Genomic DNA, 144,179 nt, shown 5'->3' with positions numbered 1-144,179 from the left:
TGAGGCAAGCCTAAATTTGGGCATTTTCTTTCCAGCTGTTCTAAGGCAATGAGATGGCAGACACCTTTACTAACTCCTTGGTCCACAAACAGAGTGGTATTTCTAGGACCAGACCCAGGGGTTTTGGCCTGGAGCATGTGGGCCAGGAGAGTCTCCAGATGACTCCCAAAGACCAGTAGTGATACTCTATTCTGCACCATATTCTCTTGAAAGAAAGAACTGGTGCCCTGCAATGGATAGATTCAGATGCTGGCTTTGTAGGTATTGTAAAGATGTGGCTTGTGGGAGCACTGGAATAGTGTTAGGTCCCTTGCTTGCATTCATGGATTGAATGTCTCAAAAGGCAGCCTGTTCATTCTTTAAATCTTCTGCTTCAAGAGCATTCCTATCCATCTCTTCAGTTGTGTTGTGTAGTGGTATAACAGCAGACAAATTTGCAAGCTAAGGAAGTTAGGTAGATATTTTGGATTGGGACTTGGCAATTTGGCTATGGTTGCTAGAAACATGTCTAGTGACAGCAAAGAAGTATTTTCAGGAATTAGAATAATACTAATTCTGCAGATAACTATGCACTTATGGAGATTTTCCCTGCTCTAGCCTCTTCTGAATGTTTTAGCCTTCACTTTTAAGGTTCATCCTCATGATTCACTAAACTGTTTTTACAGGACATATCCCCATGACATTTCCTTTGTGTCATCCCTAAGCCATCACAGGGGCAGCTTAATTTGTAATTAGCTGTTCCATTTTTCAAGCAGTGTTTTCCCTCTTCTTCCAACCTTTTCAAAGGTGGAGAACCAATTCAAATGATAATATACAGGAGTGGTTTATCAGAGCCTTCTCCAGTGCAATATGAAATGATCCAGGAGAACTGCTCCTGTCTGTGCTCCTGCTCTCTGAAGATGTCGGTCACAGATGCTGGCGAAACGTTAGGAAACAAAACTTCCAGAACACGGCCACACAGCCTGGAAGACCCACATCAGCCATGAAATGATCTCTTTGCCATTGTCACTAAAGTAATCATCCACCTCCAGCATCTTCCTTGCTGTTCAGATTTTAATCTATTTTTCAGCTGTGGCAATGATGCTGATTAGGTTTTCTGTCTGGATGGCTCCCAATTTTTCCTCCTGCTTTTCCCTTCTCAATTATGCTGGGAAAGCAGCCCCAATTACCTTCCTTTCCATATATAGGTCTTTGAAGACAAGTGGTTTCCATTAATAGACCTTTTTGGTGGGTCCTTCTTCCTTGGCTCTTCCTCCTGACTTTTTTTTTTTAGTAATAATTTTTATTGAAGTTTAAACATACAAAAATAAAAAACTAATACAAACTTAGAAAAATATAAAAAAGAAAAAGTAAAAAGCGCAGAGAGAAAAAAAACAGGGGAAGGGGAAAATATAAGGAAAAAAGAAAAAAAGATATGTAGAGAAATGACTTCCCCCTTCACCAAGACAAGTGCAAACAATTTTAGTAACTTATCACTTTCTTAATGTTTCAATCAATAATCTTTTCATCCTATATCTCATCTTTTGTCTATTAGCAAATAATAAAGCTTCATCATTCAATCTTAATCAGTAAAAATCCAATAAGAGTTACCAGAAATAGCAATATATATATATATATATATATATATATATATATATATATATATATATTAGCCTTAAACAAGTGAATAAATTTCATATTAATTTCCTTTCCTTTATTCAGTAACTTATTTTCTTTAAAAATACAGCAAAAAATATCTTCTTCCCTTAACTTATTTCATATCTATAAACAAATATGTAAAGCCTCATCATTCAAACCTAATCAAGAAAAATTTCATTAAGAGCTATGAGAAACAACATATTGAAAATCTTGATCTTTAATCCCACAAATTAATTTCTTATTTTCTCTTCATCTCCTCTCAGAAACTCTTTCACAACTTTAACACTTTCCATAGCTTACCACTTTCTCTAAAAAATACCACAAAAAATCTCTTAATCCCATATCTTATCTATAAATAAATCTTTAAAGCCTTGCCATTTAGTCCTGGTCAAGAAAAAGCCATTAAAAGCTACTAGAAAAAAAATCATATATATTTTAACCTTGATCGAGTAAGCCAACTTTATGGTCCTTCTTTTTGCTTTTAAAAGTCTTGATGTTTCTTTTAAGTAGTGTCCCAAAAGCTGATTTCTTTTCATTCTCTCTTTATCTTTTCTCAGGAACTCCTTCATAAACATAATGCATCTGTTTTGTACGTCCAAAATAAGAAGGTTGTCCAAATCACTCTTTTGAGTTGAAATCCACACATCCAAGTCACTCTTCTGATTTATTATTTTTGTGTCCCTTTCAGCTATTAAAACATCAGCCAGTTTCATTTGTAAATCCTTTGTAACATCTTTGTCAATATCATTGTTGTATCTCATCATTTTTAAATCCATATCCAAAACAGCCTGATTCTCAGTTGTGTCCTCTTCTATCTCCTCTTTTAAACTCATTTTTATAGTAGCAGACAATCTTAGGAGAAAGCTCTGAGTACATGGTTGCCAAATATCTTTGAATTCTTCCAGAGTTAAAATACTATTCTCCATTCTGTATAAGTGGGTCTTCTCCTTTAATTATAACCTTTAGTTCTTTCTGGTTGCCTCTAGTAACCAGCCTTCAAGGTATCCTCTTATCATGTTTTTCTCTAATCCACAACATTTTCCCATAGAAAGATTTCTTACACTTAGATTCAAAATCTTCATATATTTTTAACAGGATTTTAAACAAACCACAGGAAGGATTCCTATAATTAGTTTCAAAATCTTATTTCCAGCCAATCTCGCCCCTTAATCCATTTATAACTTTCCAATGTTATAAAATCAATGTTCTAATCACCCTTGTGCTGTTCATTTCCAAATAATTTTTTCTTTCTTTCTTAAACTTACATGAAACTTCTTTTGCTGAGGATTAAAGGAGAATCACCCAGTGTAGTGAAACTTGTCCTTCTGAAGGTTCTTTGTATCCAAAAAACAATTTACAAGCCATTTCCAGAAGTGATTAAGAGAGGAAGTAGGTGAACCCAGTGTCCCTTTGAAGGCTCTGAACCACAGCTTGGGCAAAGCTGACTCTCCCAGAGCTGTAAAACCTGTGGGAGACTGCTATTTTATGGTCTTGTCATGGAGAGCATCTGTATGGAGCATTGTGGGTGATCTCAGGTCCTTCCCCTTATTCAGAGAGGAAATTTGAGGCACCAATCTGTTCATTGGCTCCTCGTTCTGCCATGGTCATCAGCTCCACTGAAAGTGAAGCAATCTTCAGTCCACCATTGCTTCCCCAGAAGCGGTTCTTCCTCTTGCCTGACACCTTCCCATCCAGTGACCAGTGGACTGGTGGGGTTGGGGAAACTGAACTGGAAGGGGAAACTGTCAGAATTTGTATCAATTTCCTTTGTTTGTTTTAAAAAAGGCCCACCATTTCAATGGTGATGGGTAATGGTGGGAGAAAGTCCAATGATTTACCAGTCTTCTCTGTTCAGCTATTGCTTGTCATAATTGTTGGTTCACCAGTTGATGTGGAACCCACATAAGGCCTAAAATTAGCCTTGCAAAGCCCAAGGGGGTTCAGGTTTTACATCAACATGTTTCTCTCCTTAAATGCAGACATGCTGAAAGTGGCCATGGAAGGCAGCAAGCCGTGATATGAGGGTGTGTCAGCAACTCCATACAGAGATCAGTAGGAATTCAGACCTTGCTGAGATTAAAGTAAAATGTAGTAGTGCAAGTGCAGCAGAATCCACATTGCCAAGCTCATTCTGGCACAAATCAGAAAACACCATTTTTAAAGCAGAGCAGGAAAGCATAATTGTAGGATGCTCTGCCAGGACAGGGATGAATTGATGGGTGATGTTATCCATTCAGTCTTTCTCAATGAGACTGTTGAAGTGTTGCCACACTACTTGCCCAGTTAGCAGGTAGTGTGAAATAGCCCATAGATACAGATTTTTAGCAAGATTGCTTTCAGTCCAGGCCCAAATCCCACTGGAGTCATCAGTCTCTTTGCATCAGCTTCCATAGGCTCTGGACCATGTTGTCTAGCCAAAATTGACTGAGAGAGAAGCAGATTTTATTTATTTCCTCTTTCCCCATCCCACTTTTAGTGTTAGTTTTTAAGATAGATAATTTCTGTCAAAGCTTGCGATATCTGGTTTGACTTGGGCTATATGCTGATGCAGATCTAGAAATATTTTTAAGGGTCACATTTAATTTGTGGAAAATTAAGCCCAACTTCCATGAGGTTGAAGGGAGAGTCTAGAGCTGGCTTAAAATAGCAGCCCCATCTACACTTCCTCAATCCTGTCTTTGCTTTGGGAGTTTATAATTCTACCTCATTCTGAGTAAAAGCTGAATAATAGAATCATGGAATCATAGAGTTGGAAGGGACTTTGAAGGTCTTAAATTCCCTGCCCAGGCCAGGAATCCTCAGACCAGCCCAGACAAATGGCTGTCTACCCTTTGTTTGAAAATGTCCAGGAGGCAAGCTGTTCCACTGCTTAATAGCTCTTACAGTCAGGAAATTAAAGTTTGAATCTCTCTTTGTAAAGCTTCCATCAGCTGGTTCTTGTCCTGCCCTTGGGCACTACAGAAAATAAATCTACACACTCTTCCCTGTGACAGCACTTCAAGTATTAGGAAACAGCTTTCATGTGTCTCTTTAGTCTTCTCTTCTTTAGACTAAACATAAACAGGTTCTTTTTTAATTGTTCTTCATAACATTTAGCCTCCAAGTCCCTCACTATCTTTGTTGTTTTTGTCTGCTCTTTTGTCAGTTCCTCTAGATCTTCTTGTAGTGTGGTGACCCAAACCGGACACAGAATTCCAGGTGCTGACCGTTGCAGCATATAGCAGAACTCTCATTACCTGTAAGCTCAATGTTATATCTCTGTTGACGGAGCCAAAGATTGCACTGGCTCTTTTGGCCGCTGCAGGACACTACTGAGTCATGCTTAATTTGTAGTCTACCAGGACACTCAGATACTTCTCTCAGGTACTACTGCTTGTCCCTGTACATCTGATTTTTCTTATCTAAGTGCAGATCCCAACATTTCTCACCACTGAACTGAATTTTGTTGGAAAAGACCCAATTCAAACCTTTCAAGATACTGTACTGTTGAACTCTGAGCCAGTCTTCTGAAGTGTTATTTTAATAGTGTTACTTCTGTGAATAGAGCTTCCACCCAAAGAGAAGCCAGACTGAAATGTGTGTTTGCCATCTCCAGATTTCTGTCTTTATAATCTCTACTGAGCCAGAAAGGAAGAAAACCTTATTCCTGGCACTGGGCTTTGCTAATTCAAATGTTTTATATTGCCAGTCAAAGGACTTGATGACACACTCCAATATCATTCTGTGCTGGAAAGGGATTTTGGGATCTGTACATGTGAAAATCCTATAGAAGTATAACTTCTGCTGAAATTGCAAAAATTTTGATCGCAGCTCAAAACCACTTTATCTTGGTATTTTACTGTTCGTCTACTGTATTTGCTGATACATACATACGTACATACATACATAGCCTTTATTATAAGTGTGTGTTTTGTGCAAGTTCAGATGTGTTTGTGTGTTTAAAATTGTATTATTATGATTGTATTTATACATTGCCCTAGACTCTGAGAGGACTAACAGCAGCTTAAACATATTTCAGTAAAGAAATTAGACAGCTCCAGTGCTAGCCTGGAAACATGAGGCTTTTAAATGTAGATCTGAAGACAGGAATTTCTTTATCAGTTATTGGCAAACTATTGTGATAGTTTATGGTGTTATCATAATTTCAAGAAGCAGAGATAAAGTGTTATTAATTACAAAACATGTTATAAAAATAGCAGCTTCACTTGAAATTAGAAGTGACTGGAAGACCAGATGACAATAAAATAATGGCAATAAAATAATCCTGGTGGTAAGCAACAGGCTGATTAGATAGAAATGTATTGTCTAATCATACCTCTTTTTGGTTTTTGGTACTATTGGACAATTTTCTAATCTAGCTTAAAAAGCCAGTTCATGAGGTGCGGCTTGATTTAATTTTAGAAGCTTCTTATTTTGTTCCTTTTTTGTTCACAATTCCCTTGGCTAAGGTTCTGCAAAATATCCTGAGCATGGACTGTTCTATGCACAGTCCACCCAGTTTTGTTAGTCCATGCCCAGACCAAAACACACATGTTCTGTCTGGGCATGACTGTGGAACATGCATATTCTGAGCACAGATGTTCCAGGCTAGGAGATAGCAGGGTCAAGACAGAACATCATCAGGAGCAGCAGTAGTACATGGTTCTGGAAAAGCAAAGGTGAATGTAAAAACCAAGATGCCAGGAAGATGGGGAGCCTGTTTGGTTTATGCCATGCTTGAATTCAAGTGTGGTAACAGCAGTTAAGAAATGGCAAAGGGAAGAAAGGGGCTTGGAAGAACAGAGGAAGGTGGGGACTAGTTGGGTATGCCACATTTGGATTCAAGCTGAGCAGCCACTAAGGAAGGAGCTAGGAAAACTGGTGGGTGGTCTGGTGCACAGGTCATGCAGAGAAGATGGAGAGATCTTTGCCCCACTTGACCTAAAAACTTTCTTAGAATTTGTCTTGGCCAAAACCCATAACAACCAAGATGTGCTGGGTTTCATTTTTGCTGAACTGTAATCTGCCCTGGAACAGTGTAGTCAAACTTTTGACGTTCCTTGCATGGAACACATTCATACATTTGTTCCATGCAAGGATCAAAATGTGTGTTCCATTTTGTGCACATATCTTTATCTCTGCCCTTGGTTACAGGTATATTTGCCATCTTACCCTTGCCAAAATTTAGTGAAAAACAGAGTGTAAAATATTGCATTTATTAGCATACTTTACTTATTAGAATCTTTTATTCACTGATTATTGCACTTACATGCTTCTCTTCCTTTATGGTTTCATCAAGCAAGATGAAACATGCTGGATTTGTGCAATAAGTAACATCATATCTCCTCAGACCATCCTCTGGCTTATTGTGAGAATTACCAAGGTCCCTTCCAGCCCAGAAAATTATACAACTACAGGCTGCCCAGTGAGAAAAGAGAACTTTGTTAAGCAATTATTTGGCTGCATCAGAATGTGCATTTTATTTCAAATATGCAATGAGAACACTGTGTTTCTAGTAAATGGGGTGGGGGTGCTTTATTACACAAGCAAGGAACCGTTTCCTGGGAGCAGGTAGCTGTTGCTTCTAATTAACACCTCCCTACAGAGCTTTGCTGATGCCTATATTGGAATGACTTTGACCCAAAGAAATTGAAATCTGGCACCTGGAACAGTACTGTAATACCAGTTTGTTTCAAACGTTTCCAGCTGTAAACATAGAGAGTGGTAATTGAATTGTCTGGGGCAATTTTTGATTCGCACAAGCCTGGTAATTATATGGGACTGGTTTGTTTGTTATCTCACTGGGGTCTTTGTCAACAGAAATCTCTGTTATCCCATTAGGGAGACACTTTCATCCTCAGTCCTACTGTGAGTTTTAAGGCAGTGGTGCAGAATGCTGCCATAATTATCCTTTTTAAGCACTCCAGCATTGCTGGATTATGAATGAGGAGAGATTTTGTTTTCTCTTGAGCTCCTTCTCTAACCTCTTAGTTTTGTTATGTTGCAGAAGAAAATGAAGAAGTAGAAGACACATGTCAGGTCTGGGAGATGGTTGCAAGGAAGTCTTTGCTGAACTTCTGATTTTCTTTGGCATTGTTTCATACTGGAGAGTTTTCACTTATTTGAGAAACTGATTAAACAAGCAAGCAGAAATTGTCTCTGGGGAATGAGAGCTAAAAGATGCAGAGCCAGACTCTGGGGAAGTGGGACTGCATATTGCTGTCCAAAATATAACTATTTCACTTCTAACATAGGGATGGGCAAAATGCTCCAATTTATTTATATCTTCTGCATTTTTATTCTCAAAATTATGCTGTGACTCAGTTGGCTCAACTATCACGCTAAGCCATTCTTTGGCTGTGGCTTGTTGAATCACAATACATTGTGCAACACTTAAATAAATGCAGTATACTGATACTTTAAGGCATTTCTAACTCGTTTTACTCTTTAAAATATATCATGAAAGTGAGAATAGATTCAGCATATCACAAATTAGCATGGCTAGTCTTCATGTGTGTGTTTCACTTCATCACTGTAATGGAAGATTTGCTTTGGAATGGAACACAGAGTCCTCCTTACGGTCTGTCCCCGAAACCGTGCCATATAAGGCTTGATTGGTATAACACAACTAACCAGGTCACTTAAAGACCGGTAACTACATTTGTACCCCACATGAAGCAGGGGTATTTTTAAGTTTCATCCTTTTTTGGGGGTGGTGGTCTTTTTTTTAAATAATATTTTATTGAGATTTTAAAGATACATATTTAAAAGTTAGAAATGAAAAGGAAAATTTGAAATACAAAATATAAAGAAAAGGAAAAGAAAAAGTGAGGTAAAGTAAAAGAAGAAAAGATGAAAAATAGATAACTTCCAATCTATCTCTGGTCTTAGAAATAGTAAGGCTATCATAAGTGCTAGTTTTTAATGCATTAAGTAGGAATAATTCTTTGTCTAAATATATCCCATTACATTTATAATCTAATCTTCAAATCCCCATGTAAGCTTCACCCCACCTGCATTTTGCAAATAGTCCATCAGTGGTTGCCATTCTTTAAGGTAGCAGTTGTTTGAGTTTTCTTTTAATAGGCAAGTCAGTTTGTCATTTTCTGCCATATCCATCCGTTTTAACAACCATTCTTGTATTGTTGGTAGTGTCTGGGTTTTCCAAAATTGTGCATAAAGAAGTCTTGCTGTGGTAATCATGTATTGAGTAATTCTAATAAGATGTTTTCCTATGTGAAAGTCCATTATCCCCAACAGGGCTAATTCTGGTTTAAATGGAATCTGTATTTGTAGAATGCTCTGCATCAACATTTGTATTTGAATCCAAAATTTCTTTGCAATTTTACATGTCCACCACATATGGTAAAATGACCCCTCTTGTTGGTTACATTTCCAACAAACATTGGAAATTGTCCCATACATCTTTGATAGTCTTTGGGGTATCATATACCATCGATACATCATTTTATAGAAATTTTCTTTCAAGGTATAACATAAAGTAAATTTTAATCCTTTAGACCACATATTTTCCCATTGCTGCATATGTATATTATGACCAATATTTTTTGCCCATTTAATCATGCATTCTTTGGTAGTCTTATGTGCAAACCCAAATCTCTTGGATAGGTTATAATATATTGCATTGTATGAAAACTGAATGAGCTTAATTTCTATTTCTGTCACCTACACAGTTTTACTAAAAAGATTTTGTTTACAAGTTTCATTGGAGAAACTCTGAATATGTGATGAGATAAGCCTTCTTCCTCTATATATTTTATATATACATATACATATATATGTGTGTGTGTGTATGTATACACATATTGTATAAATATATATATATATATATATATATTTATACATATTGTATAAATACAGGATATATAATACATATATATATAGGATATATAATACATATATAAATATATAATATATATATATATGTATATATATACATATTGTATAAATACAGGATATATAATACATATAAATATAGATTATATATTGTGTGTGTGTGTGTGTATATATATATATATACACATATATAATCTATATTTTATATTTTTTTGAAATAAGAGGATTATGAGGAATTGTCAGAGCAGCAGTTGAGTCTTATTTCAACAAAAGAGCATCCTCCATCAGAAAATTATGGTCATTGGTGAAATCTAAAAAGCACCGATTTGGGAAAGTTGGGAGCATCAGAATGCAGGGAGTATTTGGAAAACCTGATATGATCCAAAGCTCACTTAGAAACCCTCATCATCTTTTTCCTTCTCCAGATGCTTCTCTGCAAATTCAAGAATTGAAAAAGCCAATGACAACAAAATCAAATTTCTTGACCAGGTGATTTCCAGAGCATGTCATCATGGAACAGTACAAACTTTCTCTAATGTATTCAATCTGCAGATGCATAGAAAGCAATGCAGACTTTAAAAACGTGTGCATTGTACATTCAATAAAAGGGAAAGAACTAACACTCTTCTGCTCAATGACATTCTGAATCCATGCTTTAAAAAATAAATATTTTTAAAACGTAGCAAACTATACAATATCATAGCACATAAATGTATAGCTTGGACTAATTTACAGTAAAACAATATCATATAAAAGCTCCTATGCCAGATATTTTAGCATACTATTTCAAATTAGTTTGCTTTAATTTTAAATCACCTATACATTGTCTAACTCTCAAATTCTGTTCTGTAGCAGGAAGGTTGATGGTTATTTATTGGCAGCACTCTAAACATTCTGGCTTTTTATAATAAATTATTAATGCATATCAAATTCAAGGGTGCATATGTAGGCCAATCATTGCCAACCAGGGTGCAAATGTAGGCCAACCAGTGGTATGGGGGGAAAAAAAATCCATGGAGAAATCAATTTCTGCTTTTCTACCCTGGCCACATACAGGGTGGGGGAGATGAAAACTGAAATTATAACAAAGATGGAATGCCTAAAGAGGCCCTGTTTTCAAAGGGCTGTGCAATCACACATTTTGTGATTTTGGATCACAAAAAGGGACCTGTTGTAGCACCTTAAAGCAGCCATATGTTTTCCTGAGATTCTGCAGCTGCCCTATTCTCTAGGACGGCATTTAACTGGGTTTCCTTGTCCACATGACTTGTTCCTCTTCTCCATGCCCCAGTTATGTAAATGGAGCTGTTAAATAGGTCAATAGGTATGAAAATGTCAGAATCATTAATGATGAATTCAAGCAGGAATATCCAAAATAAGTCTGTACTTAGCTATAAATACATAGTTTACAAAATTAAGAGCTGGGATCTTAGCATATTTTTCCTGGTTTTTCAAATATTCCTCATTCTTATATCTATTATATAAGAATCCTAGGGAAACAATAATGTTTTTCACACATCCCAGTCACAGCAATATGACTTAATAGCATGACTAGATTTTATGACTATGTACCATGAAAAGAAATGAATATTATTCAGATCACAGCCATCTGGAGAATAATCTCTTAGATTTTTTAAAAATCTTCCATAGTTAGGATAGTTTTCAGTTCATCATAACTTACTCTATGTTTTGATCAGTATCAATCCAAGTATTCTTAAATGCAATTAACATTTCTTGGGTAACATTTCCTTGGCAGCTAGTATGGTACAGTTCAAGCCAGGATGAATTCAGAACTCTGTGCGCTAGAGATGTGAGAATCTCAGCTCTGAAAACACATGCAGGTCTGAAGAACCAACAACAATAAATGTAGTACCATTTGTCCTTTCTTGGGGTCAGTTGTGCTCTGTATTTCAATTTTCTGAAATAACTGGAGAACAATCTTCCTTTCAACGGTTTTTGAACACTTTTGTTAAGTGTGGAGAGGTAATCTTCCCCCTGTGTTCATGCAATATTTAAAATGTCATTTATTGTCTTTAGTGTTTGAAATTTGTTCTGTTCAATGTCCTACACTGGTATATTTCTCATGGCACTGAATGCTAAATATTGATAAATCTCTTAGTCTGTTCAGTATATATACTGTATATATTCTTAACCTTTCATATTCAAATTCTGGGCCTTTTGGAAAAGCAGTGATCTTAGACTTTTTTTTAAAAAAAGGCATGGAGCCTCTATTTAACAGTAACCTAAACTAAAAGCACAGTTTACACAGGTTCAATTATCCTGTACACAGTATCTGGTGGAAGTATAGTCCACTAAATCCAATGAAGAAAAATTATGATAAATAATATATACATAGTGGACTATTACTTAAGAGTATCTGGTTCTTAACAGATAGTTTTGTACTGTCAGATGGCATCTGCTTCTTGCAATACTTTGGGATTATTATTATTATTATTATTTTTAGTGGTGGGCGACTATAAGTAGAAGATCTTGGAAGTCACAATATTATCAATAGAGATCTCATAATCAGAAATAAAAATCTGATACAGCAATGGTCTTATTGAAGTAATAAATGAAACAACAACTTCTTCTTCATATACCCTATAGTTGGAACAGTGATTGATAGATGTCCATATGTAACTACTCTTACTAAATTTATGTAAGTCAATGTAAAGCTAATAGGCTTTTATGGATGGTGGAATTCAGATACCAGTTACTTGTATATGAAGTCAGAAGCTAGGTAAATTGTATTAATACAACGTTAAGCTTTTGAAGTCCCTATTTGATGACTGAACAGTTAAGTATGAAACACTAATTACTTATTGTACTGAATTGTTTCTGTCTGTTTCTTAGTAGTAATGTTTTTGTTCCTTGGCCTATAATTAAGGTCATTTTAAGAATGTTGGGTTCAAGATTGCCCAACCCTGTGGTATTTGCCAACTCCATGCCCACATATGATTTTATTAAAAAAAATCTTTGAAAAAGGGGACACTGATGTGCCACAAATCCTTTTCCTGGCATGTACTAGGCTCTTTGTTAAATATTACCATTTCTTTTTAAAAAACGTCTTTTAACTTTTTTTAAAAAAGGCATCTGGCAGAATCCAGTGGCTACAGAACATAGCTGGTAGCATTCTGACAATTGGTGCCACATTACTGATTATGAAATTACAAAGGCCATTTTGTAAATCAGGAAATTCTCAACATTCCAGATATGCCTACCAACCCCCAAAAGTTGAGAGCAGCAGTCATAAGATCTGGTTCATTGACAAGAATAACTCAGCCCATGGGAATTCCTAGAACGTAAAAATAGTGGGTGGCTGGAGCCTGGTGTCTTTGCTTGGAAGTAAGTTTGAAAAAGTAACATAGGTGAAGCAGGGTGGTACAGAGCATTTATGCTGGGGGGAGCAGGGGCAGGGGGAGGAGGTATGGATGGTGCTGGGAAGCATTTCTAATAAATGAGACTTTTTTTACTGGGTCACAGATACTATATGAGCCACTTTGTGAGATGTGCCAGTTATTTCAGTGAGGTTACTTACATACTTCTCCACCTTATGAAGATCATGCTATTAGCAACTGAGACAATGGAGATTTTGTCTGCCTCATTAGGAAAAGGACACAGACATTAAAGAACTAGGACTTATTGATTAATGGAATGGATCCAGATTTAAAAGAGTCATTGACATTAGTAGTACTACAATTAGTCATAAGTACTATGGGGCTATATCCTGGTTAAACGGATTAATTACCCCCTTTTTAAAAAGAAAAAATCAAAAGGTACAGGGAGCCTGATCAGCACCAACAGAGATATTGTTTTAGTTCACAACTATTATGTTTATATCATGTTGGTCCCCAGACCTATTGGATGAAATGTTGAGCCCACTATAAATATTTTAAGCAAGGCAATTTTACCTAATTAAAACTGAATAACCAATAAGGCTGGATAGTGAATGATAGTGCAACGCACTATTTGCCATTTGCCACATTCAGATATGCTACCTGTATGTGTAAGGAAACAAGTGTGCAGGAAGCTGGGGTGATATGCTCTACCCTGCGCTAGATGGCCCTCTGTAGCTGGATCCAGCCCTTCCACTCTTATCTTCCATGCTTTCAGTGCAATGGTCCGAAGAGAGATTCTATCTGTATTCAGTTGATAATGCAGAATTCCCAGCCTTTTAAGTAATCCAGATAAATGTGCTTAGAAAGCTCCTTTGGATTATTGCTCTGAGTGTACAGAGATTGGGAATGAGTCAGGATGAGCACACACAGAGGATTATTGGAAGATGGGTCAGTGTGTGCACTCTGAGCTGCCTACGTAATTTGTGGCCCCATACATTTAGGTTTAATGTTTGAATGGACTACTTTGTCCTCTAATTCAGTGGAAGCCAAGTGTCACTCCTTGCTCTTCCCATTTCCTGATCAGTTGGCTTCATTACAAGGATAGAAATAGTTTCATAAGAAGAAGCCTAGCAGCAGAGTTATTGAGGAAACCAAAAGGTTCTGATGTTCTTAGTGATGAAGTGGAATAATTTGGGAACGAACATCTTCTTTGTCAATTAAGTTTATACTTTGAAAAATAATGACAGTCATACTTTTCTCTTGCATATCAAGCTAAATAAAATCACACACTGAGCTTTTTTTTTTTTTAAAAAAGGAAGATTCATTTACGGTCCTGTATTTTCTGCTTTCCAGCTTCCTGTGGACTTGCCTTCAGCTGTGGCAGAGAACTACCTTTACATTCCTTGCATCCGGACAAAGTGTGTCTCTAATGCAGTCAAGTGTGAGTATTCACCTTTGAATACCACTGGCACAATATGCTGTTAGCCTTTAACAAGACTGCACTCCAAGGCACTGCTGGCATTAAACAGCTCACGACAAACCAATAAAGCAGAAAGTTATATATGATCTAGCTTGGCAATAGGTCACAGGATGGAATGTGCAATGAGGATCTTTGTTCCCCAAAGCTACTTCATTCAACTCAGCAGTGTCCACAGGGGGTGGTCAAAGCAATCAAAATGGCAGCCATAATGGTGCAATCAAAGCTCCACCTGTGTGTGTCGCACCTAAGCAAGCAGAGCTTCAATCACGCCTTCGTGGCTGTCATCTTGAATTTATGACTATACTCTGCAGACACCCCATATTCAACTAATTCAGAACTGATCTGGGAACTGTCAAGGATATGAGCATATTATTTGTCACACTGCCCCTACCTGTAGAGTCACCTTTGCACAGAATGTTTATTAGAGCAGGCAGTGTGGGGTGGGGAAGGAAATCTGCAATTGTAAAAATTCTCTGCAGAGAATGAGCTTGCATTCTTATCCCTTTGAAGAAGAAAATAAATCTGAACTGGCTATAAATAAACAGTCCTATTCCTCTGGTGACATTTGCTAGGAAAATTGACAAGGCAGGTTGTTTTAAAGGAAGAAGGCAAATGGAATGGCCAAGGTATGCAATGCACATTGTCAAAAGCTTCCAGTTTGGCTGGATCCTGCCCAAATTTAATAGTAAGGTTGTTACAACTTATTTCATTTGTATTTCATATAAAAAGGTTGTTACAACTTATTTAATTTGTATTTCATATAAAAATGTACCTGAAGCACTAACATCTGTGAATGCCACTTTAGTCTTTCTTTTTGGTATTTGGGAATCATAAGCACTGTTTCTTGATTTATTACTTACAAATGATACAAATAATGTAAAACATTTACAGGTCATGACAAGTATAAATATTTTACAATGGTGAGTTTTTAGATAAAAACAAAATCAATTGTAAAGTGAAAATATCAGCAGAAAGCAAAGATACAATCTAAAAAAATAAAGTGAGGAATTAGCCCGCTAGGGAGATGGAAATGATGGCAAATATTTAAAAAATTGACCAGATCAGCAGGGACTCACTCCAAAAATTATCATGTTGTCCTCCACAAAACACAGGCCAGTTCCAGCTGAAAAAGTACATTTGGTACAGATCGAGGAACACAAAACATAGTTCTTATCAGTGTTGACTGGATTGTCTTTAAAACCATCACATTTTGGTTGACTCAGAGTTGCGTGCTATACAGAAAAAGCTTAGCACCTTGCCTCTAAATAGTTTAACTGCTGCAAGGACAAAGTTATTACCCTTATAACTAGCAAATCTAAATAACAGTGTTGGAGTCCTTGTGGGCACATACACTTTTATATCGATGAGCAAACAATTGTTGCATAAGGGTTTGCCCACAGTGATATATGCTTTGACCATTTTATTTGGACAACTGTAATGGGCTATCTATGGAGACACACTTGAAGTGTCAGCTGATGCAGAATGTGAGTCCCAGTTCCAAATGGACAGCCCCTGAAAAATCATATTAAAGAAGTTCTATATGGTTAAGGCACCAGACTAGGAACCGGGAGATTGTGAGTTCTGGTCCCACCTTCATCACAAAGCTAGCTGGGTGACCTTGTGCCAGTCACTCTCTCTTAGTCCTCGGAAGAAGGCAATGGCAAACTACTTCTGAAAATGTTGCCAAGAAGACTGCACTGACTAATCCAGGCTGTCGCCAGAAGTCAAAACTGACTCAAGGCGTGCACACCCGTGTACACACCCACCCACACTGACACCCACACAAAAACTGCACTGCTTCTTACTCACCTCTCAGCCCCAACTATACGTTCAGTGTATTCTCAGATTAAATTTTAATTCTACTAGTTTTCTTACCCTATATATATTTAAATCTGCACTGGTAAAGCTTTTCTCCTAACTCTATCTTAAGAGGCCAAAGCAAGTCTTCGATAGACTAAGTTTCAAATTGATTCTGTATAAAGCAGGATGATCCCTCACACCAAGGCTGCCTTCTTTTCCATTAATATTTAATCTCTTCAAAGAGCTACCTATGGCAGCTCAGAGTAATTGCAGGATGTAGTAAGTGTTGTTTAAGGAAACAGTGTCAATAATGGATTCCTAATGAAAGAGTATTAGATGATTTTAGCAAAAGGCTAAAAGATGAATTGGTCAGAATCAGAAGTAATGGGGATTACTCTGAATAGTCTGTAAAGTAAATGTATATTTAATGGATTCAAGTAAGGCAGTTTAATAAATTTTACTTGCTCATTTGAATGTTTAGGTATCTAATGTGAGCAATACTCAATTTATATTTTCTCTCAATTTCTTTAAATTAAAGGCATGCTATTTCAAAAATTATTCCTGATACTGCCTTTATCTTGCAGTCATTATTTGTGGAAGACTTACATCAATTTATCAGTATGATCTTAATTTGCAGTTAAGGATATATGTCTGCAATCTTGTGAGATCTCTACCTCCAGATCCTGCTGATGGTTATGTGGCAGTTAATGCACGTATTATTTTACCTGTTACCAATTATCACTTAAATATTGGCTATGACTAGATAGATTATGGAGAAAAAGTTGCAATGACAGAGTCTTAACAGATTATTTATGTGTTAGATCCTTGCAGCCAAGTAAAGATACATAAGATCACACAGGGTCCTCACAGATGATATCCAGGATAACTTTAACATACCTTTTAGTGAGAGAAGAGGTTATAGGGAGCCAACAAAATGGTTGTATGGAAGGTAGGATTTTGAATACACTCTCCTGTGTTTTTGTTTATAGTTTTTAATTGTTTAATTGTTTTTAATGGTTTTGTTTAGATTGTTTTGCTTGAATTGTGTGTACCACCTAGAGTCACATATGTAATAAAATAAATAAAATAAAATATGCTCCATTATTTGGCTGAGTTTTTTTTAAAATCCAAAACAGTTTAGATGAGAAAACTGCAGAAATTTTTTTTGCATAGAACTATTGCATAGAAGAGCCTCCAAACTTCAGGGGGCTTTGAGGCCCATCACACTGTACATTCTTTATTATAGCTAATGATACATAATTCTTCTGTGAAATCAACACTCAAGATTGTATGAGTGAGTCAATGGTTTCCAAAGTTAAAAGTGATTACCCAGGATTGTGCTGGTAGAGGCCTCCTGTACTATTGTTCAGTTGAGACCGCAATCCTGCAACAGGTTTTAGAGAGCTGTGAGAGATAAAGTTAAGGCTCTGAGAAACTATATGTTGCCCTGGAGCCTCAGGCTGAACACCTCTGAATTCATTGATCATCATTAGTTCATTTTTATACTTCAGTACCCAAATAAATTGTAGAACCTCAGAAAGTTGAAGTGATCTCCTTCTCCCCTTCCTTCTCCTTCTCTCCTTCCTTCTCCTTCTCCCCTTAAGTCTGACCTTAGCCAAGGCATCCTTCCACTTGGGGCCTGCACAAGGCAGGCAAAGACCTAGCTTGTCTTCTCTGAAGTCCAGTCCTAGCCAGTTTTTTTCTCTCCCCCCTCCTTTTTTTTTTTTTTTTGTATCATTAACATAGAATGGGAACAATTAATTCTGGAAATGAAAGATGATGCAGAATATAACAACTATGCATGGAAGATCAAGAAGTACCTTTAAATGCCAGCAATATTTTATGTCTGCAATGAACAATATGCCTTGGCAACAATAATGCAAATTTAGTGAGGTGGTGGGCTCCAGTAAAACTTTACATCTAGGGTTATTCTCTGTTTTTGTTTTTTTTGTTTTGTGTAGATTGTTCAGTATTTTGAGAATTCTGTCCTCCGTAAATTCCAAAGCAGCTGAATAGTGAGAAATTTATGAAAGACAGAAGGCAGTGCTTCTTTGCACTGTGTGTAGATGAAGTAGGAAATTTACTACTGCAAAATACAGTGCTGGCCATCAATCTGGATGGGTACAAAAGGGGAGTATGCAAGTTCACTGAAAATAAAATTAGTAGTGGCTTCCATTAAGATGTGTCAACCAGATTGAGCCAAACCTTGCACCCCCAAGGCCAAAGTGAGTAATTTGAATCAGATTTTTACTTTGCCCCAGATAGGACAAGATGGGTCAGAAGCATCAGTGAAACCTATTCTGATCTGAAAAACTGCTATGTAGGATAATAGAAAACTGCTATATTGCAAAAAACCCACTATTAATTATTTATTATTTATTACTACTAATGAGATTTTTATGCTGCTTAATGCAGGTTTTAGCTTTTGGGGGGTTGATTTCAACAGTTAAATGGACATTTTGCTTTTATTTTTATTTAATTGCCTGTTTTTGTTTGTAAGTCAGCATAAAAATTGAAATAGACTGGCAGAGTGAAAATAAAGAAAGAAAATAATGCAGTCACTGTACTGGAACCTATTCTGAATCAAACAGACATAGAATTTTACTTTTCATATTAGCGATTTTTCTCCAGGTCTCTGTTGAAATAAAGTAGATAAGCAGAATTGAGATGAAGTCACTAAACTCATCTTGCCCTGCCCATTTCTCTCAACTGTCATGGGGAAAGTATGGACAGTGCATATTAAATTTATTTTAAATCAGAATAGAGGTATACAGCCTGGTTTGGAATACAGGTAGTCCTCGCTTACTGACTGCCTTGTTTAGTAACCATTCAAAGTTACAACAGTTAAAAAAAAAGCTTTCCTCACATTTATGAACATCACAGCATCCCATGGTCACATGATCACCATTTGCATGCTTCACAACTGGCTTCCAACAAGCAGAATTAATGGAGAATGTGGAAGTGAAATTACAAGTTGCAGTCATGTGACATCTTGCTTAATGACTGCAGTGGTTTGCTTAATGATGGAAGCAAAAGTCAGGTCATAAATCTGGTGTGGTCATGTGGTATTTTGCTTAGCCACTGTGGCCCTTAGTGATGGAGTTGCTGGTCCCAATTGTGGTCAGTAAGCAAGGACTACCTGTATAGGCAGCTCCTGCCAGATTGGCAATTTTAGGAGCCAAAACATCTGGATGGCTAGAATTTACCACTCCCTGGATTAAGGTGGCTAATCCAATTATTCCCATATATTTTGCTTATCTCTAGAGATGATTGGATTGTGTTCTACCATCAACCCCCAGAAGAGAAATAATATGAAAAAATCTCATCACATTTTTTCTTCATAGAAATCCTTGAAATAGAAATATTTCAAGATTCTATATGGCTTACATAGCTGTCTATGAAACTAATAATATTCAGTCAAGGAATGTTTCTTTATGTCATAGTCCCCCATGTTTCCATAATCACTGGTTCAAACTCTTAAGTACACAGTGTTGAAAGCACAAGTTTACTGTAAGAAAAGCTTGCTACCATCACAGAATCTAAATTCATTATGATCTCTTGGGTTTATCCTGTCCTCCATCCAATTGCTTCTGCAAACAAGCAATTTTCCTATGTGTTGCCTACATTCTACCTACTCACATGAGATCTGGGTAGGACTTTTTTTTAAAAAAACACACACATTAAATTAGCATTAAATTAGATTTATCATATTCTACATCATTTAATTTTGGGAGGAAATCTAGTTGCAAAATGCAGATATGTTAGATAAAGTAAGCAACATGCACGTTCATTCATGATTCCTTGGAATTCAGGATGTGGCAGACTGAGAACTGGCTTGGGACTCCTGCAACATTAGAAATGCTATGACTAAATAGACCAGAGGTTGTCCACATATTATATTGCAATGCAGGGTTAAATCAGGCTTATCATTTGCATGTCATTTAATTATCAGTACACCTGATCCAGTGCAATTTTACTAACAGTCTCTTTATTAGCCAGCTAAGAAGCATACAGTACCTTGCTGATTTTTGCTGATATCACAAAATTATACAGGTCGTCCTTGTTTACTGACCACAATTGGGACTGGCAACTCCATTGCTAAGCACCACGATCATTAAGCTAAAAGTCATGTGTCCACACTGGACTTACAATGTCACTTCCATCATTAAGCAAATAACTGCGGTTGTTAAGTGAGACCACATGACTGCAACTTGTGATTTCATATCTGCATTTTCCATTAATTTTGCTTGTCAGAAGCCAATTGTGAAGTGCCCTAATGGTGATCACTTGACCACAGGATGCTGTGACAGCTGTAAATGTGAAGAAAACTGTTTTTCCCCCCAACTGTTGTAACTTCAAACGGTTGCTAAACAAGGCAGTCGGTAAGCAAGGATTCCTGCAATGACAAATCACTTCTATATTATTACCAGCAAAACTATATGCTTGCCACCACAAATGAGGCTCAGCTTGAAGCAGAGTTTGCTGTTAACCTTTGTTATATTAAGTATTCAATAACTTCTAGTGCTAGTGAATACAGTGACCACCATATTACTTGAATTCTGGGAAAAAATGCAATCACTGCTATTCCTCTGATAATTCATAAACTTGTTCTTTTTAATGGAAGAACATGTATCTTATCTCTTCATTGCAAGGAATATATAAAAAGACTTATTTGTGGCACAGTATTATCTTGCAGTGCCTTTTGCAACCGTGTGCTCTTCCCCAGAATTATGAGCTATCTAGAGCCATCTAGAGGAGACCATTATGACTTTCTTGTATCTCTCTCTCTCATATCTCTTTCTCTCCTATTTTCTTTATTATTATATTTAAAACATTTATATAACTGCCCATCTTCTTTCAAACTCTGGGCTGCTCCCAACCAACAGTTAATACATATATCTATTAAAACCACAAACACTAAAACCTGGCACCAAGTTAAACTTTCACATGCAGTCCATGTGAAAGTCAGGTCTTAAGTGGAAGGCTAGGAGGGTGGGGGCCTGCCAAATTTCAGGGGGCAGTGTGTTCCATAGGGTAGGGGCTGTTCCTAGATCCCACAAGATGGCAATCTTTAATGGAAGGGATTAGGAGCGTGCCCACCATATCTGATCTGGTAGGAGGGGAAGATATCCTTAGGGAGAAGCGGTCCCACAGATAACCTGGCCCTGTGCTATCTGTATCATCTATTATCTATCTATCTATCTATCTATCTATCTATCTATCTATCTATCTATCTATCTATCTATCTATGGTGGATGACATCAAAAGGAGGGAACACAACACAGAGGAGAAAGAACCATGTTTATTACAACAATCATTAGGTCCCTGTTTCACAAGAAAGAGGACCCCAAACATTGTAGGTTGGGAAAACCGGAGAGCCTAATTTGCTGGTCTGTTTTGGAGGGGCTTGGTAAGTCCTTGTGGATGCAAATGAGTCATTTCTGTTGTCATGTAAAAGCTGCACTTTCAGATGCATCCAGGGAGAGGAGGAAATCTATTATTGGGCAATGGCATATTGAGCTAATCAGGAGTGATCTCTCAATTGATAATGGAATGCTGGGGTTTCTCTTCTGCTCCTGCTTTCTTGTTTGGCTGGCCTTGTTAGGGCTGAACTCAGAGTGGGTGAGGAAGGCTTCCATTCTTCTGGTGAGATAGGATTGGAGATGGCTCTGCCTGCGAGCGGGAGTGGCTAGTTTGGGTCTGATGGGATTAGGCAAAGAGGAAGGGAGAGGAATCTAGGTCAAGGTGAAGGGAGGAAGGACGGGAGAACAATCTCCATTTTGTTAGTTTCTTTTAGTTTGCTTTATTTTTCTCTATCATCTATCAATCTATCTATTGAAAACATTTATATAATACCATTAAAAAAAAACACCCTTAAAATAGTTGACAGTGTGCATCAATTTTATGAAAAGTGTTTCCATTCCATAGAACTTGAAACTGGGATTTCATTGCTCCAGAAAACTGTCTTGGATTTAAAGAAAGGAAAAGAAAAAAGAAAAAAAGACCTCCCACCTTAACATCACAGTGGTGAAATATTAGGCTACCTATATGCCCTTATGGCTCAATTCTTCTGCAAATAATGCAATGTTTCTGTGAAGAACCTGTAGAGAATTTACAAGGTACATTATGTGTTGGCCTGACACCTTAGCAATAATCCCATATTGCCTATAAAGGTAAGTGAACAAAAGGAAAACAATTTCTACACTTTATGTAAAACACAATTATTCAACAAAAAAAGCTATGCCTTGCTGAGAATATTAGCCAATGACTATAATCATTGCATGTTAACACAGCCTTTAAAGCCATTTTTTAATATACTTCTGTGGCTGGGAGGAGGTGAAATCTCTTGGCAATCACCTCCACATCTCTTTTTTTTTTTTCCTGAACTTGTAAAAACATGGAGCTCTTAATGTATTTTCAAACAGACAGTGTGGATGGGATAGCCAGTTTTACATTGCTATCGAAGATGAAAAGCATTGCACCTTTCAGAGATTACTTATTTATGTAACATATTATGTGGGTATGTGAATGTGCACATACAGAGCCGCCCAGAATCACCCTCCGGGAGAGATGGATGGCATATAAATTTAATAAACAAACAAACAAATAAATAAATAAAATGTGTGTATGTGTGTATATCAGTAAATTTAGAATTAATTACTATAATATAAACAAATGAACAATGCAGCTTAACATAGCTGTAAAAATTATGATTTCTGTGATGCCATTGTGACTTCTACTAGATTCCTGTGAAAGTGTTCTGGACAGAGCAGGGTTGGGGAATGCCAAAATGATTAGGAGAATTATCCATGATTGCTCCTCTGATTCTTACTTTTTATGACATTGTGAAAACTGAAATAATAATTTTTATGAATGCACACTGTGTTGATCATTCCTATTCCCAGGCACCTGAGGGCAAGTTAAGGCAAACTGAAACTCATGATACCTCTGCACAAGTACTTTGCATCACCCCAGAATCAGCTCTGGACCTCTTGGTTCTTATCGTCTCCTCTGTGTTCAGCAGCTGAGCTGATTCATTTCTGATCTAGCTGGGCTATTATCAAAATCAGAAACAAAGTTATTTTCTGTTTGTAATGATGAACCTCTGCAGAACTGTGGATGGTCCACTGAAAGTTCAGCTGAGGATGTGTTGCTCTGGGGAACAAAGCCTATACCTTTGCTTGCTCTTTTTATGCCCATTGCTTTTAAGTGCTTCCATCAATATAGAGCGCCATCTAGAACCACAGAAATATAATATGGACTTATGGACTTTTTGACTTCCAGGCAAAAATATCAAAAACATTTGGAAAAGCTGTTCATGATTTTTTTTTTTAAAAAAAGATAGAACAGCAGATAAAAAAACTCAAAATGCCTTGAATTTTTCTCATCAACTACTAAGCAGTATTTATGGAGCTAGGTGGGTCGCTGGGTGTTTCAGCATCCAAGTACAGTTTAAAGCAGAGGTTTATTCTTCACTTATTGAAATAAATCATAATTAACTAGCAAAACAAATTTTGAAATCTATTCTGCTCAATTTTGCATAAAATAATTTAAAACTTCCTTAAATAAATTTTAAAAAACCAAAATTGTAAGCAAGGATATATCATTAAACTCTTAGTTACATCTACTGATTTAACATTTAGAACTAATTATAGATTTCTGTGTGATTGCTGTGCCCAGCAACTGAGCAAGATCACAATGATCTTCTGGTTCCTCTGTGGTCTTTTTCTATTTGAAAGGGGTCATGACAGAACACAACAAACATGATGCTAGATAGATCATTGTAAAACTGTGTGAATTCCTAGCAGTACTGTAACTGCTATGTTGATCCAAACTAAAACTTTAAAATAAGTTGATTTCAAGTTTAGAAGATTGTCCAGAGTTGTACGTTCCCCTCGTGGTGATGTTGGTGAACCCCTGCTTTCTAAACTGTGGGAGGAGATCTAATGTGCTGTATTCTAGAATCTTCATAAGTCAGTGTTTTGTGTGTCAATGAAGGAGGAGAAGCTAGCTAAAGTCTTCTGAGCAGTGGTAGAAACAGCTGTAATCTGTGCATTTCATTCTCTTTATGCTGAGGCATATGGACACCATGAGCCAAATGTCCATCTGAAGTTTACCCTTTTAATCTTCCCGTAATGGATCTGGAGCCTGGAAAGAGTATCATTCTGGAAAATGTTTTGTTCTGAGCCTAGAACCAGTGACTGAATTCCCCAACCAGGTGCTCTCCAGATGTAAGGACTTTAACTCCCATATTTTCTCAGCCGGCGTGGCCACTCTGAGACTTCTACAAGTTGAGGAAAGGTAGCTTATGCAAGGGGGAAGAAAAAAAAAAACCACGAAAAACATCGTACTCTTTAGCTATGAAAAAAAAGAGTCACTGAAGGGGGACATGGCTGCAATGTATAAAACAGGAGGCATCTGCAACAGTGCTTGTCCATTTTGTCTATCAGTCTCTAGGTAAAAACAGAAGATTGGTGGGACCAGCAGATAATCTAGGCCACGATAGCTCTGATACTAAGCCAACTTAAGATACTTTACAAATGAAACAGGCTGCAAAAACTGAAATTTTCTCCAGGTTATCCAATACACAGGATTGTGGAAAAAGTACAAAAATGAATACTCACTTCCCAGGATTTTCTTTTAACTCTATTGAAAGCGTGGCAGGAATATTTCATGTGAGTGCATTAAGCATGCCTCTGGCAGGAAACCATCCAATATAAATTGATTAATCTTTCCACAGTTGGGTGTGTCTCATGTAAGTGTTTAATTTCCCCTTGATTATTTATTCATTTATTTATTCATTCATTTTGTCTCAGACCTCCACCAGTTGATGGGAAATATCTTTTGAGCCATGGTAAATTTGATTTTTTTTTTAAAAGGCACAGAAATAGAACATGTTATTATGCACGCCTGAAGGAAAAAACAGAGAAAAAGAATGCCCTGCAGGGATCTTTCTTGATTTGATTGAAGGGCTGATTGTATGAACAAACTAGAATTCAAGAGAAGCATAATGTACTTTTGTTTCAGCTGTGAAATATATTTCTGAGAGCATCAATACACTGTTTTCCAATTCCTCTATCAAGTGGATACCTTTGAAAAGAGCAATGTTACCTTAGGTCAAAGGTTTCTCACAGAAAATCCAGATGAACAGACACAGAGTTGTTCCTTATTAACTGTTCGGGTGGCTGATTACTTTATAGTTAACAGATGAACACTCCAGGTTTGATATGGAGCACATCATGCTTTTGATTCTCAGCGCTTGTTTTTTGAAATAGTAAAAAATTACAATACCAGCAGAAAGCAAATGATAAATGATGGTTAGACAGTGGGGGAAAAAACACCCTCGATATACTACAGTGATTAAAATAAACTAAACATGACAAAAAAATTAAAAAGACTAACAAGAAGAGAGAAAAGATCCATATAAGATCCAAGGTATCAATATAAAACAAATTTTCTTCTTAAGCCTATAATTAAATTTAGATCATATAGAAACATATAGCTTCATCTCCTCATTTTTAGAATGCAAAGACTTTTTTTCAAAAATAGATGACAGATTCTGATTCTGAATCCATTCCTTAAGTTCAGGAAGACAAGTTTCTTTCCACTTACATAAATTATCTTGTTTGCTGTACCCCAGCTGGATAGAGCCAAAGCTCTTCGGAAGATGACAAATTCCATGTTCTAGTGCCTGTTCATACTCTCAGCATGTTCAGCAATTCAATTCAGGATGATTATCCATCAGTCTTTAATTACATCAGCATGGGAACCTCGATGTTCATAGCTTCAGATCAATAGTAGACAAATTACTGGCTTCACACATTGTGCTATTGCTGTCGGTATGCAATATGTTTTTGAGTTAGCGTGATGTGAAAACAGGTAACTAAATATCCCACAGCTTGTTTTAGGGCAGTAAACTACATGCTGAAGCCATATGTATGTATATGTTGGCTTGCTGATTGCTAAAACACACTGTGGTGTGTGTGAATGGATGCATGCTTTCATTGTGATTTCTTGCTTTGTCCCTAGTGTGTTTTTGTGACCTCCCTAAGTGCTAAACAATCTGTAGCTAAACAATCTCCATCAAAACCCCAACCCTTTGAAAAAGCCCCCCAAATTTGACCCTCCCCATTCCTCTCATGTGATTGATGACATTATTGACAACATCCTGTGTGACCTTTGGAAGTCACATAAAAAGTGTAGCTCTTGATGCAAGAAAGATGCCCCTGATTTAACAAGTACCTTATTATTTAAACCAGGTTTCCTAACCAGATGTAGTTTAATAAAGTTAATTTCATTAGTCAGATGCTACTGACTTTATAAATAAATGGTTACCATCCTGATTTGCCTCCAGCAATAACCTATATTTCTTCCAAGAATTGTTCTGCAATTTCATTGATTTTATCCATTCATCTTGCCTATTTTCTTTCTTTTCTTCAGCTGCCTTTAACTAAGCTTCGATTGGGACCATTGTGGCCACCATTTAAACTTTCTTGACCATACTCTGTAGACACACCTGCTCTCTATCAAAGTTATTTGAACCTGCCTACCCGGACACCAAAGTTACAGGAAAACATGAGGGTAGAAACAATTCCTATGCCTGCTTGTAGTTTTTACATTTCTATTCTGCCTCTATTCTCCACCTCTGGGGTTCCCATTAGTCTCTCATTTCAGGCTGCTTATTCTTGGGGCTTCAAACTCTGAAGTGCATGGCTATTTCTCCTCCATCCAGCTTCTTCTTCACCCCTTTAATAGCAATTCAAATCAGATAAGGAGTTGTCCTCCCAGAGAAATTACATAGATGTTCAATAGCTATGTTTCAACAGTATTTCTAATGGGTTATCTACTGCTAATCCATCCTACTTGTTTAATTAGTGGTAGGTGATCAATGAGAAAAATACTGTGTAAGTATAGCTATCGAGCATCCATGCATATGCACTGTGTGGTACTGGGAAGACAGTATAAACATCTCTGTGAACTAAATGAACACAGAAACCTATTTAAGGCACTGCCCTGTGTTAAATAAAAGTTCCCTGCTATGATGTAACTACCAAATGCTATTGTTTGCATTTGAATTTTGGATCTGTGGGTTTTCTGAAGCTTAGAAGAACAGTGTTTTAATGCACAAGATTTCTGCTATCTTTTTTCTTTTTCATGAATGTTTTGTGCAATTCTAGAACCATAAGATTGAATAAATCTGCCACACTATTTGCCTTACAGCAGTGGGTGGAAGCTAGCCAATGGCAAATAGCCATATATATTTCTGAATGGGATATATACAGCTATTGCTGATAGCAAGAGGAAACTGCAGCCTTCCTGAATGAAAAAAGCTGCATTGCACGTGAGATGACAGACCGCTAGATGGCATCTTTAGAGAAGCTTCAGATTATCTCCCTGCTCCCCTCACCATTCATAGAATGCCAGCCTAGAAGGCTTAGCCTATAGAAAAAAAAAAAACATCAATGGACAAAGCAGATGGTGAGAATAAAAAATATGATATCAGTGACACTACTGGAAGATACAAACCTAGGTGTTTGCCTTCTACGGTACAGATGCTTTGAAATTTCAGACTGTCTTCATTTCTTTGCTAGATGTAAATAATAAAATCCTAGAAGCTGTTTTTAAACAAAAATGAAGGACTTTGAAGGATAATTAATAAAACCAATGTATGTTATGGTTTTGTTACCCCCTCCACTTCATCACATTATAAATGCGTAGCAACTGAAAGCCTGGGATTACATTTTAATAAATGGATCTGCCCAGATATACGTGATTTGTCTTGTGAAATTAGCTAGAAATAGATGTTGTTTCTCTTGCTGTTTGACATACATGATATGTCTACATTCTCAAGGACAGCCTGTGTGTTTTGCTGTTACAATAATAAAGTTACATTGCTGGTAGAAAAAAAGCAGACACCAATTTACACTGGATTAAATAATTCACTCTGTTATAGCTTTATTTAAGGAGTATGAAGACAACTATTAAGTTAGACAAGTGTCAGGTAAGACAGGATCCCCCTGGCACTATCTAAGGTCTATTCTGGGCTATACCTGTGGTCTGTAAAATCCATTTCCCTGTGAAGTTGCCTAGAGCATTGGTAAAGCTATTCTACCTGTTGCATTTAGGCACCAATTCCATTCCAAGAGTTTCTACAGCCTAGTGCTGCCTTTTGCAAAGTTGGGTCCATCATATTTTTAGACTGCATCCCATCCCCCATACCTGCAACAGCATTTGCAGGAGGAACAAGGAGGGGCAGACTTAGAAAAGAAATATTGTGACATTACTTGCATTCCCCAAGATGGTGGAGCTTGACACTGCTTTTATTGTTCTGATGAAAATGGCAAGGTCTTGTTGATGCAGCTGCATAGCTGGGAATTCTAGAAATTATGGTCCAACGTTTCTGGAGGTCACCAGTATTAGCGGAAACCTAGTGAATGTCCTGTAATCACCCACCTCAATCAAAATCAGCCCACCACATACATCTTGCTTTTATGCTGCTGGTTGTAGAAGCAGAAGCAGGGTTTTGAAAGCTAATTCCTGCTTCTTATTCATAGTCTTAGAATCTAATATTCTGCTTCTTTCTTGGACACCAGAAGATATTTCTTGCCCTGCAGACTTCATTGTGATGGCTCCTTTTAAGGGGAATATTCACAACTTTTGCTTTACTAGAAAATCTCACCCTATGACAAATATGTGCCGGAGAAATATCAAGTAAGATTTATGGCGAAAACATCATAACTTTTAATGTAGCTTTGAAGATTATTGCAAAAAATTAAAAAGAAAACAAACTCTTACAAAAGTGCTAGCTACTAGGATTTATTACAGCTCATTTGGAACACTGAGTTCTTTCTTCAGGAGATAGTTTAAGCTTTCAAGTTCTGGGAAATGGTTGAAACTACTGCTATAGTACTAGTGGTTGACCTGCCACACGAAACTAGAATTTATGTAAAAAGCTTCAGACATTTTACAGAATTTGAATGTTCAATATTGCTCCTGAAGAAGAAACTCAACGTTCCAAAATGTATTGAGCTGTACTTAGTCTTAGTAGTTGGCACTTTCCCACTCTTTCTGGTTTCTGCATCTGTCTCCTATTTATTTATATATTATTTGTGCAACATTATCATAAGCCACTGTAAGTTTGTGTGGACTTTAAATGATCATATATCAACTATAGCTTGTTAATTTCCTTGAGCAGAACCTTGGTAGAGAGACATGAACCATACATCGGCTATCCTATGTGAGCCAGGCCTTCAGAATTTGGGACTCTGAGTACAAAGAAACCAATGACTGAGAATTCTCCCATGTAGTTGTGTCCAATGTGCTGGGCAAAGGGATGATTGATGCCATTCAGGCTACTGCAGTGAAGTCAGCATCAAAATAATGCTGCCCCTTTTCTACATATGGGTTTTACGTATGGTGAGCAAATGAAAGGGTCTAATAAGAAAGATCAATGTAATTTGGATCAAGCTAATTTGAAGGAAAGGAAGTTATGATCATGCCTCTGGAAGTCTTTCCAAGAAGGTGAAAATATAAAGGGAGTTAGCTGTCCTGCTTCTGGGTCAGCCATCAGATTTATTGATTGATTGATACTTGGAAAGAAGGAAAACAAAGCATACTGACAAAGTGTTACAATATTGGCTAAGCATAAAATTCAAGGGGGAAAATTTCTTCAAGAGATTGGCAAGATAGGAAATCTGTGCCCCAAAAGTAGGATCCTAGGTTGCTCAGAATGCCACAGTTACATTCAAGCCACTCAAATATAGCTCCCCTTCAAACCTTCCACCCACATACCTGCCTGCAGAACCTCTCCACCCACCCATAACTCTCATCCTCAACTCTCACCCACCAGCCTGCTTGCCCGGGACTCCCATCTTTTCCCTCTTAATGACCTGTGTGCTCCTGGGGTTACAACAGCAACCAGGACTGCCAGGGTTGCTGTTGCTAAGCAATGCAGTCATGTGACATCACACTTTATGACTGCATTGCTTAGTGACAGAAATTCCAGTTCCAGTTACCATCATAACCCAAGGACTACCTGTATGCTGTTTCTGTGAGTATGGTAAATTCCATGTTGGATGTCAATAGGATAGAAGCTGAGAGTATCAGTATCATAATATTGTTATGCATAGAGAAGATGCAACTTTCTGCTTTCACTTTTAGCCAGCATTCCTTTGTGAGAGATACTTGCAATTCCACCTGATGAATGAACAGAGAGGAAAATACAAGGGTAATGAATCAGAGAATTATATTTTCAATGAATAAAGCATTTTAAAACAAAGCATTCTTTGCTAAATAGGTGAAGCTTCCTGGTTCTGGCCAAGTTATGTGGCCTTGTTATGTGTGCAACCTAGAATGTCAATCTAAGCACGAGCTACTTCTATGTTCTACTACTTTGTACTTAGAGTTAAGGAAGGGACTCATTATTTTGGCTAGCATTCTCTTTCTCTTTCTCAGCCTGGCACTGGCTCAATTTCTGACTGGTAGAATTTGATCTCTTCCACCTTGGTGTTCAGTCTCTCCCATGGTAGATTTGTCTCTCTCAGTGCCCCTCCCCCTTTCATCAATTTTCTCCAGACTGTGCTTCCAGGAACACAGTAAATCTTCCCTTGGAGTAATCTGGTCTAAACAGATCCAGCCTGTACATGCTTGCCTGGGAGTAAGAAGTGACAGCACCTGGCTGACCTTGTTTGTGTTTGGAAACTAAGCAGATTGGACCTGATTAATACTTACATGAGATTCTGCCAGGAAATCCCAGGGCTGTAGGCTAGTCTGGGAAGTTGGAAAAAAAAAATCACAAAAGATGGCAACGGCAAGCTACTTCCAAACTCCTGCCAAGAAAACTGTATGGTTGTGTCCAAGCTGTAACCGTGGATTGGGCTTGACTCAAGGCCACCTTTCCCAATTTTAAAGCACATACAGAGTAGACTGGGAAGGTGAAAACAATTCTGGAATGACTGTTATGCATCACTTGAGTACTGGAGAGAGTAAGTTTTCAGTAGAAATGATTGTGAAATTTGAGCAGAATACTGTTGAGCTGATTTCCTGCTCTGAGTTTTTTGTAGAATAGAAACAGAATGCTGATGGACATTTTATCAGATCCAGAACAGGTCTTGTTATGTTTTTATGGTCTTCCATTAAGCTTCTTGGCTTGTGAGGACATGAACTGTATGATATGAAATTGATCAAATAATTTTACTGACTCTAACAATAATAATTTGTTTCTTGTCACAGGCTGTTGTAGTAGGAGAGCTCACTGATGCATATTCCTTTTAAACGTAAGACAGCAATATAAAGACAATTATTAGCAGCAGTGCATGTCTCTAGCAAATGCTGACTCGCTTCAGAGAGGGAGTGATGGCAATACAAAACTGTGAAATCTGCTAGCTGTAGTAATTATTTCTTGTAAACTATTCAGGTTTTTTCCTCCTGAAATCCAGAGTTTTTTGTACTTTAGTTCAATCCCTTCCTTTTAAAAAGATGTTTAGTTTGACCTCTGGCATAATACAGAATCATCCTTTCACAAAAACACAGTTCAGTGTTTCCTTTTAAAGATTACTAGACTTGAGCGACAATATAACCAAGGCAAAAGAAAACATTCAATTATTGAAAATCAATCCTGTCTGAACTTTGTGCTCCTGCAACTCCACTTATGTCTTCACTGGATTCCTTCCCTCACCTCTCCCCATTCTTATCTGCAAAAACAGATTCATTCTGTGTAAATCAGAAAGGAACTTGGTGGACAGACCAGTAAGACTAAATGAAACTTCTTAGGAATCTTATCTCACCATCAGGGACTGTTGAGAAGAAAACAATATGCTTCCCTTGAGTTCATCAGTGATTTGAATGACTTGATCATTGGGCTAAAAGCAAAAAGGGCAAAATATTGAAGCTTTCAGGAATCCAATTTGAACCGAATTGCTCTGTTCATTGGCAGGAGAGAGAGAAAAAATCGAGCCGCAACACATGCCACTATCCTAGTCCAAAGCGCATAAACTATTTAGCATAATGGTTGGTGAAATGTATTGCTGGAAGACTTCTGTTAAGCTGTTTACAATCTGTTGTCTTGGCATCTCATGGATGTTTCCAAAGGTCTTTCTTGTGCATCTTATCAGTCATGTGTCACTCAAAGGCAAAACTTCAGAAATCATGCTACAGTGACCATAACACCTTCTGTATGGACTAGCAGAGAATAAATAGCCTGCATATATAAGTTTTTTGTCTAGGCTTAGATTAAAGATCTAAATTTTACAGCTTTATTTAGGTATTATGTTATCTAAAGATTCATATTGCTCATATAGCATTGGTCTCCTATGATATCAGCATATTTCTGGCTTCCATGTGAACTAGAACTTTGATAATGAAGAATCCTGCCTCACAGAAAAGCCAAGATATACGCAACTGAAAACACAAATGCTTCTGTTCTGAAGACATCCATGCTGAATGGGGTCATGTGATAAGGTCCCTGGATAACATAATGCCCGAATGGAAATATTGATTAGCTGCATTTTTGGAAATGTAGTTCTGTCCTTCTAATAAGCCATATTTCCTTCCCTGCTTTAGGTCCCATAAATGCAGAATATGTTTACTCATACTATATTGAACCTGTCATTTTATAGAGTCCCCCCCAAGTCTGCAATGCTGCCTCATTGTGGTGGTGTTAGTGTTCCTGGGAGGGAAGAGTAAAGAATGCTGGGAGTATATATTCCTAGCAGGGTCACCCAACCCATGAAGTCACCCAGTTAAAACAAGCAGGCATCTATATTGAGGAGCAGTGAAATAGGAAGATGCTGGAGGCAGAAGATCTCTTTAGTGACAATGGCAAAAGCATCTATTCATACTGTGCAGGAGAAGGCAATACAACTGTATTTTTATCAAGAAAACCAAACCTTAATATGATCATCCAAGTTTATGCTCCAACCACTGAAGCAGAAGAAGAAGTTGATGAGTTTTATGATCAAATTCAATTTGAAATTGACAGAACTTGCAAGCAAAATGTGCTGCTCGTGACTGGATACTGGAATGCCAAAGTTGGAAACATGAAAGAATAAAATGTAGTTGGATTGTATGGCTTAGGAAACTGAGATGAAGCAGGAGAACTATTTATCAATTTCTACCACTCCAGTGATTTTTTTTTCATAGCTAACACTGTCTTCAGAACAACCAGAATGATGCTTGTATACATGTACATCGTTACATAGAGATAAAATTGACTATATTATTACTAAAAGAAGGTAAAGAAACTCAGTTATAGCATCAGAGCTATGGGCCAGGTGCTGAACTGTGGAACAGATCACAAAGACCAGATTTGACTTTAACAAGAAACTATCAGCCAATATCATTATTGAATAATGAGTATAAGTTGCTTACAACAATTTTGGCTGAGAGGTTGAAAATAATTTTGCAAGAATTTACTCATGAGGATCAATGTGGGTTTTTACCTAAGACAGTGAAAGGATAATATAAGAAATGTGTTGGATATTTTGGAATACTTGGAGCAACATAATGAAAAACAAGCCACATTGATTTTCTTAGATGCAGAGAAGGCTTTGGTAATTTGAAACTTCCTGTTTAAAGTTTTGGAAGATATGAATTTTGGAGAGAATTTTATTAAATGGGTAAGATTGATTTACACTTCACAAAAAGCACAAATAATTGTCAAAGGAGATCTAACAAAACCCTGTGAGATACAAAAAGGGATAAGACAGGGATGCCCACTGTCTCCTCTCCTGTTTATTTTAGTTCTGGAAATATTGAATAAATATATAAGACAAGATGAGATAAATGTGGGAGTAGATATTAAAAATGAAACTTATAAGTTAAGGGCATTTGCTGATGATTTGGTGTTGGTTCTGGAGGATCCACTAAAGTGAATACAGACATTAATGGGAAAATTAAAAGAATCTGGTATACCAGCAGGTTTTAAGATTAATAATCAGAAGATGAAGATGTTAACAAAAATATGAAAATAGAGGATCAAATAGAATTGATGAAGAAAATGGGTTTTAAGATTGAGAAAAAAGTAAAATATCTGGGTATCACCATGACAAATATGAATTGTATATTATTTCAAAATAATTATGTTCAGATAGGGAATGAAGTTTAAAAAGATATATTAAGATGGGAGAAATTACAATTGTCATTGTTGGGGAGAATTTCTGGGATAAAAATGAATGTTTTGCCTAGAATGATGTTTTTGTTTCAGCCAATACTGGTTTTGACAACTGATGCACTATATAAACAGTGGCAAAAGTGTATATATAAGTTTGTATGGTAAGAGAAAAATCATGAGTTAAATATAAGGTGTTACAAGATGCAAAGGAAAGAGGAGAATTGGGTTTACCTGATTTGAAATTGTATTTTGCAGCTTGCTGTTTGGTTTGGATGAAAGAGTGGGTGTTGCTGAGAAACAGAAGGCTTTTGGAGTTAGAAGAACATAGACTGAGATTTGGGTGTCATGGATATTTGTGGCATGATAAAGCTGAGGTTAATTGAGATTTTAAAAATCACTATGTTAGATGTGCCATATTGAGAATATGGAATAGATACAAATCCAGGTTTTGCCTGAAAACAACTTTGTGGCTATCAGCCCCAGAAGCATTTTATAGATGAGAAATAACAGGCAATCACAAATGGTTAACATACTTTGAGATACTAGAATTCTGACAAGGAAAATACAAAATAAAATCAAGACAACAACTGATGGCAGAGGGACATAGGTTATCAATGGTTTTCCTATTTACAGTTATCAGAAAGATTCAAAGTAGAGAAAAGAATTTATGGTATTGAATATTCTAAGACTGACTTTGAAACGGTATTGTGTACAAATGATGAACATGTGATTGCTAAAATGTATCAACTTTTATTGAAATTTGAAACAGAAGAACAAGTGAAATAATGTATGATAAAGTGGGCTAAAATTTTTGGTTATAATATACAGATAGAACAATGGGAAAATATGTGGTTGAAAGGATTGAAATCTACACAATGTTATAATCTTAAAAGAGAATTTTTATAAACTGATGTACTGTTAGTGTATGACTGTGGTGGCAATGCAGAAGACCATTGTTATTTTGAGGAGTTTAGGTGACATGGTTTAATTTCTCCTGCACATGTTAAGAAAACTCACTTTGAATTATAATAAAGCTTAGCTAGCTTGTTTTTTCTCTTTTACTTAGAAGTTGGGGCGGGGGGAGGAAAACCTTCAGGATTGTTTAGGTTAAGCACTAGCTTATCTATACAGTTCTTAGACTCTGGAGCAGGTATCACATCTAGTCAAGGGCACTTTCAGGGCCCCTAACTCCAAAACAGAGTCATGGGATTGCAGTGCCAGACTTTTATAAATAGCCCTGGCATTGCTCCTGGAATTTGGCGCGTGGACACAGGCCTTGGGACTAGGTCAGTGTTGTCCAAACTTGGCCACTTTAAGATGAGTGGACTTCAACTCCCGGAATTCCCCAGCCAGCATGGCTGGCTGGGGAATTCCAAGAGTTGAAGTCCACTCATCTTAAAGTGGCCAAGTTTGGACAACACTGGACTAGGTGCTGTGTTATCTAAACCATCTTGGGGTCTCTCCACTGTTGCCTTATGGTAGCTCCTGACAGTAGAGGAAGAGTTTTATCATCTTGCTTGGTATGGTCTATTTTTATATGTTTATGTATTTCTGTTTAATTCTATCTTATGCTCTTGTATTCCTGTTTAAATCTGTTTGCTAGAGTTAACAATAAAACGTAAAATCTCCTTATCTACTGGTATGTTCATTGTCTCTGGATCTAAAAGAACCAAAAGAACCAATTGCCTGGGCACCTGATCACTGCCTTGACAATTGGCAAAACAATGACACCAGAAAAATTATCTGAAATATATAAAGATACTTCAAATCTATGTTGGAAATGTGAACAAGAAGGGACATTTTATTATGCTTGGTGGATGTGCAAAAAAGCTGGAAGCTTTTGTGTTCAAATGTATACACTGATTCAGAGGATTTTAAAGGTTAATATACAACTAAAACCAGAACTTTTCCTGTTGGGACTAATGGATAAATAGTTGGAAAAAAGTCATGGAACTTTGTTTTTATATATGATAACCACAGCAAGATTATTGTATGCACAAAAATGGAAAGATTTGACAATACTTAAAACGGAGGAATGGATGGTGAAGATGATAGAACTTGCTGAGATGGTCAAATTGACCTGTTGGATTAGAGAAAAGGCAATATCTACATTTATTGCTGACTGCAATCCCCTTATGGACTTTTTGTGTAAAACAGAAAAAAATGAACTTATGATCTCTGGTTTTGATGATTAGATAGGATAGATTATAGAAAGAAGAGAGTCACAATGTAACTTTAGAGAAACAGGTAAATCTACAATTGTACTGTACTTATAACTGATGTAAAGGAGATCAGAAGCCTTTTCTTTTCTTTTCTTTTCTTTTCTTTTCTTTTCTTTTCTTTTCTTTTCTTTTCTTTTCTTTTCTTTTCTTTTCTTTTTTCTCTTCTCTTCTCTTCTCTTCTCTTCTCTTCTCTTCTCTTCTCTTCTCTTCTCTTCTCTTCTCTTCTCTTCTCTCTTTTCTCTTTTCTTTTCTTCTTTTCGCACTTTAGCTTTCTCTTTTATTTCTTCCTTTTTCTTTTCTCCTTCTTACTCTATTTTAGTTTGTATTAATTTTTACTCTTGTTTTTAAAAGTTTCATAAAATTATATTAAAAAAAAAGAAGTCACTTGCATGTGTAGGATCAGCTAGTTCACCTGGTTCAAAATTTTACTATGTACTTCAGTTCTAGAGATAATGACACAGTTCTTGTAGAAGAACCTTACAAGCTACTTTTGTACAAGAATCAAGAAGTGAACTTTATAAACTTCTGAATTCTCTTCTAGAATGGGCCTGAACTTAAGGAGAAATGTCCAACGTTTCCTCCCATTGTCCCCACCAGACCCCACATAACTTTGCTTTATTTATATGACTCATAATATGATTAGTGCTAGCATGTGAGGAGAGCAAAAGAAAGGATTACACCCACCTTCTTTATCTATCTACCCAGCATGCTGTATTAGAGAATTGAATAGGAATCAGGCCACACATTCCTAATAATTATTTAGTTGATAAAGGAAGATAGTTCAGACTGTAACTCTGGGAAATAAAGTCCCTATTCTTTTTTGGTAAAATTGCTGAATGTATGGATCTTAGCTATGGTGTCAAGAAGTACATAATGTATAGTAGCAGCTTTCCAGAATGTCATAATACTGACACTTAGATAAGAAAGCGTATTGCAGTAACAGAGATATTTATGAAGTAGAATTCAGATGAAAAATGTGGCACAACTTTTACAAGAAAAAATGTTTTCTAAAATAATATCCTTTATTATGACAATATTTCAAAAGTACTAAGAAATTGAACAAAAATATTGACTTGCTCCAATTGAGAACAAGAAATATTACCTAGATTCTGATTTGGATTCATAATGCCATTACTCTACTTAGCAAATCACATACAGTAGTTCATGGCCTGGTTCCTATCTTTACTTTAATTTAGGACATTGGCAAATCTGATCAGCTACTTGATATTTATCCTGCTGCTTTTGTGATCCTTGATTGATGAGGATTGCCTCTTCAGCATCTCAGAACATATGGCAAATAATACGAGTAAAAATAATAAAAAAAGGGACTTTCGTGTAATTTTTCAGCCTCCTAAATCTCCTACTCCCATCTCTATGAATAAAAATTTACTACAGCATATATATCAGAATGTTAGGAATACAGTTCTCTACCTGTTGTAAATACAGAATATATTTTACAATTCAGTTTGCTCTCTGTTTTGTCTGAAATTGACATACTGTAGTATAATTCTCAGCTTCCTTGCCCAGTGCAATAAGAACATGATCGATGCCCTCCAGAATGGCAAAAAAGAGAATGTTAACCACAGGGTTCAACCCTCTGACCAAGAAACCTCTTGGCAATATGCTTAAACTGAAATTAGTTGACTACACACTGTGTTTCAGATATTTTTTTTCCAGTCTAATGCAATCACATTGATTGTTATATCTTATTTATTTTTTGCCTTACTGGGATTCTGAAAGACTGAATCAAAGCTACAATCAAGGATTGTCCATAGACCATTGAGATATCAGCTTTCCTATGTTTATTTTTCTAATTATTTTGTTAAACAGTGTATGAGCTTTGTTGAATCTAGCCATAACATGTTTTAGTATTTTCTATGGTTTCTCATAAAATTTTCAAAGTGCTGTGAGGTTCCTGAAAAATATAATCAAATAAATTTTTTGCTTCTTCACTGAGGCCTCTTCACCATAGTTCAGCTAAGGTGCTGTCCTATCTGTGAACCAGAAGGAAACTAAAATCATATAGGTTTTTCTACCTTCATTGTGAGGTTCAATTGCCTTTCTTCTAGATTTCATCCAGTGGAATGAAAGCACCTTCATATCTGGTGTAGAAAAGGCTACTTTCTCCCTTCCCCTCCTCTGTGTCACCAGTTGGTGGAAAAACTGTCTGTCAATCACACATTTTTATACTTGTTAAATATAGGTGGAGAAAGTTCCCAAGAAACTAGTTGATGTTAGATGTTTGGAGACTAGTAAGACTCCAGCCTTAGTGCAGGTCTGTGCATTTTCTGATACATACTAGCAGCAGAGAAGATTTATCTTTTTTTCCCCCCTATGCTTCTGAAACTGAAATATAGTCAATCTTACTATATTCAAAAGCCAACATCTGGGGAGAGAAGAACATTCTGACCTATAAAATAGTTCTGTAATCTATGATAAATAGGTTTCTGAATTTCTCAATGAAATTTGGGGGCAGAGAAACTGAGTGGATTCTTGTTTTGTAGAGGGAAATAAGCAATTCTAACTATTTCTCAAGAACAGGAGGCATAATGTCCCATAATGGAGGCAATAGCACAATTATTGATGGCAACAACAACAATGGGAGAAGATGCTCATCATGTCTTCTCATGGAATTAAGTTGAAGCAGGGGAAGCCAGGGAAGCTGAAAAACAGGACATTCATATACAACCATTGACCATTCTGTAACTGTTATGTGCAAGGAGAAATTCCCTTCTCCTTTCAGAGAAATTTCAAATGCGCGTTCTCTTTTATTATAGTGGCAGGAAGGAAAAAAAAACAAAAACATGGAGGGCAATTTCTTTGTCCACTACTAGGGTCTTAAAGGAAAAAAGACTAACCTTAATAAAACACTTAAATACATTTTATTCCATCACATTAAAATATGTGCTTGTTTATACCTATCCCACTTGAGGATGCCCCAAGTATCTCCTTGCATCAGACTTTCTGTCCCATTGTGCTTCACATATCTAATGAGAATGCAGTTCAGCTTTCTGTAACCTGGTGTCCTTCAGATGTATAGAGACTACAATTCCCAGAATTCCCAGCCACCATACTTGCAGGCTCATAAAATTTTCAGTGTTTTTGCTTGAGACTGATATGGACCACTGCTAAAATCACACTGTTAACCAGGCTATCTTCCCTAGAAAAGATTCAGTTCATTAAACATTTCAACCCTTAGGAAAAAAGGTACAGATTCTTAGTACTAATAGTAATAGTACTAGTACTAGTAATTTTTTTCATTTCTTTTGAAAAGCAAATGTGTTTTAAAAGTTCTTTATGAGTGTATATTTAGTGCATTAAAATATTTTAGGCTGATGTTTACCACTGCACATGTTCAGAGTAGGACATAGGAAAAGTGGCTATGCATTATACTACTTTATATAATTATATCTAAATCTCTTTGGTATAGGGAAGATGGAAGTAAATTATGGAGGAAATGCATTCAGGGTGATGTTAATGTTATTAGACACCTTCATTATAATGTATGATGAAGCATGTAAGTGAAATTTCCCTGGACTCATGGGTAACATATTGATTTTGGCAGACATTGAAGTTTCCATTTGATGCTTAAACAAAATCTAATTTGACTTCAGATTTTGCAGAATATTTTACAGTAATTAGACATGTTTGTGCTTTATTGATTTTTAAGATGAATATACACATGTAGGGAATTCTAAACCTCCCACCTCAAGGAAATCAAGCTCCCTGCTTTGCTAAATTTCTTCCAATTAAATCTCCTTTTCCTAATGTGGCAATCATTACACTAGAAAAGAAGTAAACATGTAAAAGCTTGCCGAGTAAAATAATAATGAAAATGAACATTCATTAGATGTTTTTAATGGGAATTTGCCTTGGAATGCACAGGATGATCATTTGCACTGGCCTTTACAAACATTTCTTCTGTCTTTGCTTTAAAAATTAAATTACCAATACTTGGTGTTGTTATGTAAGCATTCCTATTACACCACCAACAGACAGCTCCAATGTAAATATGTCACAGTATAACTAATACATGCAAACCCACACACATGTCTCATCATGATCATCATGAAAGTTGGCCACACCTCTAGTACACAAATAACTTGCTAAACTCCCACAAAGAGGTCTACCTACCTGCATATCAGTGTCTACATGTTTTGCGTGGTCATTCCGGCAAGTAGTAGAGAGAAGACAGGCAACAACTTGGGGCTTCTATTAGTAACCTGGACTCTTTTAAAAGCTGTAATAAATCATTTTGCTTTGTGCATTTAATTAATATATATAGCATAATCTTTTGATCCCTTTGCAAATTTCTCTTGGAGAAGGGCTGTTTATGGCTGTACATCTTCCAAGAGGTGTATCAGTTTGCTGAATAGTTAAATGAAATGTCCCTTTGCAGAATTACTACAAAGTGAAGCTCTGTGCCCCACTTTTATGAGATTCTGCTGTTTCATTTTGTATGTAGGCAGAGCCACACTCTCTCTACGGACCTCTGTGTGTACAGTGCAGGAGCAAAAACCCCTGTTAGTAAGGCAGATTGGCCCTCTCTTGATCTTATATTGTCAGGTGTACTGGGCCTCCATGAGGTGCTTTGCAATGTATCTCTGACACACTCAGGTCCTAATTGAGGTAGATTACCCATAATCCACCTGCCTCTAGATATATCAAACAATAGTCCTACTGTTTTCAGTAGCATTTCTTTTGTATGGATTTCTTCTGGGGTGAAAACCTAAAATCCAGTTCCAAAGGAAATGCAACTGGAATTCTTTTAGATCATTGCATTAGACTAACTTTTGATTTAAGAGACAGTGCCAAAGTCTTCAAAAACTTCTAATGTGATTTCTCTTTTTTAAGGCAGGAAATGTGGAAATCATCAGATTGAATCCTGTAGTTGTCATATTTATTTGTAACCGCCTGACAGGCTGTTTTTTTTAACCCTGGGCTGGACTTTGATCTGATTAGTATATTGTGTGATGATTTAAAACTTCATTATCCTTATAAGGGCAGAAAGAAAAGCTAAGCAATGTGAGATAATAAAAGAAAAAAAGAAACAGGAAGGAGAAGGAGGAAGACATGAAGAGAAGAGAAGCTTCAAACTGGTGCCTAAACAAGTAATGATCTATGGATGCATAAATATTGAAAATAACAAGAACTGGAGGAATGTTCAGCAGTAAACTATCCTTTTCAAAATAGACAGAGATATTTTGTCCCTGGAATATTTCTTCCAGCTGAAATGTATCAGGCAATTTTTGAATAGTTTTAGAATTAGCATTAATATTAAGAACATATAGAAGGATATCTGGAACACCTAGAATAGTTTGTGCGAGGACAACAAATTTTTCCATGGATCTTTGATTACTGATAGAACTTAGATATTTAAAATACGTTGGAACAAAATAGATACAGAAGCAATCTTGTGTTTATTTACTGCAGCAAGAATTCCAAAAGAAACATAGTGGATTTTTTTAAAAAGTTACCTTCGATATGGTATTATATTAAGCAATTGTGAACAACAATCAATCTTACAACTCATTGCAAGGAAGCTGTAACAATACTGAGCTTTTGAGAGTGGATTCTCCCATTGATAAGAAAGCTAGCAACCACTGTGTAGACAATATCCAGGAGCAGGCCAGCCTGTTTTGTCAGACTAGATAGTCTTCTTCCCTACTACCCATCAGTTTATAAGAAAGCAAGCAAGAAGCTAACTACTTTGAATTGCTTATATCAATGTTTCTCAACCTTGGCAACTTTAAGATGTATGGACTTCAACTCCCAGAATTCCCTTGCCAGCATGGCTGGCTGGGGAATTCTGGAAGTTGAAGTCCACACATCTTTTTTTTTAAAAAATAATATTTTAATTAAAGTTTATACACACACACACACACACACACACACACACAAATACAAAACCAAGAGACCTACAAGCAAAAAGAAAAGAGAGAGAGAGAAAGAGAGAGAGAGAAAGAAAGAAAAAGAGAAAGAAAAAAAATATAAAAGGTGACTTCCCCCTTCCTCCAAACAACTATATGCATTAACAGTAACTTAACACCTTCTCTAATAGTACTAAAAAGTCCTCTTCATCCCCTTTCTCATCCCTAAACAATATCCAAATTACGAAGAATATTCAACAATCAATCTAATTAGCAAAAGCATTAAGAGTGCCAGTGATAATAAACTATACATTTTAAGCTTAAACAAATAGGTCTAGTTTACATTTTAACTTCTAATTTTTTTCTGAAAAGTAAAACCTAACAGATCTCTCCCCTTAAGCATACAAACGGCCAATAATAATAACATGTATTTTAAACTAAACCTAATACATCACTTTTACAGGTATAAATCATTGTCTTACAGTCCTGGTCAGAAAAAGAAAATTCAATATTAACAATCCAAGATCAAAACATAATTTAACCCTGATCTGATAGACCCACTTTGAATTCCTTTGTCTTCTTATTGGAAGGCTCAGTCTTCAGTCTCTTCTCCAAATAAAACCCCAGATAGTAATCTCTTATCATTCTCTCCCTATTTTTGGAAAAGGTTTCAGAGATTCACTGTTTCCCTTCCATGGGTCCAGATAACTCTCAAAGTCACTCTTCTGATCCATTACAGCTTCTTTCTCTGTATAATTTTTATAATCAAGCAACTTTGAATCCATCTTCAGATCCATTTTCCATATCTTCTGTGTCTCTCTTATAATCCGGCATTTCTTTAAAGTCTATTTTAAATTCTTTATTCAAGTCTTCCTCAACTTCTATGTTATCCAATAAAAACTTTTCTTCTTCTGCAACCTCTGTTAGTCCCAATTTTAAAAATAGTTCCTGGACACACTGATTCCAAACAGCTAACAATTCTTCTTTGAAAGAAGGATACTCCTCCATTGTGATAAAAGATACCTTTTCCTTTAATTGCTGTCTGGTTCTCTAGTTAACTTTCAAAATTCAGTCTTATCTGGTGTTTATTTTCAGAAGCAAAACTTTCCCAGGACAGATTTTCTTGCAGTTAAATCCAAACTCACTTACTGTATTTTCTTAAACATTTAAAACAATCCTTAAGAAAGTTGTTTCAAATCCATCTAGCATCTTAACTGTCCCCAATCAGCATTCTTAGTTCCCTTTCGCTGTTTCCAAAAGTTAAAATATTTCTTTTTAATCTTTAGATTTTGATCTTCTTTCTCCCAGGATATAAGGAAATTCTCCTGGTGTACAAGAACTTGTCTTTCAGGAGGTTTTTAATTGCCAAATAAATCACGAATAGACAGTTTCCATTATTAATTAAAAGAGGAAGTAAAAGCAGATCTAGTGTTTTGAAGGCTTCGCACCATGGTTGGGCTCAATGTTTTTCTCTTGATTCCCAGAGTGCTCCGCCCACTTGAGATTGCTAAATTGAAATATCTTCACAGGGAGCCTCTGTAAGGAGTACCTGTGGGTGATCCTGCCACTCTCCTTTATCTGGAGGTGATACCAAAGAGCTGAACTGATTGCCAGTTCCTCTAATTGCTGTGGTCATCTGCCGTATTCCCTGGAAGTCCTGAAATCCACACATCTTAAAGTTGCCAAGGCTGAGAAACACTGGCCTATATATTGTATAAGGTACACATTTGAAAGCAAGAATACTAGTTGGAATTCTATTCCATCACCTTAACTTTCTTTCCCTAACACAACTTAGTAATTATGGCTCAGAGAGACTTATTTCTTGATTATTTCTAGTGTTTCTAGTTTCAACTGCTGCCAGAGAGATATCACTGAATGTTTATCTGAAACAAACGCAGGGCAATCTAGATGTGCTTAAAAACACTTAGACTTAATCTAGACAATATGAAAATTTTGTTGGCAGGGAAACAAGAAATTCAGAGACTGGGGAAATAGCCTGTTCTAGATGAAGCTGCTGTATAGAGGGCTTCATTCCTTTTGAAAGAAGAACTTTGACTATGGCCAGGCAAGTTTTATCCATCTTCAGATAGTATGCCAATTGCAGCCTTTACCTAGTATTTGAAAACTCAGTACAATGTGACAATAGATGTAGGCTAGTATGTACTTTAGAGATCATATATATCTTCACTGACTTCTAACTTGTTTCTGAATTCATGGATCACTGACTTACCTGAAACAGTTCCTCCTCATGTATAAGCCTACCCATAAAATATAAGCTTTGACAGAAGCTCTGTTATATGTCCAACCATCAAGAAGGGCTAGATTGTAGATACATGACATAAGACATCTCCTCTCACAACAGGAAAAGCAAAGGGAGGTCAGCTTACCTCCATTTTACCTGAATTTTAGACTTATAGTAAAGCTGTACTATTTTATCAAAACTTTAATGGTCTCTAGTGGATTTTAATTTTGTTTTCACTTGTTCTAAAGTATATTTGCCCCCCCCCCCGTTTTGTTGATAATTTAATGTATTTTTAGGCATTATAGTTTTAGATTGCTAAGAGGGCTTTAAATGTGCAGAATAGTTATTTATTAACATAATTTATAAATAATGCTAGTACTATTATTTTCTACTACTACTACCATTATTGTGCTAATTACTGTAATTGTAAATTCTATTCGTACTATTATTATATAGGTTTTTATAATTTGCTTCTATCAATACAAAGATAAATGATTTCAGCGCAAAGGGAAAGGAGCAGATTTTTTTTTTTAAAATCCTGGCAAATTGATGCAATGTAGGGATAAGCATATATTTAGAGTGGTAGGTGAAATACAGATAGTCCTGACTTACCAACCACCTCATTTAGCGACCATTCAAAGTTACAATGATATAAAAAAAGAGCTTTGTGTCCAATCCTTGCATTTATGACTGTTGCAGCATCCCACAGTCTCATGATCACCTTTTGGGTATTGTGCAAACAATGTGCATTTACACAGTGTCCCATGGTTACGTGATTGCCATTTTTGTGCTTTCCAACTGGCTTGTAACAAGCAGAGTTAATGGAGAATGCAGAAGTAAAATAGTAAGTTGCGGTCATGTGATGTTTTGCTTAATGACCACAGTGACTCACCTAACAACTGAATGGGAAGTGACATCATAAGTCCGTTGCAGTCACGTGATTTTCTGTTTAGTGACCTCAGCACTTAGTGATGGAGTTGCTGGTCCCAGTTGTGGTCACTGAGCGAGGACTACCTGTATATTGAATGTTCTAACTTTTTATGTTCTTAGTGTTCTGTTTCACTATGACGCCCCCAAAATTATAACAAATGTCTCTATTTCTTAATCCATCCTACCTTGCAGGGCTGTGGCAGCAATCATATTAGAAAGTGTTCTAGGCAAGAGTACCTGATGCTTCTGTTGCTGCCTAGTTGAGATGAAGAAAGTGGCAGCAGGTGACGATTACTTTGTTTTATGTGTGGTTGTCTTCCTTCTCAAAATAATTCTTGTCTGCATTATTGATTTAAAAACAGCATGCTTTTTTTTTTTTTTTTTTTGCTTCCCTGGGAGAGGAGAGAGGGACATTTTATTTACAATGCTGTTCAGATTATCTCTATTGAAAAAATTCCTTTTGACTTTTTTCAACAGATGCCTGGCACCTGGGATATGGGAGGGAGTCCATTTTTTGGGCTGTTATCTTCTCTCTGTTCAGTATCATTTGCTGAAGCACTCCAGGAATAGGACAATATAATACAATGAATTTGCTCTTTGAAAATGTTCTCATTCTCTACAATACAATTTCATAATCTCTAAGTCAGAAGTGCAGCAATTTGGTTCACTCAAATGATGACAATAAGAGGAGATGATGGAATGATAAAAGGGTCAGAGCCAAAATGGGTGGGAAAGCTCCCTTTTTCTCTGCCACATACCAAATTCTTTTCTTAATCCCATTTTCTGATAATCTATTTTCCCACATCTCCCTCTCCACATTCTAGATGTAAACTAGAACCTTGAATCAGTTCATATTAAGCCAAGGGCATGTATACAGATTGTTTTCCTTCACACATACAATTAGATTTTGTCCATGATGATTATACAGCTATGATTTATTCCATTACTTCAATGTGAAATACACTCAAATGTGCAGAAGCAATGATTTGATACTGTTCTTAATGTTGCCTTTTCCTGCAGAGACATTAACTACATGGTACAGTAAATGTCAAGAATCTAGTGACTGGCGACTTTCACCAGTGATTTTTAATATTTTGGACAGAATATTGGTAATAAACAAGCACATTTCATTCCCATCTTTTATGCACAGAATATGACATTTATCAGCCCCTGCTTATAAATGTCATCAATAAAGTTCATGATACAAGTAATTGTTATGGTAGCCCATTGCAATCTTTGTTCTATATTCTTGAAAATACGAACCATCCATTGAGAAGTTCAACTTTCTTTCCTATTACTTACTTTGAGAGCATATCAATTTCTTTTTGATTTATGGCAAAGTAATAGTGCACAATGACTACTATAATCTCACAGAAGTTTACTATTCATAGAGTCCTTCCTATTTTCACAGAAGTTGTTCTTTTCAGTAAATAAAATGACCAGGAAATTATAATAACGGTTTTGACATCCAAGAGCATTTTTCATTTTTGCTCACTTTGAGATCTAATATGGACTGAGGACAGCTATAGATGTTGAGACTAAGATCCAATGTAAAGACACCAAGTTCCACTTTTTTCCATGGATCTTGCCTCTAATAAGATTTTATTGGCTCTTGCAGGACCAAACAATGTAGAGACAGGTGTGGGGATGAGGAATAGTGTCTAATGGTATCATCAAGGCTTTATTGGCAAAAGAGCTGGAGTCCTCTGAAGTATAACAGAGATATGCAGTCCATTGTTCCAGTTGGGTCAGCCCTAATATTTTTAAAGTGGATGGAAATTCAAAATGGAGGCTGTTCTAGGGCTCTAGTTTATAGGGATCATCATAAACCATTTTTAAAAAATATTTAGTTGCACACACTTTGAAGCTGAGCATGTAGGGCTACTAGGGCAGGGCTAACACATACCACCTCACCCATGTTCTTTCCACATTTTGTATCCACATGAATGCATGATTAAGGCTTCAGACACCTTGTGATCCTATGATGTGGCTTTCAGGGTTTGGTTTTTTAACTTGAGATGAGTTTCATGCAGGCTTTTTTTGTCAAATAGACATCCTCTTCATAAAACAGTGCTAGGGAAACTTTGTGATCTATATCAGATGCACTTCCCTTGGAGGAGTAACTGTTCAGAAAATAGCTCCCGTGTTGAACAAGACTGGTCACAACCTGCCCGTTTACCAGAAGACAAGCCATCCTCTAGAGCAGTGTTGTCCAAACTTGGCCACTTTAAGATAAGTGGACTTCAACTCCCAGAATTCCCCAGCCAGCATGGCTGGCTGAGGAATTCTGGGAGTTGAAGTCCACTCATCTTAAAGTGGCCAAGTTTGGACAACACTGCTCTAGACTCTCAGAATGCCCTCTATCCCAGCTCATCTTTCATTTTTCTTGAAACCATTTCAGGCAAAACAGAGGATACATCCACTTTCATTTTTATTTTCTAGGAATCCTATACAGTATAAAATAAAGATGATGAAGGCTGGCATTTTGCTTTGCAGCTTTCCATTTAATTTACTCAAATTAAAATAATCCTTTAGAAATGAAGTCCAGTGTCAGGAGGCATTATATTGCCTACTCCTGGGTTAGAGAGAATTTCTCTTCCTTAGTTAGTATTCATATCAAGAGAGATTCACTGAAGTAACCTGTATCTTTCCTAGCTGTAAAATATTCTTGATTTAGTAATACGCGGTGTCTTTAGCTCAACCATCAGGGAAAAGAGGGGGAAGCCAGCCACCTAGGATCCTATATCTGTGTCAGGGATTTCTCCTATTACTCAAATCAAGGACAAACCACTAACTATTTTGCATAAGTTGCTTTGCATATTAAAGAACTTCATAAATAAGCTAGAAGCAGAGATTTTACTAGGTGATTTTTTGGTGAACAAAAGGGAAGAATACCCGAATAAGATTATGTTGTAATAATTTTCCTGATCATTCTGTCACATTTTCCCATGTTCACACACTGCAATACTAGGTGGTTTGAAACAATACTGCGGATAATACAAGGTTGTATACATTGCAAGATATATAACTCTTGAGGGGAAAAATCCAATTTTTAATACAGTAGGACTATAATCTTAGTCTGTAAAACAATTGCTCCTTAGCCAAGGGTACCTTAGCTGTCCTGTAGCTTAGCAACAAGTGCTAAGCAATGTATTGTTTGTAATCACTGTTCAGGTCTGGCTTTTATCTAGTGAGGAACCACTTAGTTAAAAACCAATCTATATACAAGAACATCATCCCTCCAAGGAGACAGAATAAGTCATTGTTCATTTTAACTGGCTTCAAGGGAGTATTTGCCTAAAAAATAAATATAAAAGGAAACATAATGTCAGATAGACCAGCTGGCATTGTGAGTTTTAAAGTGCCAGATTTGACATAATGTACTAATTAGTGAATTAGCTGACTTTTAAAAATCCTCATAGGTAACAACACAAAAGGAATTAAGCATGGACATATTCAACATGAAAACTGCAGCCTGGATTTCAGGGGTATCCATGAGGGATAGATCAAATAAGTCATGATGGTGTCTACAACTGTGAAATTGAAATCCCCACCATTTTTACATGTGTTGCATGTGTGATGTGTAAAAAGAGGCAGGGCTTCAGTTGTGTGGTTGTGGCCATCATCTTGCCTTTTTCGACAATCCCACTCCTATGGATGCCCCTGCTGGATTCCTATCTGTGCTAAATGCTTACTTGATTTTACCATGGTGTGTTGAGTAGCCATACTGGTCTGGTTTACCTGTCATGCTCAGCCAAACTCATACCAAATGCAAATCACATTAAGTGTGAAAAACACATTAAAATAGTGCCAATACCATACCATACTATGCTAGACCTAACTTTGTGAAAAGTTAGCATAGGTGGTCAATAATATGAAGATATTCTGGACTGACCTGTGCTAATGTGGAACAATCTTCCCTAACCTGGTGCTTTTAAAGTCTCATGTTTTCCTTCATTCAGTCTGAAGAACCAGGTGAATCTCTCAGCTTTTGGAGAACAGGGGTAGCGCTTGCACGGTGCTGCATGTTGAAGGAATATTTAAAAGCTATCATTGCTCCAAATTTATGACCTGCATGGGACATTATATTTAACAGTTAAAGCTAATATTGTACTTTAGAAAGTTATAAAACTTCTTATTTAAAATGATTTAATGTCAACTAAAAGGAGACAGACAGACAGATGCTTTTTTTTTTCCTTTCTATTGTCATCTTTCCTCACAAGATCTATGGTAATTTACTATTATGTGGCCAGCATCATAGAACAGCTCAGTCTACATCATGAAAGGAAAAGAGTTAGACCAGTTTCCTATATTGCCCTTCTCCAATACCATGCTCCTAATATAAACACAGCTGCTTTGAGAAAAATATTAGGTTGGACAATTAAGAATCTCCTATATATATATCCTCTAATTAGGTGCTTAGTTTGGGATTTTCCAGCAGTGATATCAGAATGCCATTGAAAGTCATTGCCCTACTTGAAATTTGCCACAAAGCAGTCTTTCACTGTCGTGTCGCATAGAAAGTTCCTTTGAAGATATATCTGACTATTTTACTGTTCTCCTTCTCCCATAGGATTTTTTTTAAGCTTTCATTTTAGATTCCAAAAGAGAGATAAATACAAGGACATACATTCAAGAAAACTATGCCTAAGAAATTAAGCCGTTATAGCAAGGACAGTGTTGATATAGGCCTTGACTGAATAGGCTCTGGCTTGGGACAGCACAGAGCCATAAGTCCCATGAAGCCAACAAGTGATTGGCCCTGGCCATGGATTCTACTGTTTAAGCATCTTTCCCAACCCTGAGAAATCATTCCACAGAGAAATAGTTTCCATGCTGCAGGTTGAAGATAGTTATATTTGAGGACTAGTGCATCTGTTATGGTCATGACAGGGATGTATCCCAAACCAATTTCTTGATGGCAAATGGACTGTATAAAAATTGTAATATGTAAATGACTTTTAGTGGCAAATGGGCTATATTACAATTGTAATATGCAAACAATTCACTCTAGCAGCTTGAGATCCTGTCAGAGTGAATGGTGTTTGCCATCATTAGCAACTACAAGAATGTAGACATTGGTGTAGCCTTTCCATGGGATGGCAGTATTCTATGTGATAAGATCTTTTTTGTTGTTGTTTTGCTTTATTAATCTCCCAAAATATAACAACTGCAACAGCAAAGCAATTACATTTCAACAACACCAAATGTTAAATATCAAGTTGGATACATTTCAAATGCTCCCAAATCATATAGTTTAAATTAATAGGATAACAACACACATGGAACTTCCCTGTCCCCCTTCCCCCAAATACCCAGATGGAAAATACCCAGATGGAATATCCAGATGGAAAAGAAGAAGAAAAAGAAATCTATATCCTGGAAATACTTAATCTTAAAAAAGAAGCCTTATTAAATATTAGTGTCATGTCTAGTAACACTCACAATGGATGTTTGCATTTGACCCAAAGCCATCAGATGTTTTTCCTAAAGGAGATCATTGTATGTACTGAATTGGGTACAAGAATTTTTTCTCCCCATCCGGAAATCCATATCATGCTCAGGCCTGAGAAAAATGAAGCTCATCCCACTGCACACTCACTGTTTCTGACTTCTGTAAGCATTGACCAGATTGCAAACGCTAAGCTTAAAATCTGATTGTTCCATACAGCCAGTGAGATCTTCCAGGCTTCCCAGCAGAGCAGTTCTGATTCTCTTTTTCACTTCCCCCCTGATAATAATGAGGCACTTTCCTGACTTCATATTATTGTTCTTTAAATATTTATACAGTTCATTTTTTTTCATTTGGGGATGTCTTTATAGGTAGGAAGCCAAAATGCATTTGAGAATTCTTCCTGTAAACCTCACCGGGAAAACATCCTCTTATGTTTGGTTGATTTGTTTGAAAACTTTTCCTGAAGTTTATTTGCTGCCCTTTCTAGTGGCAAAAAGTTGTCAAACTCTGGTTATTGACTGAAAGCTATCCAAATGCCAGCCTGACTAATATTATGAGGACTGCCACAATTTCTCCAGTATAATTAGTAATTGATGTAGACTCCTTCTTTCCCCGCCCCCCTGGAATATTCAATTTCTTCCCACATCAGTTCCATGCAAAATGATCATTTTAAAATTAAAATCCATTGCCTACATAGTATCATAAATTCTTAAATACAGTTGTCAGCTATCCTTAAATGTGATGTTTTGAATTTGTAAGGAAGAAAAAAAATGTCTTTCATGGTCTAATTTAGAAATTCTCAAAATGTGCCTTCCAGATAGTTGTGAGTTCACACGGACGATCCACAAAAAGTTTGCAGGACATTCAAGAATATAGGCTCTGCACTGATTCCTCCCCCTCCTGGCCTCCCAACAACTGGCTATTTTAACTTAAGCCAGACTATTCAGCAGTCTAAAATGGTCCTGACTGAACACCTGTGTGATTTATATTTTCATAATACAAAGATCCTTCTCAGTGAGCTTAGCTAGGTCAAACTTGTGATTTCATGAAACAGCTGTTTGTGACACTGCTGATGCTGGTGCTGAAGACATGAAGATTATAATGCTATAACATTTGAATTATGTATATATTTTGATTTGTTGTACTGAAAAACAATAATGCTGGTCTATTGAGTAGTCTGCCCCCCCCCCCAAATACTTCCATGATTGGTTTTTCAAATTGATCTAGGAACATCTAATTCAACCACATTCTTTCATTTGATTTAAGTTGAATACTGATATTTGAGAACAAATTTTGGGAGGAATCAGTCCCTGCCCGCTACAAATGACTAATGTAAGCAATGATATGCTAACTTATCATCCTCCTCTCCACTGAAGATGGTTTAAGAATTGCAATGGATTACATCTAGCCCATATGCAGCTACAGTAATTTGATCTAATCCTGTTCAGTGGAATTTAAAGGAATTCTTCCAGTGGAGAGGATGGCAGAGTAGCAGCTGCGGGATAAAGTGATAGGGGTCAGCTGGGACCCCCGGGCTGTAAATGGGTGTTTTTACTGGGGGCAAGGGTGGGATAGGGTAAAGTAGCAAGCAGGGATGTATGCCTACTTTAGGGATGGTATGCCTACTTTAATCTGCCGAGTATGTCATGCAAGGGATTCCCCTTCCCTTAACTTTTCTTTTTAGCAAAGAACTAGATTATCAACATTATCCAAGGCATTCTTTTCTCAGAAAGTAATGAAAGAAAATAAATTGGTTTTGTTATCCTATAAATGCTGACAGGAGTATCAGCATCAAAAGGCAAAGAACTACATTTCATTATTTCTGAGCTCCAAATGCTCCTAATGGTAATTTTAGATAGATAAGTAGACAACGGACAGATGGACAGACAGACAGACAGACACATAGAATGTAGAACTACATGCATCACTCAATATAGAGAAGAATATATGCTTTCCTCATTGAGCTGGAGTTTTTCTTGGGATACAAGATAGCTAGCTAGCTAGCTAGCTAGCTAGACAGACACATCTTAAGTGACTGAAAATGATGAACTAAAGGAATTTGATAAGATATTATTGGCTCAAATGTGACTGTTCAGTGAATTCAAGTTATAGCCACATGAAACAGAGCAACTCCATAGGTTTTTTTTTTTACCCATAACAGATGGGATGACTATATCAACAAGCAGCTGTTTCTGTTCATGCTCCTCCTTACCAATAAGGATCACAGCAAAATTGAACCAGCAATTAAAATCACCTCGACCCTGTGTTTAAGGCTATTTTGAGGAGCCAGAGGATGAGATACAATATTAATGTGTCATTGTTCGGAAAGGGGTGGGAATTCCATTGGTTACAGCTGCTGTAAATTGCTGAGTTGTTGGCATTCTCATTCTACGATTCATATATATATATATACACACACACACACACACACACACACACACACACACCCTCTCACCCCTATGGGTGGTATGTGTCTTCCTCAATCTCGGGTCCTCTACCAGACGCCTGGGAGCTTGAGGGTTCTATGCAGTATCTTAGCTGTTCCTAGCACTGCACTCTTCTGGGCAGAGAGCTCTGATGTTGTTCCTGGGATCTGTTGGAGCCACTCTCCCAGTTTAGGAGTCATAGCCCTGCCACCACTGAGATTACTTTGGCCTTTACTTTCTACATCCTCTCTAGTTCCTCCTTCAGACCCTGGTACCTCCCCAGCTTCTCATATTCCTTCTTCCTGATGTTGCTGTCACTTGGTACCACTATATCTATCACCACTGCTGTCTTCTTGTCCTTGTCTACTACCATAATGTCTGGCTGATTGGCCAGTACCTGCCTGTCCATCTGGATCTGGAAGTCCCACAGGATCTTAGCCCTGTTATTCTCTATGACCTTCTGTGGAATCTCCCATCTGGACTTGGGAGGGTCTAGCCCATACACTGTGCAGATGTTCCTGTACACAATGTCAGCTACTTGGTTGTGCCATTCAGTGTATGCTGTTCCTGCCTGCATATTACATCCTGCCACTGTGTGTTGGACTGTCTCTGAGGCCTCTCAGTACAGTCTGCACCTTGGGTCCTGTCTAGTGTGGTAGACCCCTACTTCTATGGATCTGGTGCTTAGTACCTGTTCTTGTGCTGCTATGATCAGTGCCTCAGTGCTGTCTTTTAGTCTAGCCCTTTCCTTTGATAGGATTTCCCAGTGTCAGCCACCTCAGCTATCTGTTGATGGTACATCCCATGCAGTGTCTTGTCTTGCAATGGCACTTCCTCTGCTTGAAATTTCTCCCATGTTCTTATCTTTTGGTGGTACTTGGATGTTGCTGTCTTCCTTGCCTCCTCATTGTGGTTCCCGTGTGACTGTGGGATGCAAAGGTACTTGTAGCTGGCCTGTATGTCTGCTATGTGCCTGCTGGTAGTTCTACCCCATCCGTCTTAACTACCTTACCTCTCTTTACTACCATCCAGCCACACCTCTCTAGTCCAAATGACATCCCAGTGTCCTCACTGTAAATCCGTGTCAGGTGGATCAGTGAGTTAATGTCTCATTCACTCTTAGCATACAGCTTGATGTCATCCATGTAGAGGAGGTAGCTGATGGCAGTTCCACTCTTGAACTTTTATCCATATCCAGTCCTTGTGATTATCTGGCTAAGGGGGTTCAAGCCTATGCAGAATAGCAGCGGGGGACAGTGCATCACCTTGGTATATGCTGCACTTGATGGCCACTTGTGTGAGTTGTCTTGAGTTGACTTCCTGTGTTGTCCTCCACAGTCCCATTGAATCCTTAGTGTCCTGTTGACTTTGCATAGTGGCAGGCATTCACAGATCCATGTGTGTGGCATTGAGTCATAAGCTTCTTGTAGTCAGTCCAGGGTGAACTCAGATTGGCTTGTCTAGACCTAGAGACTCAGGCGACTGCTCTATCTATGAGCAACTTGTGTTTTGAGGCTCTGGTGTTGTTCCCAATGTCCTTCTGAGCTGTGCTCATGTCCTGGCCCATATGATCCTATAGCCTGGCTGCAATGATGCCTGATAGGACTGGATAGCAGCTGGATAGTGTAGTGGTTAGAGTGATGCCCTTTGACGTGGGAGACCTGGGTTCAAATCCTGGCTGGTACCTCCCTTACCAGTAGGGGTCCTTGGGCAAAACCCCCTAATGCTTCACTTGCCTACCTCAGATATGAGAGTGACATAAACTAAGAGAATCATGCCGGCTTGGACATCACCCAGATTAACAAGGTCTAGATGTTGGGGAACTAGGACAATCTGACAATAAGTGGGCTACTGGAACAATCCATACATGGACAAGACAAGAGAATCTGGAATTGATGGAATGCTACTACAACAGTAGATCTAATGAGAGGAGATATATGAAACATATGAGGAAACTATGGATGGACAGAAGACCTACATCCACACTAACTGAGAAACAGCTAGTTACCTGATGCTTCAACATAGTGAAGAGGAAGCTGTTTTCACAACCAGAGATAGACCAACTACACATTACATCCCAGACTCAAGAAGACCTGGAAGAACAACTGGATGTGCAGCGAATACCTGAAGCTGGAACATCACTGCCACACCCTCCATTACAGAGCACAGCAGCTGATATGAGGCATAAGATCATGGATAAGCTAGCTACGGTCAACCCTTGAGACTGCTTGCCAAGGCTCAGTGGAGAAGTACCATCAGATGGTATGTTAGAAGATGGCAATACAACAATCTCTACTACCACCATAACTTAAGCTAGTGAACTGATATATGCTATAGTCACTGTAATCCTGGAGATGCTTGGCTATACAATCAAGAAGAAAGAAGAACAGCAGTATACCACCCCCCCCTCCAGAAAATGAGTTTGGAGGTAAAGATCAAGGCAACTCAGAGAGAAGTTAGTTGGTGGTACTACAGAAGGGTGTGTAGATTAAGGATAAGACTCAGCTACTGAAAAAATACAAGGGCCTGATTCCATCTGAAGCCCTAGAGACTGCTAAGCAAAGGCTCACAGCACTGGCTGCCAGGCTGAAGAGAAGCAGAGGCCAAGCATTCTGGCTGCCAGAACTAGAGAAGCAGAGGCAAAGAAGATAAATGCCCTGTTCTCCAAAGAACCACCCAAGGTGTACTGCCAACTGCAGTACAGCAACACAATAACAGCAGAGCCACCAACAGAGAAACTGAACAGTATTAGAAGAACATATGGGAGAAAGAGAAGACGTATAACATCAGTACAAAGTGGCTGCAGGACCTGAGAGCAGACCACAGCAATCCCCCAGAACAGGAACCAATCATCATCACAGTAGCAGACATCCAACAGCGGGTCAAGAACATGAACAGCTGGACAGCACCTGCTGGCTAAAGAAACTAACAGCAATGCATGAGCAACTAGCAGCCCAATGAACCAGCTGCTAGCAGCAGGCTCCCACCCAGACTGGCTAACACAAGGAAGGATAGTGCTAATCATGAAAGACCCCCATGAGGGAACAGCACCATCCAACTACTGTCCAATAACCATCCAATTACTGGCAAACACACACACATACACACACACATATAAAATGCTTGCACAACATACACACACAGACACATATAAAATCCTAGAAAGATTTCTTAAACTGAAAATTGGAAAAGGAAGGAAAATTGGATACCAGAGAAGATTTGTTACTAAGTCCCCCCCATCCCCCGCCCCCCGTTAGGGCTGACCTCCAATGGAGCCTTGCCTGGGTGACCTGAAAAATATGCAATATTCTCATCACAGTGTGTGTACTAAGTAGTTCCTGCTGGGCCTGACCTGCAGAAGATGTAGTTTAATGACGAAATAAATATTTAAAGAGAGATGCTAATCCCACAAATGTTACAAACTCACAAAGTGCACATCAAGCTTCTAAGTTCTGTTTAAATGCTGAGTAGTGTTTGAAGAGGGAATTCATTTTATTCCACTGAAGCTTGGAAGCTTAGGCAGCCCAGTCCAATAAAATAATTGTGGTTTTTTTTCTACTGTATTATTTGTGAATTCATATCATCTATTTTGAGCATGAAACTGAGCAAACTCAGGGAGGCAGTGAAGGACAGGAAGGCCTGGCGCAATATGGTTCATGGGGTCACAAAGAGTCGGACACGACTTAACGACTAAACAACAAAATCATCTATTTTTACTGGCTTTTTCAAGTGTTTTGTGAAGTACTTTTAAAAGACCTAGTATTCAGACTAGCCAAAATACTGAAGTAAATTGTCCAAATATTGACTCTGGCCATTATTTTTATCTGGAAATTGAAGCAGGAATGCCCAGTGATTCAGCATTGACCCCAGGACTCCATTTCCTAATCTTAACCGTATCTCAAAATGTTTGTGGGAGAGATCTAGATATTCCATTCATAGTAATATATTAATATATAGGTATATTAATACCTAGAGGGTATGCAGTTGCAAAATTAGCACTTGCAAAATTAGCATCCATTTGTCCCATTGATATGTGGTCCAATAAAGGGGACCAGGCTGGTAACAGGAAGTGCTATCCATCCAGTTTGAATACTTTTTGCATCATTACAGAGAAGGATGGAAAAGAAAATGTGAGGCTTTTTTAAAAAACAACAAAAGGTGGATGGATGCATGACTGGGTAGGGAGAATATCATTTTCTTTTCCAGATTAGACCATCATTCTCTGCACAACTGTAGGAGAACGATGGCACAATGTGTATTTTGTACTGATTATAGTTTGTCCCTTAGTATAAACCCAGCCCAACCTAATGCAGTGTTGGGAGAGAAGTCCAAATATGTTCATCTTTCAGATACAAGTATCAGATTAAATACTACTATATCTGGAATGCAAAAAAACAGATGACCAACAGGTGGCAGCAAAGAATTGATGTTTTCTGTATCTTTTTGTTGCCATCTTGGGGTCATCTGGATTTTTTCAGCCCAGATATGGTAGTTCTAGATTGTAACACATTTATTTTGACTTTATGTCAATTCCTTGGTAACAAACCTTCTGGTTTTTATTTCTTCCCTGATTATGTTCACTTTTTATCTGCTGATAGGCATTTCTGATTTATGTGAACATACACAACATCATTGTTTGATGTTGTCTCTATCTATTGCATGAAATCCTCCCAGAACGCATAATATAGCTAAGCATGATCGTGTTGGACTTGAGAGATCATCAACGTATCTTGTTTTCCTAAACTAAATTTCAGAATATTTCCATCTCTTATTAGAGGAAAGAGAGAGAAATAATACTAGCACCAATGTTGATGTTTTCCTTTTCTTTCAGTTGGCATTGGAACCCACTATAGTGAGTTCTGAAGATACTAACAGTGCTCTTGATCCCAGAATGTATGCTTTTACCAGTAGAATGCTCCTGAATAGAGAAGAAATCAGACAACCAGATCAATGATATTGCCAAACTCATTTTATAGGCGATCCAGAAATGATATGTACAGTCTTGTGTACAAACTGCAGAAATCCAGTACAAGATATTTCAGCTAGTTCAGGATTAACTCCTGAACATCTGCTATCATGCTGTATTTTAGATGTCCTTCCTGCATATCATCAATTGGAATTGTTTGGTAAAATTCCTAACGATACCAGCCATTGCAAATGCACAGTTTTATAATGAGCTTTGATTAAAACGTTATCCAATGCTTAGGTGCAGATGCTGTTTTGTGGCTCTGCTATTTTAAATACAATTTTCTTATTATACTAATATTGAGGACCTAGTACGGGTATTGACAAAACTAGCTTTGGATGCTCTAAAGAAATCTGTCAGAATGAAGTGCTCAGTTTTCTCATATGCTTTCATGGTGAAAAATAAAATATTAAAATGAGATATGCAAATGTTTCCTGTAAATTCCTGATACCCCAACAATAATCATATTTCTATTCTGGAATGGGGGAAAAAAACTGTTATGAAATTATTTACTGGTGAGCTACCCATGAGTCATTTATTTTTTGTGGCATTTTCTCTTGGTTAAAGTAACACAAGAAAAGACTTTTTAATTAGATCATCCATTCTTGTGCTTTGAAATAACTGAAGTGAAAATGTGCATTACAATTAATGCCATTTAGCTTTTTCGTGACTGCATTTTAAAAGCTTGGCTGGGAAGTGAAAAGCATTAAGCTCAACAAAATTTAACATCTAACACATCTAACAGACCTGTAAAAGAGTTTGCTGCAGGACATCTGGAAAGTCGGATATGTTCAGCTATCTCTAATTTCCTCCTCATGAACTGGGGCTGATGCATCTTGACGGCTCCTGTTTGCTTAATTGTAGCCATAGCATTTCATGCAAAGAAGTGAAAGGGAGGCCCATTTTGAGTAAGAAAGAAAGTCATCTGGTTATAGTTTGGCAATATGATGAAATATATTTAAATATTTCTGAAGGTGCATTGCTGGATACAATTTAATACAGACCTCTTGTGCAAATTCAGATCTTCTTTTGGATCTTTTCTTGACAAAATATCCATGCTCGCATGTCTGGAATAGAATATATACTTCATACAGACCCTTCGACCTTTATTTTTAGGTAGTTCAAAGGCACTCAGAAAGGGCAGTTGCCAATACATTCCATAAAAAGAAAAGGTATGGTGTCACTATGGTTTCCGTTAAGTAGAAATTACTCATGTTCAGAAAACCATCATTGCTACTTTTGATGTTCAAAAGAGCCACATATTTAAAATCCCCTTCCTAACTGCTCTCTGAAAATCAGGAGCAGGTTAACTATCTTTGGAAGGAAGGCAAGTGAACTCTAGAGTTCTTTTCCTATGATTGTTAAATGCAGTAAGTACTCAACCCAGCAGTACTTTATACTTCACGTATGAGGTACACATTAACAGCAATACCACAATGCTATTCCATGCTAATAGTTGTGCAGTACATTTATAGGCAGTCACATAGTCAAAGCAGTTACGTGCATTCACAAGAAGTATCTATCATATCATTGGAGTCAGAACCACAATAATGCCCCACAGCATGGAGTCACTGCCTTCTGCGTCACCATTGTGTAAGGACAAAGTACTGCCATTATCTCCAAATTCAGATGAAGAGAATGAACCTCCTTTGCTTCTTCTATCACTCAGATATGCAGGGGCTTTCAGAAATCATCACAGGCTCTTTACCCATTTTCTCTGATGGGTAAAAAGCCTGTGATGACTTCTGAAAGCTCCTGCATGTCTAAGTGATAGAAGAAGCAAAGGAGGTTCATTATCAAGAAGGTTCAGTATCAAGGAGGAAGCAAAGAAGGTCCAGCATCAAGCTCAAGTGAAACAGCTGGTTCATCAGGCCCTGCTAGCTTTCTTAAGATGGGCCAACCATCCCTTTGTGCAAACAGATTGTAACAATTATCTATGCATTATTTTCCCCCAAGACCTTAAATTTAACAGGATTGCTGTCCACTCCAATTTTGACTTTTTTTGTGCCCTTAGATTGGCTAGGACTGCATAAGTAGGCATGAGAAATCTCACGGTTTACAGAAATATATAAAAAACGTTTAGAAAAATGCTAGGGGTGGGGGATCAGTTCTTAAAATAGTTCAATGGGCATGAAATTGTGAATTGCCTGTTGTGTGGGGAGAATGGAAAACAGTAGGAGGGAGGGCATGACAAAGGAATATTCTCAATAGGAAAACATCACATAGCAACATTTGTTGCTGCCTCCATTGTATCATTATTTATCACTATCCTCCTCCTTCCCCTACCTTTCTACTCAAAAGAATCTTAATTCTCTCAGGACTAGTCATTATATAACAAAAATAGCACCAGCCATGCACAAGACAGAAGTGTACTTTGATTAAGCATATAGAAAATGAGGAAAACCTTCTCTAAGCTTCCCCTTTCCCTCTCCAAATAAGAGAAAGCGGAGCACGCTCAGTGTGCACAGAATTTAGGGAAGCTGTTGGGAAGGACGTGTGAAAAATCAGCAGCAGAGGAAATGGAATGGAACGCCTGGAATGAAGAACAGAAGCTTCAAGTGTTTCAACATTTGCAAGTTCCATGTGTTATGTCAGGGTTCCTCAACCTTGGTGACTTTAAGATGATGGACTTCAACTCCCAGAATTCCCCAGCCAGCATGGCTGGCTGGGGAATTCTGGGAGTTGAAGTCCACCCATCTTAAAGTCACCAAGGTTGAGGAACCCTGTGTTATGTAATAGTCATTTTCATGGTTCAATGATGAATGCACTCATAATAACATCATTAGAAAACTTTTTTAAAAACCATTTCATTGAATTTGTTAAGGCACAACAGAGATACACTGATAGTTCTTACTTCTAGTGAGCCCTCTGGGAAAAAGGGGAAAACCCAACTGCAAAACAAAACCCTTGAAAGAAGACTAAATATGGAGGAGCTGCATGGCCCAAGCTCTGGATGGAGGTTATTCACAATTATGGATCCACCTGATTTGGTAGTTGAATTGCTCTCTTCAGATTATATGGATTCCATGCACATGTGCATTTGACCTATAGATACCAGCTTAATGGGCTTTTTTTTTTTGTTAAACTACTTAAAATGATAACAAGGAATTAGCTGAGGTTCAGAGAGGCCAAGGAAGGTTATAGAGTTGGTGAAACTCTCATTTTAAAAACAGAGATTGAAAATATCATATATAGATTTATTGAAACATTTAAAATATGAATTTCTTAAACGTTCAATGTTGATTGACCCTATAATGTCTGATAGGAAATAGGAAAATGCACTATTATGGAAGCCAGAATGGAACTTGCATGCCAATTCCATGCAGGACATGTACTTTTCAAAATAAATATTTGAAAATGAAAATGAAATAAAGTGTACATTTGGATGGGAAAATATTTCTTGTAATAATCTGGACTGTTACAAGCAGAAAGCTGGATTTCTTTCTTCCAATTTCTGTCTAATTTTCATGTCAATCCTGCCAGGTGTTTCCATGCTAAAGAGGGGTAATGCTTCTGTGCTTTCTACCGTGCAAATTGCCTTGAGCATAATTTATTGTTTCCCTCTCCTTATTCAAAACCATTTCACCAGACATTGCTTCACTGCATTGCTGGTGTCCCTTAGGATTTATTGGTGGAGTTGTGAACTCTCAGAATGAAAGTACATAATGTACAACAATGAGAAAATGTAGAAGGCATCTACTGAAAATTATGTTAGATTTAAATATCAATCTTTTATTTGTTTTCTTATTATTCAAATTAGCCTCTTTCAATCTCAAACTAAAGAAAAGGTGCTGGTAAAAGTGGAAAGTAGTAAGAAAGAAGTAGAAAATGTGATGAGAAAATTTAGGAGACCTGTCTGGGACCACAGTTCCCAGCTGATTATTGGCAAACCTTTTTTGCTAGGCTTAAAGAAGCAGTTATCAAAGGAGAGTCTACTATATGGACAGATGAACATGAGCCCACAAATAAGGAATAAGTATAAGAGATTTGAATGTGTTATGATACAAATATTATTAAGATATAAGAGGAATCCTATCGGATTTTGATTTGATGCACTTAAGAGAAGTCCCATGATTCAGTACTAGATTTAGAACTTCTGATTTATACCCCCCACTCCTGTCTCCCCATTCTGGAGACTGTTTTGCTTCCAAATGGTTAATCTATCTGATCTTTTTGCTGTAATATACTGCCCATTAATCCCCTTATTATTTTGAATGTCAAAAGTCTGTCTGCTTCAATTATTCCCAGACAGGCCAACAACCTACTTGCCAATACCTTCTGAGATGTCATTTCCCATCTAGTGAGGAGACATTCTGTGGCCTTGCCAAACCATATGAAAAGCAAATTGGTTGGAGGGTGAGGTGTTAAAAATAACTAGAAGATCTGGTTCAGCTGGGAATGAAAATTGTCACTGGGAGAGATATAATGACAAATTGAAAGTGAAAAGGATAACTTAAGGCAAGAAGCCTCTATTGGGAGACTTACATTATTTTCAGACAATGGAAGAGAAGATCAGAAGGTGACAGGCTTGTCACTATGACAATTTGCAGGATAGTTATCACCTGTATTGCTCTCTATATTGGTGTACAACCAAGATAGGCCTGATGAGCTGCCAATTGCTACAATTACTGTAGACTGCACCATTAGATAACATGGTAATTAACCATCTACATCTCTCCCAAACAAGGTAATGTATTTGTGTGAGAGAGGAAGCCATGCGGGACCATTATGGAGCATGCTTAGCATTCTCACTATTTTCAGATCTAAGTGTTCATTGTTTCATAGAGTCTAATGGTATGTGGGAATGACCTTGGGAGACAGGAGGGAGAGCCACAGACTGGACAACCAGGGTGTAAAAGATATCTCAGCCCACAGAAGGATGGAAGGCATGGAAAACATTTCAGAAGGGATTCTCTCCAGTGAAAGGAAAGGAGGGGAGAAATACTTTCAGTCTTGCAAGATTCTGTTAATGTAAATTAACAATAAAGATAGAGCTAGTCTCCTGGTTGTGCTTCTTATCTGGACTACTTCGCAGGGCTAGTATCAAGACAATATAAAAAAATATTATTCTAAACTACACAGATTAACTGATTAGAGTAGCTATGTGTTTTCCCCCATGAAGCACCACTGGAGTCAGAGGAGTTCTAGCAACATATGTGGAATATAACTGCAATTCATTTTCCTTCCATTCATAAAATATATCTTAAATGGAATGAACCAAAGTTCTTGTCTGAGAACTTCCTCCTCTCCTCTCCTCTCCTCTCCTCTCCTCTCCTCTCCTCTCCTCTCCTCTCCTCTCCTCTCCTCTCCTCTCCTCTCCTCTCCTCTCCTCTCCTCTCCTCTCCTCTCCTCTCCTCTCTGGGTTCTTTGTATTTGGGCGATTGGTTGGATTTTGCCAGTTTGATAATTTGGTGGCTCTGTTGAACCCACATAAGGATGAAACTGAGTGGAGGGTGAGATGCCACATCTTATTCTGTGTTGGGGAAAATGTCACGTGGTCCACCAAAATATGGTCTTGCTTTGTACATCTCAATGAATGTTAACTGAAGGTTAGCAGAGAATACCACAGCAAAGTCAAGTCTGTTAAGGCAAGGTATTCCCTCATTTAATTCAATATGCCAAGAGCTATAAGTATCTTCTGTCATCCTCATAGGTACACCAGAGTTGTCTACAATTAGAGTCTGGGTGTATGCATGGGGGGTCTCATAAGAGCTAGAATTCTCACTATCAGGATTCCAGATCATGTTGCTGTATTCACATGTACATGAGGACTCCCTGCTGCAGAAAATACTGTGCTTGTGGAAATTGGGTCTTCAGTGATGTCTCCCATACAGCTTGAGGGAGTTGGGATGCTCACTTCTCTTGACTTGTTAAAAAATACAAAGGAACAATACAGTTTTCTATGTAGGGTTGTAGGAGATCTTGGGGGAAATTTATTTGCTCTTTATTTTTAAGAAACATATGAATGTACAGTGTAATTTGCACTATTATTATCATTATGTGGATTGAAACAGAGTTACCGTTCAGATCCTTTCCTCCAAATTCCAAGTGCATTTTTTGATTTGAGAACTGAATGCAGGGGAAAATGTGTAGAGAAAGGTATTCTTTGAGGAAAGTTTCTTACAGAATGCATACCTTAAGGAAATCTGTGTAAAGCTGCACATAAGTGAAATATATATTATATATATATATATATTATATTAGGGAGAATTGCAGTAAAAATGAAAAGTGCCTTTGTTTTGGGGTGTTTTTAAAAGCATAATGCAACAACACTAGAAAAATGTAAATGGACTGACACATTTCAAACTATACATCTTTTATTTTATCAAATGCATATTGAAGGAGTGGGGGAAAAGACTACTTATCCTGTCATAGGTACAAGCATGTTAATGTGATTTGAATGGGGATATCTTGATATATCTACATTTCATATCTACAACAAAAACATAGGTATGAGGGAAAATCTGAAATATGTGAAATTACCAGCTAGCTACAGCAACCCTTGACTTTGTTCATACTCAAAGATACATGAAAATGGTATCATTGGGAGATTGCATTTTGCTAGTCAAGTATTTGAGAAAGCACAGCAAGAGGCAGAGAAAAGAGATTTTAAAAAGCTTGTGCTGCTCCTGGCATTGAACCTTGGAACTCAAATGTTGGTCCTAATGATTCGCAAAAGAAGAGCAGAAGGTGGGGTAACAATGCACAAGCCCTGCTTCCATGAAATTTGTTGCTGCCTGCAACACTATCTTTTGGTTTTTAAAAAAATGTTTAAAGATAGACCTATGTATAGTTATGAATCTTTATTTTATTAATCTCATTAAAATATATTATTCTTTTCTATAATAGCTTGATTCTTATTTCTAAATAGATGGAATTAGCGTCAAGGCAACAAAAGCATCAATGACATTCTTGCAATCATAATGATGCTATGATTTAAATGATTTAAATGTTCAACCAATACTTTTAAAAATCAGGGTCATAAATGGTGTGTTGTTTTGTTTTTTTCTATGGCTATTTGCTTGAACAAATCATGAGAATGGGGGGAAAAAAGGCATTTAGATAACATACTTCACAACTGAAGACCTATACTTTGTCATCTAAATGAGCCATTGTTAAAACCATTAAGTTCAAGATTTGAATTAACTAGTTACATCTCTGAGGAACCTGTGACAGGAAATAGCTACACAGGCCTGAACCACAGGAGCTAGCACAGGCCTACACATTATTTCTTTCTTTATTCATTAAAAGTAGACCTTACCTTTCTGCTGAAAGTAGGCCTGTTCAAATTCCATCCAACAGCAGGACAGAAATCTTACAGCTATGGTCTCTTTTTTATGAAGAGGAGGATTTCTTTTTCACAAATCAGCAGAGCACAGGTGTAAAGCTGGGACATTAATGGAGTAATTAGGGAGCAGGCAGAGCGTGGGAAAGGAGTCAAGCAAGTTGTAACCTTTGCTAACAATGGCTAAGAGATGTTCATGTGATTTATCTGTCTCATAATCCTTGTCAAATTGGCTGGTGGGAGAATGAGCATGAAACCAAACTGCATATCAAGCCTCCTTTCTCAGAATAATTGTTTTATATTTCAGCAAAGCAAAAAGATCATACAAACCAAACTTGAAAGACCATAGACTGGAAGAGAAGAAACTGTCCTATAACTGGTCATATTAATTGTCCATCTAGCAGGTTGGGCGTATGTGGACCTCAGAGGTTGTGCCATTTAAACTGGTAGTGGCAGAATGAAGAGCTGGCGAGTAGACCAGCTCTTTGATAATTCCTCTCCGGATGAGGAGAGGACTTGAGATCTCCCACAAGTGCTCCAGACAGTTGCTTCTCATGAGGAGACCACAAGACAGTGGTGTCTGGTGGATTTAGAGCTCTGGGAGACAAGGGAATAACCATTTTGCTCAAACCACGGTTGGTACCTTTGAAAGGACACTAAGTTCACATACTTCCTTTTCTAATCACTTTAGGAAATTGCTTGTTAATTGATTTTCAGCTGTTAGGAACCTTTGGATTGACAGGTTTTATACCACCTGGTGAGTTTCCTTCAACCCTTAGTGAAAGAAGTTTTAACTACAAGTTTAAGCACTTAAAAAATACTTTTTTTTTTTTTGGAATAAACAGCAAAAGGGTGATTAAAACTTCAATTTTAGAAAATTACAAATGGGCTAAGGGTCCAGATAAATTTGAAATAAGATTTTGGAATTAATTATAAAGAATCCTTCCCATTGGAAAAATGCTTTTGTTTTGAATTCTTTTTTTTAAAAAAAAACATAATAAGACTTTAAAAATTAGACACTAGAGGGAACTAGAAGGAACTAAAGATTACAATTAAAGGAGAAGAGCAGTTAAACTCAACTTATAAATACAGAATGAAGTGAAACATTTTGACATTGGACATATTGAAGGATATTTTTGAACGATGGACCCAGAAGTTAATTTTATGAGTGTCTACCTCTATAGATAGACTATGTTTAAAAGAAGTTATAGAAGAGAAACAAGTTTTACCTGACAAGATTGAGATTGATTTGAAAGTGGATTTAAAAATGATAGGCTACAAGAATGACATGGAAAGAGATGTTACACTGGACATCCAAAAGAAACCAGATGAAATCTTAATAATTAAAAGGGATATACACATAACAAACCAAGAGAGTGACCAGGATAATTTTCCTGTACTGGATTTACAAAAGAGGCTTTTTAAAGCTTTGAAGAATTTTGTAAGAAGGGACCAAAAAGAAAGAAAGAAAGAAAGAAAGAAAGAAAGAAAGAAAGAAAGAAAGAAAGAAAGAAAGAAAGAAAGAAAGAAAGAAATTTCTAGGACTTTATTTGAAGGGACTAAAGATCAAGATTGTTAGAAGTAAAAGGAAGGAATATAAAGTTGGTTTATTTGATCAAGGTTAAAATAGATATGCTGTTATCTCTGGTAACTATTAATGAACTTTTGCTGACATCAGGACTGAAATGACGAGGCTTTAAGGATTTGTTTATAGATAAGAGATGGGATATGGGAAGAAGAGATCATTTTTTGTATTTTAAGAGAAGGTGATAAATCATTAAAATTGTTTCTACTTGTGATGAAGGGGGTAGTCATTTCTTTGTATGTTTCTTATCTTCTTTATTATATTTTAATATTTTTCTTTCTTTTCTATTTTTCTTTTCTCTACCTTCTCTTTTTCTTTTTATTCTTTTATTTGTAGTTTGTATTAATTTGTATTGTTGTAATTGTAATTTTTCATAAAATTACTATTAAAAAAAAAAGAAAATCAAGAGAAAAGATGTGAAAACATTGATTTAATAGCACTTTTTCCTTTTATCCAAGCCCAGTCATCCAACATTTCTGCAAAAGTGACCCTGGATTCATATGTCACTGCATCATAAGCCTGCCAGTGCAGCCCTTGGCAGTCAAGTAAGGGGAAAAAAGATCAATCAGAGTCCATGTAGTGTAGTGGTTAAGGTTTTAGATGGGTCTTATTGATTACAACAGCTATTACTATTTTGCTTCTACCATCTAAAATTAGTTTTGTGCAGGGAACGGAATGTACCTGTTTTCTTTAGCAAGAAATCCCTTAAATGCTACAGATTCAGTCTGTGTCACATTAGCAGACCTTGTAATAGCTAAATGACCTTGCAAGGCTAGTACTTTCCTCTAAATTTACAAATATAGAGATCAGAGAATCATCCCGGAAAATGTCAGTTGCAGCTACATCAGCAGAATCCTTGTCTTTCCTGCTCCTTTGGGAGGTTAACAGAGCAGTTTAAAATCTAAATTAATTAAACCTTGTTTGCCATTTGGTATTAGTAAACTAATGAATATCATAACCCTGAAGCATCCATCTTGGTCAGCTATGGTGTGCCTCACAGCTGTTATCTTTTTTTCCTTGATTAGTTTTTTCCCCCATTTTTATGAAGGCAGCTACAAAGTAATAAACCTACCCCTCATTTAATAAAAAAAATTATATATATTTTTATTAGCTTCTGAGGCAAATTGAGTTTTCTACTTTTTTGCTCTGGCAATAAAACTTGATTTGTTCTACAGCTCCCTGATACAATGTTTAGGTCCCAGCTATTGCTTAAATCTAATGAGTCTTCTTCAAAAACATTGCTTGCAAGCCTTAGCACCAGGTCTGTGAAAATTATATGATGATTACTGCAAAAATAACTGTTGTTGCACCTCCGTCATTACCATGTACCTGCTCAAGACACACCATACAAATGCATAGTTTCTTATAATTCTTTCATTAATGTTATTTCCCACAGCAAATCATCCCAGCTATTAACAAAACCATTGTGTATCAATGCACCTGCTTTATTTAAAGTCTGAATGTAGAGAATTCAATACATCCTGCAAAAATATTGCTTCTTAAATGAGTGGTCAGGTACAAACTACATACAGTGACAGTTCTCCTGGCAGATATTATTCTGCATCATTGTCACTTCTATTTCTTTCATTCAAAGACCCTTTTTTTTCATAAGGTACTTACAGAATCACCAGCATGACCTGATTACTTCATACTCACAAGAGCAAAGGATGGACTACCTGTGATCCTCAGTCTGATGTGGGAAACAAAGAGTATATATGAGGAGGGGGAAGGAGGAGTGATAATGAATAGGGCAAGCAGAGATGTCTTCTACAAGTGATTAGTTAAGACTCCAAAAAGAATGGAGAAGAGCGCTCAAAATAGACACTGTATAACAATGAAAAAGGGCAGAAATTATGTTTCTCTACCCCAGCAGAGTGGAAATAGAGAAAAATGGATAGACCAAAATAGAGATCTTTCCTATATCTGTTCTCCTTCTAATCTTTGGATGTCTGCAAAGAAACATATGTCCTGACTGAAAATAAAAGTCTCTCTACTGGAGAAAAAGTAATTCAGGAAAACTAGAATCTAAACGTTTTTCTTTCCTGATCTATCTATAACACTGGTCACTTCTCTTTCTAACCCTAAACATACATAGACATTGTCTCTAAGCAGAAACAGATGGAAAGAGAGCAAATACATCCTGCTCTGAATTTTCATGGTTATAGCTTGACATATTTTAATATTGCTGAGCAAAAATGCCATCCTCCCCTTGAAAATATCTGAGAAAACCTGGTTTAATAGTAAAACTATGTCATGATGCAGTTAAAAACAAACAAACAAAAACAAATCCTTCTCTTCTATCCCAAATGTCTGAATAAACACCAGACCTGCAGTGTTTAAATGTAGCTGCTGCTGTTTTTAAACTCACATCTGGGACTGTTCAACATGCCATTCTGGATGACAGGAGAAGTTTTAAAGACAAGTTCCAAAGTGGGACTGCTAATTAAAATGCCACAATATATTATTTGCTTAAATAACTGGAGTTAACTGCATGACAATTAGATTGATCTCTTATATGCATATTATAGCTCTATAAATGTCTTTTAATGATATATAATTAACTTATGATATATTGCACCCTCAGTCTAATTACGAATGTGCTCTTGAGACATTTTGGTGGCATTGGCTGCCAGGGCTTAAGTTCTGCCACTTAAACTAGAGGTGACTTTGGGATACAGAGGCAACATTAGGATTGCTCTCACCATTCAGAGTGGATTTAATTTAGACTTCCAAGCAAAGCTGAGGCCAGGAGCCCCTTCTGGAAGATGAACATTGCAAATCAGTTTCCAAATTTACCTGGACAATAGCTCAGCATAACTGAACATTTAATGAAAAGAAAAGGGAAAAATATTATTGGGAAGAACTCCTCCAGTAGAAATTAGATGTGGGGAAGAATATTTTCGAGAATGGTGCCCAGTTTGGATCCTCTTGTTTTCCTGGTGATGTCTTTAGAAGCAAGCTAGGATGCAATCATTCCCCACCCCTCATGGGGCTGTCACTTTCAATCATCAATTAACTTTCCCTTGTAATTTAAAAGGGACAGACGGATGGAGGAAGGACTGGAGTTTTATCATCCTTCTCTTCAACTGCATACTAGAAATAAAGAATACTGCAACATGAAAATTATATTTCCCAGTACACCTTGGCTGCAACATTTTGTGGGGACCAGGAGGAAGGGTGGGGAGAGTGAGCGAGAGTGAGAGTCGTTCTTTGCTTCAGTGTCCACCTGCTCTTTGGGCACCTAAGAAGGCAAGTGGGATGTGAGCTAAGGAGGAGATAGGCAACTTTAATGCCTATAATCTTGATAACTGAACATTAACTGAACATTATAAACCAGCAGAATCCATATTTGTGAGCTTAGAAATAGGATTTTTCCCCATGATCACCAGGTTTTAAGATATTTTATGCAAAAAATCAGTGTACTTTTTGGAAAGCAATTAATTAATGTTGTTGCTGCCTTGTTTCCTAATCTAATAAAGCGAAACACAAAAGGTTTAGAATGGAATCAATAACTCCATGTACAGTTTTTAAAAGTACAGATGTGGACTATTACAGTGAGAATATGCCCTTACGCAGATAGTTGATGGCACTGAGGGGAGTAAGGATAGGGGAACCTTATGCTTGCTCAGGTTTGTCAAAACTGACCATGCGCAGCAGTAGAATTTGTTCTATGTTATGGCTTTAAATGCTTTCTCCAAGACATGGTTGAAGAAATGCTCCAAGTGATTTAAATGTCGGTTTCATACATCTAATCCTATTAAGTCATTATACTCCACTAAGATAACCATGCTTTGCCTTTATCTTTTTATGAGGCTTATATAACATTGATTTTAAAACCAGGTAAAGATTCTAATTTCTGCACAAGATATGCATCCATTTCATTAATTAATATAGATACTAAGATATTAACTGCTTTGTTGACTAGGCAATTGCAGAGAGTGTTATCATATAAAATTAATCTATTTCATGGCTGGTGTGGGTCTTCCGGGCTGTGTGGCCGTGTTCTGGAAGTTTTGTTTCCTAATGTTTCACCAGCACCTGTAACTGGCATCTTCAGAGTGCAGGAGTACAGACAGGAGCAGTTCTCTCTGTGCCCAGGGTGATGTGACCCTTTTGTGGGTATTTATAGAGATCTGAGGGGAAAGGGGGGATTGGGGGGATGGGGGGTGGGGGGTTGGGTTACTGAGTGGCTGCTTGTTTTGGTGTCAGAATCTGTCTGAACCAAAACAAGCAGCCACTCAGTAACCCAACCCCCCATCCCCCCATCCCCCTTCCCCCTCAGATCTCTATAAATACCCACAAAAGGGTCACATCACCCTGGGCACAGAGAGAACTGCTCCTGTCTGTGCTCCTGCACTCTGAAGATGCCGGTTACAGGTGCTGGTGAAACATTAGGAAACAAAACTTCCAGAACACGGCCACACAGCCCGGAAGACCCACACCAGCCATCGTATGCCGGCCGTGAAAGCCTTCGACAATACATTAATCTATTTCACTTTGGATTTTTGAAAAATAGACAAGCATTGGATAATTTATGTTTATTAATCAATATTTTGGATATAGCTCAAGATATATTGGATTCTGCTGTATTAATAAATTTATATGCTGAAAAACTTTTAATATGGTTCAGATTAATTTTCTAAAGCAAGTCAAGTGTAGATGTGGTTTCCTGCCTTTTTTAAAAAAATACATAAATGGATTGCAGTTTATTATTTGCAACCAGCAGCAAATAATCAGTTAATTTGTGGGACGAGCGGAGTTATAGCATGGTACTCATCAAGTGTATCTATTTTCTCCACTGCTTTTTGACTTAATTCTTGAATCTTTAGCAATTTGTTTTGGGCAATCTCATGATGCTAATGTTATTATATTGGCAGATTATGAGTATAAATTATTTTAGTATGCTGACGACATTTTGGCAATATTGCATAATTACTCTACTTCATTGCCTAACTTGATACAGGTGTTTCAACAATTTGATAAATATTCAAGTTATAAGATTAATTGGGAAAAATCTATTAATATGGTTCCCTTTGGCATAGATTTCAACATATCTTACAAGAATAAACAAACATTTATGTGTAACTTAATACTTGACTATTAAAATAGATGTGATATATTTAGGTTATTTGTATTAATTTCACGCTAGTTTTTAGGGCTTTTTTTGTATGTTTAGATAATATGATTTAACAAGTAGCTAGATTACCTGTTGAACTGGAATGTATTACCATTTTTAAAACTTGCTTTTGTTTATCGCTTGTTTTTAGTGTCTTTTGTTATAAGTGGTTTTCTGTATAATTTTTAAAAATGGCAATAAATATTACATTTTAAAAAGATGACTGTGATTTGAAAAGTATCTTAACTCTAAGTAGTTCTGTTTTTTTATATGCCAATATTAATAACAATCTTTTCCATCTTTCTATTATGTGTTGTTGACTAGTTCAGATTATGCTACCTACTTGGCGTGAGGGGTGTCATTAATATTTTTTAGGCATGAAATAAGTTCAGTCACATTAGGGATTACGCAGCCTTTAAGAATGAAGAAATTGTGCATGCCCACTGGAGATACAGTACATAGCTTAAAACCAGGGCTGGATTAGGACATGCTAAGCAATAAACTGCATGATGCTTGAGCCCCCATAGCGTTAAAAAAATATTACAGGATAATAAAAATAGAAATAACAAAGGATTTATTTATTTATTTATTTATTTATTTATTTATTTAGTCATATAACTTTGACAAAGATGTAATAAAAACTAATAATCACACAAAAAGTATTATCTTGCAAGAATCCTATTTGCATTAGAAATATCTTTAACTGAGAATATATAATGATACTTTAATAATTTTCAGAGATGCTAAATGACACAAGAGCACTACAAAATTGCGGGGAAGAAAAACATCACAACCTACACTAAGACTATTTCGCATTTCACATAAAACTGAAAATACTGTATTTCATGATTTTTGGAAAGCTAAGCCAGTGATGTTATCAATGAGAGGTTACAAAGTTTATCACTTCTTTTGCTTTGTACAGAAAGCCTTTCATGTATCATTGACGTCCACAGTTCAATCTCAATCTGTTTCAGCTGGGAAGATGACCCTTTTACTGAACCATTTGTTACCATTGGACTCAGAAAGAACCACTATATTTGGGAGAGTCAACTGAATTTGATGAAGTATTGTCTGCACAAGTCTGAGTGAGAGCAAGGCAGGCCAAGAATATGGTATTTCTTCTGCAACAAAGATACCATGAGTGGTGGAGAAGGTGGAAAGGAGCCAAGGGGGCCCATATCTTCATCTTCCCCCAGACTCACTTTAACTTGCTATGCCCCTGAATTACAAGGAAGTTCAATCCTGAAGTTCCCAAAATACATGTACAGTAACTGTTGTTTTATGCATAATATTGCCGCAATTTGGGCATATTTACATTTACCATTTAAGATGCTCCTGTCCTGAGCTCATGCTAGCTTGACTCGTCAGTTTTTAAAAATCCTGTCCAGAATGATGCACTTTGGCAACAGGTTACAAGCTATTCAGTCTGGATAGCTGGATATCATTTTCCTTCCCGTTGGTGGGTGTTTTTTTGGACATATATATTTTGTATGTGGACACATATATAAAGATGCACACGCGCACACACAGAGTTAAACTGAATCTATATATACAGAATTAAAGCATTAAAATGAACATGTGGGGCAGAGCAGCTGGTGGGGCCCTGGGCCTGTGAGGAGACGCTTGTGGTCATGGTGGGGGTGGGTGTTTGTATCGTTTGTATTGTTGGTGGTTGGTATGGGTAGGGAATTTATTGGGGGGTGGGAGGTATAGATGGAGGGGCCTGGGACAGAGGAACCCAGGGGGATGGGGGACTGGGGGGAGATATGAAGGTAGAGGGTGTTATAGGTACGGTGATGGGCAGAGGGAGATACGGTGGGAAGCTGGAGGGTGGTCTGGGAATGTGGGCCCCAAGCATTCACTGTCAGGATCAGATAGACAGATTCTTGGTGGCCCTGGGCTCTGGCTGCTGCTTTTGAATGCCAGGTTGGTGTGTAATAAATCTGCCCTCATCTACAGTCTAAGGAATGCATAACTGAGACCTGGATGGGCCCAGGGGGATGGTCCCCTCTTGGAAATATGCCCATCTGGGTTTCAAGTTTGGCAACAGTGGTGACTTGAAGAAGGAGGATTGTGGCTATTGTATTCTGTGAGTCACTGAGTGCTCTTAGAGGCTCTGCCCCACAGATAAGTGGATGTGAGAATCTCTAGCTTAAGTTAGGCCTTCAAGAACAGTTGGGATTATTGTTGGTGTAGTGCCCTCCCTGCTGCCCAGCATCAACTCTGCTTGAGCTGCTGGATTCCATTGCTGGGTTGGTAGTGGAGTCCCCAAGGCTCATAGTCCTTGGGTAATTTAACCTGCCACTTGGTGATCTTGAGTCCAGGGTGGCTCAGGAGTTCATGGAGTCCATGGCAACCATGGACCTGTCCCAAATAATAGAAGGCCCAACACATTCTGGAGGTCACACACTAGATCTGGTTTTTGTCTCAGGGCAGTTGCAGTGTGATCTGGCATTGGAGGACATTATCATCACTCTGTTGCCATGGACAAATCATTCTTCAGTTGCTCTCTGACTTGCTGGGATCACCCGCCTCCACAGGGAGAGAGAACCTATTTGGCTGACCCACCCCAGGCTACTGATTGACCTGTTGAGTTCTAGAGGGAGCTTGGGCTTTTTCCCAAGGACCTGTCAGGCACTTTGGCCGAGGCCCTGGACCAGATTGATTCTGTGCAGCCTCTCTCTCTCTCTCTCTCGGGGTGCTCCTTGGTTTTCCAAAGAGCTTCGAGAGATGAAACACCAGAAGCGATGCCTAGAATACTGTTGGAGAAGGACAAAGAGCAACTCTGACTGAACACAAGTAAGAGCCCATATTCAGGCCTACATCATGGTGATAAGGGTGGCCAAATGTCATTATTTCTCCATCCTTATTGCTTCTGCCAATAGCTGCCCAGCGGCCCTGTTTGGGGTGATCCGCTCCGTACTGACAGAGGGCTTGGGCCACAGGATCATCTTTAGGGCTGTGGTGAAGAATATTAATGCTATCTGGCAGACAAACTCACTCAAATTTGCTCAGAATCGGAGTTCCGACTGGGAAAGTCCTGATAAATTGCCCAGGGAACAGTCTTGGGAGCTTGATTCTATCAAATGTGGACAAGATCAATAAGTGGACAAGATCCTTTTGTCTGTTAGTCCAGCCACATGTTTGTTAGATTCTGGCCCCTCCTGGGTTATTAAAGCAGCCTGGGTGTTCACAACAGGATGGATTCATATGGTGGTTTCAGCCTCTTTGAGAGATGGGGTGGTCCCACCAGCCTTCAAGGAGGCAGTGGTGCACCCCCTCCTCAAGAGGTCATTTTTGGACTCTTATCTGTTGAAGAATTATCAGCCCTTTTCCAATCTTCCCTTTCTGGCAAAGACTGTGGAAAAGGTGGCTGGATGACAGCTATAGATGATCTTGGAGGAAATGAATTATCTGGACCCATTTCAGTCTGGCTTCAGGCCAGGGTACAGTACAGATACAGTGTTGATAACACTTGTGATGACCTTTGGTGGAGCCCGGATGTGAGTGATGCATCCATCCTAGTGCTCCTTGATCTCTAAGTGACTTTTGACACTATCATACACACTATCCTTCTGGACTGGCTGTGGGGATTATGAGTGGGACACACTATGCTCCAGTGGTTCACCTCCTTCCTCAGCAGTCAGCTCGTCCGTGTTGATAAGGGGTGAGAGATGCAGCCCTTATGTGTTGGGTGCCTCAGAGCTCAATGGTCTCCCCTCTCCTGTTCAACACCCTCTGGGTGAGGTCATCTGCCAGTTCAGGGTGCAAACCCAGCTTTATATCTCTACCCTGAGCAGTACTGGTGAAGCTGTCAATGTATTGACTCAGTGTCTGGAGGATGTTCAGGTATGGATGGGGCAGAAAAGACTTCAGCTCAGTCCTAACAACACTGACTGTGCCTGTTTGGATCCTCTGGGTCAGGGATGTCACCATCTTTGGTCTTGGATGGGGCTGCACTTCCCCAGTCAAGACTGGTGTGCAGTTGGGGGAACTTCTGGACTTGCAGCTACTGCTTGAAGAGCAGGTGGGAGCTGAGGCCAGAAGGGCCTTTGCACTGGTTCATCTTGTGCGCCAGTTGCACCCTTTTCTTGATTGGGAGGCCCTTCAGACAGTCACTCGTGCCCTGGACGCCTCACAGTTGGATTATTGCAATGTGCTCTATATGGGGCTGCTCTTGAAGACCACCCAGAAACTAGAGCTGGTTCAAAATGCAGCAGTGCCATCACTAACGGGCACCTCCCAGTGTGCCCATGGGTCACCACTGCTATGCAAGCTGCATTGGCTGCCAGTTGGCTTCTGAGTGCAATTCAAGGTGCTGGTTGTTACCTATAAAGCCCTGTATGGCATAGGGCCTGGATATCTGAGAGACTGCTTGTCTCCAACTGTTTATGCCTGCCCAGTACGATCCAGCAGAGTGGGTGTGCTCCAGATCCCCTCCATTAAACATTGCCATCTTGTGGGACTTAGGCAGTGAGCCTTCTCTGTTGCGGCTCCCACCCTCTGGACAGCATCACCCCAGAGATAAGGACAGCTTCTGTCTCCTAGGATTATGGAAAGCTTTGAAACCCTGGCTTTGGTCCCAAGTCTGGGGTTGAGGTTCATTATTTGTTCAATGTTTTTGTTTCATTGATTTTGTTGTCTATTAGATTATTTTAGTCTGGGCTGTCTGTTTGATTTAATGTTTTTAGCTGTTTTTATGTTTTATCTAGTTTTGTATGCTGCCCAGAGTCCACTGGAGTTGGGCGGCCAACAAATTGAAATTAATAAATACATAAATAATATATGCAGGCACAACAGGCAACTTAAAATATGATTTCTTACTCCACTGTTTCTTTCTAATGTCTTTCAGAGCTGCCATTACTACGGGTACTCTAATAACACAATGGCGATAACACTTTCCTTGTAAACAGAACTTTGCTGATTTGAAACTCAGCAGAAACAGAGGTTACAGTAGCAGCAGGGGAAAACAGGAAGTGCAGGAGAAACAAAATAGAAATCTTTAAAAATCTGTCAGGTTTCTAATCAGCAACTTTTTGTTCACAAGGCAAGTGTTATCATTACTGTACTTTTACAGAACTCTTGGTAAAAAGGCAAAATTGAGGTGCTAGTGAACAGAGTAAGCACTGACTCCATTGAAGGAGGATTCCTGCTCTGCACGGTAGCCAATGAGCTGCTGGGAGTTGCCTGCAACAAACTGAAGCCGGCTTTCCCAAATGGACAGAAGCACTTAAGGTTTGATAACATGGAAGAAAAACACAGCTTGAGGTTGCTTTGTCAGTTAATAGAGGAAAATGATGTCCATTTCTGCCTTTCGGAAGCAGCAGCCTGCGTGTACTGGAGATGGGGCAACTGGGCGGCATGAATAAGTGTGGAGTGCTTGCTGCTCTCTGAGCCTTGCACCGAGACTCACACTGTCAGTGTTACCTATTTGGATAATGAAACATCTGAAAGCAAACAACCAAGTTCAGAAAACACCAAGAACTCCACGGTTCAACCCTGAGCCATAGATATTTTCTTCTATTGGATGAATAAGTGTTTCCAGTTGTTTTAATCAACTGACTGAGCTTCTTACAGCCTTCTTTATCTTGGCTCTTGTACCACCTGTTTCCGCATACCAGATGTTTCCCCAATATAACCTTATCTCTTAAAATAATACTACTTAAAAGTTATCACAGAATAAAGCACACCCTCTCAGTGATCCGCCTGATCCCCACCTCCTGCCACCTCTTTTCTTCATTTTTCTTCAGTTAATTAGTAAAGCTTAACATTCAGTCATTTTTTATCTTCAGAAATGATTTCAGAGCAGGAAGATCTATTAGAGATCAGTTGCCTGACTTGCAGCACTTGGCTAGAAATACCGTATTTTTCCATCAATAAGACGCCCCCATGTACAAGACGCCCCCCACTTTTCCAACCCAAAATTAAGAAATCAATATTTTAAAGATAGTGCAGAACACATTTTTATTTAGTAATTAGTTAACATGATACACTCGGTGGGAGGAGGTCCAAACGGTCTCTCTGCAGCTCTATTTCCAGGCTCTTTTGCATAACTGATTACATTCAATCGCCAGTGAAACTGCTGATAGCTTGTCTCTGCAAAGAGACTTCCTCTAATTGGTTTGTTCAGCATCAGCTGACGTCAGTTACATAAGGCTCGTGATTGGAGGAAGTCTGTTTGGGAGACAAGCTATTTCACTCGTGATTGGAGGCTAGCAATAGGAGGAAGCTGTCTGCAGAGACAAAGTCTGGGCAGTTTTGCAACTGCACGGTTCTCTTCTCGGCTGACTTCCTTAAATAAGACGCCCTTCAATTTTTAGGGTAAGGATTTTAGAAAAAAGTATCGTCTTATAGTCAGAAAAATATGGTACATATACAGCATAAATTCTCAACTATTTGCTGCATTTGTGGATTTCAGGGTAGCACAGAACTAAATTTAGTGAGCCTGCAAGAATGGCAACACATACAAGAAGCCTAAGGGAAATTAAGCAAGTGGAAGAACACAGGCATGCTTGATCAATCAGTAATAATACTAGCCAATTAGTCTCAACAATTAGTCATTAACCATCAAAATGGTCATGGCCTTTTCTAACAGTATCAAGTTCCACAAGTGGCATGTTACATGTTTTAAACATCTGAGTTGTTTTTCAAGTATTTAGAAAGAGTGTTTTGATTATGCTCTTGTTAATCACACCTCCTCCGTGGCTCAAGAAAGTGCTGCAGCAATTTTATGATTTCATCAAATGCAGGGAAGGAATTTAATTCCAGCTACCATCAAGTTATTTGTTGCAAGATTAGTTACACAGTTATTATACTGGAGACAATTAGACTCTTATTCCAGCTTTTAAAAATTTCTTGTTTATCCCCCAAATGTGTCTCTGACATGGCTTTGAGTCTAGAGGGTGGGCTACTCAGAACTGAAGCCAGAGTTTGGCTAGTCAGTTTATTTGCTTGGGTAAGGTTTAACTTGGCTCCAACTGGGCTGCTTTCATTAATATCACTTGACACTTATAGGTCAAAGTGGTGGAAGAACATTATAAGTAATCTGCTGTCCTGCAGTCTCTCACCCAAGCATCTATTATTCTTAGGATTACAAAAGTCAAAAGATGTTATCAACAGCAGATCTGGTACAGAGTCTTACAATTTCAAAGATTTATCTACCTCTCAGAGAATCCCAAAGATGTTTTCCAGCAAATCAGCTATGTTCACTTACTTAAGTATCAGTGGACATTTTCAAGAGCCTGCCTTACTGAGTCATTTGTACAAGTTCTTTTATGTTGTGAATTTTATTTCACTATTCAGCTAAGGTTAATCCAATCTTTATTAAAAGTATTTTATATCCCAAATTTTATACCCAATATTTATCAGCTGACAGAGACTAAAGTTACATATGTAAACCACTTATAGCATGGGAGACAACCTGAGTCTGAGAGCTAAATCCCCTTGAGATTTGCCAAGTTGGCTGCCACACCTTCCACCAACATAGTGAGCTCTAAGGGTGACTACTTTTCCTCCTGGGCCATCTAATAAGAAAAATGATATTCCATCTCTAACTATGAACTTTTTAGAGATTTAACTTATACCGTTAGATAGCACATGAACAGTATACACACTCTTACAGCAGCAACTTTATACTAAGCTATTGCATGAACAATCCAGTCACCAAACAACTCTTCTTCCCCACCCTTCCAAAATATAGTTACTCTAGTTGCCTCTGCCCAAGTCCCCTCTTGCTGCAGGCCTTCAATCTGCTTCTCTCCTCAACTCCTAGCATCTTCCTCTTCTTGGGTCAGATCTCTAAACTGTTTCTCAGCTTCTCCTTACTAGTAAAGTTCCAAGTCTTCACACCACATTGACTCAGCTGCCAATCTTGCTCTGGTATTCCTTGCACAAAACTTCATGTCTTTCCTCCTTCACTTCTTGCCCACATTTACTTTGCCAGCAGAGGGGGAGAGGCCGTTGCTAGTTCCAGATGCTTTTCTTTTCCTTTCTCTTTTATCTTGTCTTCCCCATTTCTCCCTTTCTTTGTCACACCCAAAGTTACAGTCATACAGTATATATGTTTCTGAGCTGCTGCTGCTTCTCTCTCTCTCTCTCTGCCTGTCCCAAACTCATTTCCTTTCCTCTGTTCTATCTCATCCCTCATTGCCTGACTTTAGGGCTGGGTCTACTTGATTAATAACTAACATTAGCACATCTTAAAGCAAAATTTCCTAGTTCTTCCCAAAATTTGTAACTCTGTTTACCTACCTACTCTTGTGAAAAGATCCTGTTTCCTGCGTCCTGCAATGTAGCTATTTAGCTTACAGCTTTACTGCAAACCATAATGCATACTGGATTATGTATGTTTTGTTACAAAATGTTGTGGGTTTTTTGATGTCAGGAATTGTTGCGTTCTAATAATCCCTAAAAGGTTGACTTGAATGTGAATTGTGAGTTTTAGAATTAAGATTTTAGAAATATAGATATATTGATTATTTTGTTATTATTTTCACTTCTTCATGCTTTCTGTTGACTGTATTTTTATTTATCTGATCTAAGCTGTAATAAAGCTATTATCTAACTCCACTTCTATCTATCTATCTATCTATCTATCTATCTATCTATCTATCTATCTATCTATCTATCTTCATCATCATCATCATCATCATCATCATCATCATCATCATCATCTCAGAGGCCCATTATGTAAGGCTGTAGCTTCCTTAGCTCATGTCCACATTTCACACTACTTAAAATACTTGAAGCTCTGCGATGCTTCCATCCTTCCATTTGCAAAGTATGCTCAAGGCACTATGCATTTTGCCTCATCTGTGCATTTGTTATTGTCATCTGAGATCACTTAATGCATAGTTTATCTAATTATTGGCCCCCAAATTTCCTGTATTCCATAAAAAGGCTGGCAGCATTTCCCCCTTCATCAATAAAAAAAGAGAATAAAGCACTTTCTTGTGTTCCGTTCCAACACTTCTAAGATACGCAGGTATTTTGTAGTTTGGTATTTTCTCCATTCCAGCAATAATTTAATTTAATATTAATTCAATTCATTCAATTTAGACACCACCTGACTCCAAATGACTCTGGACAGTTCACAATATAACAAACAATAACATACAATATGAATAATAATAATAATAATAAAAACAAAATAATTAACAACCAAAAGAACAAATGAAATAAAGAACATGAATGAAGGTGGCAGCCCAGCCAACAAAATATCCCATAAGGGGCTCCATCCAACCTAGACCAGGGCCTGGAGAACAGCCAGGTCTTCAAGGCTTTACAAAATGCCTTCAGAGTGGAAGCCATACTGATTCCAGGGGGGACCTCATTCCAGAAGGCAGGCCCTGTTACAGAGAAAGTGTACTGTTACACACGCTGCTCCCAGGTTCGGGTTATGGTCACTCACTCACACACCCACAGCCTGTTGAGGCACGCAGATCTTGTCAGCCCCCCTTGCTTTCTACCTGAGTTTTCCAGACAGGTGTGGCTGGAGCAGACAGACACACAGCCCTGGTCAACAGTCGGGAAATAATTAGGGATACACACAAATCACTTCCAACTGAACACTGAGGCACAAGAGGTTCTTTGTAATACACAGAGACCCAGTGAATTTAAAGTAACAGCAAAACTTTATTGGTTGCAAGGTACATTTGCCCTTTCTCATACACACACACACACACGCTCATCCACACTTACCCACGTCCTTCCCAACTAGGCTGCCAGGCACTAGCTAGAGGGACGGAAGCCGCCAAGTCTGGATCCAAAGGTGACTCAGATGACTCAGCTCAGACAACTCAGACAACTCAGAGTGGGCGGGCTTTGGGACTCCTTTTATCCCCAAAAGTCCTTGCTTTGTTGATTCACAAGTCTGGCAGTTGTTGATGGGATTGGAGTTTCCATGTGCTCAGGCCCAACTTTTTTTCTCTGGTTCAGGTCCTTTGTTTTTTTCCTTAACGACTTGCTTCCTTCTTATCTACCTCCCCGAAGGGATCTCATAGATAAGTTTCCTGGCTTTTGTCCTTTCTGCTTACGTGCCTGCTTCATCTTTAGGTTATGGCAGCTTCAGCCTAGCCTCACAGTACTTCCTGGGTTCTGAAAGATGGTATCAGCCAGGTAGCTGCCCTGGGAGATGGCAGTCCCTCAAATAACCAAGTCCTCTTGAAGAGTATTTAGAAGCTTCAGCTGGTGCAGAATGTGGCAGCGCAGGCAGTTAATGGTGTCTTTTTTGGACGCATGTGACGCCACTGCTCTGTGAGCTGCCTTGGCTTCCAGTGTGCTTCCAGGTACAATTCAAGGTGCTGGTAGTCACCTTGAAAGCCCTTCATGGCTTGGGACTGGGTTACTTACAGTACTGTCTACATGCAAAACACACAGAGACACAAATACAGTGGAACCTCGGTTTACGAACTTAATTCGTTCCGTGACTCTGGTCGCACCCCGAATTGGTCACAACCCGAAGCAAATTTCCCCATAAGGTTCAATGTAATTACTGTTAATCCGTTCTGGCATGGAGGACAGGGAGGCGGCTATTGCTTGGAGGGAGAGTCCCCCTCCCTACAACCACGTGTCAGGAGCGGAAAATGGCCACGGACCACGTGTCAGGGGCGGAAAAATGGCTGTGGACCACATGTCAGGGGTGGAAAAATGGCCACGGACCATGTGTCAGGGGCGGAAAATGGCCACGGACCACGTGTCAGGGGCGGAAAAATGGCCGCGGACCATGTCACGGGAGGGAAAATGGCTGCGGATCCGGAGGCAGAGTTCACAAACCGAGGTAAATTTTTGCGGCCGGAGCTGGTCGTAACCCGAAAAGTTCATTAACAGAGCCGTTCGTAACCCGAGGGACCACTGTATATACATTCAGAAACATACACAAACATTTATACACACATATAATACATAAACTTCATTTTACAGATTTTAAAAAGTCAGCTCTGTCAACTCATGCCATGGCACTGCACCTTGAAACAGAAGACCATTAGGAAGAAATGTGTGACATTATTTTTCCCCTGATTTTTCATTTTATTGTTACATGTCTAACAGAATCAATGGGCATTAGCCAGCCCACACTGGCAAGGCCTTTTTAAAAAAAATTCTTGCGTGATTCTCTCTGATTTTCTTGTTCTAAATACCTAATATGGTGTTAATAAAGTGCAAGTGCATGTATACAATGGATGAAATCTGTTCTTTTTGTACAATTGTAGGATAATTTTGGTAGGTTTGTACAGAATATTTTGTGCCTGGGGGAAGAAATCTGCACTGCCAGTTTTTATCACAAGTTAGGTGATAGTATAAGACTAGTTAAGGAGAACAGTTCACAAATAACCCATGGACTGAATTAAGTTTTCATTAAATATTCAGGACCTGCTGACAAGTAATAAATATGGCTACAGAAACTGGCTTCGTTCAATTTATTAGCAAATAATTTTATCACTACTCATCTCTGCATAGATTGGCTTCACTTTTTCCTTGGGGAAAGATAGTGTAATTCCATCTTTTCTACGAAGTGGGTGCTTATGCAAGACTATCATACTTCATGGGAAAATTAGGAGCAGGAAACTCCTTGGACTGTACTAGTTCAGCCTAGTAGAAATGATGCTGCTTAGAATGGAAGACCAGAACGCAACCACTATGGTTTGTAAATCATAGCTCAGTATGTAACCCATTCAATTGTGCTTATGTAACAAACCATAGCTTATCAGGCTATCTGACTCCAAGTGTTGAGTCAATTATGGTTTGAGTTGTGAGTTCCTATCTATGAGACTCCTATTGAAAATCCTTTCTTCTTTGTTACTCAGATGTACTGCCAATAGAAAAAGGACACAAATAGCTGTAGCCACTTACAATGCAACCTTAGTGCTGACAGTATATTGGCAAGCAATACCTCTACCAGTCCTATCTAAGTCATTAAATATCTTAGCAGGTTGTGTAAATCAAGCTTCTAGATTTAACAGCATCAGGCAGTTAAATGGTACAAGCTTTATTGATGGTTTTCTCTATTACTCTATTATAAGGGATTTTTGTGGAGGGGTAAAAAATGGAGAGTTGAAAGAAGAAATCACAATTGTAACTGCTCTGAAATATTTAGGCCTCACTGAGATTTTTGAAAGATTTAATAATGCCCAATCTATAACCTATAATCTAAACTTTAGATCTCAGCCAGCTATTCTTCTGTACTCCCTGAGGTATAATGCTCTATACAAAATGTTGTAATCTCTTGCTTAGCAGTGAAAAAACTGCTTAGTGATCCATTAACCACCAGAAACAAGTAATCAGATCCAACATTTTATGAGCTTTCTGCAGAAAGTTCTCTTCTCTTTCAACTGTACCCAAAATGTGATGAAAACTTGCTATAGTGTATTCCTGTCATATGACATTAAATATGCAGCAATTCCAAATGCAAAATCCAGCCACTTTCAGAGGAAGACAGTCAGAATTTAAACAATGCCAGATATACAGATTAGATTTGCACAACATGCTGGACTAGGCTAAAATAAAGTTGGATAGTTTGTGGTTCAGTATGCTGTAGAAATACAGACATTGTCTTAATGTATTGGTTATCTCAGGCCAACATGTCAGGCCAAAATATGATTATTTTGAAGGGGTATAGCTTGTTGTTCTGTTAACTTAGGTTTAGAGTTAAACATGGTTGTATAAACTCAGACAGAACTGGAGCAGAAACTTATAGGTACAATCCACAAGAACCCTTTCCTGCATATGACCTTTCTTAAGCATTTCAGATATGTCATAGATATGTATTGTCGAAGGCTTTCACGGCCGGAATACGATGGCTGGTGTGGGTCTTCTGGGCTGTGTGGCCGTGTTCTGGAAGTTTTGTTTCCTAATGTTTCGCCAGCATCTGTGACCGGCATCTTCAGAGAGCAGGAGCACAGACAGGAGCAGTTCTCTCTGTGCCCAGGATGATGTGACCCTTTTGTGGGTATTTATAGAGATCTGAAGGGGCGGGGATTGGGGTTGTGTGTGTGGGGGTTAGGGATGTATATAGAATATAGAATATTCTGACACCAAAACAAGCAGCCACTCGTTAGCCCAAACCCCACACCCCCCAATCCCCCCCCCCCAGATCTCTATAAATACCCACAAAAGGGTCACATCATCCTGGGCACAGAGAGAACTGCTCCTGTCTGTGCTCCTGCCCTCTGAAGATGCCGGTCACAGATGCTGACGAAACGTTAGGAAACCAAACTTCCAGAACACGGCCACACAGCCCGGAAGACCCATACCAGCCATGTCATAGATACTTCAGCTCTTCTTTCCTCTGCCCAAATTGCCAGAATATCTGCTGCAATAAACAAGAATCTTAGGATAAGAAAATTTCAGTTTGAGATCTAGGGGGAAATAACCCTCAGAAAAGAGGTATATAATCTGTAGCCCTGAATTTGCATGTACTCCCTCCAGCCTTGAGTGTGACTCCCTCAGAGTCTCTTCAAAGGTTGGCATTAAATTGAAGTATAAATTAAATAAATATAGTATATATCTTGGCACATCTAAATGTTGACCCTGGCATACTAATCTTTTTAGTTCCCAGCCTGCCCCTCAAAGGCATATTACAACTCTCACTGAAAAAGGCTTTCCTATCTCTGACTTAGAAGGTTACTTTGCCACAGTCAAGGAGATGAACCCTTATTGATCTACACTTTTCTTTTACTACAGTTTAATCTCTTTTTCCATAAAATGTGTTCTAACTACCCTAGCCCCTAAACTCATTGAAGTACAAATAGAAAACTCAACAATCCAGCTATAATACAAAAGCTCTTCCTGTTTTTGCTAGTTACTGTTTTTCTTCTGTCTCCTTTAAAAACAGGACTTTGTGTACAGACTTTTGGCATCATCTTCTATAAATGAAATCCAATGTTTCCTCTGTCAATCAGGTGAGCCCCATCAAGATTATTATGAATGAAAGGAAATAGATATGAATTAAAATTTGTTCCATCAATCATCTGATCTATGCAAAGTCAGAAGTATCTATAAAACCTATCCCTATAATGGTATGACTGCTCACTGATGCATTTGAAGAAATAATATGATTTATAAATGAACTTTATTTCCCTTTGGTATAGCATAAATAGGAATCATGATGTATTTTCTAAGAGTCTTCTGTTAAAAACTTTATCCATTAATATGAAGAAAGGAAGACAGGATGCATTTCCAAGTGGGGTACTTAACTGTCATTGAGTGTTGAAAATGAAGCCAGAAACCCAGTATACTCAGATTTATGGATTGATGAATATCTAGCAATTCCACTTTGACTTGCTCTGCACTGTATGACATTACTAAATGGGAAAAAAAATTCACCTGGCAGTCAACAATCTTGACAGTCAAGCAACTGTGCATCTGTCAACTGTATATCATAGAGTGTAAAGCTAAGGAAAAATAACCATTTATAGACCAGTTCTGGTGCTTAGTTTTTCTGCTTGCCTTCCTCTTCTTTGTAACGCAAATATGTTTGTCAAAATGCTTATCTCCAAGAACTTGGACTATAATCAAGTCCACAGAAATTGATCCATGCTGTATTCATGTGTTTTGTGGGCTAGGTACCTATGTTTGTATATACAATATAAAACATATTATAATAAAGATGCATGCTGAAAATATTGTTACTTGCCTTGCCATTTAACTTTATAACAGTCATGTTATTGTTCTGTATTATAAGATATATATATTTTAAATGTATTTTTAGTCTCATGCTGTTTGTTTACTCCCTTTTAATTTATATGTTCATGAAGCATGGGGGAGAATTAGTAGGGGGCTTGTGAATTTCTTTTTGAGATTATGATTCAGAATGTCAGGAAATGGATAATAGCATTTCTGCAAAAAGTGACTAAAGAGGGTGTATCCTTTACCTTTAGAAAAGCCATGTGCTGTGCGTTTAACATCTTCCTTTTGCTGATTCTTCCTCTTTCTGGATTGATCATGTAACCATTTACTGTAGTTAGGTGACTATGCAAAGTGCATGATCATTCTTAGAAGAGGCAGAAGCTGCAAAACAGAGGAGAATCTTATTCCTTGAAAAAGAGACAGGAAAAAAAAAACAACAACCAAAAACAAGAGACAGGATTTGATTCAATTTATACAGTGGTACCTCGGGTTACGAATGCCTCTGTTAACAAACTTTTCGGGTTACGACCAGCTCTGGCCGCAAAAATTTACCTCGGTTTGCGAACTCTGCCTCGGGGTATGAACAGGATACAGGCCATTTTCCCTCCCGTGACACGGTCCGCGGCCATTTTTCCACCACTGACAGGTGGTCTGCGGCCATTTTTCCGCCCCTGACACGTGGTCTGCGGCCATTTTTCCGCCCCTGACACGTGGTCCGCGGCCATTTTTACGCCCCTGACACGTGGTCCGCGGCCATTTTCCGCTCCTGACACGTGGTTGTAGGGAGGGGGAGTCTCCCTCCAAGCAATAGCCGCCTCCCTGTCCTCCACGCCAGAACAGATTAACGGTAATTACATTGAACCTTATGGGGAAATTTGCTTCGGGGTGTGACCAGAGTCACGGAACGAATTAAGTTCATAAACCGAGGTTCCACTGTATTTTAATTTTGTCATAATGGAGAATATTTATATCTCAGGGGTGAATTGTTGAGTTCTTTGTGTTCTCTGTGGTTGCTTCTCTTCCTGGAGATGTTTCATGACCTGGCTAGGTAACATACTCAGTGCATGGGGGAATCATGTTTGCTGTTTGTTTATATGTGGTAGCTTGACCTACCAGCTTTAAATGTGATATTGTTTTTTCCTTGATAGCACAGTCTGAAGAGATACTGAAAATATACCAAGTGCTACCGAGGTCAAACAATAGAAAACAAAATGAGGAACCAATCTAGATTTGAGTTCAGCCATGATAAAAACTTCTAGCCCTATTTTTGTTTGGCTGTTTCTGGACTGTTAGAAAGCCTTAATCTACTAAGGTTAAGTTTTCATCTTGCCTACCTTTAGTATTAAACCAGAAGTATTTTGATTATCTACACTGCATCCCATTTTTACTTCAACTGATATTTTTTAAATACAGTTATTTGATAAAAAGAGTGTCTTCTGATTTCTTTTGCATATGGCAATAATGAAGGCATTCAGTCTAGTCTGGCCCTGATTTCTGGTAAAACCATAATGGAAGTCAGAGCAAGAAACAAGCACAAACTGTAAAGTAGAAGAAAATACTATCTTCCACACATTGTGAAAAGGATAGTAGAAGACTGAAGAGGATAGAAAAGCAAACAAGGCAGGATTGGGAGTTAGTGAAATTAGTGGAATAGCTGGGTAGAAAAGAGGAAAGATGCTGGAAGGGCCTTGCGAGAGCTTCATTTATTTAATAGGTCCTAAGATAGCTCAGAAAGCCAAGTGTTCAAAGATGGTTGCATTTTTCTTCTGTTGTAGAAGGTCTGTGCCTTTAAGAATATTAACTCTCTCTGCAGCTATTCAGGGTCCCGGACAGCCATCTAAAGCCAAGTGCTGTCTGATCTTTTATCCACCCAGATTTTCTTTATTCACTTGATTGTTCTCCAAAGCAACGTGCCAGTCAAATGAAGAATGTGGATCTAGCTTACCTGAGAGGGTGCAGAAAGTTCTCTCTTCTCTTAAGTGCATCTCCACGGCATATTCAGTGTCCTGTGTCTAGCTACTGGGAAATGCTTGTCCAACTTTCATATTGAGTAAGCTTCTAGCCCAGCTGCCAAGAGAACAGGCTGCCCTGTAGAATGTTCCAGGGGGACCAATTAAAAACCTCTCATTTTGTCAAATGTATGTAACAAAAAGCGGGGTTTTGGCACCTGGTTTCACTGTACAGCCATACGGAAAAGAAGATCATGCAGTCCCACTACAGCTGGTAATATTTCTGTCCCTCATCTTCACTGTAGGGACTAATGTGTGAGTGGAAGTGGAGCCATACATTTAAAACAGATAGCATTTAAAAAAAAGAGTTATACAGAACTTGTGCTATAGTTAGTAGCGATCATGATAAATGGATGAGATGATTCCTTGAAAGATTCTTGACAAATATGAACAATAATTTGATGAATTAACCTGATTGTCACATCTGCTTTAAACTCCTGGAACTCTCAGGTATTTTGAATGGAGAAAGTTTGGTATTGAAAAGACTAAATATATAGCTATACTGAATCAGTGACCTTGCTAACTACAGAGAAGTGTGGCTGTGATTTCATGCTCGCTCAGAATCACAAAAATACTTCTAAGAAAGAAAAATTAACATAGCAGTTATGTAAAAAATCTCAAAAGTACTGGAAAGAAATATACAATATTATAAAAAAAAAATTAAAAGTAGAATTTGAACTGAAACTTTAAATATTTCGACTAAGAAGCTACTAAGGCTACTAATAAACAAGAAATATGTTCTGGATGAGCAGGGGGCAGCTGTGGCCATAAAAACCTTTGATGGGCTTCATTTGGTGCATCAGTTGTGTTCTTTCCTGAATCAGGAGGCCCTTCGGACAGTCGCTCATGCCCTATTACCTTGTGGCTTGATTATTGCAATACACTATTCATGGGGTTACCCCTGAAGACCACTCAGAAACTTCAGCTGGTCCAGAACACAGTGGATTAGCCAGTAATGGATATGCTTTGGTATGCTCATGTAACACCTCTGCTTTGTGAGTTGCACTGGTTGCCAGTTTGCTTCCAGGTGAGATTCAAGGTGCTGGCCACTACCTATAAAACCCTACATGGCATAGGGCCTGGTTATTTGCGGGACCATTTGTCTCCCATAGTATCTGCCTGGCTGGTTTGATCTGGCAGGGTTTGGGTGCTCTGGGTTCCATCGATTAAACATGCCATCTATCAGGTCTCTGGAAGCGCGCCTTCTCTGTAGCAGCGCCTGCCCTCTGCAATGAGGTTCCCCCCCAAGATTTGAACAGCCTCTACCCTACTGGTATTTTGAAGGGCCCTGAAGATGTGGTTCTTTGCCCAAGCCTTTGGCAAGGATGCTTGATGCCCCTTTTCTTTCATTTCCTTGTTCCCATCCAGGTTTGTTTTCTCTGCCATCTCTGTTCTTTTGTTTTGTGTTGTTTTTGTGTTTTTATATTGTTCCTTCTTTTTAATGTTTTTAACAATTTGTAAACCACAGAGTCGCTGGGAGTAAGGCGGCATACAAATGTATTATTATTATTATGGTTGATCACACAGTCAGCCAGATGTTTAGGCTGGATTTGGCATTTTAATCCACGTATCGAGTCCTTCCCAAGGACCTGGGATAGGCAGATGGTGTTATTTGATGGTGTTAGAGGTATCATCGCAGGACATAAGCTGTTCCAAGTAAAGCTGCCTTTTGCAATTGACTGATTGTGATTTTGTCAATGCCAATGGTGTTGTTGTTGTTGTTATTATTATTCACATATTACACAGCAAGCAAACTTAGTTCTTAGTGTATGATTTCTAAGAGAAAAAATAGATGAATGAACTTACATGGAAATCAGAAACAAATTATAATGCTTATAAATATATTGACTGTAATTATCAGTTGCGCCACAATGGGAACGAAGTATATAATTTGTAACCAAACATTTTCTTAATAATGTTTTTATTGATATTTTATTTTTGTCCTTTTTTCTTGTATATAAATACAATTTTTTTCTTTTTCTTTTCTTTTTTCTTTTTCTTTGTGACTATATGTATTTACTTTCCAAAAATAAATAAATAAATAAATAAATAAATAAATAAATAAATAAATAAATAGAAAAGCTAACATAACATTTGTGAGATACCATTTAAAACAACAAAACTAATACAGACAGTATTCACTGATTAAATTGTTTGGCCACATTGCCTGATTTGGGGCCACAAATTAATTTTCTTACACAATCAGACCTTGATAGAACAGCTCCTATTAAATAGTTGTGATATAAAAGTATAGATATATTGTGCTGTGAGGAAACCTTTGGCTTTGAACTTCTGCAAGAGAAGGATCTAAGAGTTAGTCGATAACATCAATCACAATATATGATTCTAGACATCTAATGCTTCGAAGTAATTGATCCTCCTGTGGCCATCATCAAGTCTTCTAACAGTAAGTCATACCAGAATTTGTCAAATGGCTGTTTTTATCATATAAATATGTTTCACCTGCTACACAATCCTTGAGGTTTAAATAGCTATATTTCTTCAAAGAAACAATGCATTCCTGTGCTATTTTAACCTTGATTTTGGGTTCTCCTCAGGGTGTAGATTTACTCTGGTTGAATTCTTTTGTGCTAGCTTTCTGAATCCTTATATCCCTAGAAATACTGCACAGTTGGAGTACACTGAGCAAACATCAGTGGAACAGATGGGTTGACCAAATAATATGATTCTCTTGAGTGGCTGGTGGACATGTCTGGAACACAGAGCTATATTTTATAAACCATTTTGTACTTGGCTTCCCATGCCCTTGAACAAAGCACAAACTACTTTATGTCATATATAAATGGCATATGCATGCATACATTGTCTACTTTATTTTTAAACCACTTCTTTCAGTCTGTTCCTTGTTATTGCTTGTGTGCATTATTAGTGAGTAATGTTTGGTGTGTTTTTATTTTGTATGTGGCTACCAGAAGGCCAGTATCAAATTATTCTAAAATGATGGCCCTCAGCTGGGATATGTGGAAATATAGGTACAGTGACCATACATCCTTTATGATAAAGGACAATCCTTTATTTCATAAAGCTGTCCTTTAGATTTACTTATTTTTCAAAAACTCACTTTTATCCTTTATTTTGGTCATTTAACTTTTACCGCACAAATGGTGCCACTTAACGCACAGCCTTTCACATTCATGTGAAAAATATGGACATTGAATTGTCTTTTTAAAATAAGTTTACATATACTTATCTTTGATTTTAGATATTTTTATTATTTATTATTTTTGTAAAGTTTTGGTTTTGCTCTTGAATTTTCCATTGTAGAGCAAAGTTATAAACATAAACATTTTTTTTTTTTATCCTTATGGACCTCTTTCAGATTTGCCCCTTTTTCAGGGTTGTCCTTTATTTTTTCCAAGAAATATGGTCACTGTAAATATAAGGCAACCAAGTTACATCTCTTCCAGTAGAACATAAAAGCTCCTGTGGCTTCTTAAAGACTGACAGGCTGATCACAACATTATTGGAGGCAAGAGCCTACTTCATCTGTTTTATATTTTTCGGGTAACAAGTATTTTCAGATGTCCTGGAGCTAACTCAAAGGAACTCTGTATTCTTAGATATCTGACAGTAGACACATTCTGTATGCCAAACTGTTATCAGATGAGGAAGGCAATCACCTGGCCCTTTCCAAGGTATGCTTAGGACTGACAGAATATTGAATATTTTTCTTCTGTTTACATAAGCTTTAGCATGGACCTCTCACTTTCTTCTTTGCGTAGCAACTACTGAGTTTAATCATTCTACCATTAATTATAGATTCAGGATTTGATAAAGGATGGGGCCAAAAGTTATTAAGACTAATATAAACTGAAAGACTAACAGTGCCTTTTTGTCCTGTCCTAGTGATCTGAAAAGCAAAGGTGCAGAGACACAGAATTTGCAAAGGAGGGAGCCGTTTGCCTTGTACAATGGTACCTCTAGTTACGAACTTAATCGGTTCCGTGACTCTGGTTGCAACTCGAGTTGGTCGCAACTCGAGGTAAATTTTCCCATAAGATTCAATGTAAATACGGCTAATCCGCCCTCTGAATTTGGTCGCACCACGAGGCAAATTTCCCCCATAAGGTTCAATGTAAATACATACGGTTAAACAGTTCTGAAACATATGCATTTTATTTTTAAACCACAAAAACATGAAAATAGTCGAGATGGTCGACTTCTCCATCTTGTACTCCAAGGCCAGATCAGTCACATGAATACCACGATCGTGCTTTTCTATAATGTCCTTCTTAAGTTCGATCATCACTTTTTTCTTCGAAGCCTTATTCTTGCCAAGCCTGCTCTGCATTTTCTTTGGAGCCATGCTGACAAGCACACCAAACACCTTCCAGACACCACAAAACACACCACAAGCCTCACCGAACGTCTCCTTGCTACCGCGATCTCGCCCACAGGAAGCCGCGACCGCGTGGCAGCAGGGAAAATGGCCACGGATCCGGTTCGTAACTCGAGGCAGAGTTCGCAAGTCGAGGTAAATTTTTGGGGTCGGAGCTGGTCGTATCTCGAAAAATTCGTAAGGAGGGGCGTTTGTAACTCGAGGTACCACTGTACTCCCACATCAGCCCTCTGCCACAAAGATTCAAGCAGAACAAAAGTTATGGGCTGCATTGTTGAAAACACCTTTGTGACTAATGAAGCCTTAGTTGATAGCTACTATATGTAAAGCCAGAGAGATGTCACTGACCTACAGGTAGGATTTGATGATTACAATTTGTTTTTCCAGCTTTGTTCCTTTATTAAGTTGCAACAACTGATAAATTGACTTGGAGGAGAAAGAAAAGTTAACTGTTGCTAGAAATATGGGCTATTTCTGTTTGATATCTGCACTGATTTACAGTTCATTGGAATGTAACTATTTTCTTTTATCCTTCCCACCCTCAATCCCTTTCTATGTGATTCTTAACGAGATTGTGCCAAGTGTTATCTGGTTGAAATGTTTAATTAATAGACCAAAAGAGACTTTTATAAAACTTTACCAGGGCCTACTATGCTCCTCCATGAAATATCAGTAGTGCAGCCTGTTTGCTACCTTCCAGTGTTAGCTGATTCGGCATCGCATTTTGTAGTTCAGTGTTTAATTTTTTTCTACTTTTTAAAAAACCATATAGGTTGTATATTTTATTTTTATGCCCCTCTTTCTCCTAAAAGAGTCCACTGATCCCCTCATGGAAAATAACATGTACAGAGTGTGCTACTTACAGCTGCAAAAAACTTAAATATTAAAAAGAGGTAGGCTTTGATCGCCCAGTTGCGCCCATCATTTAAGCCGGTGACCCTCACTGCAGACGCTCTTCTTTAAAAGAATTATTAAAGATTTTCACAGGAACTGATTTTTATGATTTTTTATATATAATTTTTTAAAAGTTTTTTTTTAAAAAGAATGAAAACTATGACAAACTAAATTAGAACAGAAAAATTGAAAAAGAGAAAGAAAGAACGGAAACAGCTAAAAGTGCAATAGAAAAAGAAAATAGAAAAAAAAGAGCAAGTTATAAAGAAAAACATAAAAACATAAAGAAGTGGCATCGAATATTCTTCACAACAGTTATAAGTAAAATCATATTTTAACCTCTCTCTCTAAAGCTGCATCATGATTCTCTTCTTTCTATAATCTATTCTGTCTAATCATCAAAGCCATAAATCACAGATTCATTTTTTTCATTTTTACACAAAAAGTTCAAAAGGGGTTACCAGTTGCCAATAAATGTAAAAATGGTCTTTCCTCTTATCAAAGAAGTCAGTTTCAGTCAGTCTGTCAGTTTTACCAACCATTCCTCCATAATGGGAAGTGCCGAATCTTTCCATCTTTGTGCATATAATAATCTCACTGCAGTAATCATATACTGAAATAGTTTTCCATGACTCTTTTCTGATTGTATCCATCAATCCTAAAAGGAAAAGTTCTGGCTTCAACTGAATATTAATATTTAAAATTCTCTGTATCAATGTATGTATTTGAATCCAATTTTTTTTTAGCTTTTTTACATGTCACCACACATGATAGAATGTCCCTTCATGTTGTTCACATTTCCAACATACATTTGGAGTGCCTTTATACATTCTTGGTAATTTTTCTGGTGTCATGTACCAATGATACATCATTTTATAAAAAATCTCTTTAAGATCACAACATAATGTATATTTCAACTCTTCTAACTACATAGTTTCCCATCAATCCAACTGTATGTTATAACCTAAGCTAATAAAATTCTTAGCTTACTTTATCATGCATTCTTTAACTTGTTCTTCCTCTCTTTCAAATTTCAACAAAAGTTTATACATTTTAGCAATTACATATTCATCCTCAGTGCACAATCATACTTCAGATTCTGTCTTACTTTGCTCCATACCATAAGTCTTTTTGTCCATTTTAAACCTTTCAGATAATGGGAAAACCATTGACAATTATATCCTTCTGCTATTAGTTGTTCCCTTGATGGTTTTCCAATAGTTCCTGGTACATCAACCATTTGTCTTTGTCTGCTGTTCCTCTTCTGTGAAATGCTTCTTGAGCTGAGATCCATAAAGGTGTTTTCAGGCACAACCTGGGTTCATATCTATTCCATACTCTCAATATGGCATAAATAATAAATAATAAATTTTATAAATAAAATGATTTTTAAAATCCACCTTAATTTTAACTTTATCATACCATGTATCCATGCCATCTGGAACTGATTTTTATGATCTTAGTGAAATGTGCTAGAGAGAATTTTTCTTTCCTTTTCTTTTTTTAAAGGCAATTCTCATCTTTGTCTGTTTGCCCCATTGCTGTTTGAAAGGCATTTTTATTAGGGCTGTGCAGATCTTCAAAGGGGAGCTTCGCTTTGATGAAAGCTCAAATAAAGCATCCCCTCGAAGCTGAAACAATGTGGCCCCAAGAGCAAAGTGACAAGACTGTGGGCTTCAAGTCACCTTTCTGCTGAGGCTTCCCCAGGCATTTCTAGTAGCTACTTCAGGTTGCCAAGTGACATGAAGTGTCTCATCAAGGCAAATCCAAGTAACCTTGCACAGGCCTATTGTTATTCACTCCTAATGTGTAACCTTCTTGGACTTCTGGCACCGTATTTGTCAAGACAAGGGCTTCTTTAAAGTTCTGCAGGCAACAGAAATGTTGCCAAACTGACAGCCACTATATTGATGGAAATGTTAGCTTTGAAGTATGCCCTAAAACTGTGGGACAGAGCAAATAAATATTTAAAGACATATGTCTCTCTACATGATTTTCACAGGTGCTCCTGTGACTCACAGAAATCTTTGCTCATTGCTTGGAAAATACTCTAAATGATCAAGAGTGGATAAAAATCCTGATAGAAGAAAAAATAGAAATATATAAATCAAAACACTGCTTAATAAATTCAGAGCAATATTTGGTGACATTTCCCACATGACTTTAATGCTGTTTACAAATCAAGTCATTTCTAGCACAAACTTATTTATTGAAAAGAAAAATAGACAGTGCATGTGTGGGTCTATGTTTAATGTGAAAAGGAATATGCAGAGGAAAAGTCAATGGCCATGAAGAATTGTAGAAGAAATATGAGAAAGGGATGCATGTGGGCTGACTCATAATATGCAATTAATTGTTTGAAAAGAGATGGGCTGCATTTTGTTCTGGAGTTTAATAAAAGAGTAACTCATTTAAGCAATTTACTTATTTGTTCTATTTAAACCCCATCTTTCTACTTCAGTGAGTACTCAAGGTGCCTAACAAAATTAAAACAGAGGATCTATGAAGTTAAAACAAAGATTAAAGTTAATAATATCATCAATTAATAATTATAACTGTGGTGAAAGGGGGGCTTATTTACAGATTTTTTTTAAAATCCAAGAGTGGGTCAAACCAAATTCCCCAAGGAAAGTATTCCATAGCTTGTGACCAATGCAAAAGGAATTTATCCCATTTATCCCATATGCCAGAAGTATTTTATTGTGGAAATGTCTATAGCCAAGCCTGACAGAAGATCTGGATAACACCCTCCTGGACCAGATTACAGAATTATCAGGGAGAAGAGACATAGGTCCCTTAGTATCTTGCAGAGTGTTTCATTATTGAAGAAGAGAGCAAGAGAAGAAGGAAAACAAAGAGATCTGTTCTCCTAGATCTGATCCTAAGAAATAGGGAAGAGCTGATTGAAGAAATAAAACCATGGGAAACTTGAATGACCACATTATCTTGGTTTCAAGTTACTACAGAAGGAGAAATTGGAATATAGTCATACATGCATAGCAGATTTTAGTAGATGTTAATTCTAACAAGCTTAGAACAATATTAGGTGGGATCCCATGGGTAGAAATCTCCTAGTTAAAGGGAACACAGAAGAGTTGGGAACTTCTACAAAATAAAATATTGAAAGTACAATTGCAAGTCTTTTCAATAAAAAAAGGGGGCAGTTTAGGTAACTTTGGATGCATAGGGATCTTTCACCTAAGAAAGAAATTAAAAAGGACATACACAGGTGATGAAAGATGGGCTTAATCAGCTAGGAGGAATGCCAGCAAATATCTGCAGAAAGGCTAAAGTACAAAAAGATTTTCAAGGGAATTTAACTTTTAATTTGTGCTTTTAACAGCAAGAGGAAAAGTGTTTTTGGCTATGTCACTAGTAAAAGGAAGGGAAAAATGGTTTGGGACTACTGCTTGGAGAAGGCGGTAGGGAGAAGAACTATGTTCTCACAGACATACATAGAAGAATTGACACAAGGAGAGAGTTGCAGCCCAAGCAAAGTAAAGAGATGGTTGGAGAGCACTTGATACCATGAACAAGTTCAAGTCTCCAGGACCACATCAACTACATCTAGGAGTCTTCAAGGAGCTTGTGAATTCCATTTCATAGACTCTTCCTATAATCTTTGAGAAATTATGGAGGATGGGATTAATGCCTGAGGACTGGAGGAAGGCAAATGTTTTTATCTTCAAAAAGGGGAAGAAAGAAAACCTGAGCAAGTACAAATTATCAGCTTGACATCAATACTGGGCCGAAATCTGGAAAAGATCATTAAGCAATCAGTTTGTAAGTATTTAGTAAAAATTCATTGCTTGACAGGAGCCAGCATCAAAACGAAGTCATACTGAAACAACTCAATCTCCTTTTTCAATAGAGTGATCAATTTAGTTGACAGTGGGAATGCAGTAGGCATAGTGCACCTTGATTTCAGCAAAGCTTTCCACAAAGTCTCCTAACTGAGAAGACTTAAAATGTGGGTTTTAATATGGTACCATTAAATGGATAAAAAACTGGCTGAACAATCATAAAAATGAATATACTTCAGTGGTTCCATTCCATATTCAAAGAACTGTCAAGAAGTGTCTCATAGGGCTTTGTTCTAGGCCCTACACTGTTCAATGTATTTATAAATTATGTGAAAGAGAGGTGAGAAAATATGATTATCAGATTTGTAGATGACACAGAAATAAGAGAGAACAGAAAGCATCATAGAGGACTGTATCAGTATACATGAGGATAAGGATTCATGAGTTGGAATAATGGGCAGAAACCAGCAAAGGGAATTTCAACAAAGACAGATGCAAAGTCCTTAATTTGCATAGGACAAATCAAAGGCATGAGTATAGGATGTGCAGGGAGAGACCATATTGGGCAGGAACATATGTGAAATGAGTAACAAGCTGAGCATGAGTCAACAGTGCATGCACCTGAAACAAAAAGCATACACAACCCTATCCTAAATCAACAGAAGTGTCAGACTGGTCAAGTATCTCTCTGAATTCTGTCTTGTTCAGACAACACCAAGAAATATTGTGTTCAGTTCTGAGCCCTGAATTTTAGGAAAGACACACGCAAACTCGTATGTGTCTGGAGGAGAACAAAACAGATGTTAAGGGTCTTGGACAGCAAAACCTAAGAATAATTAAAGGTGTTGGGTATAATTGGCTTATAGCAGTGTTTCTCAACCTTGGCAACTTTAAGATTTGTGGACTTCAACTCCACAAATTTGTTCACAAGTCCACAAATCTTAAAGTTGCTAAGGTTGAGAAACACTGGCCTAGATAAAAGAAGACTGCAGGACTTTCTTCAGGGATCTCAAAGGCTGTTATGTAGAAGTTGGGGCAAAAGGACAAGAAACAGTATGTTTCAGTGACAAGGAAGCAGATTTTAGTTGGACATCAGGAAAAATCCTAATGATAAAAGAGGTTCAGCAATGGAATGTATTGCCTTGGGAATGGGTGGAGTCTTCTTTATTGGAGATGTTTAAACAAAGGATGAATGGCCATCTGCCAGGAATGTAGTAGTAGTAGATTCCTGCATGGGCAGAGGTTTGAACTAGATGATCTCTAAACATTCTATAAATCTATGATGCTAAAGTTAATACTATCAACTTAAATTGTGCTTGGTAAGTAATTGGCAAACAGTGCAGATTTTTCAATAGAGGTCTCTATCACATTTTGCATCAATGCAACTTCTGGATACTATTCAGCAGTCATGTTGGGATGTAACCTAGATGTAGACAGCTGTTGTCAAATCCAACCAGCTCAGGAAGGATAACATTTGATGCACTGGGTATAATTGTGGAAAGACACTCCTGCTGCAGCTTCCACCTGTTAATCCAGTAACAGCTGACGATCAAGGACCACTCCATCTAGTTTGCGGATTTGCCCATTCAGTGAAAATGCGGTCCACAATTCCATCATTCTGTCTAACAGGAGTAATTTGTCTATTTTATCATTTATCATTTATTTGTCTATTTTATTATTATTTATAAGCAACAAACAGTTTTTGCTTATTGAAGGTTTAGCAGGTGTTAGTATCAGTTAACCTTCTCTGAGCTTGGAGGCAAAGCAGCTAGTACTTAGATGGTAAGCTATCAGGGAAACCCAGACCTATAGGCTAGATTGAGAACTTGAAAAATATCCTTGAATAAGGCAATGGTAAACCACTTCTGCAGCGCTGCAAAAAAATCTGCATAACTGTGTCCATGAGTCAGGCTTAATTCAAAGGAGACCTGACTTTATTATCTCTCATCCAGGCCATAGATTCCCATCCAACGTGAGCAAATAACCTAAATCTGCAGAGAAAGAAAATCTTCAGCACTCCAGCTACTGACTCCTGCATCACATCCAAGAAAACATTAGGTCAATTTCAAATATTGTTTTCTACATTGAACTACAGTAGAAACGGAGAACACTGAAATACAGAAAAACAAGATGGCATAAAAAACATAGGCACAATTCTAAATTAGCCTCCTTCCCCAAAATGCATGGAATGTGGCACTCTTCTATACACCTTTGGCCTATTTTTCTTCCTACATTTTTTCAATATTGATGTGAATTGTTTTTCTATACTTAAATCACCCAGCCTGGGTGATTTAGGATTAAGTCAAAGGGGAAATGCCCCTGAGATTACAGATAAACAGAGTCATTATCTTTTTCTCTGGATAAAGTGTAAAAATTCTGACTCAGTTCCTTGACTCCCCAGTTTCCACCTGTGTTTTAAAAATCTTCCTGAATAGCTAGAATGTATTTAATTCTGATTTTATTTTATGCACACGTGAGAAGATACCACAGAATCGGCACAGATTAGTATGAATATTGTGATGGTTGGCCAAGAATGGACTGTTTGATCTCAGCTCGCTGCTAGGTCCCTTATTGTTGTTTATATTTTGAAAAGAGGGTTTTTAATATCTTATCTTAGTCTATCTGCCATATAGATGGCAGATGGAAAGAATCAGATATGGTCCTAGTCTTTATCAAGAAATAGCAAATCCACTCTTTTACAATTTTTATCTGTTGGAATTCCTTCTGTGTGAGACTAGTTCCAGAATGGAGAGATGCCAAAGCTGCATGGAATTGGGTAGTTTCAAATGTAGAGAATATACATAGCTTAGGGTTGAACTGCTAGGTACTTGGTGTTCTCTGAACTTAGTTCTTTTCCTGCAAATATTTCATAACCAGGCTAGGTGACATCATCTGGGTTGGGCAAGCGGAGTTTACTCCAGTCTTGGTTGGGGTGTGGTTTATTCCTTGATGGTCCCTTGATTAGGGTATTGTTTCCTTCCTAATTTTTTATCCGGTGCTGTTTTCTACTTATTTGGGTGTTGTCTGCTAGGGAGGATGTCTTCTGGTCTGTTTCTTTACCCGACCTTTGGTTATGGTTTTTTTTTTTTTAAATGGTATGTAGATGGAATTTATCTATCTCTGTTGATGGCTAATTTGTCAGAATACCAAGCTTCCAGGAATTTCCTAGCATTTTTGGATTTGGCTTGGTTTAAAATGTCAACACTTTTCCAGTTGAAATTGTGACTGTGACTGTGAAATTTGTCCATGTGTTGAGAGATTAAGGAGCTTTCAACATACCTTCTGACTGGCAGTTGATGTTTCTGGATGCATTCTGCCAGTCTTCTTTCCTACATAGTGGCTGTTACAAGCCTCATATTGTACATTGTACAATATGTACAAATGTAAAACATTTTTTTTTCTTCTTTGGTTCCTGGGTGTTTGAGTTTGTTTAAGATGTTTTGGAGGGATTTTGTTGGTTTGTGTGCTACTGTGATGCCAAGAGGATATAGTAATCAGTTGGTTGTCTCAGTTATGTTTTTGATGAATATAAAGTTATCTTTTCCATAGGTTGTGATGTTTGTGCTGCAATAGTTGTGTAGCTAGGCACTTTTTAATGAAGTTACATGTGTATCCATTACATTGGAAGATGTTGTATAGGTAGCCTGTTTTTTCTTTTTGGAGTTCTAAATTACTACAGTGTATTTTTGCTCTTCCAAATAATGCAATAATAAAGAGTTCTTACATAACTTTTCTCATAGGCAATTGGGTTGTTGCTTTGTAGTAAAGCACTTGGTTAGTGTGGGCTGTTTTTCAACTTATGTTTGTAGTCTGCTGATGAGGATATTCAGGAAGGGTATTTTGCTGTTTCCTTCTTCGATTATAAACATTATTCCTTTAAAGGTGTTGTTGACTGTCTAATGTGTTTCTTTTTTATTATGATGAAAGTATTGCCTGTGTAAAAGATCCATACATTGGGTTGTGTATGGGAGTGCTATGGCTTCTAGGCGTTGCATCACAGTCTCAGCTATGAATCTTGAGGTGGATGTTCCCATGGGTGTTCCTTTGATTTGTTTGTATATTTGCCCATTGAATGGGAAGTGGAAAGTCCCATTAGCCTGGGTATTTCTATTTTTGTTTATTCTGCTAGATTTGGCATTTTTACAGGATGCTTTAATTTGGATTTCTGCACTGAGTGTTGGGTTGAACATGAGGCTTAAATGGCCCCGTCCAACTCTATGATTCTATTAAATTGTTTTTAAAGCTCATTTGCTTAAGGAACTTTCCTAGGAAATCTCCACAGTTGTGAGTATGGCAGCTGTTTTCTTATCACACTGTAAAGAAGCAGGAAGCATCTTACTGGTCATGAAGGGGGTTTATATGACTGCATGTCTTACAAGCAGCCACAAATATGCCTAGAATCTGAGAACAGCTTAGCATGCCATGACAAGAGAGCTATGTAATTTATTGTGACAACAGAGCTCTGCCAGAGCAGATGTATGCAAATGTGTGGCAGCTGTCAGTTTGTATGTGCTGTTAATGTATGCAATATCCCCTTTGAGTTAAAATGTTTAGTCAGGCACAGCCTTATCTATTGCTCTTAGGCAGGTTGCTAGTCTCTTACCCTCCGTTGTCAGCATGTGGACTGTCTTCTGCTGAGGCAGATGATTGGTCTGTCTAGCCCAGTAATGTTTGCTTGACTGCCTCTCCAACATATCCAAGGCTCTTCTGAGAGCTGAGATCTGAAATTGTCTTAAGCTGGCAATGCTGGGAACTTTTATATGCAAACAGGTGGCAAGTCTATGGATTTGTTGCAGGAATGAATGAGATCAAGAGTGTAAAACAGTTTATACAGTTTTTACAACCTGGTGCCATTGAGTATTGGGTTGAACATGAGGCTTAAATGGGCAACAATTCTCATTCGCAGTCAGCATAATAGGCTTAAAACATCTGGAAGGCTCTAGGTTATAGAAAGGGAAGGATGTTTTGCATATTAATACCATATGCATAATAAAATATCACGAACATTTAGTAGATTAGCACTTTATCTCTTTCTATTTCTTATAGTTAAAAGGTTCTAAAATTGTCAATCTTTCACGCATCTGCAAGAAGTCAACAGATAATGTAGTTAGACAACAGACTTATAAATGCTGTACTTGTTCTATATATTGCATACTTTACATACATTATTTTTATTAGAATCTTTTACTTATCCCATAAACACATGATGCTGTACATTTCCCATGTATATTTATTGGCTGTGCACTTAAACTTTATTACAATTTACTTTTTTAAAAAAATAGTATTTATTTTAAAAAGCCATAAATCTCCCACAGAAACACATGGACACATTTACATTTAGAAAAAGTGTCTTGTAAACAATGGAATCATATTTTAAGATCTCCAAAGGTCTTAGCACTCTGTAGCTTTGCCAAAGATAGACCAAAGTGTTTTGATGATATTTTTTTTTCCTGGCCAAGTCTCTGTTGATGCTAACAGGTCATGCAGAAATACAGAAATTGAACTATCAGAAGAAAATAACAGAGCAAGAGGTTAAAGGATGAAATGGGGAATTAAGATGATCACATAGGGTCCAGCAGGCTGGGAAATATGTCTTTTCTACCATAACAACATACATGTGCAGGTTCATCTCAAAAAAAACAACAACAAACCAGCATGGCATGTGGATTCTGAACCTGTTAGCTAATTGAAAAAGAAAAGAATGTGTGGTCTAAAGGATTAAAATTTACTTTATGTTATAATTTGAAAGAAAACTTTTATAAAATGTTGTATCGATGGTATATGACACCCCAAAGATTATCAAAGATGTATGGGACAATTTCCAACGTTTGTTGGAAATGTAACCAACAAGAAGGGTCGTTCTACCATATGTGGTGGACATGTAAAATTGCAAAGAAATTTTGGACTCAAATACAATCCTTGATGCAGAGCATACTTACAAATACAGATTCCATTTAAACCAGAATTATTCCTGTTGGGGATAATGGACTTTCAAATCGGAAAGCATCTTATCAGAATTACTCAATACATGATTACCGCAGCAAGACTTTTGTATGCACAATTTTGGAAAACCCAGACACTACCAACAATACAAGAATGGTTGTTAAAACTGATGGAAATGGCAGAAAATGATAAACTGACTTGTTTATTAAAAGAAAAATCAGATAATTATTACTTTAAAGAATGGAAACCATTGATGGTCTATTTGAAAAATGCAGGTGGGGCGAAGCTTACATGGGGATTTGAAGATTAGATTATAAATGTAATGGGATATATTTAGACAAAGAATTATTCCTACTTAATGCATTAAAAACTAGCACCTATGATACTCTTATTATTCTTAAGACCAGAGATAGATTGGAAGCTATCTATTTTTCATGTTTTTTCTTTTTCTTTTACTTTATCTCACTTTTCCTTTTCTTTATAATTTGTATTTTCAATTTTCTGTTTCATTTCTAACTTTTAACTTTGTAATTTTAAAATCTCAATAAAATACTATTAAAAAAAGGAAAAGAAAAGAATGAACATTAGCAAGGGGATTCTGAGAATGTGAGGCTAGAGAATGGGAATCACAATGCTGATGTCAGCCCTTTGGGGTAGACGAGCTCAGGAAACTGACTCCAGGAAGACTAGAACTATACTTAATTGAGAGAGACTATGAGAAGAGAATCTTGCAGGCCTGATTGTGCTTTACCCCCCCCCCCTTCTTCTTATATCCCAGTGAATCAGGGAAGAGCCTGCCTGAGTCTCTTCTGAATGCTATCTTGTATCTAGGACTTAAGGAATGTTTCAGCCCTCCTTGCTTATCTAATGATTCTTGCTTATTTCCTTCAAGGTCATCTCCCTGATTCTCTAGGCATGTGTATTCAGAAAGAAGCCTCACTGAGTTTAAGAAGATGTACTCCAGATAAATGTGTATGAGAATAGTCTTGGACCAAATACATGTAAATTGGGAAATCTTTTATCACCTGGACAAACGTTGGTTAAAATGGCAAAATAAAGCCCATTTGCTGTGATGAACACTATTAACTCCTAATAGTCAAATAGTGCACTTGTCATCTCTTTGTAGCATGTATTAATCCTCTGTTTCATAAACACAGAGAGGCAGACAAAGAGATACAAGGTTGGAGGTGTTTGGAGCTGGGTAGCTGGGGTAACTTGTGATTGGTTTGGCTGTGACTTTGCACTTATAACTAAGTTAAATAGGATTGTTTTGCAAAACAGGACATGCCTAAAAAGTTTGAGAGCTACTGTTCTCAAGTTTATCACTAAGTAATTGAATGGAATAATAACAATCTGAGCCCGTTCAGATTGTTCTTTTGTTCTCAGAAATGTTGTGTGGCTGACTTTAAATGCTTGGAGCAATACCTAGAGGAGGAAGATGAAATGCTGTTCAGGAGCTATATTTGAGCACTAGAAATTACCACCCCAATCCATCCTTTGCTATTACATGAGATTGCCGCATTTTATCGAAAGTAAATTCAGCAGCTTTCTCTTATCTTGGGGAAGGGAGGGAGAGTAAGTAATGAAAGGGGGAAAAATGACATTCCATTTTGTCTCAGAAAACACACATTATTTAACTTATAATATATTTAATCTAAGTAATTAATCCTTTCATGACTGTGCTTTGCACATTTGTGCTGGCAATCCATACTTTGAAATGGCTTATAGTTCCCGCAAACTTTGTTTCCTTTTTCACATGAAATTAATCAAAGGCTTGTTGCTGAATTATTCAGCAGCAGAATGAAGCCTGGTCTCCATCGCTTGCAGCAAGAAAACTTCAGCTGCTTTCAGATTTCCACAGTACAATAACTTGGATGCTCAGACAAGAAAAGGAAGAAAGGCAGCTTCAAAAAGCTTATCAGCTGACCACAAGAATGATAATTTGTTATTGCACTGCACTATACTATTTTATTTTCCTGTTTGGTTGATAAGCCTAAATCATTTTTTTTTAATTCAAAGCTGCAGATGGGAGTCTTACACACTTGACAATAACAACAGCAAATTAAAATGTAAAGTTGAAGAAAGAAGTTTCCAAGTCAGGAAATCAATTTCAGTAGGCTTGGCTTGTATACATGTTTTTCAACCCTGTAGGCGTGGAGATGCACTGAAAGAAGATAGAACTGCAAACCTGGAATTGATAAGCCAAATCCAAAGACTGATGCGACTAACTCTGTTTGTTCTGAGTTAGAGGGATTTGTTACATGATTTTGAATGAAGACAAAATTTCAAAATCCCTTTGTGATATGGCAAGATGGGAAAGGGAGCATGGACTTTTCAGGACACTGTGCATCATCAGTGTGGACAGTCTGAAGCTTTGATAGGATGTCAGGGGTTTAATATTCCCCTAAAATAATAATCTTTTCTGTGATCTTGCAGCTGGAACCTAAGTGCAGAGAGACCCCAAGTGTAATGTGCTAAACCAGCCTTCCTTAAGCTGTGGGACCAGGTGTAAGACTCTGGATTCATGCACTGTGCTAAGCTGTAGTGTAGCTAATTTGGTTTGGGTTTACTATGATGAATGAATTGTGACACTGGTCAAACCATGGTTTATGGTCCACAGTATATGGACAGTATATGGACACACATCACTATGAGTAAACCATAGTGGTATGGACTCATACCACTATGGTTTACTCAAAAAACCACAGTTGAAATAAACCATGACCTATCATGATATGTGAACCTAAACAAATGGGTCTTCTGAATATGTATTCTAGTTAAGTCTTCTTTAACTTGGTGCTTCCCAGGTACTACAACTCCTAGAATTCCTAGCCAGAATTCTGTGAGCTGTAGTCTCAATATCAAGAAATGTTAAGTAGAAGAAAGCTCATTAAAACTATATTTTGCACTAAGCAATTTTTCTGGCTTTTCCTGATTCCATGAATAAACTTATGCAAAGCTATATTAAGTGGAGGAAGCTTAGAAGATAAGGTGGTATTAATATAAACAAAGGCAGCAGAATGCTTTAATAGGCCTGTGTAAAGAAAAGAGAAAGATATGGTGAAATTAACCCAAAATGTCCCTTGAATGTTACTATTGGTCTCTGTGCCACCATTTTCTTTTGTCTAACCAGTTAGGTGATAGTTCCTGGTCTACCTTTGGTGATTTTGAAAAGCCAAGTATTATTGGACCAACTTGGTACAGAGATTATCAGAAAATGCTGGGGTGAAGAAAGCCATAGAGATGACCTTGGAAAAATTATGTGGTGAATGTTACAAAAACATGTTTTAAGTCCAGGAAATATCCTCCCCCCCAAAAAAACAATTTAGAAAGAAACTCAAACTGACTCCACCATAACTCCCTGGGGTTTAAGAGGGAGGGAAGGGAAAACACAGTCAGGCCTTCAAGGTTCTGTAACTATATATCAATAAAGTAGAGTCCAGTATTCTTGTGGAGTTTCTTAAGTTGGTCTACCTCAAAGGGCTGACACAGGGCTATAGACTAATCAGGGAGATTAGGACAACATCCCAGAAGAAGATAATGGCAAACCGCCTCCATATTTTTGCCAAGAAAATTACATTAATGAATGTACATAGCTATGAGGTCATCAGAAACTGAGACTGACATGAAGGAGATTTACTGTATATCGTCTGAATGATTTCAGGTCTGTATGTCTTGTGAGAATACAGTCAAAGACTAGACTCTTGTTATGCTCAGTTGGTACTGGTAATAACTTAGTTGGTTATTGTTGCACTCAACTGGTACTTGTATATATTGGAAACTCCTGAATTCAACACTTGATAGTGTTGGACAAAAGACTGTATTCTTCTATTTCTGTATGTGAGATTGAGAAGAACAAGACATTTCAAGTTCCTTGAAGGCCACACTGTTTGTTTGTTTCCCCTGAAGTAGGAGGTTTTGTTCTTAATCACAGTTTCCACTTCACTGAAAGAATTCCTCAGACTTAGGTTAAGTCAAACCATTGGTCCATCAAAGTATTGTCCAGGGTCTTAGGCTGAAATCTTTCCCTCCCAATTCTATTTCCATTGCCAGAGTTATTTTTAAATGAAAGATTTCAAGATTGAACTGGCAACCTTCTGCAATAAACAAACAAATAAACAAATAAATCAGGGGCTGTTTCACTATTTTAATTTTAAATTTACACCCTGCCTTTCAATCCATGGAACACTCAAGAGGAACAACATTTATTTCCCCAAATTAATGTCCACTGTTATGTTAATCTCAGTTAACTGCTATAATAACAACAATTTTAGAAAATTAAATACTCTACCCCATGATTTTTTAGTGCTCAAATATGTATTGCCATTACTGATTTTAGATAGTAGATATTGCAAAGAACCTTTGTTTCTCTATAGTTTCCATTCTGCTTTGAACTGAATAGCTGAATAACTGAAGCCCACATGCAATACGCTGATTAATTTCCGATTATTGAATATTCTCTGATCATCAAACATCTTTTTTAAGAGTTAGCACTGGTTTATGATTCAGTCTACATCAGCTATGAAAAAAAAAACCTGATCAGGAAAAGACTTCAAATAAAACTGCTAATAACGGAATGATATTCACAAGTCTGTGATGAAATCTATATGGGATTGGACATTGAATATGCAAAAGGATATTACAGAGTTGAAAAAGTGTCAGGAGGTCAGTAAAAATTATCAGCTCCTGTTAGAAGACATCAAGGACAAACAAACAAAAAAGTCTACTTCTAAACAAGATCTTACTCTGAAGGTAGGCTTCTGCTTTCAATGAGGTTTTCACTGCAGGCCAACACTTCTATATTACTTAACTTTCTAACTTTGAACCTTAATGGACCAACTTGATTCAGTTGTGACTCTGTCTCTTAACTAGAGTCAGACATCAACTTTGTTCATCCTTTAAAAGAAGATGTCAGCATTATTTCTCCAAGTGGGCTTGACTGATGAGGTTCCTGTGGCTCATGCTTCAAAGAGGATATTTCCAGGGGACTCAAGTTTGCCAAAAATGTGGTGGTAGCACCTAGCTTGGATGGAATAAAGGAATAGAAAAAAGCATAATAATAAGGAATAAACATAATAATGAGGATACAATTATCAATAATCTATTATTAATAAAGACAACATGTAATCTCTAGTATCAGATGAAGCATATATTTGAATACTAGTTGCTCAAATATGATTATAAGGTTCTGACTGAGAGTTTTTTACTACAAAGTGATCCACTGCATGAATCATAGCAAGCTCTGCCGCCCAACCGTTCTGCTATTTCCCTACTTCGTCATGTCCGTAGACTGTAACTATATAGCACCAGATCATATTTTCTGTAATTCACCAAGAAAGTACACCTGTCAGATATTTGGCTAGAATTTGGGTCGGAATGTGTTAATAAAAAGTCGTTTCCATTTCTCTTGGAGGCAAGTTTAATGAATATTTCATTCTCTTAAATAAAACAGATGTTTGTGAATCACAAAATTATTATCACCTCCAGCTTTACTTTACAATGGTTAATGCTTCTTAAATATTTATAGAACTTTGACAGAACTGGTGTTCCATAGGTAGCAAATGAGTATGGTGTCATAGTGAGCTTATCAGTTTTCTAGTGACAGCACACAGTTGCACTGCCGATATTGTCAACAAAAGGCTTCCATCTAAAGGGCAAGGTTGTGCTATCTTTCCCTTGGCTTTCCTTACAGATTAACTTGAAGACTAAAGAATAACACTCAAAGCCCAACTTGTCATTGTTTAAGGGCATATCCTATGATTTGTCTTACACAATTTTTACACTGTTAAAAGACGTTTAACCCTAATAATAATCAGGGAAGGGTAGAGATATAAACTAAATAAGGAGAATAAACAGTAAAGGCATAAAGCTAAAAAAAGGGCTTAAAAATATTAATTAGTACATAAAGAATCAGGATTCCAGAACACTGGAATCTAGCTGAGCAGTAAAATAGTTTCTCACTGCCAACTATGTTAAGGGCTTGTTTAGGAACCAAAGGCATAAATCAAATAGTACAATTAAACACTCGCACACAGAGAATTGCTATTTGTACTTCTGATTATCTCAGTGCTTTAGAACCACATGTATTGATGCCATCAAGACAGGCAATGAAGATAAATAATAATCCTGTTATTTTCATGGAGAAAATCTATCTTCAGTATGTGGTCACTAAGTCGACACAGAATTGATGGCACATAATTAATCAAATCTGATATATGTACTGATTGTAAAGTCCAATGGCACACTGCAGAATGGCTGTAAAGGAGTTGCTCATGGTCCTGGCTTGCTGTTTTCGCATGAAAACAAGAAGAATTAAAGAACAGTAATAGCAAAAATGAATTCCTATGTTGAGTTGGAAGTTTGCACAGTATTTCTTTGTGTCAGCTGAGTCAGTGTAATAAATTCAATGGCTCTCCCTAATCAAACATTTACAGTATATTATTATTGGGAGGTGGGGACTTATACAATTGCCACAGGGCTAGCAGAACTGGAACTGGATGTGCTGAAATGAAAGGATATCTATTTATCTACTCATTCATCCATCCTTGATCTCAGATGGCTATAAAGCCTCCTTCAACCATTGCTGGTTATATGTATTCATGCAATAACTGGTCATAAAAGGGGAAGAAATGTTAAAAGGGGAAGAAATTAGTTTTTTCCATGAGATTCCTTCACTGCTAGTTGAGAAAGCAAAAAGTGCTTATGAAGATACTTGTAATGACATTTTAACGAGAAACAACTTTTGAATATTTACAAGTTAAAAAACGACAGCAACATGCAAGCAAACGCATTCACTTCTTCATAGGAGGAATCAAAGGACATCTTTATAGTTTGATAAAGGTGCCAATTTAGATGTGCAGGATAACCAGGTGCTTGTTTTCTTTCTAGGCAATTTCCTCCCAACCATTTGGGATGTGGAATCAGGTGATGAAATATAAAGCATGCATTGATAGTACACAGGGACTCTGCTGCTATCTCTGTGAGTATGATGGAAAAGAAACTGTGGTCTGATGTAACTAGAACATACTAGCTGTTTGTAACTAATGCGTGATTATTACTTTGCAGAGTTCTCTTTCCATGGTCAATTTAAGGAGAGCAGAGAGAGAGAGTTAGAAGAAACAAATAACAATTGTCTTTTATTTTAATTCCTTAATCAAACCATAGTTTAATCTTCCTATAGCAAAATAAGCATTTTTAAAAAAAAAAAACTTTTGGAATGTATAATCTGGAAACAGCTTTTTCAAGCATCACATTTACCCAGAGAAATCTGGTGATAAAGGCTGAGGTTTTAGACTTACTGTTATCAAAACATGCCCTGCTTGTCTCCTTCTATGTTAGGATTGGGGAAAAAACTCATTATCACTGTTTTTGAACTGACAAATCATTGGGGGAACCAGACTGGAAGAAGGAAAATCCTGGGATTCTGCTTCATATACTATATAACAAATAAGTAAAGCTGCATTAACTTAGGGCAGATCTATACTTTCTGCCTGGCTCATCACTGGTATTGGCTACTCATCACTTCCCAAGTGCAGGAATGGAGGGCTTGCTCATAGTCACTCATAGCTTGGTCACTTCCTGTTTGGATTACTGCAATGCACTCTACATGAGGCTCCCTTTGAAGACCACCTGGAAGCTATAATTGGTCCAGAATGTAGCAGCATGCACAGTATTGGGTGCCCCTAGATTCACCCACATTACACCTCTATTGTGTGAGCTGCACTGGCTCCCAGTCTCCTTCTGAGTGCAGTTCAAGGTGTTGGTTATTACCTTTAAAGCCCTACATGGCACAGGACCAGGTTATTTACTGGACTGCCTCTCCCTGAGGGTATCTGCCATACAAATCTTATAAACAAACAAACAAATAAACCAACCAACCAACCAACCAACCACTGAATTTTCCTCACCTTGTGTTTTCCCACCTCTTCCATTTAATTCTGTCTTCTAATAGACTCTGCCTTCTTTCTGGTTTCTATCCAAACTGGATGAAGCATGGACTTGCTTCCCCCCCTCCTGTCTGTCTGTCTGTCTGTCTGTCTATCACTATCATCTATCTATATATAGAGAGATGTTGCTACTTTGCTTCTATGAAGCGAATGATGCTTTCCAGCTAGGAAGTTTTCATGGATCTGTGGACCTATATAGGAAGGTGGGAACCAAGGAACAATCTGTCTCCCTGTCGATTTCATTATTATGGCATCAGAACACCAATAGTACCATAAAGCAAAAAAAAAAAAAAAAAAAGAATCTGCATTGGTGTCAAAGGAGATGATGTGGGAATGGATATAAAGGCATCCATATGTGCTAACATCTGGCACAATAAAGGAAAGTCACAGGGATTAGTGAGGAAGAAACAATCACTAAAAGGAAAAAGTAAGCACTGGTAGACAAGTCCACACAGAAGACAGCCAGTAAGGTTTGCCTTCCCTGCACAGATGGAAGGGCAAGAAGCAAGGGAATGGCCAATCATGTCCTATGGTTGCTGTAGTCTGGACTAAGCAATAGTCCAGCTCCAATGCCAACTCTGTGCAATCCGGACTGGAATCTGTGAGGTTGGTTTAAGAAACATCCAGGAGCAGTACAGGAGGCAAGCATCTGTGTTGCCAGTTTGAAGGCAGAGGGAATGAAATGGAGTTTGTTCCTTCCTTAATTAGAATGAAAGAAGATTCCCCTTGGAGAAAATTACTTACCTAAAAAGCCAAGTGATTAAATATGTAGAATACATTCAGTTCCATTTTGGAATATTTTCTGCTGGGGTAACAAAGAGTATTTGGGGATGTTATTTTTTGAGAATGATTTTTGAAAAATAATTAAGTGGCCACAGAAACAAGTCACATCAAAATAAATGGCATACAGTACATCGTTGAGAAAGTAAGTATTTTCTGCTAGAAAACAGGACAACTTTGTTCAGGAAATTACTGTGCATGAGATCATGTGTTGGATTAAGAAGGATAAAATGAATAAAGGCTACTCTATTTCAGTGAAAGTGTAGATAAGGGGGTCTTGAATTTCCACTGTTTGGCTGCAGATGCATTGAAATTCAGCAACTATAATTTATCACTCTATTTCATGGTGAGCCATAGCCTGGTAATTACTACTTTCTGCTATGAATCTTTGTTATGTGAGTATATGGAGGAAGGGATATAAGAAAGTAACTGGGAGGTTTACTGCAAGAAGAACAATTGATAAGCAATAATCTGTAAACCACAATTTATAGATCATAGTAACTAAACTGATGGTCCAATGTTGTAAAGAATTATCTGGAATGCAGTAAATTTGAGTTAGGTTGATTCTACTGTTCCATCAAGTACATAGGATTTTAGCATTATCATAAAAGAAGAAATAATTTACTGAAGTGCATTTAACCCCATGGAATTCACCTAGACGCAAAAACAATCAGCTTTGTTTTTCTCTAAGGGAGATGGGAAAGTTTGGCTCTGTCTACCTGAATGTCTAAATCCCATACCTTCTGCTTAAGTTCTACCAAGTTTTTTTCTAGGCCCAAAGCAAGTAGCTTTGGTATTCACAGTCCTCACTGTCTCAGATCTTGGTCTATTTGTTTTTCAGAATAGACTGATGTATATCTTATGGAATAAGATGTACCAATGAGGTTCCCCGAATGATTTGTTTTGCCCAGAATCTTAGCTGACATAATCCTTCCTGGGCCTTGAATGAGATGCAGCCTAGCTCTAATCTGGTGATGGCATTAGAAGTTGAGTAAGGAATATGTGCTATTGATTTTAAGAATTTTGTCTGTATGCATTCAAGATTGAGAAGTTTTTGTAAATACACATCTGAGATCCCTATAGCATTGTGCCAAGGACTTTGGCCTTGAATAATTTAATTGCTGCAGGAACAAAGTTGTTCCCTGCCAACTAGCAAATTTGTTGATCGCTAGAGATACCTTTTGAGCTTTCATAGCTAACTCTCTTATTTGATGACCCCAGCATGTAGAAGATTGAAAGTACATACCTAGGTATTTAAATGATTACACCTGCTCAATGGGTTTGCCATTAATTGTCCAGCTTGATGGATTATCAGAATATCTTCTGGAAAAGACCAAAACCTTTTGGTTTTTGGTGATTTATTTCAAGGCATTCTTTAGCACAGTATCTTGAAGTTCCTGAAGACCTCTATGTAGCCCAATTTTTGAAACTGAAAGAACGGCTGCTTCACCTGCATACAGAAGAATTGGGACTGGATGATGAGAGAGGGATGGAGGATAGGTCTAAATTGGCAAAAGCTACCACCGTATCATTAATGTAAAGGTTAAACAATGGGGGGAGGAGGCTTAACCTATTTATGAGCTGAGATAGGCTCCATTAGATCACCAAAATTAGCGCCTTTAATCTGCTTTGTGGTATTGCAGTTCTTCAGTGTGACTGAAGAAGAAAAACAGCCACCCACCAACAAAGTATTTCTGCCCTACATCAAAGGGGTCACAGACTGCATGGGAAAACTGATGGAAAAACACAATTTCCAAACAATCTTCAGACCCACCAGAAAAATACAACAAGTGCTAAAATCAGCAAAAGACAAAAGGGATCCCCTCACCGTCGCAGGAGTATACCGCATACCATGCAACTGCGGGCAAGTATACATCAGGACCACAAAACGCAGCATCCATACCAGGATAAAAGAACACGAAAGACACTGCAGACTACAGCAACTAGAAAAATCTGCAGTAGCTGAACATGCTCTCAAGCACACTGGACACAAAATCCTATTTGAAAACACAGAGATACTGGACAACACCAACAGCCACTATACCAGGCTATACCGGGAAGGCATTGAGATTCACAAACACCAGCACAGTTTCAATAAAAAAGAGGAGAGTCTAAAAATCAACAAAACCTGGCTACCAATCCTGAAAAATACAGCCTGCAAAAGGTCAACGAATTCAGCTCAACCACCAGGACATGTGAACAGTTCACACAATGAACATGCTAATCACTCTCAGCAGCCACTCGTTAACAACTCAATGGAAAAAACCCTGCCTAATCCCCAGGAAGATACACACAGATGCTGACACCAAAACAAGCAGCCACTCATTAACCCAAAACCTCCCACCCCCCTAACCCCCCCAGCTCCCCCCTTCAGATCTCTATAAATACCCACAAAAGGGTCACATCATCCTGGGCACAGAGAGAACTGCTCCTGTCTGTGCTTCTGCACTCTGAAGATGCCGGTCACAGATGCTGGCGAAATGTTAGGAAACAAAACTTCCAGAACACGGCCACACAGCCCGGAAGACCCACACCAGCCATCATATACAGTATTGTGCAAAGTGCAGAAAAGGAGTAAGAAATAATAACCTATAGAATAAAGGTCATGAGAAAAAGTGAAATAGCCAAAATAGTTTGCACCAACACCGTTCATTGTAGTGCTCCTTACCCTTACAAACTATTATTGCTTCCACAGTGTCCTTATGTTGCTTCATATGTTGCCTTTCGCTCTTTAAACTTCTTATCTCTTTCCTTTTCAGAGTCCCATCAACTATCTTCTTGGTCATCTTTCTCTTGTCTCATTCCCTTTTCCTCCATATGTCTGTTTTGCAATTCAGTCTTCATTCATTCTGGAAGTATTCCGGCCGTGAAAGCCTTCGACAATACATTCATTCATTCTCTCTGTATAACCAAACCACCTCCATGTATATCCTTCATATTGGTCACTCCATTTTGTATTCAGTCCACATTAATTCAGCACTCATTCTTGAACCTACCTGGGGGTGTTATATACATTAGGCAACATCTGATTGTCTAATACTGACCCCAATCCTTTCCTCTCCTTCTGAAAATAGGGACCAAAGTGTGGAGTGAGAAAGGGTCTGGAAGACAGATCCTCCCTTTGGAAGACCTTTCTCTGTTTCCCAGCAACTCTGATGCACAGTTCCACCCAAGGCTGTGGGTGGGTATAGTGGCTAGACATATAAAGGGGAATTGAGTTTGTTTATTTATGTACAACTTGAAATAAATCACTTGATTTTCCTTGTCAAACATAACTACCTTGGTCTTTAATGTTCTTTTTCCAATTCATACTTTTCATTGCATCATACAGCCTACTTTATATATGATGAAATCATTCAGGCTGTCTGTCAACAGCATGGGATCATCTGTATATATAAGTATACTTAGATTGACTTCTCCAACCAACATGCCTTTATTAACACCACAAAGCACTCCTTATCCATTTATCCAAGCCCTGCTTATGCCTCCTAGTTGGTAGATTGTGGATAACAGTATTTGGCTTGCAAGATAACCTCTAAATTGGATATCCTAGCTTGCTTAAGCTAGTGTGAGCATGCATGGGGTAAAACTGGGCTGTGGTTGTGCTTGTGGCATACTGTTTAAAATATGTCAAAATTGAATGTCCAGGGAATATTGCACACGGCACAGGGGCAACTAATTCTTGTAACCTAGTCTACACCTCATCTGTTTCGCTAAAGAGTATTATGTGAAAATATTTTCTGTACAATAAGTAGAAGTTCTTTGATGACAAAACAAATGATAGGAGCATCATAGCTACCAAAAAGGTGTTCTGGATATAGGAAGAAAATGCATACTTATTTTGTTTAATAGATTTTTATTCAGTTTGGAAGCTGATTTTCATGCAGATTTCTTCATTTTATTCTGTTCACACAAAGGCAAATGGAAAAATATCTCCATCTCCTTCCCTAGTGCCCACAAATATAAGCTTAATTCAGGAATCTGATAAATGAAAATGCTTTTATTTTTTCAAAAAATAAGGAATCATATAAAAATGTGTATCAGTAACCTGCTGGGGATGCTGATATAATGCTGTGAGAAGCATACATGATTTCTTGGAGCAGGAGTTCAGGAACAGACATTAACTTTTAAGAATAAATTCACTTCTTCCACTTATGTATTTCTCTAAGGTATACTTGGTTATTTTTCACAAAGTAAATATATTTGCCATTGCAAGAAAAATGGAACCGTGTATGGACTTGGTATATGTGTTTTACCACCATCTTCTTACAGTTATTTCTTGAACTTCATTGCTTCCCATGATAATTTACCCCAAACACTTGCATTAAAAAAAAAAAGGAAAAAAAAAACTATACTAGCAGTCCCAGATAAGCTAGGGAGTGGCAATGGAGCATTTACAGGAGACATGTGCCACCCACTAAGAAGAGCTTCTGTACTACCTCAGAATTAAATATAATTAATTAATCAATTGATTTATTTTAAAATGAAATTGCTAAAATCTCATATTTTGGGGTGAAAACTTCAAAATCTAACCAGGTTTTGAAAAAGAACATCCAATTCTTGGCCACCTCTGAAGATTCTGGCCTTTTTTTTTTTTTACAAAAACAAAAATTCATTGTTTTTATCTTTATGTTGCCTCTAGCAGTGGGAACTACTGAATTCTATCAATGTGGATCCAAACTTTGAAGTACAAAATAGCCCATATAACTTTTCAGATTACTGTCAAATGTTTTCTAACAAGAGATTGTTTTATTCTTTTTTCTATTTTCTACTCTGAAACAGAGTTATCACAGATGTACCTATTATCCTATTGGAAGAGCTGTAATCTACCCAAACATTCTGTCTCAGTGTTGAAAGTCTTGCAAATCTAGTTCCCATGCACATTTACCAGACCAAATGGCCAAACACAAATTAAGCCATCACATAATTGATGAAACTGTATACATGAAACACATATTTCTGATATATCAGAATGTGTGACTCCTAAAAGATACTGTGAAGATCAGAATGTGAGCAACTTAGAGCTTCACCTTGACAGAGTTATTAGTCAGAAGTACTCTGTAAGACTTTAAGTGAAAGTTCTTATATTCTTAATTAAATTATCTTGACATTTGTTATATATTTGAGAACTGGTTTGGTGTAGTAGTTATGGCACCAGGCTAGAAACTGGAGACTGTGAATTCTAGTCCTGCCTTAGGCACAAGCCAGCTGGGTGACCTTGGGCCAGTCCTCTCTCTCAGCCCTAGGAAGCAGGCAAGGCACTTCCAAAATGTTGCCAAGAAAACTGCAGGGACTAGTCCAGGCAGTCACCAGGAGTCAACACTGACTTGAAGGCATAAAATAAATGAATAGAAATTGTTATATATTATTTTCCTAATATCGAAATGTATGGAGCACATATGGAATGCAAAATGAATATTACCCTAATCCACTCCTTCCATAATGGACAGAAATTCTTTAAAAAGCTTTGAGGAGAGAAAATGTGGTTAAATTTCATCACAATGATATAAATAATCCATGTTTTAAAATCAGTGTTGCACCTCCTTTTCTTCTAAGACATTAAACTGTATTCCCAATAATTATGAACATATATTCTGTACAGAAAGTATGAATAACTTCTTGCCTGAGAAGTCATGCTTTTCAATTTCTCTCAAACCCTGATGAAACTATAAAGCTGACAGTTCTGGAAAAATACTGCATGAATCTTGCTGACTTACAGCATGGAATGTGGACCATTCTATAGAGGCATTGACAAACTTCAGATGATTATGACTACTACATCTGAAAGAGGGGTGAATGTGTTCATCTTGAAATAACTCTGAAAAAGCCAAGTTTCCCCCCACAAAATAAGACTGGATTTTCTCAGACATGTCCTATTCTGATCCCTGACCAGCTATTCCGCCTGAAAAATAAAAGCCATTGTCATATGTCTGGAATTCTAGGAAGAGCTGGTGCAGCATTACACAATATAGCTGTCAAAACAATGGGGGCAGTGCTTCCATGTAGCATGGTTCACATGAGGTAATGGTGATTGACTTCATTAGCTAGGCTGTTGCAAATAGTACTACCAGTTGGGAATAGCATGCATTATGTTGAGAGCAGAGCGTGGTTTGATCACCATTAGACCCGGTTTATCTACAAGTAGCACACAGTACTTGCACACAACTTGGATTTACATTGCTTCTTTCATCATGGCTTAGCTAATTGCATCACACCTACCCACTGCTCTATCCACCTAGCTCCATCTGCTTGCCATTATCTGCTGCCCCTTTCTCCACATTAGGATATTTGTACATTCCTGGCCCACAATTCTATCTCCTTCCTGGGAAAAGATGACTCCAGAGAGCCTTGATGAGAATGTGGCTGCCCATCAGGCACTTCTGAAGAATAGTAGTCTATTGCACTTTTGACTGAAGTCCAGATATATAGATACAAATTATGATTAAGATCAACAGCAAAAAATATGGGAATTATTGCTTTAAAAATCATGAGGAAGTACTGAGATGATGATGATGATGATGATGATGATAGTGATGATAATATAATTGACAGATTAGGGTTGTTCCTTGGGTATCTTGTCCACTTAAAATTTTGATATGAATTCCTTTTTATATATCTGTCAATGTTGTCATTCTACTAAGAAAAGCATAGATAACCAAATGATGATTTTATGTAATTAGTAATTATTAACATTTGTATGTGTCAGCCTATTTAGTTGGATTTTAAATTACTTAAATTTACTAGCTGATTGATTAATGATCACAGCTTGAATTTCTGACGCTTTATTAACTATCTGGTTTTCTAGCTTGGCATGTCTCAACATTTATAGGGAAAAAAAGTATAGTTTTATCAATCTCTATAGGGAATAATACTTACTTAAGGGACTCATCTCTATGTATGAAGTATGTGCCAGTGTCCTTGCCCTTTCCCTCTGTGCAAGTGTGACAAACTCTTTGCTCAGTGAACTAGCAGTAAAAGGAGAAACGGGAATGCATGCAGAAACAAAGCTTTCTATAGTTTCTGCCAAGGAGCACAAAGTAAATATTGATGCTAAAGCTTCCATTTTCTCTTGCAAAGAGCCAGGAAAAGAAAGCCACCATTTACACTTGTTGCTTTCTAACCTCCCTAAAATGCTAAGAATAATCCTTGTTAGTTTATAAATGGAAACTTTAAAACATCCACACATTCCTCTCATTCCCAATCATTATTTTTAGCATGCTACCCAAACTGCATTCTGAATTGAGCCAGTCCTGAATATATCTACTACTTGTCACAGATGAATAGCCTCCCATGTGAATATGGCTAACCCAGTGGAAGCACTGCTTTATCCCCAGTTAGTAGCATGTTTTTAGGGTTAGGTCTTAAGAATGTGCACTGAGGAGAAAAGGGAGCAAAAATAAAGAAATGTTGCACATGTGTTATATGTACCAGGTGAGCTAAAACAACCTACTTTTCCAAGTCCTCTCCTTTTACAATCTTTGTAACCCTGAAAAATGCTTACCTTGTGATTGAAACGTGGCTTTATGAGCTCTCAGATGTCATATCCAAGCTAAAACTAACATGTTTCATAAAAACTTGTACTTTGTCTTTTTCTTTCTTGAAGTTGGGGGATGGGTGGGTCCACAGTACAGGAAGAGAAATGATCAAAAAGTTACTATGCCACATTTCCTCAGGACACATATCTCTGAATGTGTCTATGCCTTAGTAACTTATGTTCAGGGAAGAGGCTCTTTCAGAGTATAAGTACTTAGGAAAATGTAGCTCCATTAATGTGTTAGAGCAACACTTTTCCAAATGCAATCCAGATCTTACTTCTTTAGAAGAAATCTGTCATTCCACAGGTGGTGTGCCTGCAATTGCTGCACAGAAGATGGGAATAGTCCTGGTTTGTCCATATCTAGGAGACCTCACAAACACTGACTATTTGTTTGAATTTTGTGAGCCATGTTTTTGAATCATGGCATGCTGAACAAGCCATAAGGGCCCTACTCATCAAACCATGACACTAAATCCTAAATCATTATTGTACTGTATGTGCAATACTAAAAAAAAAACAAAACTTTTCCACATCTTTGGTGATCATTTTTTTTTCATGTTTGTATCTGTAACTGTTGCCTATTGCATTTGTTGCACCTGTATTTATCCTCCAAGTATGTGATGCAGGTGGCATGTTTGTTTTCAGGCTGCGTGCAATTTATTTTGTCATCACTTCCTTGCATTGCCAATTTATAATCCTGACTTATGTTTGGTTTTATGAGGAAGCTTAACAGAAAATCATGCCAAAGATTAGAATCCTGTTATGGGAAAACAAACCATGACAAAATGCTGTATCTTAGCATCAAGCAGAAAGCTGGTAAGCTAGCAAATGGGAAGAAAATGGATTCACTGATTTGTGAAAGCTCAGATCTGATTTTGGAATTTGCAATAAGCCTTTCCTGCAAATCAGCCTTCAAACAACATGGGCCTTTATGATGAGATATGAAGATCTCAGTGGAGCAACTTGTTTATTTTTGTATTGCCTATCTGCTCAGGATGGAAGCCCATGAGAAGCAAAGTTGTCCAATGTAGAAATAAACAGACCTGGGTATAATTTGTCAGTTGCCATAAATTAGTAGCCATTCCTTTTAGCATCACTTCCATTTTAGATGTGGAACATTAGTGCCCAAATTCCAGGTTTGCCTATTCTTTTATAATGAATTGTGGATGAGTGGGTGGCCTTAGAAAATAGTTAAATAAATACAGATTAAGTAAATGCTGCACTAAAGGGTTTTATGTTGAAGACTCTGACAATTATTGCTTGAGCTGCTCTGGTAATATAGACCAGTGTTTCTCAACCTCAGCAACTTTAAGATGGGTGGACTTCAACTCCTATGCTGGCTGGAGGATTCTGGGAGTTGAAGACCATCCATCTTAAAGTTGCTGAGGTTGGGAAACACTGATATAGACTACCCTCATAGGGTGGTTGTTGTAGAGCAAAATGGGAGAAGGGAGCATTATGTACACCATCTTGAATTCCTGAATGAAAGGTAGATTATCATTCTAACAAACAAATAATAAACTTTCCAACTACCCTGGAGCAAATAGGAAAACAAATAAGAATTATGATGCTACTGATAGCAAGGCCTATACTCCGAGACACAATTTGGTAGGGATAACAACTCTGCAGAATAAGAAGCCTCTGGGTGAAGAAAATTCTCTAAATGCACAAAGTATGTAATGACTTAACATAAATAGAGGACTTTTGGTCATCTTATATACTTGTGCCCCCATGAAAAATTTCTTTCCAAGTTCTTCCCCCTGGCCACTGTCTTTCATTCTGCTTATTCCCACATGGATGGGAGATAAAAAGGAGCAGACATTCCGGCACAGTGTGAATTTCTCACATAAGTCATGTGGGTAGGAAGTCTGGAGACAGAGTAACTGAAAAACAGAGTAGAGAGTGAAATATCACTCAGAAAATGGTGAGAAGGCAGTGGAAAGTGAAGACAGGAAAGTCTAAAGTGGAACTTCAATATTGTAGGGATATTATTAATCAGAAAGAAAATTAAATTTATAAATAAAGCAGGGCAGATTAAATAGACTAAAGAATACCAGGGGGAGGGGAGGATCTTTCATTTGAAATAAGGAGAATCAAGGCAAAAGTCTTGGTGTAGAAGTTATGAATAATTCTTGCCAAGCAAGAATGAGGCCAGATGCCAAAGATCTACAGGGCTACCTATAGGGTTTCCTCAAGTAGTTAGGACTATTCTGCTAAGAACAGCTTCTTTCTTCGCTGAATGGTTGATCTGTAGCTGACTCATAAGTTGAAAAGCACTCTTTTCCTTCCAAAAGTTGCATGAGTTTGCTGGCTATCTCAAAGAGATTTCTGAGGAATGAAACCTTTAGGGTAGACTCACTCAGGCCTAAAGTATTATTGGGAAGCTTCTCCAGTTGTTCTTGAAGGGAATGACATGTGTCATTTGAATGCTTTGGGCTATTACTGAACAAATAAAAGTTGGGAGGGGGGAGCAGAGAGGAAAAGGAGTATGCTAATTAATTTCACCAATTCAGGGAAATTAAATGTGACTACATAATTTGCCTCCGAGGAGGCCTGAGTTAAGAACTTCAGAATTTGCTCATCAGCAAAGCCAAAGAAGAAGCACCCCCCCCCCCCAAAAGAGGCAATTTCTTAGACCAGTGATTTGGGAGTATTGCATGGAAAAACAACTGGGGGGGGGGGATGAGAGGGAGAAAGTGTTTGTTTTAATGAGAAAAATCCTCTTAAGATTTATAGGCTGCAAAGCAGAAAAGGAGTTATTGAATGAGTGAATATGGGATCAAGGGTATATTAATATATTTTGCCCAATGGTAAGCAAACAAGGCTGCAGGAACAGTCTGATGATTAACACAGTGCAGCACTCCACCTCTCCTCCAAGTCACATTGACTCATCCATCCTAGTAGGCTGACCCTGGAGGAATGGATTTAGTTTATTCTCAGTTCTTCACCTATACAGTACTGGAAATAAACATGTTTTCCTCATAATGGAATTAATATACAAAGAGTGAAGGGATTGGTCAATCAATTACTTAGGCTTGAATATTGAACTTAATGGCTGTTACTCCTGAGCAGGCATGCACAGGATTGGATCGAATTTAACCTATGGTGATTTTCAACAATATGCCAGTGGAACCCACAAGAGTTGAATTAGTACAACAAGACTAGAGCAGATCTTCCTGATAATCTGACGCTATGGAGACAAATGGAATTACTGCACCATTGTTAATGTGCAGAAAAATAGGGTTTTCTACAAACCCAAATTTTTTGTGTAGCTCACAGATTTGGATGTAAATATTGAGCCTTGGTTCAGAACAGTAGCACTTCCCCCTGTCCACTAGCAAATTTCTGTAATAAATAAATAAAACATTGCAGTATAATTTTGCTGTTTATCAAATTATGTCTGATATCAGACCATGCAGCAATTACTTAATGCAGCAATTGCAGATACGCTATTGTTACATCAGTGGCTCCACAGAAGAGGGAAAATGCTGAAAAAAAACTTGCAGTTTTGATTGCATTTTTTATACTGAAAAGCCTGTGCCAGTTAAATTAAGTTCTCATTAAAATATAAGCTTAGCACCTTCTGTTATTATGATAAGTACACTCCTCTGGTCAAGGTAATAACGAGCGTTTCTATAAAAAAGGTAAAACATGTATGATGCCTTAGCTTTCTGTCTGAATCAATGGGAAGTTGACAGTGTGATGGGGCTGCTACACAGTAGCTTTTAGTGGCGCTCAGCCCTGCTAAGATGCCTGCTGAGCCAGTGATCAAACCAGGATGTCAAAGTTCTGCCATCAGAAATACAAAAAAAATCCTTTGGTTGTCCCCCATTCCATCATCATGCTTGCTTTTGAGAAGGCTGCTTACCTCACCTTATGCATTTCCATTATTTCTTCCGTATCACTGCAGAATGAAAATAGACAATCTGGAGTCTTGGTGCCACATGTAGCCTCTGAGTTCCTTTTTTGAGTCCAGAGACCTACCTGATTAGAGTTGCTGGAAATTGGTGGAACAGTTTCTGGATTTTTTGAGGGGAGAGACATATATAAGATATAGCATAAATACTAAAATAAAAAAGTCTTTAATTGCTTGCTGAAGGTTTTTAAAAAACCTAGGCCCTATCCACATGTGGAATGGAGCCCCGCTCATTTTAGAACATTGCCCTACCCACTCTGGCCCATAGATTCTCCAAAAACGGTAAGCATGGGACCTGTTTAGCTTGTTGGGGTTATATAGAACTGGAAGATGTAGTTTGCTATTCTCTAGGGCAGTGTTTTGAATACTTTCTGTGGTTATAGATTATTAATTAAAACTTTGGAAAAAGCAGGGAGCACTCAATTAAACAAGCACATACTCCCAGTGTTTTTGACACAGTAGTGTCAGTAGTACATACAGAGCACAGTAGTACACATTTTTTTAAAATAATCAACTAATGATTATAGTTGCATTTGTGCATGCCTCCCCATCAGCTCCATTTTTAAAGGCCTTTTTAATCCAATTTGTGTACCAAAAAATCAAACCAAATTTAAGTTTTTTCTAACCCTTTCAAATTGTTTTATGTACCCTGTGCCAGAATAACAATTCTAGCACAAAATTAGCACAAACCTGCTAGTGAAAAATATTATTTAATAGAAATATCTGAATACTTAGAAATTAGAAACAAGTAGATATCCAGACAAATGAAAACTCAACTCCTATTCATTGTTTTTTGTTTGAGTTGTTTGCACAAGATCACAGATCCATTTAGCCCAGCTAAGCACAAGTCACATTTGGGGCAGATGACTGGCCATAAATGTGGGGATTGAGGCATGGGCTGAATGGACCCATTGAGGGAAGCTGTAGTGGACCACCTGATGGACCTGCATGGATCCACAATTTGAGAATCCCTGCTCTAGGGCTACCAAATCTGAGCTGGAAAAGTTCAGACAACTACTAGGTGGCAGCCGAGAGTTAGAGCTTTCTGTATCCCTTTCCTGCCATATAGTTGCCATCCAGATTTTGCAGCTCAAATCTGATATCCCAACTATTCCCTGTGTGAACTATGCCAACCACACTGATCCCCTCTCACTTAATATGTTAATGAGTGACACTGACTATTTTGTAGTCATGGATTTGTAATTTTAAGGATCTAACTTTTATTGGCTTCTGCCCATAAACACTACAGTAGATTTTACTTATTTATATATTACAAAGTTGATAGATCAAGAAATAACTTTCAATATCTTGTAATTCTATGCACTAGGACAATTTGTTCATGCTGTTTAATATTTCATATTTTTTATTTTGTTATCCATATAACATTTTATGCTTTGATGCAATATAGGTGTTATAATTTGAGATGTCAGATTTATGTCAACGTTAATGTGACTCTGATGAACTGGGCTTCCAGGGACCATATGGTTAATGCTCGCCTACTTGATATGGCTAAGTTTCATATTATTTCATTTTAGAATCTCATAAAAATATCTACCTGTCTAGCATCTCTGTAATATGTGTTGCATTTCCTTATATACATTAGGACAACCAAAAATCCTTCCTTCTCTAGAATTCCCACCTGAAATGCTAATAATGCTTGCTGTTAAGTGGAGACCAATTTGCCTGATTATAGGACACATCATCCATGAGTAGTCTTGCTTTAATTGTTTGTCTGAGAAGTCTGGAGACTGAAATTTGATTTGGTAACAAAAGCAGACATTCCTGATTTTTTTTTTTTTACAGGTTTAACTTTTTTTAGAGTAAAATATTCCAAGAATTCAGAGAATACCTTTTGCAGTCTTGATGGGTTAGTTTTTTTTTTTAAAAGGTAACACTGGAAAATCTCTTCTATACTTCTATACTTCTATCCTTTGTTCTTTTTCTCCTGATGTCTCTTGAGACAGTCTCTAGTATCTGAAGTTATATATTTCCAAGGCTGGGAAGAAGCTGTGGTTAAGGATGCAGAGAATTGTTTCAGGATGGATTACATTATATTAAGTAAGAATTGATGATCTGAGACTGACAGTACTATAAGGGTGGAGCTGTGGAGATGGAGCTGCTCCAAAATAGATGATTGATTAATTCTTTTTGTATGATTCTGTTTCCAAACTATAACCCTTGGCACAAAAAGAGTGAAATGCTAAATAGAGGTCAAATAATCATCTTAAACATAGGCCCTTCAAATGAGACAACCAACAGTTCACAACTGGGGTCTACTGAATTGTCCCATTGCCCATGTTGTGCCAAATAAGTATCAGAAAAACAGCTTCACCAAATTGCCCTTTCAGGTCTTGAAGAAAGGAGCCAAATGCTATGAAGGGAGTTTGGAAGCCCAGTTCTTCATTCACCAATGTTGTTAAATTTTGTTTTAAAAGGAAAATTAATGCAACTTGGCCAGTAGCAGCTAGACCTTTTATTGAACACAGAATCAATGTGGCATCAAGTGGCTTGAAATGAGATGTCATTATACTAAAAGCTGGCATGTAGGAACTGAGAACTAATGCAGCCACAGACTGAGGTAGTAATGAAGCAGAACTCTAGGTACTTTGAATAACTCCTTGGGAAAAATATCCTTTTGTGTGATTGAAAACACAAGGCCCATGTTGCTGTTTCTAGTTGTTTTTATGTCACAGCCAATACAAGCTCTGATCTAATTTTGTTTATTTATTTAGCAAATGTTTATGGCCGCCCAAATAACTTGGGGGGGGGGCTAATAAAGTGTAGATAAAAACACAATATAAAAACTGTAGGCAATATCAGTTTAAGAAATAATTGAGGCTCCTGACAATTGTCTAATAAAACGAAAGTTGTACCAGGCCCCACTAACATCCTGGCTCCAACACTAGAGGGAAAACCAAGTCTTCAAGGCTTTCTGGAGAGCCAAAAGGATCTTAAATTAATTAAACTAATTTTGCTCAGCATCTAAAAGAGATAGAAAAGAGTAGCTAAGGAAATCCGCTGTCTAACTATCTATGGAGGATTGATTTGGTTTTTTTTATTGTTTTTAACCCTGTAAGCTTCCCCAAGTCATTTGGTGAGTGGGTGGCCTTAGAAATTTACTAAATAACAAATAAATACATAAATAAATAAATAATCTCCTATAGCGTTTGTTGTTATTTTCAAAACTTCTGCTTCACTACAGTGGATTTTCTCTTTTGGGTTATTACTAGCTTTATTTTGTTATTTGTAGTGAATACAGAATAATACAAGTTTTTTTGTGTGTGCTTATCCATCCATCCATCCATCCATCCATCCATCCATCCATCCATCCATATCTAACTATCCACTGCTCATGGAATGAAACTCTCTGATACCATTTTATGTCTTTATCTGCTCTGGGGGGATTTGTTTTTATTATTTACTTGTTTTCATTTTTAAAAACCACTTCAAAATCTTATATAAAAGAAGACATATGAAGGTTTTAAGTAAGTAAGTAAATAAATAAATAAATTATAACCAACCATTCTTGCATCTTATCTCTTGACATGTGGTTTCTCAAGACTGAAGCATATGAGTCAAAGAAGCATTTAGACAATGTAAGGGTGGTTGATTTCCCCTTTGCCTTCAGTATTGGGATAAATCATTATCTTAGAATACCTAAGTGGGTACATCTATTTTTGAGGAGAATATATTTCATGGTTGCCAGGGCAACCTTCAGAACCAAGAAGTCTCCCAGGAGTATATATTTTTGTGGGCTCCCCTCCTTCTTTGGTGACTCCTTATGGCAGTGCCAAATAATGATCTTTAGTACTTCTAGTCTCCCTTTGAATTGAAAGCATTCTACAGTCCTTCCAGCAGACTCTAATCTCTTTGCAATGAAATGTGTTGTGAGGAATCTTAACATCCATCAAAAACTCCCAATAGTATCTTTTAAAAAGCTTTGTATGTGAATTTCCTGCATTTCCAATGGACCCAGTTCATCTACCATGTGCCATTTAGCAATGAAATATAGGCATTGATCTAAGACTTTATGTAACATGGGTACTTTCATCTATGTCTAAGGATATACACCTTAAAGACAAGAAGTAATATCTTGTAGATATAGTGACTGGATTACAATGCATCTTTGATTCTGAGGTATACTGTATCATGCCATTCATAATCTGCGTACTTTTTCAACACATATGCACATGCACACTGTGTAGAGCCCAGTTGCTATTTAGCCTGTGTGTTAGCAGCCAACTGACCTGAGTAGAAGTAATATCTTCCTCTGGCACCAGTTTTAGCTGCACACATTCAAAGAAATAATAGAAATTAAGGATGACTTTGCAAGCAGCACAGCTTGCAGTGCTGGTTATTTTTAAGTTGCCTTAACTGTATTTACTATTATTTTCTATAAATAAATTATTGAGATATTACTTTTCCTTTTTCCTTTTCTTTTTAAAAAAATCAACATTTTCAAATGGTTTAGTGCAAGGGGCAGAAAGGGGCAAAGGTTCTATGATGCTTTAAGCAATCCAGTTCCTACAGCTATGTCACTGGAAGTATCAAGTGTCAATCTGGACATTTTACTCCTTGCAAAGATTTTAGCAGAAATCTAATTAAAGGAGAAGGAGAGGGAGAGAATAAAGAAGCTCTCTCTCCATATTTTCTTCAGCCAGTTACATTGCCAGTGGAGTTATATATACTGTTTCTCACAAAAGATTATCATTATCATTTCCTCCAGAGATTATTAGGAAGAAACCAAAAAAGAATAAAGATGAAGATGCTGTGCTCTTGTACAATTATGATGACTGAGAATTCCAGAAAATGTTCTTATTTTCTAAAGCAGATTTTCCCCCTTGAAAATCAGGATGAATCTTAAAATAGATAATTCCTTTGGTAGTGGTCATGGTGAGAAATTAGGGTAAAGCTAAGTGCACTTTATTAAAGTTTTAATGGTGCTGTACAACAGAGAAGTATAATTGCTTTAGAATCTCGGGTTCTAAGAGATTAAACATTAAAGTTCATCTAGTTTGTCACAAATTGCTTGTTCTGCAATAATTTTTTATTGGAGCTAATTTTATGTGGAATGCCCATCTCTGGAGACTGCTATAACTTTGACACATGAATCTTTAAACATATACGTGCTTTAAATTGGTAAATTAATTAGAAAAGTCTGGACTAAAAAATAGACATTGGCAAAGGGTAGCATTTACCTGAGAGACTTTTTTTCCCTAATGTTCCAGCCAAGACTATCAACTGAGAGTGATTTCTCATGTCAACATTTTATAGTTGGAAACTGAAAGCCAAGCTGAAAATATGCCACATTGATTGAAAAGTGTGTGTGCGCATAATTTACCTCATCCCTTTGCAATGTATGAGAGACAACTGTGAAAGTGTTCAAAAGCCCCTTCCTTTTGTTGTAAAGGGCCTAGTTGTAAGAAAGAAGCACATACACACAACATTGATTTCATTTATGGCTTCCTGTTTCGTTTTTTATATATACATATAAAAGTTTATTAATTTTTTTAAGAAGATAAAAACTAACAGAAACTAATATAGAATAAGAAAAAGGGGGGAAAAAGAATAAAAAAACAAAGTAAGAGCTAAAAGTGCAAAAAGAAAGATTTATATGGCTGTCCATCTCAACATAGTGACTCTGAGCAGCTAACAATATACTGTATATAACAACATGCCAGCAAGATAACACCAAGTAAAAATAACAACTTAAATATCTGGAACAAACAACAACAACAATCTAAACCTGCATAATCATTAAGCACACATAAATAATACCATATGAATAAGGATCCCAATAAATACTCTGAAAAGAAAACCTAAATGACCTAACACACTAAGCTCAACTAAAACGTTCTTGTTGAATAGTTCCTTATTTCAATCACAACTTTCCAAATTATTTGATTCCTTATTCCCTATACTATAGAGTTATCCCTATAAGGAATCTTTGGGTGTGACCTCAAAGGTCAGGCCATCATTATTCAAAGCAAGCTGCTCGCCCACTTGCACTACAGGACAGCCCCACATTAGTGGATCAGGCAATGATGGGGCTGACATTGCGGTCTCTCCCACTGATGTCCTTGCAGCACACGGGCAGCATTAAAATACTAGCTAGCAGTCGGGTGCTCAATGACTTGATAATGGCCCTGTGCTGCATAAAATCCTGGGAATCATAGAAGCTGCAATTATCTTTTACCTGCTCAATTTTCTGAGTGTTATGTTCCATTCTCACAACACTACAGATTACTAGCACTAGCAGCAAAAGCAGCACTAAGACTTTGAATGAGAATAGCACTATCAGATTCACAGAAGATATCTTTAATCATCAACTAAAGGCTTCTTTGAATATCCAGGTTTTAGGCAAGAAACAAAAGACTCTTTTCATTCCAATGTGTCTTTTTGGTTTATAAGTCTGACGGCAGGAAGTTTTGTTTTTATTATTCTGTAATAATCAGCTTCCTCCTTTCATAGTAGTATGAATGCTTTAAGTTATGGTATGCATATTTTGGCTTTCGGTGCTGTGCCAGAGACACCAAATCAAAAAATAGGTGCAGCCTGGACAAAAGCTAAGCCCTACAAAAGAACAGAACTGGCTGCCTAGAACTGTAAGCAAGATAATTCCACAGTGCAACACTTGCCTGCCGGTTGCCATGAGTAACTTGTCACATTAATTTTAGCCTAAGTGCCACAATCTTACAGTATGTCCACAATCCAGAGTTTTAAACTTTGGAGTGTTAATTATTGCATGCTTTGTTAACTACAAGTAAGGATTGGAAACGATTTTAACTCTGCGTTTGGAAGTACAAATTTTGATGTATACCCATCCAATTCAAAAGTCTGACAAAGAAGCTTTATTTTGTTTAATGATACCTCTTTTTGATTATACGTTAGATTTATGGGCACTATAAATCAGTGTGTTGAGAAGTGATAAAGCCATGTGCAAGGGAGAGCACAGCAGTCCTTCCACTTTCATATGCATTAGAATTTTGATATAGGATGAAGTGATACTCACTGCTTACCTGGAGAGCTCTCCAGCATAAAAAAAAATTGTGAAATCAGAAAGTGGGAGTTGGGCTTACTTTAATGGAAATTATTTTACGACAAAACACACAGGCACACCTCTATAAATGCCTGTGGAAAGTAATTTTTTTAATGTTTGCAAGGGCTTAACCTTTGAGAAATGCTGAAGTACTGTCTTCTATAAAGTATTACACTTCATGGTGATTAATTTTAGGGCAAAGTCTAGTAGACAAATTAGGTGTGCCAAATGTGTTCATAGTTTGCAGATCAGATTTTTGTACACAGATGCCAATGCTGCAGAACAAGAGCTGGTATTCTTATATAGTTTTTCTTGCCAATTCTCTCTCCCCCAAACAAAACCCATCAAGAAGTAGCCTGAGCAGAGACAGCCAGTTCATCTTCACCAGCAGCTCATCACCAAGCCTGCTCCTGATCACGTGTTCTGTGCCTACTTGCAATTGTCATTCATTTCTTGGTTTGTGGAATTTGACTATTTTAATCATTGGATTCCACAATCTACTATTGCAAATATGCAAGATGTTATCCCCAACCCCAATTCTGAATGAAACAGATTGAGTCAGAAAATAGAGCTTTAGAAACTTTTTAGAAACATTCCTAAATTTAGGAATAAGCAGGCTGAACAAATAGAGCAAGAAAAGAATAGCATTGTGGTAAAATAACTTTACAGACAGAGGCAACAGAACAGAATGGGTCAAGTCAGTCTTATGAAGAATGAAAACATTAGGGAACACTTAAACTGTCTTGGACAGACAAAATCCGGGTTAAGAAGAAACCCCAGAACTGCCAAATGAAATCATAATGTATAAGAGATGATGACATCATTGTCTGCATAGTATACAGCAAACCACAATAATCACAGCTATAGCTATTGATATATTATCAATGACTATCTCATAAACAATAACTTTGTGATTCTGCTGCTGATCTTGTATTAGTCTGAAACATGTATCTATAAAAGCATTATAGATGCTATTTAACAAAGTCTAAATTGAACTTACTAAATTTGATCTGCTAGAATGCTCAGAAAGCATATTTGGATTTCTCTAAAGCTTTGCCAGATGGCGCATGCTGCCAGTGCCACTCTACTACATCACTACTCCCATTTCCTTTATGTAATCAGTGGGGCTATCAGGCTGTAATATGCTCATTATTCTGCCACCAGTGCTAAATTCATACATAACATTGGTTATGTGTGCCCATATGCGTGCACAAAAATTTTAAAAAAAGCTACTTTATGTAAAATAATGGTGCATAATAGTCTACGTAGTCTATGAAAATCAGTTTTCTGTGCTTTCAAAATGACTAAGATTTTGTCCCTACTAGAAAATTCATATACAGACTTAAGTACAGAGATTTATCACTTCATCTTTTACAGCGTACAGGAATAAGAAAAATAAATAAAAATAGAGCTTCTGTGTGTGTCTCTCTGTCTCACACACATACTCTAGAGGACTTTATCCAAAGCCAGGTTAGATATTTTAAACAATCAGATGGATCGATATTTCTCATTCAAGGCAGTCAAACTAATCCATTGAAAAAAATACCAAGAGTTAGTTCAGTATTTGGGATTTCTAACATGCACCCCCTCTTCGATTTCAATAGACGAAATAATTAAATAAATTGAGAAGTTACACAGTGATTGATAATGTTAAAAAAAAAAAAAAAGTATGGTGGTGAGGCTGTAATAAATATTCTCTCACACCCAGAGTGAGAGTCTTAAAAGGCAAGAAAAGAGACGAAGTGACTCACTGCCTTAGGACTTAACCCTGGACATGACAAGAGATTACACAAAGGCATCTATCAATGAATAAATGAATGAATGAACGAACGAACGAACGAACGAACGAACAAATGAAGGATCTGGGATAGAATCAAGCCTTTCCCTGACTGAACTCAAAAACTGCATGCCTCAGTCCTAAAGCTGGTATTAATATGTTTTGTACAAGGGGGGAAAAACCTGTTCTAGTCTCCATCACAGATACAAATCATAAGTTTCTATTTGGTATTATTTGAAAGGCACCCATATGTTGAAAAAATGCACAATAAGCATCTGTCCAGCTAAGTACAGTACTTCTTTCTAAGCCATATAAAACTTCTTAAATTTTGCAGAAAACATACAGTTTGTTTGTGATGGAAGAGTGACAGCCTCTTTGCCCCTTGCCGAAAACAGCCTTTACAGCTCCATTTCAGGAAAGCATCCCTGAAGCTTACAACATGTTCAAAAGTAAGCAATGTGTTTAGAAGTTGGCAGGATGTGTATCTTTGGGCATCGTTGCCCTGAGACATCTGCCAGAACTCCTATGACACCTGATTTTTTGTTTTTTTTAATAGTTTAATTTAAAATAACAGTGCAGAAGGTGGCATACTGCAAAGCAGCATGCTGGCCTCTAGCATCATTTCTATTTAAAGACTATTGTTGGACCATACAGGCATTCTTATGAAATGTAAAAAAAAATGGGTGGCTGCAGTACTTTAATTCAAAGTGTGTCACCTGGTAAGCCAGGGTGATAGGTAAGCTGGCATGATGGCATATCCTGGGAGCTTTAGTTCTGTCATTGAGTTAGCAAACAGGGTAGTAACTTGGGAGTTCAGTGGGGAACAAAATGACCTGAGGAGCTGAGTGTCCTGAAGGATTGGGTGCTGAACTGTGTTGAGTTTCCTGAACAACTTCTGATTGACTATATGGGAGTCTGATTTCTGCTAAGTAAGCACAGTCTGCAAAAGAAATATAAGGCAGCCAGGTTTGAGGGAGCAACAACACTGAGAAAGCCGACAGGAAGCACTGAAAGTAGTTTGCCATGGGAGTTTTAGAAGGGAATTTAAATTAACAGATTTTCCCTCTAAGTCAAGAGTTTGAATTTGGTTAGCTTGAATGTCTGTGAAGGAAACAAGAAGAAATAACACATATTTCTACTGGCAGTACCATAAGAAGCAAAAATGAAGATGGACAGAGAAAGTCTGCAGTTGTGAGCTGCAATGATTTTGGCTTTATAATCTGGCAAAAAATTGGAACCAATGCAGACACATACTGTAGCAATCCTTGAGCAAAAAAGATTGGAGCAATAAATGATTAGGAATTATCCATTCAAAGAAATGAGATTCTACAACCTAACTGACAGTAGAATCTATTCTCTCTAAGGAATACAATCAACATTCCATAAAGATCACAGTAGTTCAGTGAATGAGAATAATAACCAGAAGCAAGAATGGTAGAAGACATTCTGCACTGCCAGATTTCAGAAACAGTTTTTAGGTCTTTGCAGATGAAGAAAGATACAGAGGAAGTAAGAGAGATCCTGCAGAACAGGCAATAGAATGATGGACCCCAAAAGGCAGAGAGAATGTAACAGTATCTTATGAACAGACAAAGAGAAACATTATGGTAGTTGATGATGAAATACTATGAGGAGGGGAAAGACACAGATGGACAGCCCAGACCTGAAGCACTGGTGTCAGGAAAGCAAAATTTCAACATGAGCTAATTACTAAGTATAATAAAAAGCACTTTTTTAGGTACATTCATAATAAAAGGAAAAGAATCAGTATATCAGTTGCTCAGTGAAGATGGCAGAATTTCAACAGGTAATGAAGAAAGGGCAGAGCTCTCCAGGTAGATAGAAATGGTGTCTTTTACAGCAAAATTACTGGATTTCACATGGTTTATTAAAACAAATTTTCAGTCACATTCCTGTCCTCCTCTAGGCTGCTATCTTCAATGTATTAAGAAGTAACAATAAGCAAATAAAACAGGACTGCTCAGCTGAATTTATCTAAGTAATTTTTCATTACACAAATTGATAGGTGAATTAACTTACAAACTTTACATTTTGATTCTTGCTGATCAAAGAACAAGTTGATTGTAATTGAGTAAATACTAAATATAATATGGAGCACAGTTATGTCTTAGGGAGACATCCTTACATGCTCAAAACATTGTAAGCTTAAGCAAAAATGAAAAAACAAACAAATGCTAAAAGCATTTGAATTTATATATCACAAAAAAGTAGAGCATGTCCTGATGACTATTACATGGAGGAGGAAATTGATACAGAAAATTCTAACCTTCTGCTTCCATCTACAAGTCATCTGGGGTTTTGTACCACAAATATGGTAACCCTATTAAAAAAAAAGAAACATTAAGCAGCATCTGTAACATCAAGGGAAATATGGGTCTCATAATTTGTCTAAACCAGTTGCCCTTGCTAACCTACTACCACTGAGGATTCAGAATATTATTTTATACATATTTCAAAGGTCCCAAGAAAAGAAAACTAGGTTAACTTTCCACTCAACCACTTTCTTTAGTGAAGGCAATGGAATTACACATGAGCTCAATCTGTAAAGAAGAGCAAAGACATTCTTTTCTATTTATGTTCACTTGCCATCTGTTACAAGCTGAGGAGGGGAGGAAAAAGATGTTGCACAGTAAAATGAATAAGAATGATCTAAACCTGAAGGCTTACTCGTATGTATGGAATAAAAGAAAGGAAGTTTATTTTGCCTTTCTTGAGTTCTGTCAATTACTTATGCATGAGTGTGATATTGATGACAGACTTCTGCATTGATTTCATACAAATTTTTAGGAGACCCTAACTGCAGTTTTATCTAACCTTGTCTTCTTGCGATACATCTGCATGAGGAGTCTCTGTCAGTTTAAAAGCATCTCTGAATCTCATTGTTCCCATAACATCAGCAGTCTTGGAAGCTGGCTTATTTACAGCTCAGCTCCATACATACATATTTATCATGCTATTCCCTTTTGGGGTAAGCAACATGATACAAAGTTCAAAAGGAGAGTAAGAATTAGTAAGGCAGAACTAGTAAGCCAAGTAGACAGTCTAACCCATAAACTATGGATAAATAACTGAGAACTAACTTTACTAAACAAAGGTATAAAATTGCTATATCACTAATATATACATTAGTGTGTGTGTGTGTGCATGTGTGTGTATGAATATTGAAGAAGCAGAGTAGAAAGAGTATTGACATTTCTGAACTTTGGTGTTGGAGAAGGCACCTGAAAAATGCTATGAACAGCCAAGAAAACAAACAAATGGGCCATAGAACAAATCAGTCCAAGGCTCTCACTCAAGGCACAAATGACCAGGCTCAAATTATCATATTTTGGACACATTATGCAAAGTCATAGCTCTCTTGAAAAGTCTATAATGCTGGGAAGGGTGACAGTAAAGAAGGAGGAGAGGAAGAGGAAGAGGAAGAGGAAGAGGGAGATAATCAACAGCAAGTGGATAGACTCAATTATAGTGGTGATGGGTGTACCATTGCAAGACCTGAAGGTCCAGGTTGAAGACAGGTCATCCTATCATCCTGGAGAAGATCTATCTATATGGTTGGTAAGAGTTGATGTTGACTGACTGTACACACACACACACACACACACACACACTCACTCACTCACAGAGTATATAATGGAAACTACAGTATAATATAGTACTGTATAAAATACTGTGTTATAAATGCTAATCTAAAAAAGCTGTGGACAAATAACTAAAAATCAGAAATACTAACATAGAACTATCAAATCACTATATTATTAAAATCTCTGTGTAAAATTATAATTCATATTGATATTAAAACTATGTAATCTATAATATAGTGAAGTATAAAATTGATTCATTGATTGATTATGTGCCACCACCTGCTCCATTTTTTTCTATAAATGGATTACAATTGGAGTTTCAAAAGCTCCTGCCAGTTCTTCCCTTCCCTTCCCTTCCCTTCCCTTCCCTTCCCTTCCCTTCCCTTCCCTTCCCTTCCCTTCCCTTCCCTTCCCTTCCCTTCCCTTCCCTTCCCTTCCCTTCCCTTCCCTTCCCTTGTGTATGTATTACTTTAGGGAGAAATTGAAGCATATCTTAGAGCTTTTGTTTTGTTTACAACTTAGGTGTAACTCTTAGCTTCTGAAGAGGGTCTAAGATAGCCAAGCAGAGAAAGCTCCCTCCATACAAACCCCAGAAAGTTGTCACCAGTGTGACCAGTTGAACCAATGGCATCATGCAGCAAAAAGTGGCTTCATATATTTATCTCCTCATCCTGGTTTTTGTTTTTGGTCTGATATTTTACCAGATTAGTTCCAGATGCTGTCATCCACAGTTTCTTATCTTGCCCTTTATGGCAATCAGAAACATTAGCATTGAATGGTTGCACTGTCTTCTTACTTGAGTTAAAAATAAAGGAGGTTGATATTTCATCTAGTAAATACATACTTTAGAAATCAGGTACTCCAACTTCTAGCCAAATCATAATCATGAAACAAGGTTCAAGAAATACTGAACATAAACAAAACAGAAAAGAATGAGACACATGACCCCCCCCCCCAAAAAAAGGCATTTAGGACAGTGCTGCTCTTTAGAGAACTGTACTGGTCCTAGTATCTTGTTTATTTTTTTTTAAAGAACTTTATTAAATTTTAAAAAGCAAAAGGATAACAACTAACAAGAACTAATAATCAAGAAGAACAGTAGAAAGCAAGAAAATTGGAAAGAAAAAAACCAAAAGTGGTGGAAAATAGAGAAAGAAAAGAGGAAAAAAGAAATGCAAAAAGAATAACTTCTGACTTATACAGCAGATATAAATGAATCATATAATAACTTCTTACTCTGAAGCTACATCTTGACATACATATTTTGTATAATCTTTTAATTTAACTAATCATCAAATCCATATATCATAATTTCATTTTTTGTTTTCCTGTTTCCTGCAAAAAGTCCAAAAGGGGCTTCCATTTGGCATTAATCAATGTTTTTTCTCTAAGCAAAGCTGTCAGTTTCTCCATCTCGACTAACTCCATCAGTTCTAGTATCTTGTTTAAAGGTCCTTCACTGAGACTGGCATGTACTCCAGGAGGGGTGGGATCACATTTCTTCTTTCCATTTAGCAGAACCTCTAACACCACATCCAGATATTTCTTCTTGAGGATGTCCTCAGAGTGAGATATTGTGGCTGATGTGGCTATTATGGCCACTTCACCATGCTTTACTCCAAGAACTCTCTCAGAGCAAGGCATATTGGCTGGGAAAGGAGGTGGAATGAATGCTAGCAGCAGCTAGTTGGGTGAGGCCAGATATTAGAAGTAGGGTAAGTTGGCTGTTCCAGGTCAATCTCTGAGTTCCTAAAAGTCCTCTTTGGGGGGTTTGCTTATACTGAAAAATAGAGAATGCATTTTATGATAGATACTTACATGTGACCATCAATTTTAAGCCCCAAACTCTCACAGATTCACAATGCTTCACAATTGTTCTCACTGCCACAATTCTTGCAAACCTTTGAACTGTGCCTATGTAAATCAGTGCTCCCTTCAGCTGACCAATAGTGGGCCACAAAAATTGGTAGCCTTGTAGTGTCCTTACTTCTTTGCCTTACATCATATTTAATTTTTAACTTTAATGATTAACTCCCCCTTCTTCACTTGAAAAAGATGGATGAAAGAGGTCTGTGGCAACCTGGTGCCCTAACCCTCAAAATGAAGAGGAATAGTTGAAGAGCCAGGAGGCAGAATGGGGAGAAAATTTCACCAGAATTTTCTAGTTTGTTAAGAGCCAAGTGATCATTCATGAATTTTCTGCAAGAATAACCTGGCTCCTCTTAACATTTCTCCTTGTCTCTGGAATGTATATTGATGAGTTAACAGCTTATGTTGCTTTCTCAGTCAAATGATTTGGGCTGAATTCCAAGCAACTCTCATTTTTTATATTTTATTACGGCAGCTCTGTCAAGCTTCAAGGAAACCCGAAATGCAAGCAAGCATCGTGAAAAGCAAACATTTGCTAGGAAGGTACAATTGACACTACAGCTACAACTTAACCCTTCTCCAGCTCCACCACTTTTTATTCCTTCCAACCCAATAGAATGAGAGTTGGTCTGTCAGGAGAACAGGCTGCTGCATTCAAAACCAGACCAGACCAGCCCAGAACCAACCTTTGTATGAACAGAGACTAGCAAAAGAAAGATCAAGTTTGGACATGAGCTGGGGGCTGGGGGTGGGGGGCAATGCATTTCTATGGGAGAAAATGTGTAGTGGTTTAGGATGGTGCTGACACCTCCATGTTAAGCCCTTCTTTTGTCCTTCCTAGTCATTTGATCCAGAGCAGAGCAGCTGCTAAGGGGTTGAAAAAAACCCAGAAAACAGAGCTCTGCATGTTTTCTCTACCTTGTTATTCTTTCTAGTCCATCAGAATGTTAAAAACAAAGGTAGTCATTACTCCATTGCCAACACAATTCTGATCAGTGAACAAATGTAAAACTGAACAGCATGAGGCCCAATTTGAGAAGAAGCTGACAAAAGTAAGATTGAATTTGAAAATGGACCTGAAATAGTACCTTCAAAATTTCCCATTATATCCCTATGGAACAGGCAGTTGGACAAAGGCTGAGGATAGTGAATGCTGTATTCTAAGACCTCCTTCCTCCTCCCTTCCATATTCAGCCCATCCTGTGTTTCCCAATGCATATATACACACAACCGCTCATGGAAGCAGCACAAAAGAACAGGAACACAAGCACACAACACATTACTTAGTTATGGAAAAGAAAATATAGATAGTACTTATAGCTGCTGCAGGTAAATGAGCTGGATAGAACTGCAGAATCTACACATCTTTTCTCTACCTTTTAAAAAAATTGTCAAACTACTTCACCTATTCTTACAAAGGAAAGGCCAGTCATTCAACACCCCCCCTCACACCCACGCCCACACACACCCCTCTTTCACAAAAGGAGTCTATCTGTTGGTGTCAAATGATCCAATATTTTTAATTAGCAACCAAAGTAGACACCATGATACCTTCTAACACTCTGCTTCTAATTTAAATAATTGCGCTCTTAATCAGTAGGAAATTCTATATAACCTTTAGAATATGCACTTTCTTTTCATCAAGAAAGCTCTTTAAACATTTAAAAATCCTGGAGCATTTTTCTATAACAGAAAAGAGAGCAAAAAATAATTTAAAAGAAATGACCTTTGCAAGAACAAATCATTGCCCAGTTCCTCTGAGTAATCCTTTTGTTTTATTTTCCGGAAACTCTAAGCATTTACTGCTCAACAGTAAAGATTCCAAATGCAGATAATCTTTGAAACTTGATTTAGGTATCACACAAGATTGGCGACTTAAGGTGGCTGGCAAAATTATACTATATAAAGGATGGGATGGGGGATCCAATAAATATGGTAATCCCCCCCCCCACCTGCTGTGCTACCTCATTGTGATGGTGATGGTGTCTTCTTGAGTGGCATGAGCAAAGACTGCTGGGAGTGTATACCAGGAATAAATAATTGCAGCAGGGTCATCCAAGGTGTGAAGGTAATCCCAGCTGCCCAGCTAAAGCAAGCAGGCACCTATGAAGAAGGAAGATGCTGGAGGTGGAAGATCATTTTAGTGTCTGTGAAGAATGAGGAGAAGAGGATGACTAGCAGCAAGGTGGATGGACTCAGTTACACTGGTGATGGGTGCACTGTTGGGTGCAGATCATCCTGGAGACAACCTGTCTATGTGGTTGCTAAGAGTTGACACCAATTTGATGACACATAATCAGTCAATCATTCAATGGTAAGAAAGCCCCCAACAGGAAAGACAATGATGCAAAAGTAGATAAGAAGACAAGAACAAGGGGGTGGGTGGACGGGTGGACAGGTATATATAATAGGCATGTATTGGGAGAGGGTTTGCTGTTCCTTTTCCTTTTCCTTTGTTTTAGAAGCCACAATGACCATGGTGAGGGCCAGGTAAGGGGGCAAATATATAAATGTAGCATCTGTGTGATGACATCATTGAATGCATTTTGGCATCACCTTGATTTGCTATGAATGCTGCTCTTTTTGTAAATGTGTTAAGCCTATTTGGAAGATTATAAAATGGAGTTTTCTGCCTAAAAATAGCAGAAAACAACAGCAGTGAAATTTGGCATAAAATTGCACCACTGAAATTCAGTGTGGTTTGGAGGGAGTGTTAGCAGCTATGTTTAAAAAAAAAAAGAAGAATTTGGGAGGCTGCAAATATCTTATAGACTGTGAATTGCTTCTTCTGTTTTAGATTTAAACAATGATTCTTTTCTCCTGAAGTTATCTTTTTATGCTTGGAAAAGGAATATTCTGGAAAGAAAGTGCAGAACTCTCATTAAAGCCCTGATATATCTGGCATAATTAATTTGAAAATGGATCTTCTTCCTCCTGTTCAAATTGTTTTGTTGCCTTAGGCTAAGCACACGGCGCCATCTCCTTTTCTTCCATGTACTGAATCTAATGAGAAATTTATTTCAACCCTGTTTAAGGGACATTGCATTGTATTACATCCAAGGGCAGCAATTTTTTTTTTTTTTTTTGGTGGATCTAGGACAGGTCATGGGATACACATGGTTTTGCCTGCTCACATCTTGCCTCTACTGTCCATTCTCCTTGCATCTGTTGCCTAATGGTAGGGCTGGATCTGGAAGTATTTTTTCCCATTTTCTTATCAATGGTTTGCTCCTAGTAAAGTGTATCTGAGAGCAAAAACTCATCAGCAACGGCTTTTAATTAAAAATCTCATGATTAAGTAGGACAAACAGCTTTTCAGATATATTTCTTTTACTGGATTGTGGCTTTTTCTGTCCTGCTGGGATTTTATGGGATTTTTTGTATAAGTTGAAGAATAACTACAGATGCAGTGCTATCAATTTACTTAAAGGGAGAAACTATGAAATCCAAACAGTTTTTCATTTTTCCTAGGCTGCACATCAGTTTGTAAATGTGAGCATTACATCCTATTTATATATAGCTTTATTTCCCAAACCAAAAAGTAACCAGCCGATTGTTGTTGTTGTTTAGTCGTTAAGTCGTGTCCGACTCTTTGTGACCCCATGAACCATATTGCTCCAGGCCTTCCTGTCCTTCACTGCCTCCCTGAGTTTGCTCAGTTTCATGCTCATTGCTTCAGTGATGCTATCTAACCATCCCATCCTCTGCCGTCCTCTTCTCCTTTTGCCTTCAATCTTTCCCAGCATCAGGGTCTTCTCCAAAGAGATCTCTCTTCGCATTAGGTGACCAAAGTATCTGAGCTTGAGCTTCATTATCGATCCTTCCAATGAGCAACCAGCCGATTGGATGAAAGTAAAGTGTGAGAAGTTAATGGATTGAGTTTTTTAGCTGAAATATTTACTTATTACCTAAACAATTTATATACATTCTAACTGAAATACAACAATTTTAACAGATTGTTCACACACACACAAGTTTTGTTTTCCATTATAGGCAAAAGAAATGAGTAGAAACTATTCATGTATGTATGTGTTGAGATTTGGTAGTCCCTATTTGTCTATCAAAATGCAATGAAATTTTGCATATGGTTTGTTTTTTTCTTTACCAGAAAATTCATCAGAAACAGCAGCTTGTGCAAGTTGCTGTTGCCTGCATATTGATGACGTATCACATCTATTTTGTTTGATTAAAAGTAATTTTTAGATTTTTCTTAGAATATGTTAAAAACATAAGCATAATGCCCTGCTGGATTGGAGCCTTGGCCTATCTGGTCCAGCAGTCTGTTCTCACAGTGACCAACCAACTGCACAAGGAAGTCTACTAGTTTTCCAGCAGATGGCCTTCAGAGGCAGTCATACTGCTATCAAGACTAACAGCCATTGATCACCATGATTTCCATGAATTGGTCCAAATTCCAAGTTCTGGTGTTGACTGTTATCTAAAGAGCTTGGTGTCTGGGCACTTCCATACATACCTTCCCCTATGGGAGGTCCTGTTCTTCAACTGAGTGAGGCTTGACTGGTGGTGACAAGGAGTAGGAACTGCAGAATGTCTTCCAGATGAAAATGTCCAAATCCAACATCATGTCGGTTCAGATACTAGGTCACAACTAACTTTGTTTTACAAAGTGTTCAACTAAAAAAACATTTATTTCCTCTAAAAGAATATATAAAGATTATATCATCATCATCATCATCGATCACACAGTCAGCCAGCTGTTTAGACTGGATTTGGCATTTTTATCCATCCAGCAACTCCTTCCCAAGGACCTGGGATAGGCAGATGTGATTGTTTGATGGTGTTAAAGGTCAAATCAAATCAAATCTTTATTACCAGCAATCTCAAAGACCAGCATAAGGAGGGTGTTAAAAGTATTGTTGCAGGATGTAAGCTGTTCCAAGTAAAGCTGCTTGGCTCCTCTGATGAGACCTGTCCAGTATGGTTGAACCTCTGGCATAACTCATCCTCCTCGCAGCACACAAGCCCCACAACCACATCAAGTTAGTGCTTCACTAAGGAATTTATAATTATTATGGTGGATTGCATAGTCAGCCAGATGTTTAGACTGGATTTGGCATTTTTATCCACCTATCGAGTCCTTCCCAAGGATCTGGGATAGACAAAGGTTGTTTTTGATGGTGTTAAAGGTATCATCACATGATATAAGGTGTTCCAAGTAAAGCTGCTTTTTGCAATTGACTGATGGTGATTTTGTCAATGCTGATGGTGTTCAAGTGGTGCTCCAGATGTTTTGGTATTGCACCTAAAGTACCTGTAACTATTGGTGCTATCTTTGCTTTCTTTTGCCATAGTCATTCTACTTCTATTTGCAGGTCTTTATATTTTGTGATTTTTTCTAGTTTTTTCTCTTCTCTTCTACTGTCTCCAGGTATTGCAATGTCCATTGTCCAGACTTTTTTGTCTTTCTTATCAACAGTTGTTAAGTCTGGGGTGTTGTGTGGCAGGTGCTTGTCAGTTTGAATTCTAAAATCCCAGAGCACTTTAGCTTCTTTATTTTCTATTACTTTGTAAGTTTTGTGATCCCACCAGTTCTTGCTTGCTGGTGAATGGTATTTCTTGCAGATATTCCAATGTACCATTGTTGCTACTTTGTCATGCCATTGTTTGTAGTCAGTCTGTGCGATCTTCTTGCAGCAGCTAACTAGGTGGCCCACCGTTTCTTCAGTTTCTTTGAAGAGGAGGTTTTTGCTGTCTGTTGCTGTCTTCTCAATTCTGGCTTTATATATATTGGTTCTTAAGGCTTGGTGTTGTACAGCCAGA

General features: G+C 37.6%; 1 long non-coding RNA gene across 1 annotated transcript; it reads left to right on the top strand.

The window, feature by feature from the left end:
• The first annotated feature begins 35,620 nt into the window (after positions 1-35,620).
• LOC148214236 (uncharacterized) lies at positions 35,621-110,892 on the top strand. Its single transcript, XR_015798554.1, has 3 exons — positions 35,621-35,721; positions 86,127-86,193; positions 110,818-110,892. It is a non-coding gene; the product is annotated as an uncharacterized LOC148214236 (long non-coding RNA).
• Positions 110,893-144,179: the final 33,287 nt, after the last annotated feature.

This window comes from Python bivittatus, unplaced genomic scaffold (genome assembly GCF_059951505.1).
Source record: "Python bivittatus isolate LINGU-HERP-01145 unplaced genomic scaffold, Pbiv_v1 ctg000700_np1212, whole genome shotgun sequence".
In the NCBI taxonomy this organism is placed as follows: Eukaryota; Metazoa; Chordata; class Lepidosauria; order Squamata; family Pythonidae; genus Python; species Python bivittatus.
The sequence above is the reverse complement of the archived record's forward strand: the minus strand, read 5'-3'. Positions and strand labels throughout refer to the sequence as shown.